This window comes from Phoenix dactylifera, chromosome 15 (genome assembly GCF_051530095.1).
Source record: "Phoenix dactylifera cultivar Ajwa chromosome 15, Ajwa_hap1_PhDact_Kaust_v1.1, whole genome shotgun sequence".
Classification (NCBI taxonomy): Eukaryota; Viridiplantae; Streptophyta; class Magnoliopsida; order Arecales; family Arecaceae; genus Phoenix; species Phoenix dactylifera.
The window spans coordinates 18531484-18664530 of NC_143204.1; the positions used below are offsets into that span (position 1 = coordinate 18531484).

At 39.3% G+C, this 133047-nt stretch overlaps 9 protein-coding genes, 1 long non-coding RNA gene and 3 pseudogenes across 18 annotated transcripts; 7 read left to right on the forward strand and 6 right to left on the reverse strand.

The window, feature by feature from the left end:
* Positions 1–5839: 5839 nt before the first annotated feature.
* LOC103712548 (L-type lectin-domain containing receptor kinase S.4 pseudogene) lies at positions 5840–9799 on the forward strand (annotated as a pseudogene). 2 transcript variants are annotated; one of them, XR_015973444.1, is made up of 3 exons: positions 5840–6252; positions 6436–6510; positions 7128–9799. The product of XR_015973444.1 is annotated as an L-type lectin-domain containing receptor kinase S.4 pseudogene, transcript variant X1 (transcript). The 2 variants fall into 2 exon arrangements; XR_015973445.2 differs by lacking the exons at positions 5840–6252; positions 6436–6510 and having other exon boundaries at positions 7305–9562; positions 9708–9799.
* Positions 9800–11121: 1322 nt separating this feature from the next.
* LOC103712547 (E3 ubiquitin-protein ligase RZF1-like) lies at positions 11122–15357 on the reverse strand. 3 transcript variants are annotated; one of them, XR_015973680.2, is made up of 3 exons: positions 13996–15357; positions 13584–13691; positions 11122–11695 (listed from the first exon to the last, which is right to left on the reverse strand). XR_015973680.2 is itself a non-coding variant. In XM_088711814.2 (2 exons), the coding sequence occupies exons 1-2, from the start codon at positions 14897–14899 to the stop codon at positions 13654–13656; spliced, it is 942 nt and encodes a 313-aa protein (XP_088567940.1). In that variant the 5' UTR covers positions 14900–15357; the 3' UTR covers positions 13572–13653. The 3 variants fall into 3 exon arrangements, 1 of the variants encoding a protein (XP_088567940.1); XR_015973679.2 differs by having other exon boundaries at positions 11122–11716; XM_088711814.2 differs by lacking the exon at positions 11122–11695 and having other exon boundaries at positions 13572–13691.
* Positions 15358–16918: 1561 nt separating this feature from the next.
* Positions 16919–19045, forward strand: LOC148699912 (uncharacterized). Its single transcript, XR_015973688.1, has 3 exons — positions 16919–17006; positions 17971–18002; positions 18245–19045. It is a non-coding gene; the product is annotated as an uncharacterized LOC148699912 (long non-coding RNA).
* Positions 19046–24895: 5850 nt separating this feature from the next.
* Positions 24896–27904, forward strand: LOC103712524 (uncharacterized). 2 transcript variants are annotated; one of them, XM_008799067.6, is made up of 4 exons: positions 24896–25837; positions 27192–27420; positions 27519–27684; positions 27752–27904. In XM_008799067.6, the coding sequence occupies exons 1-3, from the start codon at positions 25026–25028 to the stop codon at positions 27681–27683; spliced, it is 1206 nt and encodes a 401-aa protein (XP_008797289.2). In that variant the 5' UTR covers positions 24896–25025; the 3' UTR covers position 27684; positions 27752–27904. The 2 variants fall into 2 exon arrangements, with proteins under 2 accessions (XP_008797289.2, XP_008797288.2); XM_008799066.6 differs by having other exon boundaries at positions 27519–27904.
* A 2887-nt stretch (positions 27905–30791) lies between these two features.
* On the reverse strand, positions 30792–40816 carry LOC103712523 (Pyridoxal phosphate (PLP)-dependent transferases superfamily protein). Its single transcript, XM_008799065.4, has 2 exons — positions 40360–40816; positions 30792–32170 (listed from the first exon to the last, which is right to left on the reverse strand). Exons 1-2 carry the CDS (start codon positions 40606–40608, stop codon positions 31019–31021), a joined length of 1401 nt encoding a protein of 466 aa, XP_008797287.3. The 5' UTR covers positions 40609–40816; the 3' UTR covers positions 30792–31018.
* Positions 40817–46302: 5486 nt separating this feature from the next.
* Positions 46303–52611, forward strand: LOC103712546 (mitochondrial phosphate carrier protein 3, mitochondrial-like). The gene is made up of 6 exons (XM_039134170.3): positions 46303–46705; positions 48537–48898; positions 48996–49039; positions 51745–51959; positions 52063–52187; positions 52286–52611. Exons 1-6 carry the CDS (start codon positions 46406–46408, stop codon positions 52344–52346), a joined length of 1107 nt encoding a protein of 368 aa, XP_038990098.1. The 5' UTR covers positions 46303–46405; the 3' UTR covers positions 52347–52611.
* Positions 52612–55393: 2782 nt separating this feature from the next.
* On the forward strand, positions 55394–61180 carry LOC103712522 (mitochondrial phosphate carrier protein 3, mitochondrial-like). The gene is made up of 6 exons (XM_008799063.6): positions 55394–55869; positions 56941–57302; positions 57400–57443; positions 60351–60565; positions 60669–60793; positions 60892–61180. Exons 1-6 carry the CDS (start codon positions 55570–55572, stop codon positions 60950–60952), a joined length of 1107 nt encoding a protein of 368 aa, XP_008797285.3. The 5' UTR covers positions 55394–55569; the 3' UTR covers positions 60953–61180.
* Positions 61181–62230: 1050 nt separating this feature from the next.
* LOC103712520 (histone-lysine N-methyltransferase) lies at positions 62231–71066 on the reverse strand. The gene is made up of 3 exons (XM_008799062.6): positions 70838–71066; positions 62764–62832; positions 62231–62667 (listed from the first exon to the last, which is right to left on the reverse strand). Exons 1-3 carry the CDS (start codon positions 71003–71005, stop codon positions 62449–62451), a joined length of 456 nt encoding a protein of 151 aa, XP_008797284.3. The 5' UTR covers positions 71006–71066; the 3' UTR covers positions 62231–62448.
* Positions 71067–74879: 3813 nt separating this feature from the next.
* Positions 74880–78002, reverse strand: LOC103712545 (G-type lectin S-receptor-like serine/threonine-protein kinase At5g35370 pseudogene; annotated as a pseudogene). Its single transcript, XR_016398582.1, has one exon. The product of XR_016398582.1 is annotated as a G-type lectin S-receptor-like serine/threonine-protein kinase At5g35370 pseudogene (transcript).
* A 4434-nt stretch (positions 78003–82436) lies between these two features.
* On the forward strand, positions 82437–87527 carry LOC103712544 (uncharacterized). The gene is made up of 6 exons (XM_008799095.6): positions 82437–83002; positions 83695–83820; positions 84023–84174; positions 84336–84450; positions 86302–86464; positions 87311–87527. Exons 1-5 carry the CDS (start codon positions 82466–82468, stop codon positions 86407–86409), a joined length of 1038 nt encoding a protein of 345 aa, XP_008797317.5. The 5' UTR covers positions 82437–82465; the 3' UTR covers positions 86410–86464; positions 87311–87527.
* Positions 87528–89976: 2449 nt separating this feature from the next.
* On the reverse strand, positions 89977–110513 carry LOC103712518 (alpha/beta-Hydrolases superfamily protein). Of its 2 annotated transcripts, none has more exons than XM_008799061.5 (18): positions 110130–110513; positions 108421–108602; positions 105482–105586; positions 105305–105376; positions 104975–105122; positions 103086–103168; positions 100648–100703; positions 97119–97255; positions 96910–97000; positions 95773–95838; positions 95433–95655; positions 94947–95048; positions 94621–94706; positions 94402–94524; positions 91461–91530; positions 91272–91363; positions 90245–90349; positions 89977–90169 (listed from the first exon to the last, which is right to left on the reverse strand). In XM_008799061.5, exons 1-18 carry the CDS (start codon positions 110429–110431, stop codon positions 90056–90058), a joined length of 2157 nt encoding a protein of 718 aa, XP_008797283.2. In that variant the 5' UTR covers positions 110432–110513; the 3' UTR covers positions 89977–90055. The 2 variants fall into 2 exon arrangements, with proteins under 2 accessions (XP_008797283.2, XP_088567982.1); XM_088711856.1 differs by having other exon boundaries at positions 108421–108594; positions 110130–110461.
* A 6691-nt stretch (positions 110514–117204) lies between these two features.
* On the forward strand, positions 117205–120858 carry FLS1 (flavonol synthase 1). Its single transcript, XM_008799059.6, has 3 exons — positions 117205–117750; positions 119908–120235; positions 120473–120858. The coding sequence occupies exons 1-3, from the start codon at positions 117284–117286 to the stop codon at positions 120683–120685; spliced, it is 1008 nt and encodes a 335-aa protein (XP_008797281.1). The 5' UTR covers positions 117205–117283; the 3' UTR covers positions 120686–120858.
* A 6618-nt stretch (positions 120859–127476) lies between these two features.
* On the reverse strand, positions 127477–131545 carry LOC103712516 (putative TPR repeat-containing protein At1g05150 pseudogene; annotated as a pseudogene). Its single transcript, XR_015973654.2, has one exon. The product of XR_015973654.2 is annotated as a putative TPR repeat-containing protein At1g05150 pseudogene (transcript).
* Positions 131546–133047: the final 1502 nt, after the last annotated feature.

Sequence of the window (133047 nt, forward strand, 5' to 3'; positions counted from 1 at the left end):
ATCACCCTGGGAAGGCAAATGTGGTAGCAGATGCTCTAAGTAGAAAATCTTCAGGAAATGTTGCAGCCTTGATTACTACTCAGAAAAATATCCTGGAGGATCTGAGGAGGGCAGAAATAGAGGTATATCTGCAGGATGCTACCCTGAAGTTGGCAAACTTGCGGGTCCAGCCTACACTCATTGACAGAATTAAGGCAGCGCAAGTGGATGACTCTCAGCTCCAGAAGATCAAGAAAGATGTTGAGTCTGGATTTCAGTCTGATTTTCATATACATGAGGATGGCTCGTTGAGGTTCATTGGCAGAGTTTGTGTTCCAGATGATCCCAGTCTGAAGAAGAAAATTATGGAGGAGGCTCACAGTACGGGATATACAGTGCATCCTGGTAGTACAAAAATGTATAGGGATCTGAAAGTTGTGTTCTGGTGGAACAATATGAAGAGAGAGATTGCCCAATTTGTATCTCAATGCTTAACTTGTCAGCAAGTTAAGATTGAGCATCAGAGACCAGCTGGTATGCTTCAGCCCCTGCCGATCCCAGAGTGGAAGTGGGAGCATATTACTATGGATTTTGTGTCAGGGTTACCTCGTACCCTCAGAGGTAATGATTCAGTCTGGGTGATTGTAGACAGATTGACCAAATCAGCACATTTCCTAGCATTTAAGACTGGGATGACACTAGAGAGATTTGCAGAGTTGTACATTGAGCAGATCGTACGGCTGCATGGAGTTCCAGTATCTATAGTGTCTGACAGAGACTCCTGATTTGTGGCTCATTTCTGGGGCAGTTTGCACAAAGCTTTGGAAACCACTCTTAGCTTCAGTACAGCTTTTCATCCACAGACAGATGGGCAGTCCGAGAGGACCATTCAGATTCTAGAGGATATGCTGAGAGCCTGTTCTATTGATATGAAGGGTTCTTGGGATCATCATTTGTCGTTGGTAGAGTTTGCTTATAACAATAGTTACCAGGCAAGTATTCAGATGGCTCCTTATGAGGCGTTGTATGGTAGGAAGTGTAAATCACCTATCTGTTGGGATGATGTGGGGGAGAGAAAAATTCTGGGTCCAGAGATTATTCAGCAGACAATGGAGAAGGTTCAGCTGATCAGAGAACGACTTCGGGCAGCTCAAAGCAGATAGAAGAGTTATGCTGATATCAGGAGGCGGGATCTGGAATTCCGAATTGGAGATCATGTTTTTCTCAGAGTGTCCCCTTCTAAAGGGGTAATGCGATTTGGAGTTCGGGGTAAGCTCAGCCCGAGATATGTGGGACCATTCGAGATTCTCGAGAGAATTGGAGCTGTTGCTTATAAGCTGGTACTTCCACCTGCCTTATCGGGGGTCCATTCTGTTTTCCATGTCTCTATGTTGAGGAGGTACATTGCTGATCCCAGTCATGTGATTGAAGTGGCACCTTTGCAGCTCCGCGCAGATCTTTCTTATGTTGAGCAGCCTATCCGTATAGTGGATAGGAAGGACCAAGTTTTGAGGAGGCGTACGATTCCTTATGTAAAGGTACAGTGGAGCAATCACAGTGAGAGAGAAGCTACTTGGGAGCTGGAGGAGGAGATGAGAGAGAAGTTTCCTACCTTGTTCTCGGATTGAGGTATGTTTTAATTTCGAGGATGAAATTTTTTTTTAGTTGGTTAGAGTGTGAAGACTTGAATTGGGCCCGTTCTAGGGCCCAACGAACTGAAGTCGGCAAGAGGTGCCGACTTCAGCTGGGTCATCGTGGGGGTGACCACGATGACCACGCCGGCCGAACGGCCAGCGAAATCACCGCATCACCCCCCTCTTCCCTCTTCCCCTCTTTCTCTCTCTCTCTCCCTCTTTCTCTTCTCTGAGAGCCCATCCCTCTAAAAAAATCATCTTTTCCTCCTCTTTCCCCTTCCTTGAGAGCCGCTGCCGCTGCCGTCGCCGGAGCCCCATCACCGCCGGAGCCACCATCGCCGCCGGGGAACCACTCGTCGAAAAGACCGGAGGTGAGCAAGACAACATAGATCAATTTTTTTTTTGATTTAAGGGGAGAGAAACGATGGGGAATCAGTGGGTTTTACTTCCCCTGTTTCGGGAAGTTCCTTTTTGTGAGATTCGGCCGGCCGACGGCGGCCGGCTGGGGTCAATCCGGCCGAAACGGGTTCGGCCGGAGATGGGCGAACGGGGGGTCGGGCTTCCCAGCCCCGGTCCCTCTCTTTCCTCCCTTTCTTCCTCCCCTTCTTCTCTTCATCTCCTTCCGCCGCCTGTGACAGCAGAGTGGCCGGCGGCGGCTGGCCGAGCGCCACCGCCGAGGGCCACGGTCGGCCGCCGAGGGCCGACCGGAACCACCAGCCACCCCCCCCCCCCTTCTTCCTTTCCCTCTTCTTCTTCTTCTTCTTCTTCTTCTTCTTCTTCTCCTCTTCCTTCTTCTTCTCTTTCTTCTTCTTCTTCTTCTTTCTCCTTCCTGGGTTTGTCCTTGCTTTGATTTCCGTGCCTCAAGTGGGGATCAGACCATGAACCGGTTTAGATTATGAACCGGTTCCACCTAATCATTGTATTGGGGTTGATCTGGATTTGAGTGAATGGGTTTGGGTTATGGTTTGGATCTGAGTCAGAAATTTGGGTTAGTCTGACTTGAGTGTAATCTGGTTCGTCAAGATTTGATCTAATCTAGTCTGATCAGACCTGGTTTGGGTTGTGCCCGAAATCTGATCTGGACCTGTGATCCGGTTTGGTTCAATTGGGCCTAATCTGTTTTGGGCCACAATTGACTTGGGTTTAAAGGATTCTGATTTTAGGGTCTATGTTTGATCTTAGGGGCCCATTCTTGGATCTTTGAACTTAGGAGTTTAAGGGGTTGGAATTAGTTTAAATTATGTTTCTAAATTAATTAAATAATTAATATTTATGTTTAACCAGGGGTTCGTGATATCTGTGGCAGGGATTTTTAAGCGAGCCCAGGTAGGTGACCGTTGCTTTAAAGTAGAATTTTAACATGTATCTTGCATATGTTGATTTATTGATTTATTATTGGCAATATGTGTTAGAATTAGAATTAAATATTTAATTTCATAAATTGTTATGTGCTTTACTGTTGGGAGTATGATTATGACTTTGATATAGAAAGTTGATTTATTGATTTTTAAAATCCGCGTGACTATAGTCTAGGCCCTGCCAATGGGATGATACGTTGGCCCTGTCGACTTGTACTGAGGAACTAGTTCCGACACCGCGACCACCGGTGATAGAATAGTGGCGGCACAGGGGTGCATTTTGCTCTTCGGAGCAGCTCAGTGGAGCGTGAGTTTGGCACCGGGGGGTGCGGCACAGTGGTGCGTTGGCTCAGTGGAGCGGCTCTTCGGAGAGTTGTATTGGCACTTCGGTGTAACCATGCCACTGGGTGATGTGGCCGTAGTCATGCGGTTGAGTTATTTTGAGTCTTGGATTGGGTTTACGGGTTATCGTGTGGATTTTTGGATTTATGAGTTTTAGCTGCTTTTCATATGTATCATGACATGTTATATGATAACTTTATTGCATGATGTTGCCTACTGAGCTGTTAGCTCACTCCTACTATTTACATTTTTGCAGGTGATGACATATGATTATGGGGATTATGGGATAGAGTGACCATGATGTATTTAGCTAGTGGATATTTATTTTTCTTGGACATTTGCATATGTAGACATTTGAATTGAAAGTTGGAATTTATCTTCGTTTAGTTATTGATGTTGAATCTGATTTATCTGCCTTGCGTGCCTGCGGGGTCCGCCCTGCAGGTGCGCGGCGTCTGCTCGCGCCCCGGGCCCCGGGTTCGGGGCGTGACACACGGGCCAATCGTGGTGTTTATGATTAGATTTGAATAGATATGAACCCTTAGCCTGACGAGGACGTCAGGACTTGAACGGGGGGAGTATGTGAAGACCCGTGCGGGCGTGTGTTTAGTCCCACATCGGTTATTCGCTGGGTAGATCTTGGGTACTTATACAGGATCAAGGAACCCAAATAATAACTTCCGGCTAGCCATTTTGGGTGAGGTCCTAGGTTGTTACAAATGGTATCAGAGCGGACCCGGCCCATAACCTATGTGGACTAGGGGACACTGCAGCACGGATCTATTTGGGCTGACCACGGGCTAATCGTGGTGTTTGTGATTAGATTTGAATAGATATGAACCCTTAGCCTGACGAGGACGTCAGGGCTTGAATGGGGGGAGTATGTGAGGACCCGTGCGGGCGTGTGTTTAGTCCCACATCGGTTATTCGCTGGGTAGATCTTGGGTACTTATACAGGATCAAGGAACCCAAATAATAACTTCCGGCTAGCCATTTTGGGTGAGGTCCTGGGTTGTTACAAATGGTATCAGAGCGGACCCGGCCCATAACCTATGTGGACTAGGGGACACTGCAGCACGGATCTATTGGGGCTGACCACGGGCCAATCGTGGTGTTTGTGATTAGATTTGAATAGATATTAACCCTTAGCCTGACGAGGACGTCAGGGCTTTAACGGGGGGAGTATGTGAGGACCCATGCGGGCGTGTGTTTAGTCCCACATCGGTTATTCGCTGGGTAGATCTTGGGTACTTATACAGGATCAAGGAACCCAAATAATAACTTCCGGCTAGCCATTTTGGGTGAGGTCCTAGGTTGTTACAGAGATCGGCGGCGGCGACTGCCAGAGTTTGAGACGGTGCCGGGATCGCAGACGAAGGGACCGCTGGAGACCTGGAGTATAGGATGGGGAAGCGCCTCTCATATTCTGCGGATGTCCCCATACTTACTGTACTGATCAATTTCTGCATAGATATGTTATGGGCGCGATGGGAATCTAGGACCACAATGTCCGCATATTTATTACCTATGCGGCTTTCGTTTGCATAGGAATTTTACGCGCAGAACGAGCGCACACGTCACGTTTGTGCATATTTTTTGCCTGTGCGGAAGCGCATCCACAAAAATTATGCGGGTGACCGATTCCATTTTGTGTCCGCGTAGACGTCTCTATGCGGTTTCTCTACCGCATAAGAATGTTATGCTTGTCCTTCCCATGTGCATCACGTACGCATATGTTTTCTGTGCTTAAAACGGCATAATATTTTTATGTACGAGATCATTGCAGCTGCCTGTGTCCGCGTATCTTTCTCTATGCGGTCCCAATTACCGCATAAGAAATTTTATGCACTGAAGATCAAGACTTTATATCTGCATAAAACGTATATCCATAGGTAGACCCGTATAATATATCTATGCGTGCGAACCAATCCTGGTTCACGGCGTCCGCGTGTCTTTCTCTATGCGGCATTTCTTCTGCATAAGAATTGTATGCGCGGATAGTTCGCACTAAGTCAAATCCGCATAATAGTGCTATGCGCACAATCCATTCCTGGCGCCACTTGCCTCATCCTGTTTCTATACGGGTATTTTGTTCCGCATAATAATAATTTTATATAAAGAAATCGTGGACTATGTGTCTGCATGAAGCCGTCCTATGTGGATTTTTATATATAAAAAAAATAAATCGGGGATGAAAGAGGATGCTGCGACCACGAAGGTGGTAGCACGGTTGGAACGGGCTAAGTTTTCACCGAAATGCGCGGGCGTCGATTAAAATGCAGTGATCGGATATTTTCTGTCTGGTTTGTTCGGTGGAGTCGCCATCTGATTCGTCGGTACTTAGGTGGTACTGGTATAACGTCCTCACATGTGGGGCAACACACGGATGGGGAGGGTATGAGTAAAACTTGTCTACCCACATCGAAGTAGGAAGGTGGCTCAGTAGGAGTTGCTACGCTGGTGAGTTTTCCTCTTCCTCCTCTTTCCTTGTTTTTAGAAAAGAAGAAGAAGAAAAGAGGGAGGAATAAGGAGGATGCTGCGTAGGTCCCGAGAGCGTTGGTCTTGTGACTTTAGGATGCCCGCCCACTGAAATCAACGGACAAAACACACCCATCGGGCGGTGGGCGGCCGTTACCTTGGTTGCCGGCGTCCACGGCGAGTGGGGAGAGCCGGATAGGACCAGAGAGAGGAACACCGCCGATGGGGCAGGTGATAGCCGGAGTTGGCGGAGGGCCAGCAATCGGAGGGAGGAGCTCAGGATGTTGGGAATGAGGTCGACTCTCATGGGGAACGCTTCTTGCTCGGTTGGTTCATAAACCTTGGATCCGTCCTCCAAGGTGATTTGTTGGAGTCCCATCTTTTTGCTCATCAAGCTATTAGGCTAAATTAGGTTGTCAAGAAAGAATGAGAAAGGTGAAAGAAAGATAAAAAAGTGAAAGGTAAGAGGTGCTGACTTGAATTTCGATCTCATACGCATTACACTTTACCATGACAAAAGGCCATGGAAAGTTTGTGGCACTCAGAGCTGGTTTTTTCAGTCACAAAATAAATTCCATGAAGGAATAGCATTTAGACAATTCTCTCCAACCTAGCATAGCTCAAAGAGAGTATTTTCCTTGCAGGGTTGAGATTCTTTTGCCTTCCCGATAAACGCACATTCAACTAGGAGCCAAAGTCATTCTAGGAGCCAAAGTCAGGTGATTTGCTGTAAACACAACTAATTAAGATATAATTGGTTATTCATAATAAATTTTTATTTTATTTGTCCAATTGCCCTCAAATTTGTAGTTCTGGCAGTTGAAATTTTTTCAGTTTCCTATTTTATAAGATTCAAATTTTTAAATAGAATATTAATTCTTTTTTTTTATAAACGATTGAAAAGTTTTAAAATTTGAGTTTAATAGTTCTACAACAGATGAATAAATGCAAGTACTTTTATATTTATAGATGTCCTGCTCATTCAAGCCAAGTTGGGCTTTAAGAATGGTAGGCTAGTGACCACAAGCGTGCGCTTGGTTTGGGTCGGCCGACTGTGCCATACACATGGTTTGCTGTGGCATGCGCAATGCTTACATGCCTGAATGGTAGGCATATTTTGCCATATGCCTGCTCCAATCTAAATTTAAAATTTGATTTATATCAACTTCGATTTCAAATTGGAATTTGAAATTTGAAAAGCAGAAGAAATGGATGCTAGTACTATGAGCCTGAGGAGAAAGCCCCCATCGGCCTGAGAGAAATTGGAATTTGAGTTTTGGTTAGTCACATGGCTTTGGATGTTATCAGCATCTTAATTACTGCAGATATCATGCAGGTGCCAAATCCACACGGGACTTCGGACTGGGATCAAATCCAACAACTCCACGTGAAGCATATTAATGCTTGATATGTTCCTTCAACCAGACTGCTTGTCTTGTCTTGGTCGATCTTCCCTTCAGCAAACGGCATCACCCGTCAGAAGATGGCGTAGTGTGGGGTTCAGCAAGCAGGCTGGCTCTCTGTATGGTTGGAAACAATAATTGCAAGACTTCCTGACAAGCTCATCCATCGCAAAGGCCACTCTATTTCCATTATCTTCTCCTGGTTTTCCTCAAGCCATCATGGCAGCATCATTCGTGCTTCCTTTCCTCGTTCTTCTCATAGCCTGCTCTTCCCTCTCCGTTAGTATCGATTTTATCTACAATGATTTCAAATCAGCCACCAATCTGAGCTTAGATGGCTCTGCTCGCAACATATCCGATGGCGTGCTTCAGCTTACAAATGACACTTACAAAGTGACGGGCCATGCCTTCTTCTCCTCACCAATTCAAATGCTGCTCAACACACGCTCCATGAGACCGACTACAATCTCCTTCAGCACCACCTTCGTCTTCGACATCATCACTGTTGGGAACGGAGGCGGCCATGGCTTGGCCTTCGCCGTGGCCCCTACAAAGGCTCTCGAAGGCAGCTGTTGCCAGTACCTTGGCCTCCTCAATAAGAGTAGCAATGGAAATTCTTCCAACCATGTCTTTGCGGTGGAGTTTGACACCGTTCAGGGTTCTGATCTGTTCAAGGACATCGATGACAACCACGTTGGTGTCGATATAAACAGCCTTGTTTCCAATGTTTCGAAAACTGCCTCGTACTACACTAATAATTCCAAGATGGTGGATTTTGAACTGGAGAGTGGGCGGCCAATTCAGGCCTGGATAGACTACGATGGTGTTGCAAAAATTCTGAATGTGACCATTTCTCCCGTCTCTGTAGGCAAGCCAAGCCGACCTCTCATATCATACGCCATCGATCTGTCTTCAATTCTTAAGGAGTACATGTATGTTGGTTTCTCTGCATCGACGGGGAAGCTCTCGAGTTCTCATTACATCTTGGGATGGAGCTTTCGGACCAATGGAGTGGCGCGCTCCCTTGATGTATCTCACCTACCCCTTCCTCCACAACCAGCGAAATCTTCGTCGACTTCCAAAGCCTTTGGAATCAAAATTGGGGGCATATCTTCTCTTGCTACCCTTCTCTTGGTGGCGGTTGCATTCTCTGTTTCCTGGCAGTCATGGCAGAGGGCAAAGCTTGCAGAGACTCTTGAGGACTGGGAATTAGATTATCCTCATAGGTTCCCATATAAGGACCTTTACAAGGCAACCAAAGGATTCAAAGAGACAGAGCTCCTCGGGTCGGGTGGCTTCGGCCTTGTGTACAAGGGAACCCTACCACGCACTGGAGAAGAAGTTGCAGTCAAGAAGATCTCTAGTAATTCCAGGCAAGGTATGAGAGAATTCGTAGCAGAGGTGGCGTGCTTGGGCCGCATGAGGCACAAGAACTTGGTGCAGCTCCAAGGATGGTGCAAGCGAAACGAAGACCTCCTTCTGGTCTATGAGTTCATGCCCAATGGCAGCCTTGACACCTTCCTCTTCGAAAGTGAGAAGTGTAGGGTGTTGAGTTGGGATCAACGGTTTAAGATCCTCAAGGGAATTGCTTTGGGAGTCGTCTACCTACACGAAGAATGGGAGCAAGTGGTTGTCCACAGAGACATCAAGTCTAGCAATGTTCTATTGGATGCTGAAATGAATGGAAGGTTGGGCGACTTCGGTCTTGCTAGATTGTACGAGCGTGGCAAGAATTCTCACACGACGCTTGTCGTTGGAACCTTAGGATACATTGCACCAGAACTGGCGGTCACCGGCAAACCCATGGCCAGTTCGGATGTCTTTGCTTATGGTATATTGCTTTTAGAGGTGGCGTGCGGTCGGAGGCCAATCGAGCCCACTGCTCAACCGGAACAGCTACTTCTGATGGCCTGGGTGAGGGGGTGCAAAATGCGAGGCCAGCTATTGGAGGTCGTGGATCCCAAGCTTGGGGAGTCCTATGTGAGGGAGGAAGTTGAGCTGGTACTTAAGCTAGGACTGGTTTGTTCTCAGTCCATTCCAGAGGTCAGGCCTACCATGAGGCAGGTGATCCAATATCTCAACGGGGATGACAGTCTCGCAGATAATATGGCCCTTGCGTTCTCAGAAACTGATTCTTTGGCATCACGCTTCTCATACCCTTCATCCTTTGATATGATGTCTTCCAGCTCCCTCAGCGGAGTTAGGCAGATGTGAGAGGGTTTCATGACCAGTATGTACAAAGGCTTTCATGGGTGCTTTGGACTTCTTGTTAGTTTATGGCGTGCATATATTCTTCTGTTGCAGGCTGGATAAGGGGTCTCTTAGAAAGAACGGGAGGCTAGAGGAACCGGGGCGGATGCTGGAGCCGGTACGGCATAGCCAACTTTACTCTTGCCATGCCGTACCTCTACTTAGCTTTTCGCGTATCTTTTCTTTTTTTCTTTTTAGTAGTAATAATGTTTTTTTTTTCATTTTTAATATCACCATAAGCATACATGGTATCTTGTCCCCAGGTGACCCTTCTACTCCTGGGAACAAGTGGATTGGACTGAGCATGTTCTAGTAATTTGAATACCTCATAAATCATAATTACGGTCGGAATAAACTCATGGTATATAAGGTAATGGCATTAATTTTCTTTTATTAGCTGTTTTTTTCATTTTAAATATCATCATAAGCACATACAGAATATCTTATCGCAACTAATCACCCAGCTACTCTGTGTGTGAGTAGAAGGATTGCACTGGGCTTCATCTAATAATTTGGATGCTTCATAAAATTGTAATTACGATGGAAATATACTCTTGATATATAAGATAATAGTATTTATTTTTGCCAAGTAGTAATAGATTTTTTTATTTTTCATTTTTAATGTCACGATAAGCATAAATATCATATCTTATCCCAACTAATCACCCACCTACTTGTATGAATAGTTAGATTGGATAGAGTTTCTTTTAATAATTTAAATACTTCATAAAAATCATGTCACGATTGGAATAGACTTTTGGTATATAAGGTGATGCATTAATGCCTTAAGAATTTGTACTGACTCCCAAAATTAGATGTTCTTATGTAAGGACATGAAACCTTACCTAAAAAGGTTAACTGAATGGTGTTATTAGGATTTCTTGACTCTATATAAGTATCCAAAATCTTCTTGGCATATAACTGATATTGGACTAAATATATACTGGCAAGAAAATATTATTTGAATTCTTTGATCTTGTATAAGTATCTAAGATTTTTCTAACACATAACTGATGTGTAACTAAACAAGCCGGTACAGGTCTTTATAACTTAATACTTCGATTCAACATAATATGCATCAGAGGTCATTTTAGATATTTTTCTTATATTTAGCTAATGAAGGGTTGGTATTTCAGTCATTTTCCGGCTTTATTAACCCTTATTATTGGTGGCAATTTTTTTGGAGACATCTAACCACCTATTTTGGCTTGGTTAAAAGTCACTCTAGACATTTATCACCTTGTGCAAAATCCGGTATCCTCTAAAATTCTCTCTCACGTTAGAGTTATATGAAATTGCCGTTTTCACCCCCCCCCCCCCCCCCCCCCCCCCCCCCCCCCCCCCCGCCCCAAAAAAAAAAAAAAAAAAAACTAGAATAGGTTTAGGTCCAAGGTCATATATCCAAAAGAAAAATAAGATTTTTATTATAGTATTAGTTACAAAACTATTCAACTATATCGGGAAATATAGAAGATAAAATTTCAATGCTTTTGCATTGAGCAGTGATGTACATATAGGTTGTAGATGTGTCAACTGAACAACAGACTGGGAGTGATTCAAGGACTGGGAGTGATTCAGGGACTGATCACATTCTTTGGAGATATATATGAATAACTCAGCACATGCAGAAATATCGGATGAGGGGTTTGAAGGTTAAAGGTTATCCGATATTCCTGTTAGGAGGAAGGAGATGGAGATGGTGGTGTTTAGGACGCTCTTTGGGTAAAGGAAAGATAGGAGATTAAGAGCCGATCAAGGTGAAGTTTCATCTCTCCCTGCTTCCTGTTTGATTCCCCCTCTCCCATTATTCCTCCTCTATTATGTTACTTCTAGTGGTGCTAGGCTCCCCAACAGCCCTATCTTTGCACCCATTTCATGTAAATGAAATGTGCAGTGGTTTTTCGATGGGTTCTTAAAAAGAAGAAGAAAGAAAAAAAAAGACAAAGCATGGCCTTTACAATTAAAATTACAAATAATCATTTACAATTAATATGTTATCTTGCTAGATTTTCTTCTCTGCTATCTTTGTGGCTTCCTTTAGTACGACCACTGAAACAACAAGCACAGAAATAATAACTATTGTAACATAAGCAATGAAGGAGCATTTATGAAGTCCTTCCTTGAAGCCGAAGACTATTATCCCATCTTTTGCTAATTATCTGCTTTTTCCTTCGTCTTCAAGCTTGCAGAAATCCTATACATTCAGATTGATACCAACTGGCTTTGTTCAGTGTTCTTCCACCTTGGCTTGCTGTTGTCAAGACAAATGAATCTATACCTCAAACACAAATCTTTAGATTCAGATTCAGTAGTAAATCAAAATTATAGGTGTTTCAAATATAAAATAATAGCACCTTATAAATAATTTTTAAAATCAGTGAGACATAACTAGCTTATATTTGGTAAACATCTCTTGGAGCATTAACTACAAAAATGATTGTATCATATTTCGAACAAATTCAATAATATTTTTAAGTTTATTGGACCTAATATCAAATTATATAAATAGCTTTCTTGATGCCAAAAGCTCTTCGTTCAAAAGTCTATTCCAGTTCTTTTTTGTAGCAAGACTTATTGACCATAGTCCAAAGAATTTTGTGAGGAAACAAAAGAAAAGAAGTATGTGCATATATATTAAAGTTTTGTTATAGGAATACCGAATACCCTTAAATATACTCTCTCCCCCTCCCTCCCTCCCTCTCTCTCTCTAACAAGCACTAACAATTTCTTTTGTTATTAGCCTTTTGGTCATCTTTGGAATTTTTGGTGAACTTAAGTCCTTCAAAATACTTATAAGATGAGGCAGAGTTAAGATGATCCTCTTTATACAGAAATTTCATGAGAAAATCATAGTGTAATATTAGAAAGTTTGCAAGATGGACAAATTACGGCCTTTCAAATCTTTTCACAGAGTGTGTATTTCTAGATTTACTTTGCAAGCCTTCTTCTAAATGCATGTAAATGATCCAATATTAAATCCTCTTTCATTCAGTGGCGAAGGTCAAAAAAAAAAAAAGGAATGTTGAAGTATGTAATCTTAAAAGGTTGAAAAATGAAATTTTAGAGCTGAACCTAAATTGGATTTCTAAATTTTCATCTGATTTAAATATCTAACTACAAAGTACTTAATCTATTGCTCAAGCAGGAAATCATACCTTTATACTTGAGAAAGTGAGAAATCAAATCCAAAGATGTTGAAGAACAGGCAATAGTTACATGCTTCTTACTCTTATGCACATACCCATAAGCTACTTTGATAAAGTTGTTATTTTTAAGAAACAAGTTGCTCCATGATCCTGGTATTCCTAATAATGAATCTTGGAGCAGAGCGAATTTCTTTGAATATCTTTTGATGGCATACTTTTGATTTTGAGAAATGAATTTCTAATTACTTAACTTGGAAAAGAAAAAGAAATGCAACTTGGAGAATAAGTTAAAGTTAAATATTCCTATCAGGTGAAACCTAAATTTTTCTTACTAAATTAAAAGGGATTTGTTTTGTAGAATAGTAAAATCATAATTTTGGAATAGTAACAATGAAAGTATTGACATAATAGAACAAATAAATAGGGGCCTTCTGGTACTTCAATAATTATAATATGATATCACACTTTGCTTCATGTTGCTAGTAACATATATGGCATTTGAATATCTTCGTAGAAAGGCAATTTGTTCCCATCGAGAAAAACCATTTCATGATGTCAGCTCTATCAAGTTAATGTGTTTATAGTAGAATGAGGTTTACCCAATTGAATACCTCAGGAGTTCGACAAACGAATTTACACTTAGTTACAATAATATTTTCCCATCTTTTTTCTTGAAAATTAGATTATCTATTCAACACTTCAGCAATTGTACTACCTCATGAATTACTAATATTCTCTAAACTCCAATAGTTTATCAAACAATATAAGCACTTCATACATATGTAAAAAAACAAGATTGTTAATGAAAAATAAAATACTTAAAGTTTTAGATACTGCATACAAATATGACACCTATTAGATGATTATAAGAGTATAATTACATTACAATGCTAAATCAAAGAGTGGACAAATTCATATAAAATATGAATGTAAAAAAGAGTACAGAAAAGGATGAGAGAGAGAGAGAGCGGGGGGTGCGAGAAAAGACTTAACTGTTTCAGAAGCATATCAGGCAACAAAGCAAGTATTAAACTCCTTCAATCTGAGCCAACAATACCAAGTACTAGAGAAGAAACAACGAGCGCCACCACGAATAAAAGGCTGAAAAATCCATGGCCAACTAGATTATGAAATAATATCTTGAATCATAGCTCGAAATGATTTTACTGAATCATGAAACACCAATTATAATGATTGCAAGAAATCATTAAATTAAAAAAGAAACTGCAACATGGATGATTTCATATACATCTACATTGGACACAAATATCAGGCAGCAGAGTCAAATACACGATATACTTTTGTCAATCCTCAATTATGGGATTTGGTGGTGCTTCTAAACAAAGAAAGTGAAGTAGATACAAGAGAGGAAAAAGAAAAGCTCGAAGGACAATCAAATTGTTACCACTTGGGCTATCCAGAGGATCACCACCGGCGTCCCCTTGACTCCGGTAGCCGGCCGAAGAATCCCGAAAAGGCCACAAAAGAGCGAAGGGATTCCATCTGGCTGGGCCACCGTCCTGATCACGCCCTCTGCTCGAACCTTCGCCGCCTCCACGCTGCCCTCGATCATTCCGGCCACCAGGCAGCCGATACCGGCATACCGGGCAGGAGTTGTGAATGTTGAGCCATGGGACGATGCAGTCCGAATGATACACATGGTTGCATGGCATCTCCCGGGCCTCCTCGCCGAGCTCAAATTCCTCCTTGCAAACCGGGCACTGGGAGCTTTCAGTCAAGTGGGCCTCCGTTATGAAAACAGTCGGCAACGCGTCAATGGATGATGCCAGTGCCGGGGGCGGACCCGGCCGGTCATTCTGAGTCAGCTCGTCGATCAGATCATTTAAATTAGGCCCGGTGAAGTAATCACTCGGGCTGACGGTCGGGGGAACGGAGAACTCCGGTTGCGGAGGAGGACGGGGCGGCGGTGCAGGGCGGGGGAGACGGTCGTTGTTGGTTGGACGTTGGAAGATGACCCAAGAACCAAAGAGATTGTCGGCGGCGTCGTCCTCCTCCGGGTCTAGGCGGCGGCGGCGGTCGAGCTCGGAATTGCGGCGGCGGGTGAAAGGGTCGAGGAGAGGGTGGAAAGGGTGGTGGCGGTGGGGGCAGAGGGGGTGGTGGTGCTGGTGGCGGGGTGCGAAGTCGAAGACGAGGTGGGGGCGGGGCAGGTCGATCTCATGGAGGAAGCGGCCGTAGCAGCGGGGGCAGAAGACGTCGGCGATGGGGGAGGAGATGATGCGGACGGCGCGGTTGCATTGGTAGCACCAGTAGAGGCGGCAGGTCCTTCGAGCTGAAGGGTTAAGAGACATTTAATAAAGCTTTTCGGAGAAGGGTTCCAGAAGAAAAGATTTTTCTTCCTTTGCTTGTTCGTTTGGAGAGGGAATTGGAAGGAAAGATTGGAAGCAAGTGAGGTAATAGGGAGCGGTTTATATGTGGTGGCTGGAAGGAAAGGAGGATGGAAGGAATGGGTTGCATGGAAAGAATCGCTTTCTGGGATGCAGAAAGCGATTCTGTGATTTGGGTTGGCTGCTAACTCTGCGTCCGTGACGTAAAGTTGCAAACTTTCTTTCTTGCCGCCAAGGGGAAAGAGCGATGTGGAAGAAATTAGAAAGTAAGTTAGGTTAGTATTTTATAAACATCAAAGTGGAGATTCCTCTGAGATTGTATAATCTTTAACCCATCTTTGGCTGTGAAGAACCTGGATGAAATCTAGAGGCCATGGCAAGGTTGTGCCCTTTAGAAATTTTTGGTTGGATCGGATCCACTGACTTAGCGGACCAGTCCAACCAGAAAGCGACAAGCACAAACAATACATTATGCCGGGAGAAACCAAAAAAAAAAAAAGGAAAATAAAACAATATATGCATGTTTTTGCGTGTTAGTTCATGGATGGATCGGTGGATCTAGTCCAACTAATAATTTTTTTATAAATAGATTTTTAGATCACACCTCTCACCCATAAATAGCATGAATTTATGCAAGCTCGAACTTGGTTTGAGTTTTGCCTTTCCAAGTTATGGCTTGAAAATCACATGGATCAAACTAATTTGTGCCACAATTTTTTTTAGGCTTGAAATTGGCCCATGTTCTTTAAATCTAAGCTCAAGTTTATGTGTGGGTCTATAAGGTGTGCAAGCCAACAAAGAAACCTAGCCATTGGCATATCTAATATTTTTAGCTCTTCTTTCTTTTTCTTCCTTCACCATTATCATCATCTTCTTTTTTCTATATTTTATGTTTGGAAGCTAGTATCTAAGATACCTGATGCGCACAGCAATAAAGAACTCTTTAAACTTGTCAAGCTATAGCCTTGGAGCATTAATAGGGCTGCTGATAGTAGTTATAACAAAATAAGCATTTACAATTTACACATATAAGATCCATGTACCTCCATGCAATTTGGTTGTATATATTTATGCCCATGCTTGAACCCGAACCCAGTTTGTAAACTAAGTTCCATCTCCAGCATCAATTTTCAAGGTGAGATCCATAACATATTTGGTTTCTGATTATAATTTGGTATCTGGTTTGATATATACACTCTAATATTCTGTAAAGGCTCATTTGAGTTATGTCTGGACTTCTTTAGAATTTTCTAATTTTTATCTAGTTATTTTATAATATCAAAAACATAAACAAATATATGAGGAGCTAATATATGTAAGGGAACTGATAGTTCGCCTTTTGACGGACTATCATTTAACATCTAGTCCTTGTTGACCTAGCATTTTATTATTAACTCCTCATTTCTTTAGATATTTTATTTATAACTCTTGGTGAACAGAAGTGTGTATAAAATAGTAATACCTATGTATAGTAGCAGGTATGATTGTGCGTATGCAAGGTCTTAGTACATATCATGGTCTAAATGTTAAGTAAAACTTGACCTAGCATCGATCCTTAAGTTATGGTGAAATAAGAGGCTGTACATTAATTTGGCATTATTCATATTAGAGATTTCTGCATGATATTGAAAATGAACTAGAATCATCTTCAGAAGATCCTACACAACTTCAAGATATCCTATACTATCATGATGAGATAGCATATCTATTGAGGGATTCTCTAATAGATCCTGCACGATTACAAGATATGGAAAAGTTTCCTAGAATATCAAGAAAAGATATAGTGTATTAATTGCAGATTCTGTAATATCATACTGAAAAAAGAATTATTGTACTAGAACTAAATATATTACGTTACAGCAAATTCAGAGGATATTTTTGGAAAACAACCTTCATAGGGATCTTTATAAAATCCCTTGATGAAGATAGACTGGTGCATATCCAGCTGTAGTCAAAGAAAGCTGTGACGCTTAAAGAGAGAGTGAGAAGAAGATGACAACAATAGAAAGATGGTTATTTCGTTACTTGCTCATGATTTTGGCCTTTATAATGTGCTCTTTTGCACATACAGGTAAGAGTATTTGAATCAATAGATAATCTTCCAAATAAGAGAGTATTTTTATTTTTTTTAGTTTTCTATATTCTAATAGCGAGCATAGGAGTGGATGCAAGAAAATCTCTGTAGCTATTTGATTGGCACCCATATCCCTTAGCTATGTCATGCCACTAGATTATGTTGTAGGGCCTTTGTGCTTATAGAGAGAAGTTACGCGCATCACAATGGTACGAAGATAGATTCCATCAAATATCTTCGTATATTTAATATTCAATTTGATTTATTTTCTGTTAAAAAAGTATTGTCTACATTTAGGCAACTCGAAGTACTTTTAAATTTGAAGTAGTCTAGCAAACCCTTGATTCTTTGCTTGATTCATTTGATTGTTGTCCTCAACTACAAAAGTAGTATAAACAAATTTAAAAAAAATGTGGATTTGTACTATGTTATAATTAATAAGAAGGAGAAGGAGAAAACAAGCAATATCAACAATTATTTCCACATACAATTTTTTGTTTACATATCTAATTTAGTAAATTTTATGAATAAAATATAGATAATATGTTCTAATTTTCTCCCACTCTAGATCAATTGATGTCCAACCACCATCCCATCAGTATTTATTTTTTCTTTGCCCTTTATTTTGATTTTCTTTCTTAGAATGTTACTATTTATTCAAGTTTACTAAATTTTTTTATTATCTAATTTGATATTTTCACCATATAACAGGAAGAGCACTTTGTCTGTGTTTTTTTTTACATCTATTGACTATCTAATTTTACTCTTAGAATAAAAGTTGTTTTAGTATTCTTATTGTGTATGTATGGTTGGTCCTCCTCCATATATCTTATAAAGTCATGTGTGATTATAAATCTAAAATAGTTTTTCAAAACCTGATCAATTTTCGACCCCCAAAGTGAGTTCTTGGTTCCATCACTATATTCATCAATTTGATTAACTATCTGTCTCACTTATGCAGTATCGACAAGCATTGAAACGGACCGCAATATTGTAAGTTTACTTATCCACTTTTCGCAGATAACTTAATAACAATTATTAGTAATGGTTTAATACAAACAAAATAAAAACTTTATTTTGTTCATATTATTGACAAACTATGGTATATTTGAATCCACCCCATAATCTCCTTATTCCAAACAAAAGAATTCATTTTCTTCTTTTCTTTAATGGGAAATGCCTAAAAGAAATTACTACTTTTAGTTGAATACAAAAGAAACTGATATGTCGAATAGTTGACTGCTCCTGCAGCCAAGACTCTGGCAGATGGGTCCCGAATAATAAAACCCGTGCCGCCCCTCATACCTCCGTCGAAGACAGATTAATCGAAGTTGACTTTGAGGAAACTCGAATGTGGGGGCTCCCAGGCGAAAAATACCGTACGAGATGCTGCTGAAGCAGAATAAAAATTCCAGATGTCCCACGCTGTCAAGGTCCTTTCGACAAAATAGGAACCCCATCTTATCATTACTTTCCATGGAAAATATTCTCTCTTATGTGCAAATTGGCATATGTACATGTGTTTGGATGCTATGCGGACCAACATCAGACAGAAGGGTCCTTCAGGGAGGCCCAAAACTGACACATAACTGAAGCTAAATGGGATCATCTTGTACTAACTTGGGCGCACCACCCCACATACATCATATTAGCATCATATATCATATGGTTTCTTGTCACCCACTCCGTTCGATTGAATGGCAATGCATGGCCCGTGTGTCATCCACATCGTGTGGACGCACTTCGATCCGAAACTCGACCATCTGAAGGGTTGATGGCTTCTATCTCTGATAAATTAGAGAAAGAGACTGGCGATGCTGCAAAGTAGATAAATCAGATTACTAGTGAAGTTGCAAAGTAGATGGGCCCTCTCCTTTGAATTGAGAAAGTTTATTGTTTGACCATATCAGGTGTGTTGGTTTTGATCGAACATTCTTCTACATTTGCATAGAGGATCCATCCAAAATCGTTGGATCCTTTCACCTAACATAATGATTTTCTTCCATTTAAATGCAAAAGAAGTAATTCTATTCTAAGGAGCAAGATTTTGGTAATAATTTGACAATACGAAAAGGCCTGATCAGGCCAACTTTGTTTTGAGCAGGCCTGGTAAGGCCTGCCATGTTGGATCGGGCTAGGCTCGATTTCACTAGCCTGACCAAACTTTTCCATAACTATGTTATCATAAATCGTAGGTCTTAAATACTATATACAAGAGTTCTAATAATTTCTTTCGAGAGACAATCGAAGCCTTCAAATAATACCTTAAAACATCAGATATCTATTCTGTCCTAAGCTTTAAACATCAACCAATCAACTACTCTCATCAAGCCTTTGCAGCCGTAGGATTTGATTGGAATTATAACAGCTCTCCAAACCAATATTACCACGTCCAGTTAGATTGGTTGGATGTCTTCTACAGACTGAAGGCCGACTCTATTATCTCTGACCTAAGAAAACAAGGAAAAGATCTTATAATTCAAGTGCATGCCTGTGCGCAGCTCTTCCTTCTTACCATTACTCACCTTGCCATTGTCCATTATATGCATAATAAGTAGTTTGCTCGTCTTTCATTCTCACCTTTAGTTCCTTCCAACTTTGCAATCCCATCCGTCCCTTATCTCAACATATATATTTGTTCACCTTCAGTAGCACCCATTGTTAAAGGGGACAAATTCAGTTTAAAATAATCACCACAAAATAGTTTGAAACTAGAGCATATGAAAAGTATACCTTATGCTTCTGCAGTTGGTAGCTTGATGTATGCTCAAGTATGTACTCATCCAGACATTGCATTTGCAATAGGAATGTTAAGAAAATACCAAAGCAATTCAGGGCAGGAACATTGGAAAGCTGCCAATAAAGTGCTGCGGTATTTTTAAGGAACCAAGAACTTAAAGCTTACTTATAGACATACGGATTCCTTGGAGGTTGCGGATATCCAGATTTAGATTTTGCTGGATGTTTGGATATAAGGAAGTCTATAACTGCTTCAGCAATTATAGAAGCAGAATTTGTTGCATGCTATGACGCAACTTCACAGGCTAGCAGGACTAACGGTCCTTGATTTTATATCAAGGCCAATAAAGATCTATTGTGATAATTTGTCTGCAGTTTTCTTCTCTAAGAATAACAAAAGTGGCAGCCGTAATAAGCACATAGATATAAAATATTTGGTTGTGAGAGATAAAATAAGATCTGGAGATGTGTTCATTGAACATATCAATATTGAGCTGATGATTGCTGATCCTATGACTAAAGTATTGCCGGCTAAAGTTTACGCTAATCATGTGGATCATATGGAACTTATTAGCTCATTTAATGTATGATCTTTCCTCTCATTTTTGTATTCATATTTTGTGAATAATGCTTACAGTTTTGGTACATAACTATGGATGTGCACATAAAGTTTATTTTTATCGTGTATAGTATCTTTTGATACATAAAGAAAGGACCTTAAAGGACTATTATTTAGTCATTCGGTAAGATATGGATATATCTTATAAAGTACACATCAATAAATACCTTATATTGTAATACATGGAAGGAAATGTCTTTATAATAAGATATAACTGCTATGATTCATGTAATGGTATTTGTTGATAAAGATTACAAGATTGGATAAGTTTTATTTATGGCCATAATACAGTTTTGTCACCTTTATGTTACGTGGGCCAAATGGGAGAATGTTAGCATGCCTCCTAATTTTAGGAGACTTGATGTGACCCACTTGATCAAGTTTACCCACATCAGGATAAACACAACCTCGTTTAAATGGCGACTTAATCCAATCTGATTACAGGTTATTCAGAGTTTATCTTATCATGTGGTTTCCGTGATGAATGGAAATTAATTAGAGATAAATCTTAAAGATAAGGATCCGAGTCCCTCACCTAGCATTATAAATAGCCTGTGGATCCATCACCTAAGGCACTCAAGTCCTGCATAAGTTAGAAGATCCAGGTCTCCTCTCTCTCATGGGGTCTCTTCTTTCTCTGGTGAGACCACTTCGTACTTGAACAGTGATGGCCGGAGGTTAGTAAATCCATGATTATTTATTATTCCGCTGCGTATGAATGCATGTATGTGATAAGATTTACGTGCATGTGTTCCTGATTTTCTTACATTACTCACCTTGCCATTGTCCATTATATGCATAATAAGTGGTTTGCTCGTCTTTCATACTCACCTCTAGTTCCTTCCAACTTTGCAATCCCATCCATCCCTTATCCCAACATATATATTTGGTGTTCGTGCAGTAGCTTGTTAGATATTAAGAGTCTTTAGACATTATGAAGTAATAATCGTTCAAGAGGTTTCTAAAATAACAATCCCAACAAGAACAAGGAACCAAACCCCAACAAGAAGTAAAGCAATGCCTTCTTATCTTCCATTCTAGACTTCATGCTTTTCTTGCATGGTTAGTGTAAGTATTTTGAGATATAAAGAAGATAGAGATATTCGAAGGAGAATCGGTCAGTTGTGTCCCGCATATCAATTCAAGATAGAAAATTTTTCCTTATCCCAACAAAACAAAGAGATAGTATAATTACTATTGGAGTTGAGGGACAGGGAAAGCTTTGGAAGCAGAGAAATCTAGTGGATTCTAGCCATTGAGAATAATAGCATAAATTGGTAGTTGTTTACAGTTAAAGTGCGTAAAACAATAATATAATTATTTGTTTCTTAATTCCTTTTGCATTCGTAGTAGGGAATGTTCTGGCTTTGAATCCGGATTGTGGCACTCCTAGCTACCATATTTCTCAAAGGATAACAAAAAAAAAAAAGGATTAAATAAGAAAAAATAGTTAGAGAAAAGAAGTCATTACGTTATATAAGAAAAGAAGTCTTATCATCTGCTTCATTTTCGATCTTAAAACAACAAAAAAATGTATGAACAAACTGATATGTTGCTGTTTCCAGATTTTGTACATTTGAGTGGTTGATCTTCTACATTAATGAACAATAAAATGCTTTAGCAAAACTCCCATGAAATGATTACCAAAGACCCCAACATCCTCCTCATAAACAGAATTCTTACCAGAGCGGGCTTGGGGAGTCATGGGAGTGATTTTTCTTGCGGGCTGCGGGCCTGCAGCTGCGGCCCTTGGGCCTACATGTCTAAAAAGGTAATCTGGATCCGGGTCAGGACGGACGTTTGGTAAACGACCGAAAATTGTTTCAAAAAAAAATTGGGTCGAATCGGGTTCAGGTCAGGTTGAAATTGGGTTGACCCAACCTGATCCGAAAAAATAGAACAAGTCCAAATTTAGGACCCGGCCCGGCCCCGCGGGTCCTAAAATTCAAGTCGGATCGGGTCTATGCGGGTCGGGTTGGGTCACGGGTCGACTCGACCCATTTGCAGCTCTAGGGACAACTTATTGTCAACCTCCCCTGATTGCTGCCCCATTTTGCTGCTCTGAGCTTGCTGCCTCCTTTCTTCTCGTTTGTTTTTGCCCTTTTCCTTATGATGTATGTGAGGAGCTGGTTTCATGGTTTTATTTGTGGAGAGTTTGGGGGACTGCTTTGATGTTTCCCCTTCCTTTTGGAACCAGTCCAATTGATTGTCGCCTCTCTTAGTTCCCCCTTGAAATACAAGGTACACAGACACCAAAAATTCCGATCAAAAACTTTAATTCAATTCACCAAGGGAGTACTAGATGTAGTATTTATACTACACTAGGGCCTCTTATATTGCTTAGAACATGTAGGTATCTCTAGAATTCAACTCGAAGAAATATAAAAGAAACAAATCTCGCACCCTAATGGTGCTTTTGGATGCTAAAAACCATCTAATAAATACCGGCCAACTACAGATTTTTGCCACTAAGAAATGAATTGTTTGGCGACATTATCATTCATTCTCTAGAATTCTTGTTGTCAATATAGAGACTCGCTTTGGAATTTCATTCGTAACTTTCTCATGATCGACCTGCTATGAAAGCTCCTTCAACACTAGATATAATGAACATAGTTTCATTTGAAATTCTATTTATAATATTTGTGATCAATTTTTAGAATTACAAGAACCTACTATATATCCTAACACTGCAAATATTTGAACTCTTTAGATACCAGTGAATCAAGTGTTACTGCCTAACCATGCTTAGCCATTAACTAAGACTCCGCTGGGTCACCCATGATGCCTCTGTGTAGATCATTTACCCTTTGTACAAATTTTGGGCTCTGTCTGTCTGTCTGTCTGTCTGTCTGATCTAGATCCTCCTCTGATCTAAAGAACCAGCTCTCTTTGGTCCTTGTACATCTTCTATCTCTATATGCTAACTTTCCTCCTCTCCTCATCAAACTCCATTAATCATGCAAGTAGAGCATTCCATATTAGCCCAGCATGAGATTGGCGAGTTGTCCTGGAGGCCTGGCCCCATGATGAAAGAAAGAATAAATGCCACCCACCCATTTAAATATCCAATATGGAAAAGAGAGGAATGAGTGATTGAAATGGGAGGAAGAGGCGTTGTGGCAGATAATGCAGACTCGCAGTGGTTTGAAAATTGTGCACCAACTGGTCCTGGCTTCCTCATACTCTCTGCTTTCTGAAAGAATTTCTCCCATCTCTTTTTCTGTATTTTGGCACCTCTGCCAACTCCCGAGCACCCTAATTTTAGGCTCCCTTTTCTCCCACTCTCTCTTATATTTTCTCTTATTGACATGTTTTTTTGGCTCACACTATATAACTCTTTCTAAATACTCTTTACTCAAATGGGTTTGGTTTAATGTTGATTATGAAAGAGCTGATGATGTTAGATAAAAGCAAATCTCTGCTATAAACTAAAGAATTGATGGGACTTTCATAAAACTAAGTGGTGAATGGAGTATATGAAATTACTTGTGATTTCATTTCTTTCAATCATCACACACACGTTAAAACAGGGCAAAAATCATAGTGATGATTTATTTAGAAAACAGAAGAAATTTAATTGCGATGATATTATTTCATCTTGCTTATTGGGATTATATCACAAAAACAATGAGTTTTAATGATAATTGTAAATTGTGACAGATTTGTAATTAAAATAATTTTTTAAAAAATAATGGAATTTTATGTTTTATCTACCTCCCACAAAGGTTGAGATCAGTGTTCATTCTTAAATATCACTTTTCTTCAAAAGTTTTAAACAAAATCTCACAGAATCGTTGTTAAAAGCCTTTCCCTCGGAATCATAGATGGGCATCTTCTAGATACGAATAACTGAAAGGCAATCTTTTAGCCACGCACTGTCCACGTTGCCAAATCTTTTTGGCACGATTAAATTAATCCTGTGAAATCTTTGTCAAATTTAACTCACCTTATTTGCAGCTAATCGCCTCTAGATATTTATGCTTGCGCTGCTAAATTTCTTCTAATTTAATTCCGCGTTCATTTTGGTCAACCAAATCCAATCACGACCTCTTCTCGTGCCATCAACCTCACCAACTCCCTCATTAACAACTACTCTCTCTCCCCAATCAGGACGGCAAGCGATCACCTGGCCTGCATGATTATATAATAAACCGGACCGGACGGACCGGACCGGACGATTATTCCGGTTTGACTGGAGCCGCACAAAACCGTGGTGCCGCGGTCACGTGTTTTGCCTGAATGTAGTCAAACACATTTCTTTTGAAATGGAACCGCGACCGGTTCATGAGTTCAATAAACCGGTCGAGTCAAGTCGGTCGTTGGAAGCGCGGAGAAACGGATCCAGATCCGAGATTATTGCCTGCCTCCATTTATACGTAATTGGATCCGACGGGTGAGATTTCTTCTATCTAGACGTCAGACATTTAAAGCACCATCCTGACCGTTAGATTTGAAAAGGACAAAAGCCGGTCACCCACCGGTTGGAATAACAGTATAAAATCCCTCGCAAAGACTCGGCTTCCCCCTCCCTCTCTCTCTCTTTCTCATTCTCTCTCCATTTCCCGATCTCATTCTTTCTCGCCATGAGTCCCAACTCTCGCCGCCGGCGAGCGCGGTAGCCGAAGCGCCGGAGATTGAGACGGGCCGCCGCGGAAATGGAGGCCCAGAAAAGCCACGGGGCGAAGCTCTCGCGGACCCCCTCTTCCCTCCTACGCTCCCCGACCCTCCGCTCTTCCATCAACAGCCTGTCCGCCGTCGACGAGGCCGCCGCAACTGGAGCAGACGGCGAAGACTCCGACGATAAGAAGCAACGCCGCCGCCGAGGCGTCCGCCCCCGTCGCCCACTCCTTCCGGCCCTCTTGCCCCTTCCCTTCTTCCTCTTCCTCTTCCTCCTCTTCCTCTACCTCCGCGATGACGCCCCCCTCCTCAGCAACCTCCTCCTCGCCGCCTTCGTCGTCGCCATCGCCTTCCTCGCGGCTCGCCGGTCTCGCTTCCTCAACCTCCGCCTCCGCGGGCTCCGGCGGGGGGAGTCGGTCCAGTGGTTCATCGGCGACGGCGACCGGGAATCGAGGAAGGAGAAGAGCAACGGGAAGATCGTGAGGGAGGGGGTGGAGTTCTACAGCAACGGGGATTTCTACGAGGGGGAGTTCCACAAGGGGCGCTGCAACGGGAGCGGCGTCTACAATTTCTTCTCCAAGGGGAGATACGAGGGCGATTGGGTTGATGGCAAGTATGATGGTTATGGGATCGAGAGCTGGGCAAGGGGGAGCCGGTACCGGGGGCAATACCGGCACGGCCTGAGGCACGGCTTCGGGGTGTATCGGTTCTACAGCGGCGATAGCTACGCCGGAGAGTGGGTCAGCGGGCAGAGCCATGGTGTCGGAGTGCAGACTTGCTCCGATGGGAGCTGCTATGTAGGGGAATTCAAAGGCGGGGTGAAGCATGGCCTTGGGTACTACCACTTCAGGTAACCTTTACTGATTGCTTTCTAAGGACTGCTTGGCAAGAAAGTTGGTATTTTTCTTTGTTCTATGAGTGTTGAATGTTATCTTCTGTTAGATTTTTAAATCTTTATGCTTTTATTGATTGATTTGTGGGTTGAATTGGTAGTGTTTGGGACTGTGATTCATGTGTTGTTGGTAATTTGATTTCTTAACATAAAAGTTTGGGGACCCATATGAGTGAAAATGGTAAGGTTTGGTGTTGTTGGTCGTGGAAAGTTATAAATTTGTGCTTTTGACCAGAATTAATGGAACCATAGAATATGGACCTGAAGACTGACTGTTTTTATTGCTCAATTTAAAATCTGGATTGCGTGTTTTTCCCTTCCTGACCATTCCAATCTCTTCTTTGCGAAGGCTGCTGCCCACCTGGATGTATAAAAATTTGAGTTTGATTAAGTTGCTTTAGCTTTGGTTTATTGTATCTGGATTGTTCTACCATTTGCTGGTGCTCGATATTATTGTATGTAATTCTCATCCTGTTGACCTCAGTGCATTATGGATGAATGAAATGTAATAATCTTTAGTTCTTCTTTTAGAATAAGAGCATCCTGCCTTATCAAAAAAAAAAGCTGAATATATTATCCTTGATCTTTCTAATACTCTTCCAGGGGAACAGCAGATGACCAGCACTAATTTAAACCCTGAATAGTTAGCGGGTTTGTTAGAATCGAATTCTTAAAGCTGTCTGGTTGGAGGAGAGATTCAGTTTCTTTTTTTCATTTTCTTGGCATCTTTATGAAATTTTTTTTGAAGGAAGTGTTATATGGTTTGCACAACTTTGGTTTCTGCTCACAAGTTTCAGTCTTTGTTTGTTGAAATCTAAGACAAGATGAAATCACTTTCTGGTGTTGGTTGGCACATTGTTCTTCTTGGCTTAAAGCCAATAGCGCAAGCCATTAGTGTTAAGTATGTTGAGGGTGCTGGCTTCTTCATTTTTCTGAACAAACTATGCTGTCTTTATTTTTCCTGGTTAAACATTAACTGCAACCTTCAAACTAATATGTGCGCTTCCTTTTGAAGTTGTCTGAAAGTACTTTTGGTGTTTTGTCATAAGCATGTTTGTTTCCTCTTTTAGCTATGATTTATGCAAACTGATCATGAACGCGCTCATAAATGTCCCATTTTTCTTAATGACTTCCCGTAGTTCTTACTGTAATTTTATTTTCAGCTGCACCTTAGAACTGTCTTGAATTGCTTGGAAACTTGTACTACAAAAGTTTCACCCATTAACGAATCGTGGGAATTTTAACTTGGTGTTGCTCATGTGCTTTTATTGCTTAATTTGGATTGAAATAATGTGGTTGGTGCCTGTTGCAGGAATGGTGATAGGTACTCCGGGGAGTACTTTGGTGACAAGATCCATGGTTTTGGAGTCTATAGCTTTGCTAATGGACACTGCTACGAGGGTTCATGGCATGAAGGGAAGAAACAGGGGTTTGGAATGTACACATTCCGTAATGGTGACACAAGATCTGGAGAGTGGGACTGTGGGGTTCTAAAGATCCGCCTACCACCATCAGATCAGGGTGTTCAGCGGGCTGTTCAGGTATACATGTCTGCACTTGGGTATCCATTTTTCCATTCATGTTCTTCTTGCAACATTGTCTTCTAAAGCTAAAGGCTCAATTTTTTTCATTGCACTAGGCTGCCCGAAAGGCTGCAGAGAATGCTATTCTCATTCCCCGGGTAGATGAGCAAGTAAACAAGGCAGTCACGGCTGCTAATAAGGCCGCGACTGCTGCTCGAGTTGCTGCAATCAAAGCTGTGCAGAACCGGATGGATGGAAAGTTTTGCGACACCAACGTTTAAGGTCAAACTTTTGCTTAAACTGTACATTTAACTGCGTAATAATCACTAATCCCAAAGTTTGCGACCAGGTATGGCAAATACTTACCTGGGTCTGAGAGGCAGTAAGAGGGAAGCTGACAATTTTATGTCTGGATTATGGAATGCATACTGCGGTCCTCTCATGAGTGTAACATGTAAATAACTCCATATGTATATGATTTGAATGAGCCTTTTGATGCAAATTCTGCAGTTCTTCTTGGTGTCTTCAACAGTTCCTAGATTTTCAATTTATTTTACTAGTGGAGGGTGTGATACCATGTGCTCAGAAGTGATTGCTTTTGGATGTGCACATGGGAAACAGTACCTTTTCTTAAGTACTCCTGCCCCCTCATTTCTTTTAGTAACTGCTGTATTGATTCACTCATTCTTCTAACCTTGGCCCCCTGCATCTGACCCATACCATATTTCATCCTTTCTCCTGTAGAAGAAACTGGTCCACTTTTTTATATTATATTGAAAGTGTTCATAACCTGAATATGGTAGTGAATAGATTAGCTGTTCTTTTCCTTTCCCCCATACAAATTTCTCTCTGATTCAACCACTCCCACCTGCATTATGTCATTGAGAAACTGAATGGTGGAGCTTGATTACATGAAATAGTTGCAGTCTTCTTGACCTAACTGGGTAGCTTGCATGAGATTTATGGGTGTCAAACAATGGTGATTCGTAGAACCCAATGCAAGTACAGTGAACCTGCCGATTGTTGATGGTGATCGTTGATGGTGACTCGAACTTGTCATGAACACATTGTCTTCTTTGAGTGATGTTAAAAGCTTCGGCATTTTCAAAAGGACAGTCAGATGTTTCCTTTTGTTTATCTTAGCCATGCCTATCCAACATCCTCGGCTAAAAGCTTGCCTGTCCTTAGTCTAAAGGAAATTCTTGACTGAGGCAAAAGCTTCCCTCAGCTCGGTGTGGACACCTGCCTTATAATTTTATTCCAAGGTTTGACTGCATCTTTCTAGAGGACTATGTATTTAAATCCCAATGAATGGTCATAAAATTTTAATCTTAGCCGTCTGGTTTGATTAAAATATGAGAAACCTTGTCTTGCCAACCTGAGGCTCAACTAAATTGATCTAGGGTTTCCAAGAAGACTATTGTAAACATGTGTTGCAGGTTGGAGTACTGACCGTATCATAACTGGGTCAGGTCTGAGGAGGGAAAGCATTTAATTTGTGTTTGAATATTCTGGGTGACAATAATGTTTTGCACCGGCGGCAAAAAGTCATCAAAGAGTACAGGACTCTTCTTCTATCTTTAGACAAGTCCGTCAGACTTAAAAAATGTTCGTTGAGCTTATAGGTGACATATTCATCATCATCCGTTCATGGGAATTCATCAGGTGTTACAGAGCTGTGGTGTACGTCATCTAAGCGGATAAAATGAATTTTGAGGATTTCAAGTCGGACATGTGATTAAGCCTTGGGGCGACCCTCATTTTTGTCACTCTCACATGAGAAGACAATAGCTTCAGTTTTTCAAATACAAATCTGATTTTGTATGATTTAGATATATTTTGCTCAGGTTCATGAAGTTTTTAAGAGCATGGATCTAAATTTTGGTTTTGAAGGCTATTTAGGCCCGCCTTGGGTCATGACCTACAACCTAGAAGCTCAAGCTGCTGGGAGGAGGACTACAACAAACTTCGGCATCCAATCATGCGATGCTTTTGTCATTGTTGGCTCTTACTCAAGGGAGGAGGACTCTCTCATGGTTCGAATCCTTCTCGACTCTGGTATCCTCAATAAATGGCTCACATGACTAATAAAGAGTTGTGGCATGGAATGAGCTTGGCTCTTATACCATTTGTTATAAATTTATAATAGGATTATGGTATAAAAGCTTGAGCTATTAAGAGAAGGATCGGCCTAAACTAATAAATTAATGTGGCATCTATTAGGTATCTCTTACCATCTACTATTGTAAGTTTTGAATAAAAGAAAAACTTTTAGAAATATTGACCAAGGAGATTGCCGCCTCTCATTGTGTGCTGACATGATCTCTGAGGCATATGTGAAAAGGACTTTTGAGTCGCCCATCCTTGATATGCTGACTTGGCAATGTCATGTCGGTAACTTTGCTGGTGTGGCGATGCCAGACCAGCTGTCACAACAGTGTGTAATTGTATTGCGAGCGGATGCGACAGTACTCTAAATGGAGAGAGGTTTTGCCGTGACATGAAGTAAATGAAAATTAGCGTTTGATGCAAAAATATACATAAGATTAATTGGCATCCCTCCTCATTGTGGAGGAAAGTACTGCTTTCCAATACCAACTGGATGTCCCGGAGGTTGAACCGTGGTCGGTGGCATCGAGAGAATTTGGTTGATGCAGACATGGTTCAAGCCACGCCAAGATTATTAGTGAAATAGTCCACAAACTTTTAGAATAGGATCTCCGTGGACAAAAAGTTAAAAAAACATTACATACCTTACATTAATTTCTGAAAAAAAGATTCAAAATTAATGATGAATTATCTAAATTCATGATCTAAATAATTGAAATCAAAATTCATGTATTTTGATGATCTCCAGACTAATTATCACATACGTATCAAGTAAATTCTAAACCTAAACAGTTGAACATATTTACACTAATATATATATATATATATATATATATATATATATATATATATTAAAATTTATATATTTTGATAGTTTCTAAATTCATTAAGAAGTAGGTGCCAAAACTGACTGTTTTAATAGTATAATACTATGTTTAAATATAATAATCCTGCGGACTTGTTTAGCGATTCATATCTTCTGTCTCAAAATTCTTTTAAATAAAAATATTCCGGAGTGCTTACATGGAGAAGAATAGGATGTACCGGTTTGAATGCTAATCATTCTCTGAGATTTCAACGATATAATGCACACATTCTTTCTTACAGGAAACACCTAATAACTCCCAGCCATTTTCTAAGACTGGAATCAAGCATTCAAACTTCATTGATATATCTTGATCCAAAATATATCTGAAGAATGATACAAAGCCCGTATAAAGTAAACATATACAAAGTGGAGCACGAAGCTAGCTCTGATCCAGCATGTAGAGATATTTAGATGACTGAAGAGCATAAAAGTGAGCATAATTTATTCCAAATTTTTAATATTAGCAGTTCATAAGAACAATTTAAAATCTGCAACAAAAATCAGCAACGGATGCTTCATATTCATTAAGCCACTTTTTATTTGGAGCCATCGAGCTAGTCCTAACTATAGTAACTAAACCATAACAAATTCTAATAGCATTCAGCTATGGATGCTCTGAGCAAATAAAAGCAACTCTGTTTATATCTTCCTCAGCCTCTGCTTCATCCTCTGAACTGCAGCCTTCAGAGTGTCCTCATCCTTACAAAAGGTGAATCTCACTAAGTTCTTTCCTTCCTCAGGGTTGAGGTAGAAGACACTGGTTGGAATTGCGACCACACCCACTTCTTTAATCAAGTACTCACAGAAGGCCACATCATTTTCTAACCCAAACGGAGTGTGATCCACTACCACAAAGTAGGTTCCACTTGATGGGTAGACAACAAATCCTACGGCCTTTAATCCTTCCACCAGTATTGCTTTCTTTGCCATGTAATCTCTCTTCAGTTCCACATAGTAACTATCTGGCGCCCGCAGAGCTGCTGCAGCTGCCCACTGCATTGGAGTTGATGTGGCAAATGTGAGGAACGAGTGTGCTTGCCTCACACCCCAAGTTAAATGTTCTGGTGCTATAGCCCACCCAATCTTCCATCCAGTTAAGGAGAATGTCTTCCCTAGAGAGTTCATAGTCACTGTCCTCTCATACATACCCGGAAGAGAAGCCATGGAAATATGTTCAGCTTCAAATGCCAGCTTATCATAAACTTCATCGGTAAAAACTAACACATCATTTTCTATGCAGAGAGCAGCAATCAATTCAAGTTCCTCCCTAGTAAACATTTTTCCAGTGGGATTGTGTGGTGTGTTTATCAGTACTGCACGAGTGTTCTTTGAGATTGCAGACTTGAGCTCATCAACTGGGACTGAGAAGTCTGGAGGGCGAAGGGTAATGCACTTTATTTTGGCACCAGCCATTGACAGAGTGGCTTCATAAGAATCATAAAATGGAGCAAAGAGTATCACTTCATCACCAGGATTGATCAGACCCAGAATGGTTGCAGCTATTGCTTCAGTGCACCCAGATGTGACAGTCACTTCCTTTTCTGGATCCACTTCAAGGCCAGTGTCTTTCCCGAACCTGGCAACAATGGCAGAATTGAAATCAGGAACCCCATAACCCCTTGCATATTGATTTTTTCCCTCTCTTATAGCCTGAATTGCTGCTTCTTTAACAAAATTAGGACCGTCAAAGTTTGGGAAGCCCTGGCCCAGGTTTACTGCTCCATGTTTGATGGCAAGCATGCTCATCTGAGTAAAGATGGTGGTCTTGAATTTCTCCAGACGCTTCGCAACCTATTCAAAAGATAAGCATCAGTTCCGTCGCTCACGGCTACAGATAGTTGGTGGGAACTTCAGCATTGCCACATAAAGAAAGCAATACTTAAATGGACTTCTTTTAATTATTTACTTGATTATCAAACAATTTAGAAGTAGATACTTGTTCATGAGAAACATAGTAGTAGTTGGCACTCCCTCGTTGCCTTGTGTGGATTTGTACACTTTCCACTTTCCAAACAAAATTGTGGACTTTCTTTATAACATGCCACATTAGCTGCAACAATTTCGGTCTGAACAAGCTCGTAACAATGCTGCAATTCAAAACAATAGGTCCACAACCGCAAAAAAGGTAATATTGCCAGTGATTTTGCTCCCCATTAATTAAAAAAAGAGAGAGTAAAGGAAAAAAAAAACTATGTTCTTTGCTAGTGAAAACCTCTCTTTACTAGTTTATTTTATTTTTCTCCTAATTTTCTCTCTCTAGTTTCCTTCCATTTCTTCTTTATTTTCTCTGCTCATTCTCTTTATTGGCTGAATCTCACTACCACTGGCCATTGAGATAACCAGATGAGATAGGACTGCTGTAGACCTCTCAAGCCATTTCAGAAAGCAGGGTTGGAGACCATGAGCAGCTTGCCTTATAAAGTGTGTCATTTATGTTTTGGATACCACAACTCTCAAATTCAAGCAAGAAAGCATCAATAGAGGTCAACTTTTGATTTCTAATCTCAACTACTTGACAAAAGAAACTAAAAGCTAAAATAGATATAATTGTACCTGAGACTTGAATAACAATAAACGTTAGCCCTCGATGTCCAAACCGGTCTGCTTTGATCCAAAATGCACAATCCTTTGCACAGATTGCATCAGAAAAAATTCTTGAGTTTTATTACATGCTCTCAATAAACAAGAACATGTAAAAGTTTCCATATAAAGATGTCAATTCTATGACGCAATAGACTACAAATTTTCATAGGAGGTGATGATCATAGTGGCAAGGTCTTCCTCTACTGATTCATAGATTAGCTACCTTCAACCCTTGGCGGTAGTTTAGGTCTTTCTTTCCATTTGCCAGAGCATGTAGTTTGGGTAATATTTAACATTCATGGTTCCGTAACATTAAAGAAGGTTGGTTATTTCCAGGACTTTTGTGTCTATCAATTATACCAACCCAATCAAGACAAACTGAGAAGAATTTCCTGCTCTTGCAAAAAAAGAAGGAAAAGAAATACCTCTCTAGTGAATTCACTCATGAAGCCCTAAAATTTTTTCAAAAGGATCATCAGCTCCTAGTCAGGATGATGAAAGGAGGCACCGTAAAGAGGGGTTGACCTCAAGTTGATGTCATGGCCTAGCTTCCAGTGGGCCCAAATAGCCGGGTGATCCATAACAGAAGCCAATGGGGAACCCTCCCTTGAAAGTGAGACCACCAATAGGAGTAAGGTATTACGGTCCCACTTCGTATAGTCCAGGTTAAGAAACTCCCATGTACAAGTATCCTTGACATTTTCTTTTTTTCACAATACACATATCACAATAATTTCAGATGTAATTTTCTTCTTCCAAAACTAATAAATGCAGTGTGCCATACACAACCTACATGCTTACAGTTCAGGTAAAAAGGTCAATTGTTGGGTTTACAAGTCATTCTTCTCAATTGAGGGTAACTTATGCTCCCACAGCCATTGAATTGAGAAAAGTTTCTTGCTTATCCTCAGTCTCCTCTCTTTTGGTTCCACTCTCACCAACTTCCACCAAGCACCTAACTTTAGAAGTCTTCTCAGTTCCCATTTTTCATTAGTTTTAACTGGCACTACAATAACTGCAAAAGACAACCAATTGATTCAAGATGGTGCAAAAATATAACCTAGCACCGATTCCTATCCAAGGGCAAAACCTGCAAATTAGAACACTACCAAAACTCTTGACTAGCTGAATAGTTTTCTTGGATCTTCTTCCCTTGGTTATGACCTTCCCACTGTAAATAAAAAGCCGCCTCATTGGAGGTGTTTCCAAAATAAGTTGCATATGCCCAAACCATCTCCTAAGTTAAAATTCTTCCCTTGCTCTCTGTTTGATAGGCACTCCTAAGTCCTAACCATAACCTTCTCACATGGTAATCTTATCTAACTCTGCCCTTCTTATTATTCTACTATAGGTTAGGGAGGATGAATGAAAATTCCATTTTATAAGCCATTGTCATTCGTGTAATGCTTAAATCAGAGAGCAATTCAACTGCACATATGAACATCTTAGGCACAACCTTATAAGCTCAGGCATATCTAGGCTAAGTAGATGCTAAACACATATGATAAGAGGGAGTCAGAGTATTCATGAACAGAAGTTTGCCATGACACCTTCAGGTGGACTCAAAAGGAATATTTTGCTGCTTCTGAAAGGTTGAGCTTGCCTGTTGGTGCTCTTTTGCACTGCTCCAGTGATGAAACTTCTAAGAATCGAGCAATATTTTAAACAGAGATTTTTAAGCAAAAAGGGGAAAAACACTACTTTTGGGGACTTACACTGCAAACGGTTCAATCTATTTAACACTATCCTGGCCAAGAAAGGCTACTGCATATGGGATAAATCCAACATGAGAAACAACTGCAGTGTCATGCAGAAGTTCCAATGAAAAGTTATAGTTATGTGGAGAAGATGTAAATGTCCAGAACAGACAACAAGGTTCCCCATCACATGCTCCAGCTTCTACTACAACAACCAGAATATAAACTCTGGCATTCTTGTGCACCAAGCTAGCCTCTGGAAGATACTGCTCAAAATAATACCTACCAATCTCGCCTATCTCATGATTATACTGGCATTAAATTTTCAAGATTCACCATATCTGTCAATGTAACTGCTTTAACCATATCTTTTCAAAGGATGAGCTGCCCTTACCTATATTAGATGTTACCAATTCTATGACAAAACAATTTGCAACCTTAAATGTCCTTTCTCTTGTCAAGTGCTTTGGTATCCTCACAGGTACTTCTGTCTCTAAAGTTGGAAGTACTTCAGAAAACTCAAATCGTGCTCAATCACTCAATCATAGTTTATCAAAGAATTGGCTGGACGAGATGACAACTTGCTACAATAGGCAGTTGTTCTTTGCTTAAAGAGTTAATATTTTAATTTAGGCCAAGATACAGATTGTTTTTGTAACAAAGATATTTTCTTGTTAAATAAAGAACCGGGGATTGTGGAACTTTGGAATCACCATAAGCATTTGTGAATATGTTGGTCATAGAAGCAAAAGAATTAGCAACATGGCAAGCTAGGTAACCAATAAATGGGTGGTCTAGCTTGACCTTTACCTTGGTACAAGTGGTGGTCCATGCAATATATATTGCTAGCCTACGACTGTCCGGACTTGTTTAATTTTGGATTAATTAGCGTCATTGCCCGGAATTTTTAATTCTTTGTCGAGCAATCCACAGTTACAAGCATGGTTCACCATACAGGCACGAACTGGATGGCACGAAGCGTACCATACCGGTTCAGTACAAGTGGCATACTGATATTTGGTATGCTGAAAAGATTTTATACTGTACCGTACCGACATAGTGCTAGTGTGGCACCAATACGAGATCCGGTACCGAGAAGATGAACCTTGGTTACAAGCAATGATCAATTGTAAATATTGGGTATATTTAAATCAATGATCGAAAAAGAATTTTTCATTTCAGAAAAGCCTATTTTTCATTTCAGAAAAGCTTATTTTTCATTTCAGAGAAGCTTATGAAGGCTTTCTAGGCTTCAATTTTGGCATGAGAAACAAAGCATATTTGAATAGATTAAGAATGCAACTAAAAGCATTTGGATCACTCTATTCAAATGCAACACGTATCAAGGAAACCTTTCTAGATAACAACTTTTTATTGAAATCAAGCCAATGACATATATCTCTTATAAGATGTTGCAAGTACAGTATCCTTGCATATTCTGCACACTTGATACTACATGAACCCTGTTGTTTAATTATATCTCCTATATTTTTGTATAGATACATTAGCAACACTCTTCTACTTTATGTAACTAGCCAGTATCTTCTATCTTCTAGTATATGTTTTATATCTTTAAATATTTTATGGATTTCTATCTGGACCGGAGTGTTTTGTTCAAAGGCGAATACATTTTGGTCTATGTAATAGGCAATAAAATGAGAAAGCCAAATGAAGATCTTAAAACTTAATTTATGAGGATGCTACACAGTATACAAATAGAATACGAGAATGCAGTTACAACAATCATGAGGAACTTGTAAAATGAGAGAAATATCTACTTTGATTGAACATTTGAACAAATGATACTTGACCTGTACTAAGATATAAAGATAGTAGTTCATTTACCACACAAATTTTAAAGTTGGGGAATGAAGATGTATTGTCAGTCAAAACTAAGCATCAAGGTGCAATGATGGGAAGCAACAGAGTGAAGAATCCAAGGGAATGCAAAATATTTGAGTTACGATGATAGAATGGAGGCAAAAGGCGTTGAACGTAGAACAAGCAATATAGCATCAGAGCTGCATATCTCAGTATGTATAATAGAGAATAAAGGCCTGAAATAAGAGTGTGCAGTCAAAACATTAACAACAGTGTTAACCGCCACACAAGGGAGGCAGAACAAAGACGAGGAATTTTTTTGTGAGAGGCAAGCATCACACCTTAGTACAAGCCCTTCGGAAATTAGAGAAGCATGTTTCAAAAGAATGTGAACAAAAGATTATGAAAGAGATCTGCCTGGTGAGGCATCTCATGCTTCTCACACTAAGTCTCATGTCCTAAGCACAAAAGCTATGATCCAAGTTAAAAACTTCAGAGGAGAAACAGAAGCAAGATCAAACCCAAACTGGCTCTGACATCAACCAAACATGCATCAGGACCTAAAACAACAATTGTTATTCCCATATGCTAGAAATGTGATTCAATAGAGAAGCAAGTTGCATTTCAAGCTACTGCTCACAATGTAGACAGACTTCTTAATGCTCTTCTTGCAATGGTGGTCAAAAGACATCCTTGGATCAGTATGGGTAGAGGTCATCATTCCAAGTAAAAGATGAATAGGGGACATGGTGAAAAACAAATAAATGTCAAAATGAAATCAGCAACAGAAAAATAACTTGGGAAAGGAATTCATGACACTAACATCAACAAAAGGAACAACATAAATTCTTTTCACTGCGATTGACATGTCATCATAGATGCATTTTTATACTAACAGACCAGAAGTGGATCCATCAAGATTTACCTAAATCTTGATGATTATTTCAAAGGCTATGCTGAACATGAGAAACCAGACAAATAAGCATCAAACACTTGATAGTCTCAAAGAGAAACAAGAAGCTCGTAATATACTAACAAAGGGTCAATGAAGTCCTTGATTGACACAAGAGAGTCACTTGAAATAACCAAGATTAAATATGTATTAACTTCTGAAATGAGATGGCAACTAAATGTTAACACAGGAAGAACGTTCCATGTATTATCTAGTATGAAATTCCAGGGAAAAGCAAAAAAATTGGAGAAAATTACGATCATAAGTTTTTTTATAAGAAAAAGAAAAGGCCACGGGACAATGGAAGAGCGTCGCTTGCACATTAGATAAAGATTAAATAGCTTGATAACGTAGATGAAGACTTCTAATGCATATAGGTAACTAACAACTAACTTCTTTCCTCAATAGTTGGTACGATGTCCATTCTCCCAGCTTGCCATACTTACTGTTGCCACCCGTTGGTCTGCAGCATGAAAATCTATTAGGTTTCATTGTCCCAGCCCCTGCCATTATCAAATCTCCGTGCATTCTTTAATTGATTGCGATGAACAATTAAGGAGTACATGAGAATTTGAAAATGGCAGGGATTGTAACAACAAAACCTCAACAATAGGGCCACATAACTCCTCCAATGAATTGGCATTGAAGAGAACTAGCGGTGATAGAAAATAATTTGCAGACAAGGGCCTCCTTTTTGCATATTTTTGCAGATTGACATATCTATTACTCAATTGATTTGCCACAAGCCCCCAAATTTATTTCCAGCATTGAAATGGAATATTTGTATTCCTTAGATTGAAGCTGAACATAAACTAGTTAAATAAGACAAAGCTACTATCCATTTGAAGAATTTCCGCATATACCCTCACGGACCACTATTTAGATATTGTTTTCTCCCATAGCTTCTCCTAGCCTTTTTCACTTATTGGATAACCAGCAAAGATATCCGACTGTGAGCTTCCGGACAATCAACTCCCATCTTCCTTGTATTGAGTCTTGAAGGGAGTTTAATTTTTGAACTTAACATATTGAATAAAGTCGAAGAGCTTTTTGGGTGGTTCCCCATACCCCTATTTCTCCTTCCTCTGACAATTTACTTTCATTGTTTTCTCTTCTCCAGTCTCCTTGGAGATCTTTCTCTTCTTGCTATACCAGCACCTTACATAGGACCTTAATTGCTATTGAAGCCAGAACAACTTTGAGTTAGCTCTAAGTTGAACTTGGAAATTTCTCATCTATGGAGCACAGTAAAAGATGGCTCATGAGCTGAAGAGGGTTATCACAAGGTGAACCGAGAAAAAAGCAATTATAGATATAGACAAGCAGCACATGGATGTGCCTGCATGCATCCACGGTTTTAATTTTCAATAAAGCTCTTGCTGAAGCCAAAACTTCATTTTCAGATAATGTTGATCAGAAGAGGAGGTCAGTTTAGGAGTTTCCGCTGAAACTGACATTATGGGCTAAATATCCATAATTCATGTTTCTGCTTGTCATATCTTCAATTCATTCTTTCAATTCCTATAAGTATTTTGTCAATATTAAAGTCAGATTTTGTAAAATTTGAGAAAACCTAGAAGCATGAGGACGTTGGGTTTGAAACAAATTTAAAGAGAATATTTGTGATGCAAGTTTAGCTATTCTGGTGATCAAAACTCAGCTTTTCAAGTGTTAGTTTTTAACAAACTATAGAATTATTTTGCATTATAAAATATCTGAAAGTTGATTTAACATTTTGTATGTAAAATCATAATTTCTTGACCGTTATAGTGCATACTTATTGAAGCTATACATCTAAAGGCCACCAAAAGACACGAAATTCTCAGATTTTTCTAATTAATCTTCTCAGTTTGTTCTGTTTTCTTTGTTGTTCCCTATCTTTTTGAAAACTTCTATACTTTTGTAAAGCTTTTCTGCTGAAATTAGAGCATGCCTACTTATATACATACATGCTATACATGCACGGGAAAATAAGTGAAGACAAACACATGCATACACAAATGCAGATAGACAAGCAATGGCTAGCAGAAGACAACATGGTAATTTTATATATAGGAAAGAACAAAAACATATTTCTAGACTTTGTTGGTGAGCACAAATTGAACCATCAACCACCAAAGAACCATACAAAATAGATGGCCTAAACCCTCATCATCAGAGACCTTCTATAGTACAAGTCTTAGCCCCTATCCTTGCCAGATCTCTCTGTCCTTTGTTGCCTTCACTTGACCATGCCATCCTGACATCTTCCCATTCAGCTTGCACCAGTAGAACTCACAAACATTCACAGATTCACTAATTTAATCTTTTATATGTTATACTACAGATTCAGTATAAAGCTTCTGAGAACTGAATAATATGTTTTCGAGCTTTTGCAAATACAAAGATGGATCCGGCAAAACTAGAGTGAGATGGCATAAAGATGCACAAAATTACATTTTCCAAGCAACCTATGTAACTAAATTTCATTTATGGGGAAGACTGATCGGGCATATATTGGATATACTAGCTACATGTAAGCAGAGTCAGACAAATTCATCAATAAAAATGCTCTGGAAATTCTTAAGACCAATTTCTAGAACTCAGAAATGGGGGATCTAAGAAATCACTTTGAAAGCCAATTAAATAGCACAGAAGCATGTATTTGTTGGTCGGCGATTTGAAGTTAGATGCTGCAACCTCAGTGTAGTGCATAACAAAATCAGTTACCAAATCTATGATGTCAAACCCAAACTAAAAGGACATAAGAAAGCTAAAGGATAAGATCTAGATATTAAACAAAATATAGCATATCACCAAAAAAGCAGATTAACAGAGATTCTAGCTTAAGATTTTAATTTCAATATTTCTAGTTCTAACATTCAGATAAAAACCAACAAAACCATGAAAAAAATATGAAGAAAAATCCGATCATCCAAAATCCTTGCCTGTAACGGACGAGCTGGTGGCTGCTGCTGCTGCTTTTGTGGTTCTTGGTCGGTAGAAGAAGCCCCTTTCTCAGTGGAAGCGGTGGAAATGGAAGCCATGAGAGTAGTCTTGGTAGAATGCGAAGCAAAGGATCCAAGGGTCCTCGGGGTATTGGAAAGGGAGGAGGAGAGAAGAGCGCGTCGGAAGGTAGAGAAGGGCCTCAACAACATCACATGGTCGGAGGAGGAGAGGGAGGGGGAGAGAAACATGGGGCCCGACCACCTTCCTTTTCCGGAGCGGGGAATCCGCCGCCGCCGTAATGCACCCGCTCTCTCTCCGCCGCCGTCAATGCACTCCTCGTTCGGTTGTCGCCAATTGGGCTAGGTTGGGTGCTAGGGTTAGGTTTTTGGCGTTAAAGAGCTCGAGCCCCGAGCAATCTGTGGTCCACCCTGGTGTCATTCGAGCAAGATATTCATTAAAGATGTTATAACTGCCATAACGGCGATTATAACGATTTCAGCCATTTTTCACAGAATTGTATATATAATAATAAATAACAAAAATAATAATTTTTAGAACATATTATTTATCATGGAGATGCAGTGCTCCCTTAGCATATAAGAGGAACAAATTTGCTGCCCCGGACCTTCAATAAAATTAGCATATTATAGCATGAATATTTTTTTTATTTGTACCTTTCACTAAATAAAATCCTAGATTTTCTAAATTCATTTTTTTCTATTAAATTTTTATCCAAGCATAATTGTATGGTCTGAAACATAATATTTTTTTATTTAATAAAAGTGATAAGAAAGATATAAGTATTGATCGATGAAATGTTATTGCTTCATCAAATGCCTTCTTCTCTTGAATGAATCATCTTTGTTGCAAATGCCAAGATTTTAGCCTTACTTATTTTTCTTTTGATATAATAAAATGTTCAACCTATTAGGATGTCATTAATTTAGTTTTGCATTGACATGACAACACACATACGAAAATTATAATTTCTTTCATTTCAAGACATAATGTAATGATGTCCAAGAGTAAAGTTTGCCTTATCTGTTGTGGAAAAAATACTAAGGATCTAATGTTGACATAAAACAAGTTGCTACATTGCTCTTTTTAAATGTACTCTGGCAAATTGGCTCAAGCTTGAACTAAAGCAAATATAGCGCTAAAGTAGAAATATTTAGAGAAAAGAAACTTCATAATGATTAGCTTCTAATGTTATTAAAGCCATACAACACTCTTTCATATTCTTTTAAGAAGATAAAGAGGAGAGCCCACCCTACTTAATTAAACTAATAAAAAGAAATAAGAAGATACGAATAGTAGAATGCTTTTCAACGGAGAAGGTCCAAACAAATACACAAATCCTAAAACAATTTCTTAACAAATCTTCCATGGTCATAGATATCCCACTTTTGATGCCTTACATGCATTTTAGGGATATCTACCTATATGATGCCCCAAAACCTTAAACTATGACACCTATCAAAATCATGTAAATTCATGCCATATTTGTATTCGAAGCTACCGTGCACTCCAATGGTAGAATTTTGTGTTTGGATTTTGTGATGGTATTCTTTGCTGTTAGAAACTTAGAAACCAAAATTCAAATTTTGCATCATTGTTTCTTTTCCAACCCTTGGACACTTTAGCACCAAAGATTTTCATGCCCTTTTTTTGATGATTTGGTCCAAACAAGAAGACTTTGTCATCTTATCTCACAGAATAAAACATTGCCATCGAGTACAATTTTCACTTTGGCATCCTTCTTAAATCTTTCTTAATAACCCAAAATTGTGCGACGACATGCTGTTACTCAAATGGCTATTATTCTAATGGTATGTTTTTTCCATAGGATAAACTAGATGCCAAATGACTGCCATGTTAATTTACTCTCAACAACCCTATCCTATACATTAAACTTTTGAATTTGAACTCTTAATAGCTCAATGCTATCCTCAAGAATGCCCTCTATATATAGTTCACACCCCCCCAGCCCACCCCACCCCAACAAAAAAAATAATCAAGCATGCCATTAGTGATCCATCTGTCACAATTAGTCACTCATGTTGCAAGTTATTCCACTTTAAATTTCTGAGTGAAGAGATTCTAGTAGAGGCACAATGTTGTTCAAGGAGGAAGGATTGGCTATTCTTCATGAAAGCCCAATCTAGAGCCTCCCAAGTTCATCTCTTTACCCTCTCTTCTCTTCTATTACTCTTTCTTTATTGTCGTCTCATGCATACGTTACATTCCTCTAAGTATCTTTCTTAGGGGTTTTTATATTAGGGGAGAGATGAATGTTTCATACTCCTTTTCTCCACCACTCCCCTGGGTATGTATGGATTTATGAAAATGCTAATACTTTGTACATGCTAGATCATCTTACTACACTCTTATCGATTGATTTTCAATCTCTTTTCCTGCAATTGTCTCCACCAAAATCCCTAGGTTGAGCATACTCTGACCTAAGAAAGAGGAACCCACAACTACATCTCCCACAAACCATCAAAGAAGTATCTTGACAACCAGTAGTTTGATGGTAAACATATAACCTTGGCAATGTGTTAGGATCTAGAACCAAAGTAGAACAACTCTAATGTAACAACAATCATCCAAGTCTTACAAATTGGCTATGATAAATTATTGCATTTCTTCAACACCCACCCCCGCTCCTCCCCTCCCTTTCTCTCTACTATGGTGATCTAGGTAAAAAAACCTATGGGAATCCTTAAACCACAGTGGATCAAAGTAGCATGGTGAAAATAAAACTAGAAGTAAGAATAAGAAGTGAATTAAAAGAAAATAAGATCAAATTAAAAGGGAAAATTTTAAAGAAAAAAATTAGAAATTAACTAGAAATTGGGACTAAAAGAGAAATTTTAGAAACTAAACTAGAATAGTAAGGTAACTAGAAGGCCTTCCACTTTTTCTTTTTACTTGATCTTTAGCCCTGCACCTCTAATCTTGATAGGGCCTTAGCAAAAGAATCCCAACCTTTCAATAGTTTCTTCTCTTAAACTCGAGCCTTGCACCGTATTGAAATTCATTGCTAAGTCCTAATCCTATTAGGATTCTTGTTTAGTTGGTCATTAGTTTTAATGGTTGTAAGACTCTATTTCTAGTTTTATGCTATAAGAATTCTTAACTTTTAGTGGTGATAAATCTTATCCTTATTCTTTAGTAGTGATAAGTCTTATCCTAATCCTTTAGTAGTGATGAGTCTTATCCTTATTCTTTAATAGTGAGAAGTTTTATCCTTATTCTTCAGTAGTGATAAGTTTTATCTTTTAGTAGGTATTGAATTTGAGGAGGAATCAAATTTAAAGGGACCTTTGGTGTCTTTCTTGTGTGGCTTGAGAAAAATGAGAATGGCATAAGAAAACAGAGAAAGAGAGAGAGTAAGAGTTGTTCTCCTTGGTTAAGAGTGAGAGAGAGTCTTTTTATTTGGCTCATTCTTTTTAATAAAGTATTTTTCTCTCTCCTAATTAGTTTTCTTTTAGTATCTCTTTTTTATTATTTGTTTGGTATTTATTCTAGATCTTGTGCCGGCACGGTCGTATAGCGTACCCCTCTACACACCATGGGTCTTACGCTGATTCTCACCAACAAGAAAATTGAGAACAATCTCAAAGAAGAGCATTATTATTATTTCTTAATTGAAAAAAAAATGTAGGAGAAATATTTATAAGAGGGATATCCTAAAAGCTAACGAGCCTTTTCTAATACATGTAGGGTATGGTTTGCTTAAAAAACAAAAGTCAAATGCCAAATAATATAAAATAGTATACAACAAAGGAAACCTTAATCTTAGGATTAGGAGCTTCCCATGATTGCCATCTTTCCCCTGCTACTAATCTTGAACTTTATGGTGAAACCATGGTTAATTTGATGGGGAAAAACAAAAGTTTTTAATGCTCACAGAGGTATACTGCACTCGAGCAAAATACATACATAACCCAACCCAACTTGGCTGTTCAAGTTCATCCTAATCCTAAAGAAATAATAGAAATGAACTCATAAAAGCTCCAGGTTTTTCAGAGAAGGACTAGCCTTTAAATATATATGATGCAGGCTAACTGGCCCTGTTTTGGCCCGATGGCTTGAAAAGCTAAGAATCCAGGGCTTGGCCAAAGCCTTGTGCCCTCCGGTCATCGTCGCGCTAGGTTGGTCTTAAGCCTATGGTCTATTATGAGTTTGACTTACGCCGAGGCCTGACTTGGCTGGATTTGACACGCTATATGTAGCGTTTTGGGCATGGATCATTGTCGGTTTTGCCTTGAACCTAATCTATTTACACCCAACTTTATGCATGACCTTGGCCCTCCCTGATGCCAATTTCTATTTATTTATCATTTACAAACAATAATAGCTATTGCTTAGCAGTATTTGAATTCGGAATAGCTATCCCTACTCAAATGAGGAGGAGGAGGAGGAACATCTTTCTTCGGTTTAACAGACTTGGGGGAAAGTTCTTCGGTTTAGCCATCGGACCACATCCATCTTTCTAACTAAACAATAATCTTTTTTTTGTTCATTCTTCAAATTACACTAGTGGAGACTCCTTCTGGCTAATGAAGATACTACTTCAGTCTTTTCATTCATTCTAAGTGCACCCTTCTTATCCCTTTTCATTGAACGAACCAAATTCACTGATACGAGAGTGAGGTTGGCTAGATTTAACCGTTTGAAACCACTTTCTGACTAGGTAACATGTGAAAAAAGCTATTTGATGTTTGGTTTGAAAAATTCAAGAATAATAAAAAAATAATGATAAAAGTGGAAACCATAACAAAATAGGAGATGGAGGTACTATCAACCTAATTAACTTTATTTTACCCTCTCTTATGAAATAAAATTACATAGGTTAAGTATCTTTTTCATATTTTTACCAAAAAAATATTATCGACCATTTTTAGGGCGCATGGAAGTGGAATGTGATAGTGGCGCGATCTTGTTACTTGCAACTAGAAGCGCCGTTGTAATATATCGTGGTGTTTGAGATTTTGGAAGTTGGTATTGGTGCAGTCGTGCAGAGGTAAAATGAATATATTGTGAAGGCAAAGGTTATATTTTTGCATTTGATTTTGGCAAATAATTGGGGCTCCACATTGTCATGTGAAAGAGTTTTGAAATGAGATGTGATGAATTTGTGCTAGCCAGGAGCGGGATTCGACACCTTTTAACTTGAAACCTCGATACCTTGAACCTTGAACCCAACAAATGGTTGGTCAAAACCAACCTCTTTCAAACCAATCCATTCAAAGCCGCGGAGGAGAAGAAGTTTCATCGGAGAGTCGTTGGCGGCTCAAAAGTGTCCCCTCCCCTAAGATGGGGTCGACGGACACGAGACGAGTCAATTATTCCACGCGGAACACAAGCCAAATTAATTTTTCTTAGGAAGAATATTTAGAGAGTCCTTCTAAGCTTGAGTGCATCATATGATGACAGAATCGATCGAGTCCAGACCGTGCGATCTACACCGTCCAGTTATCGGAGCGACTCCGCGTTCTCTTCCGCCAATGAGGAAAGAGGCCATTTTGTTGGTAGAGCATGCCTACATTAACACACGAATAGACGAACAATTCTGAAACAAATCAGGACTAGTATTCTAGAACTTCTTCTCATTGTGGGGGGCCGCCCGTCTTAGCACGTGATTTGTTAGCCATTAAGCATACGCGAACCCTGATTCGTCAGCTCATTCGTCAGATCTTAAGCTAATGCGGTATTTGCTTGTGAGGGGGGAACGTGGCGAAGGCCCCAGGGAGGTTCCAACATTCTTTCCGCCCGTAACGACGGTCCGAAAATGCCATTGCTGATATGTCGTAATAACAGAAATGCCATACAGTGTAACGTTACTGCAAGGATATCGCTGGTGTTATCATTTTTTTTTGGGGTAAAACGAGGGGCATTTTCTTCCCTATTCTTCTATAAATAGCAACGAGCCCAAGAAACCTGGCATCGGTCTTCGCGGTCCGTTTATTCCCGCGCGAGAGGTGGGGAGAGCGCCATCGGTCTTCGAGCCTTGTTTTCCTCTTCCAAATATCCCTGGCGATGGATCTCTCTGAGAAATATCGCCAATCGCTCCTTCCGAGCTTCCTCTACTCCTCATCGGCCACCAAGACCCTCGGCGTCGAGAGAGTCTTGAGCCGGAACGCTGGATCGCCGGCGCCTCTGCCGTCAAATGACGGCGCATCGCCGGCATCGTTCCTCATCCAGGCCCCGAGCGAGCCCGGGAAGATCGCTATGTACTCGCCAGCGTTCTACGCCGCCTGCACCGCCGGCGGGATGGCCTGCTGTGGGCTCACCCACACGGCCGTCACGCCGCTCGATCTCGTCAAGTGTAACATGCAGGTGAGCACGATCTATTTTGTTGGGGCCTCTGATCCGGATATGGAGCGTTGGATTCCATTTCTTTGGGATTCTTAAGGGATCCTTGTTGGATTGTCGATTTCATTGGACTATCGATTTTTTTTTCGTTAGTTCTAGGCTGCATATGAAGTTTTTCCCCATTTTTCTTCGTTTGAACTTTGTTGGTATGCTTTTAGAATAGATGAGTTTGTGTTCTGGCTCTTCGGAGGTCTGGATCTACATCTATAAACATCGCTTTTCTTATTTTCCTTCGTTTGACCGATTGCTGTTCTTTGGTTATGGATTTATGGATCTGCACCTATTGATTGTTTTATCCTAATTGTTGTCTGCTTTGGTTTTGAATGTATTTGAAGTTATTTCTTGGAATTAAAATTAGAATCGTGCTTTTGATTTGTTGGAAGTTCTTTGCCTTTATTACATCCTTTGCTTGTTCCATTTTCAAGGATTATCTTGCCTGTTGATGGCTACAGTTGTTGGGAATTTGAAATTTTTATATCAACGTGTTAGTATGGTCTCTTTGGATTCGTGTTTTGACATTGGCTGTCAGACTTCGGTATGTGCATTTGATAGGAAATCAGATCGATATGTCAAATATTCCTCTCCAGATCGACATGTCAAATATTTCTCATGAATCAAAAATATAAGTTAATATGCTAATTCCTATAATAGCTCCATAATTTTATCACATATTCTACTTTTAGTAGCCCTTATCATATATTTATTAATCATATAAAATATATTATAACAAAATAATAATATATTTATCAATATATTAATTATTAATATATTCTATAAAATTATATTTATTACTCTTATAAATTATTAATCCTATAAAAATATGTTATTTTTCATTATAAAATTAATATTTTTATTTATACTTATAATAAATTTTTTAATACTAATAATTATTTTGATTAGAAAAATAAGGTAAATAGGAGTAATATTATTAAATATTTTCATTATATAAATATAAAATATAATAATATATTCCTACTATAATTTAAAATTACCCTTCAATAATAATATGATAATAATATGATTAGTAATATATTATAATATAATATATATCATTAATATAATATATAATATCAACATAATATATATATATATATATATATATATATATATATATATATATATATATATATATATATATATATATATATATATATATATATATATATATATATATATATATATAACATTGACATAATATATTGATGGTATATTGATATATCATTTTTTTGCTAAATTGAGGGGTTTTTTTGTCTTTAACTTTTAACCCAGGATCACTGCCCTGGGGTGATCTTGGATTTCCGACCTCAAAGACGGGTATCCCATCACCGGATTGGGCGGTGATTTGAGGAGTAGAGGTGATTTAGGATCACCGTGGTGCAACCAAACGCGGTAATCTCATCACTTCCACCCACATCACCCTTGATCCTGGAACGATTACCCCATACCAAACGCCCTCTTAAGGTTATTGGGACGCTTTCTGTTTTCAATGTACGTCCGAGTTTGTCCCATTTCTGGATAATAGCACTTACTGATTCCAAAGGTTGTTGGGAAGTTGAAATCTTCCTTGATGAGTGGCTGAATAATATATTTTGCTTGTGTTTTGACCATTTCTATTGGGTTTCTGATATGTGTATTTTGATATGAATACAGTTGCCTATATTAAATATTGCCTTCCATCGATTCAGATGGATGATTTCTTTTCTTTTCTTTTTTCCCCTGTAAAGGATGAGGTACATTTCAATTTAGTGTTTATAGATTGATCCACTTGACATTTAGTTTTTGTTGGTATTTTCAGATTGACCCAGCTAAGTACAAAAACATCACATCAGGATTTGGTGTCTTGCTTAGAGAGCAGGGGTTGAGAGGTTTGTTCAGGGGCTGGGTGCCGACCCTGCTTGGTTACACTGCCCAGGGGGCATGCAAATACGGGTTCTATGAGTTCTTCAAGAAGTATTACTCGGATATTGCTGGACCTGAGTATGCTGCCAAGTACAAGACCTTGATCTACCTTGCTGGGTCTGCTTCTGCTGAAGTGATTGCTGATGTCGCTCTCTGCCCCATGGAGGCAGTTAAGGTGAGAGTCCAGACACAGCCAGGGTTTGCTAGGGGTTTGAGTGATGGATTTCCGAAGTTTGTCAGATCTGAAGGTTATCTGGGGTATGATCTTTTCTTATTCCTGCTTCTCAATTTCTTCCTTCATTGTTCTTGCTTTTCTTATTGTAATTTGTTCTTATGTAGTTGTGCTGAAATGCAGATTGTATAAAGGATTGGTTCCACTTTGGGGGCGTCAGATTCCTTGTAAGCAGATCTTCCTTTTTTCCATTTATAGATGCTGGTTGACCTCTAGCTTTTTTTTTGGTTCTGCTTGATTCTATTATATATGCAAGCTGTGTTTTTTATGCAGTTTGTGAAGTGCTGATGTCTGGAAATACTTTCATAATTGTAAAAGTCTGGGTGCATGTGTAGTTCCTAGTTCTTTTGATTATCGAAATGCTGGCTAGTTAAGCTGGTCAACTTGACAAGAGTAATTTAGATGCTTTAAAATTGATTTAACTGATTAATTTAAAAAGTTTGTTAAGGCTTTACATGTAATTTATTATAGGAAGATATCTTATTTTATAAGATGCTTAAGTGCACACACTTTCCATGATTGTGTTGTTTTCCATGAATGTGTTATTTTCAAATGAAAATGTTTTTTTGTTGTTTTGTGTGTTTTCTACAAATATGGTTCTATGATTCTAGCAAGATCAACTATATTCAAGAGAGAAATATGGTACGGATTTTGTCTTTAATATTCGAGTTTCATAGGCTTTCTAATTTTGCTTTGATTTTCACTGGAATATCCCATATCAAATGCTGCTTTAGAATTTTAAACATCAGCAAAAAATTTCTTTGGTAGCTCAGCTGATTTTCATTTGCCTTTTTCTTTATCCCATCTCACTTCAAGGATTGTTAGCTTTCACACTAAATGCATGACCGAAGCAAGTTTTAGCTTTTCCTATATAAGTTGCTTTTAAAGAAATTTTCTTTATTAATGTAAATTACTTTCATATGAGGTATGCATGAATGTAAAAAAAACTGATACTGAGGTAAATCAAATTCTCACCAAGGGCAATGACAAAATTTGGCTGATAAGTGAGTTGACAATTGGATTCGAGCCTTACTTTCTTGTGAACGTTGATTTGCATGCATGTCTTTTCCTGTGTGCACTTGTTTGTGAGGACAAGTGTGCTAGGCATTTTAGGATAGCCCTTCTTCCAAGCAAGGGAACATGCAAGAGTTATGTTGCTATGATATGGTATGCCGTACCGTACCATATCGGACGGTACCGGTATACTGTACCATACCGGTTTGGTACTTGTACTAGTGGCGTAGCGATCCTCGGTACGCCAAAAAAAAAAATCTCGTACCGTACCGACACTAGGCTAAAGTAGCAACAGTACGGGGTCTGGTACCAGCTATAATCATCCATATTGAACTTTTTAGCACCAGAGTATATATGTATGTATGTAGATGACAAGTTTTTTTCGAACTTTATGCTCAAAGGCCTTTTGCATAGTTCATACATATAACTCTATTTTTCCTTTTTGGATTCCTTTTTTTTCCTTCTACTTGTTGCGGTCTACCCCTACATTGATGCACATAGTTCTTCTTAAAATCTGTTCATGATTATCAAGATTTTATGTGTGCATATATCAATTCGTCCTCTCTGCTTGAGTCTTCTCCTGTTTGATTTTAAATGGAGTTGCACTCCAATGAAGTGGTGTACACATTCAACTTTGAGGCACTTGCTGTCCACTCTCCATACAAGTGCCGATGTTATTAATCTTATTTCAGTTGCCCCTTATTTTGCAGAAAAACAAAATAGTTTTTATTATGGCTGACAATGTTTACTTTTTTGGTTGATTGACACCTGATTTGCTTGCCAAACTTGTGACGGTTGTTTCATTTGATTCATCATGCATGTTTCCATGTGTTAAGAAGCTTGAGGGCTTGTATGTTGTGTCAAAAGTAATGCGACTTCCTTTTTAACAACTTTACTGATTATAGCTTTCATGTGTTGGCACATATTCTTCACCAACTATCTTAAATGTCTTGCAAAGCTCAGAAGAAATACTATCTCTAATGCACTGTGAACTAACTACAAATTTTGCCTTTGGTTTTCACCTTTTCGTTGTAATCTATGTTTCATTTCTTATGCACATAATTCTTCTTGAAATCTGATTGTGGTTTCAAGACTTGAAATGTGCATATAGCAAATAATCATCTATGCTTGAGAGTTCCCCACTTGATTTTGCGTGGAGTTCTACTCCAATGAAGTGGCCAACATACTATAAACCACCCAGGCATCTTTTGGCCGCTAATTTTGTCATCTCTCTTTGCATATGCCTTGGTTATTGGGCATTACCTGAGATGCTTCTATTTTTTTTTTCCTTTTCTCATGATGAGCACTCTTCCCATCTGTATATTGTCAATTAAAACAGGGCATATTTAATATATTTATGTTAGCAAGATTTTCCTTTGCTTGTCTCAGTTTGTATCAAGATGCACTTTCCCTACTTTTGGAATTAAAATGTGTATCTATTGTTTCATGACTACAATTTCTGCGAAAACCAGTTTAGTTTATGTGCATTCGTTTCCGTCTGCTTATGTAGCATACAAAGCACAGAAAATCTGGCAACTTTGTTGGTGTCTTGTTTATTTACTAGATCTGGGAAATGAGGTCCATGTTCCTATTGACATGAATGTGCTCTTGGTAGCTTCTGCTCATAATATTGCTAATAATTTTACAAGTAGTTGAGACATAATAAAATTATGGCCTGAATTTGTTGGAAAAAGTTGTATTTCAATCAAAAGTTTATAATGCCAATATAAAAGGATAAATAACAAGGCCGTTTGCTTTTTTTTCTTCTGTTTATTCAAATGCTTAATGATGCTTGTGGTCTATCTCGAGGGTACATAGCAACTTATATGACACATTTGTAATTGAATTGCATATGCAGATACTATGATGAAATTTGCATCTTTTGAAAATATTGTTGAGCTTCTCTACAAATATTCAATTCCCACTCCAAAGGAACAGTGTAGCAACACACTACAGCTAGGAGTGAGCTTTGCTGGAGGTTATATCGCTGGAGTCTTCTGTGCTGTTGTCTCACACCCAGCCGACAACCTTGTCTCGTTCCTTAACAATGCTAAGGGTGCCACCGTTGGGGATGTAAGTCTTGTACAGTTAGTTCGTATTTATCATGCATAATTTTGATCCACTATATTTTTTTTATGTATTTGTTTTTATTATTGTTGTTCTTTTATTTGATTAGGCTGTGAAGAACCTTGGGCTGTGGGGTCTTTTCACCCGTGGGCTTCCTCTTCGTATAGTTATGATTGGCACACTGACTGGAGTACAATGGGGAATTTATGATGCATTCAAAGTCGCGGTTGGCCTGTAAGCACCTCTTACAATCTTATCCCGCCCTCATTGTAAGATATGCTGCAGTACTATAGTATTAAAGATCAAGTCCTAATAGTTTAAATCTTTTGCAGGCCAACCACAGGTGGAGTTGCTCCCGCCCCAGAGCTCGCCCAGCTGAAAGCTGGTGCATGATTTTCTACACACATTAAATAACAGATTTGTAACATTTTGTCCATTTTGGACGGCAGTGTAATATTTGTCTTGAAGCAAGACATTGTTTGTTTTGATATTTTTGGGGATGGTTTTGATTGCGCATCCCTTGGGCCTGCGAGACTCATCGGACAGGTGAAAGATAGAATTTGGCATGATAGCAACTGAAAGGATATTGAGATATAAATCTCTTTTGTACTTTGACTCAGCCATTATACTCCAAATTTCAGGAAGGATTTCATGGTAATTTCATTCCTTGTAATTGTTGTTACTTCTTTATCCGAATTCCATTTACCACACAACTTTTAAAGTTGGGGAATGAAGATGTATTGTCAGTCAAAACTAAGCATCAAGGTGCAATGATGGGAAGCAGCAGAGTGAAGAATCCAAGGGAATGCAAAATATTTGAGTTACGATGATAGAATGGAGGCAAAAAGCGTTGAACGTAGAACAAGCAATATAGCATCAGAGCTCCATATCTCAGTATGTATAATAGAGAATAAAGGCCTGAAATAAGAGTGTGCAGTGAAAACATTAACAACAGTGTTAACCGCCACAAGGGAGGCAGAGCAAAGATGAGGAATTTTTGTGAAACGCAAGCATCACACCTTAGTACAAGCCCTTCGGAAATTAGAGAAGCATGTTTCAAAAGAATGTGAACAAAAGATTATGAAAGAGATCTGCTCGGTGAGGCATCTCATGCTTCTCACACTAAGTCTCATGTCCTAAGCACAAAAGCTATGATCCAAGTTAAAAACTCCAGAGGAGAAACCAAAGCAGGATCAAACCCAAACTGGCTCTGACATCAACCAAACATGCATCAGGACCTAAAACAACAATTGTTATTCCCATATGCTAGAAATGTGATTCAATAGAGAAGCAAGTTGCATGTCAAGCTACTGCTCACAATGTAGACAGACTTCTTAATGCTCTTCTTGCAATGGTGGTCAAAAGACATCCTTGGATCAGTATGGGTAGAGGTCATCATTCCAAGTAAAAGATGAATAGGTGACATGGTGAAAAACAAATAAATGTCAAAATGAAGTCAGCAGCAGAAAAATAACTTGTGAAAGGAATTCATGACACTAACATCAACAAAAGGAACAATATAAATTCTTTTCATTGCGATCGACATGTCATCATAGATGCATTTTTATACTAACAGACCAGATTTGGATCCATCAAGATTTACATAAATCTTGATGATTATTTCAAAGGCTATGCTGAACATGATAAACCAGACAAGCAAGCATCAAACACTTGATAGTCTAAAAGAGAAACAAGAACTCGTAATATATTAACAAAGGGTCAATGAAGTCCTTGATTGACACAAAAGAGTCACTTGAAATAACCAAGATTAAATATATATTAACTTCTGAAATGAGATGACAACTTAAATATTAACACAGGAAGAACGTTCCATGTATTATCTAGTATGAAATTCCAGGGAAAAGCATAAAAATTGGAGAAAATTAAGATCATAAGTTTTTTTATAAGAAAAAGAAAAGGCCACGGGACAATGGAAGAGCATCGTAATATATCGTGGTGTTTGAGATTTTGGAAGTTGGTATTGGTGTAGAGGTAAAATGAATATATTGTGAAGGCAAAGGTTATATGTTCGCATTTGATTTTGGCAAATAATTGGGGCTCCAAATTGTCATGCTAAAGAGTTTTGAAATGAGAAGTGATGAATTTGTGCTAGCCAGGAGCGGGATTCGACACCTTTTAACTTGAAACCTCGAGACCTTGAGCCCACAAATGATTGGCCAAAACCAACCTCTTTCAAACCAATCCATTCAAAGCCGCGGAGGAGAAGAAGTTTCATCGGAGAGCCGTTGGCGGCTCACAAGTGTCCCCTCCCCTAAGATGGGGTCGACGGACACGAGACGAGTCAACTATTCCACGTGTAACACAAGCCAAATTAATTTTTCTTAGGAAGAAAATTTATAGTCCTTCTAAGCTCGAGTGCATCATAGGATGACAGAATCGATCAAGGCCAGACCGCGCGATCTACACCGTCCAGTTATCGGAGCGACTCCGCGTTCTCTTCCCCAGGGAGGTTCCAACATGGGTGGTTCTATATACACCCCCCCCTATTGCTAAGGACACCCCCCAAAAACCAAAAAAAAAATACCCAAACTAACCTTTAGTGTAATTACCATATTGCCCTTGAAATTTTCTCATACACCCCCCCCCCCCCTTCCTCCTCCTCCGTTTCGTTTTGAAAAGAAAAAAAAAAACACCCCTCAAACCCCCCTTAAACCCCTCGATCCATTTACAACGTTTAGGCGATCTTTGAAGGAGATTTAAGCCCCATTCGAAGCATGGACAAGCAACTAGTGATTTGGGACGAAGAATCGGCCGCAAAAGTACGTGTTCCACCTTGTTTCGAAATTTTTTTTTTTTTCACGGTTCGTGCTCCGTTCGGCACTAGATCGCCGAACAAAAGGCTTCTGTTCGGCTGAACAGTGCCGAACAGAAGCCTTCTGTTCGGCAACCCTCAACCGAACAGATCTCCGGCACTGTTCAGCCGAACAGAAGCCTTTTGTTCGGCGATCCAGTGCCGAACGGAGCACGAACCGTGAAAAAAAAAAATTTCGGGAGAAGCCGGCGAGGTGTTCGGAGATCGGGAGAATGCCGGCGACGAGAGGGAGAAGGGGGAACGAGGGGGTTTTGGGCGTTGGCGAGGTGTTTTGGAGGGGAAGAGCGGGGGGGGGGGGGGGGGGGTTTGGGGGGTGTAGAGAGCAATTTAGGTGAGAGGGTGGGGAGGGTGGGGGATAATTTAGGAATTTTTAATTTTTTAGGGGTGTCCTTAGCAAATGGGGGGGTGTAGAGAGTATTTAATTTTTTTTTTAATTTTTGGGGGGTGTCCTGAGCAATGGGGGGTGTATATAGAACCACCCTTCCAACATCCGCTCCACCCGTAACGATGGTCCGAAAATGCCATTGCTGAGATGCCGTAATAACAGAAATGCCATACAGTGTAACGTTACCGCAAGGATATCGCTGGCGTTGTCATTTTTTTTTTGGGGTAAAACGAGGGGCATTTTCTTACCTATTCTTCTATAAATAGCAACGAGCCCTAAAAACCTGGCCGGTCTTCGCTGCCCGTTCGTACCCACGCGTGAGGTGGGGAGAGCGCCATCGATCCGAACCCTAACCCTGATCTTCGAGCCTTGTTCTCCTCTTCCAAAAATCCCTAGCGATGGATCTCTCTGAGAAATCTCGCCAATCGCTCCTTCCGAGCTTCCTCTACTCCTCATCGGCCACCAAGACCCTCGGCGTCGAGAGAGTCTTGAGCCGGAACGCTGGATCGCCGGCGCCTCCGCCGTCAAATGACGGGGCATCGCCGGCATCGTTCCTCATCCAGGCCCCGAGCGAGCCCGGGAAGATCGCTATGTACTCGCCGGCGTTCTACGCCGCCTGCACCGCCGGCGGGATCGCCAGCTGTGGGCTCACCCACACGGCCGTCACGCCGCTCGATCTCGTCAAGTGTAACATGCAGGTGAGCACGATCTATTTTGTTGGGGCCTCTGATCCGGATATTGGAGCGTTGGATTCCATTTCTTTGGGATTCTTAAGGGATCCTTTTTGGATTGTCGATTTCATTTGACTATCGATTTTTTTTTTCTTTAGTTCTAGGCTGCTTATGAAGTTTTTCCCCATTTTTCTTCGTTTGAACTTTGTTGGTATGCTTTTAGAATATATGAGTTTGTGTTCTGGCTCTTTGGAGGTCTGGATCTACATCTATAAACATCGCTTTTCTTATTTTCCTTCGTTTGACCGATTGCTGTTCAATATGGAGTTGGAAATATGATATATCTTTGGCTGATCTGTTCTTGCTTTTGGTTTCCTTGAATTAAAAAGAAAATTAAAGCGGTAGATCTGAAACCTGACTCTTTGGTTAGGGATTTATGGATCTGCACTTATTGATTGATTTATCCTGATTGTTGTCTGCTTTGGTTTTGAATGAATTTGAAGTTACTTCCTGGAGTTAAAATTAGAATCGTGCTTTTGATTTGTTGGAAGTTCTTTGCCTTTATTACATCCTTTGCTTGTTCCATTTTTCAAGGATTATCTTGCCTGTTGATGGCTACAGTTGTTGGGAATTTGAAATTTCTTATATGAACGTGTTAGTATGGTCTCTTTGGATTCGTGTTTTGACATTGGCTGTCAGACTTCGGTATGTGCATTTGATAGGAAATCAGATCGATATGTCAAATATTCCTCTCCAGATCGACATGTCAAATGTTTCTCTCCTTAAGGTTATTGGGACGCTTTCTGTTTTTAATGTACGTCCGAGTTTGTCCCATTTCTGGATAATAGCACTTATTGATCCCAAAGGTTGTTGGGAAGTTGAAATTTTCCTTGAGCTTGTGTTTTGACCATTTCTATTGGGTTTCTGATATGTGTATTTTGATATCAATACAGTTGCCTATATTAAATATTGCCGTCCATCGATTCAGATGGATGATTTCTTTTCTTTTCTTTTCTCCCCTGTAAAGGATGAGGTACATTTCAATTTAGTGTTTATAGATTGATCCACTTGACATTTAGTTTTTGTTGGTATTTTCAGATTGACCCAGCTAAGTACAAAAACATCACATCAGGATTTGGTGTCTTGCTTAGAGAGCAGGGGTTGAGAGGTTTGTTCAGGGGCTGGGTGCCGACCCTGCTTGGTTACAGTGCCCAGGGGGCATGCAAATTTGGGTTCTATGAGTTCTTCAAGAAGTATTACTCGGATATTGCTGGACCTGAGTATGCTACCAAGTACAAGACCTTGATCTACCTTGCTGGGTCTGCTTCTGCAGAAGTGATTGCTGATGTTGCTCTCTGCCCAATGGAGGCAGTTAAGGTGAGAGTCCAGACACAGCCAGGGTTTGCTAGGGGTTTGAGTGATGGATTTCCGAAGTTTGTCAGATCTGAAGGTTATCTGGGGTATGATCTTTTCTTATTCCTGCTTCTCAATTTCTTCCTTGATTGTTCTTGCTTTTCTTATTGTAATTTGTTCTCATGTAGTTGTGCTGAAATGCAGATTGTATAAAGGATTGGTTCCACTTTGGGGGCGTCAGATTCCTTGTAAGCAGATCTTCCTTTTTTCCATTTATAGATGCTGGTTGACCTATAGCTTTTTTTTTGTGGTTCTGCTTGATTCTATTATATATGCAAGCTGTGTTTTTTATGCAGTTTGTGAAGTGCTGATGTCTGGAAATACTTTCATAATTGTAAAAGTCTGGGTGCATGTGTAGTTCCTAGTTCTTTTGATTATCGAAATGCTGGCTAGTTAAGCTGGTCAACTTGACAAGAGCAATTTAGATGCTTTAAAATTGATTTAACTGATTAGTCTAAAAAGTTTGTTAAGGCTTTACATGTAATTTACTATAGGAGGATAACTTATTTTATAAGATGCTCAAGTGCACGCACTTTCCATGATTGTGTTGTTTTCCATGATTGTGTTATTTCAAATGATAATGTTTTTTTTTGTTTGTGTGTTTTCTACAAATATGGTTCTACATTTCTAGAAAGATCAAATATATTCAAGAGAGAAATATGGTAAGGATTTTGTCTTTAATATTCGAGTTTCATAGTTTTTCTAATTTTGCTTTTAATTTCACTGGAATATCCCATATCAAATGCTGCTTTAGAATTTTAAGCATCGACATAGAATTTCTTTGGTAGCTCAGCTGATTTTCATTTGCCTTTTTCTTTATCCCATCTCACTTCAAGGATTGTTAGCTTTCACACTAAATGCATGACCGAAGCAAGTTTTAGCTTTTCCTATATAAGTTGCTTTTAAAGAAATTTTCTTTATTAATGTAAATTACTTTCATATGAGGTATGCATGAATGTCTGATGAAAAACTTTAGCTAATCATTTGTTACATAAGGGGAGAGGAGGAAAGATGTTGTTACAAGCATCATTTAGAATGTGCATCTACGGAGGTTGAAAGGATACTATTTATTACTCTTCTTTCTCCTTTGTGTTGTATTGATAGGTTAACTTCCTCTTTTCTCTTGTGTAAGCACCAAATATGAAAAAAAAAAACTGATACTGAAGGTAAATCAAATTCTCACCAAGAGCAATGACAAAATTTGGATGATAAGTGAGTTGACAATTGGATTCGAGCCTTACTTGTGAACCTTGATTTGCATGCATGTCTTTTCTTGTGTGCACTTGTTTGTGAGGACAAGTGTGCGAGGCATTTTAGGATAGCCCTTCTTCCAAGCAAGGGAAATGCAAGAGTTATGTTGCTATGACATGGTATGCCGTACCGTACTATATCGGACGGTACCGGCGTATTGTATCATACCGGTTCGGTACTGGTACCGGTGGTGTACCGACCCTCGGTTCGTCCAAAAAAACTGCGTACCGTACCGACACTAGGCTAGTGTGGCACCAGTACGGGTCCGGTACTGGTACTGCAAACCTTGTGCTATAATCATCCATATTGAACTTTTGAGCACCAAAGTATATATGTATGTATGTAGATGACAAGTTTTTTTTGAACTTTATGCTCAAAGGCCTTTTGCATAGTTCATACATATAACCCTATTTTTTCCTTTTTGGATTCCTTTTTTTTTCCTTCAACTTGTTGCGGTCTACCCCTACATTGATGCACATAGTTCTTCTTGAAATCTGTTCATGATTATCAAGATTTTATGTGTGCATATATCAATTCATCCTCTCTGCTTGAGTCTTCTCCTGTTTAATTTTAAATGGAGTTGCACTCCAATGAAGTGGTGTACACATTCAACTTTGAGGCAGTTGCTGTCCACTCTCCATACAAGTGCCGATGTTATTAATCTTATTTCAGTTTCCCCTTATTTTGCAGAAAAACAAAATAGTTCTAATTATGGCTGACAATGTTTACTTTTTTGGTTGATTGACACCTGATTTGCTTGCCAAACTTGTGATGGTTGTTTCATTCGATTCATCATGCATGTTTCCATGTGTTAAGAAGCTTGAGGGCTTGTATGTTGTGTCAAAAGTATTGCGACTTCCTTTTTAACAACTTTACTGATTATAGCTTTCATGTGTTGGCACATATTCTTCACTTAATATCTTAAATGTCTTGCAAAGCTCAGAAGAAATGCTATCTTTAATGCACTGTGAACTAACTACAAACTTTGCTTTTGGTTTTCACCTTTTCGTTGTAATCTATGTTTCATTTCTTATGCACATAATTCTTCTTGAAATCTGATTGTGATTTCAAGACTTGAAATGTGCATATAGCAAATAATCATCTATGCTTGAGACTTCTCCACTTGATTTTGCGTGGAGTTCTACTCCAATGAATTGGCCAACATACTATAAACCACCCAGGCATGCCCATCTTTTGGCCACTAATTTTGTCATCTCTCTTTGCATATGCCTTGGTTATTGGGCATTACCTGAGATGCTTCTATTTTTTTTCCTTTTCTCATGATGAGCACTCTTCCCATCTGTATATTGTCAATTAAAACAGGGCATATTTAATATATTTATGTTAGCAAGATTTTCCTTCGCTTGTCTCAGTTTGTATCAAGATGCACTTTCCCTACTTTTGGAATTAAAATGTGCATCTATTGTTTCATGACTACAATTTCTGTGAAAACCAGTTTAGTTTATGTGCATTAGTTTCCGTCTGCTTATGTAGCATACATAGCACAGAAAATCTGGCAACTTTGTTGGTGTCTTGTTTATTTACTAGATCTGGGAGATGAGGTCCATGTTCCTATTGACATGAATGTGCTCTTGGTAGCTTCTGCTCATAATATTGCTAATAATTTTACTAGTAGTTGAGACATAATAAAATTATGGCCTGAATTTGTTGGAAAAAATTGTGTATTTCGATCAAAAGTTTATAATGCCAATATAAAAGGATAAATAGCAAGGCCGTTTGCTTTTTTTTCTTCTGTTTATTCAAATGCTTAATGATGCTTGTGGTCTATCTCGAGGGTATATAGCAACTTATATGACACATTTGTATTTGAATTGCATATGCAGATACTATGATGAAATTTGCATCTTTTGAAACTATTGTTGAGCTTCTCTACAAATATTCAATTCCCACTCCAAAGGAACAGTGTAGCAAGACACTACAGCTAGGTGTGAGCTTTGCTGGAGGTTACATCGCTGGAGTCTTCTGTGCTGTCGTCTCACACCCAGCCGACAACCTTGTCTCGTTCCTTAACAATGCTAAGGGTGCCACCGTTGGGGATGTAAGTCTTGTACAGTTAGTTTGTATTTATCATGCATAATTTTGATCCACTATATTTTTTTTATGTATTTGTTTTTATTATTGTTGTTCCTTTATTTGATTAGGCTGTGAAGAACCTTGGGCTGTGGGGTCTTTTCACCCGTGGGCTTCCTCTTCGTATTGTTATGATTGGCACACTGACTGGAGCACAATGGGGAATTTATGATGCATTCAAAGTCGCGGTTGGCCTGTAAGCACCTCTTACAATCTTATACCGCCCTCATTGTAAGATATGCTGCAGTACTATAGTATTAAAGATCAAGTCCTAATAGTTTAAATCTTTTGCAGGCCAACCACAGGTGGAGTTGCCCCCGCCCCAGAGCTCGCCCAGCTGAAAGCTGGTGCATGATTTTCTACAGACATTAAATAACAGATTTGCGACATTATTTTGTCCATTTTGGACGGCAGTGTAATATTTGTCTTGAAGCAAGACATTGTTTGTTTTGATATTTTTGGGGATGGTTTTGATTGCGCATCCCTTTGGCCTGCGAGACTCATTGGACAGGTGAAGATAGAATTTGGCATGATAGCAACTGAAAGGCTATTGAGAAATAAATCTCTTTTGTACTTTGGCTCAGCCATTATCCTCCAAATTTCAGGAAGGATTTCATGGTAATTTCATTCCTTGTAATTGTTGTTACTTCTTTATCCGAATTCCATTTTGTAAGCACCTTTGGCAGCCAGAAGCCTGAGAGGGTACGTAGAAGGTTTTGGTCACAACACATTTCCTCCTGTCAAGCTATCAGAACTTGAGGTTCTTCTAGCTGTAGCGTTCCTTTAGCAGCCTCAATTGCTTCCAGCCTCGATGCTTAGACCCCCCTGGTCTATCTGCATGGACTTGGGGGTTTCGTCCAAACTGTGGCTTCTCGTGTCATGGTAAGTAGTGTGGACTTGCATGTACTGGGTTGTGCATCGGAACTCTGATTGCGTGGTTTAAGAGGCTTGGTTTATAATGATGCTAAATGACTGTTAAAGCCTTGGAGGACTGCAAGCATATCCAACAAATTTGTTAGTTGGACCTTTTACGGGTTTCTCTTGCTTCATGCAGATACGAGCGGAAGTATTTTGTCTAGCCCCTGTTTTTTAGCACGATTGCTGCTGTTTACGATGGCAAGCTGTGATTTGCAATCGAGAAGCAGCTTGCTGTAGAAATAATGATATCTAAGTTTATCTGAACTGCATCGCATATATTGAGAAGTACGTTTGGTTGAGGGGAGCGAGCTTGAAGGCATGGTGCCGAATAGTTATTTCCAAAGAAATAAAAATGAATGATACTTTTTATAATCAATTTATTAACTGGAATTGTATGGTTCCGACATCCTAGTCTTGAACTTAGGGGTTCATGTTCTAGTTTTTCTAAGAACACTTATGCAGGTTTCAAGATCAACTATTGAGGCAAAAATCAGACTATTAAAAGACTACTATTTTCCGAAATAAATAAACAAATAAATAAAGTTATAGTCGTTCCTTATCAATGAAACTAAATTTTCTCTGAAGGCAGACAAGTACTCTGACTGAAGCATGAATAAACATGACATAAGCTCATTTATCCAACAATCTGGGTTACTTTCGTGTATATGGCTGTTGCGTGGATAAACTATTTGACATCACATACATTGTACAGAAGTTCTTAAACCCATGGAGTAGCATTCCAGGTGTAGTGGCTGCTTTTCATGCCATGCATTTTAATGTTTGTATGAGTTTGCAACTTCGCTGACCAAATGGTTTCTAAATGGAAGATAATACAGCAGAACAGCCACGATGGCAAAATACACAACTCATGTCATAATTTTAGTACCTGCATCTAGCCAAAACCTCACAACTCATAAAACCAGACAATGTTTTCTACTTCTTCTGTCCCGCCCCCCCATCATTGTCATCCACAATAATGGTAAAAGGCGCCTCCTTATTTGCCTGCATAATCTGGATATCTTTTGCTATTGCTACAGCAGAATCGCCTCGCTTTATTATACTCTCGAGTACTGCCACCTTTTCTAGTAATAGTCCAACATTTGAATTGGCAGAACTGACCAAATTATCTGCTGTCTTCAGGGCGGCACATAGCTAGGATACAAGCAAGAATAATCAGGTGGGTTTTAACAAAGAAAGAAGAAATTAATGCACAGAACAGATCATTCTTAGGAGAAACAATTATCGCACCTTTAGTGTTAGATCTGTCCACGAGTGGTCAGTCCCTGCTAATGACTCAATCAACTGACCGTAGTTTTCCTGATGCACACAAAAGCAGGAGATCTTTCTATTTATTTTGAAGACATCGAAACAAATAAAAGATATGATGCTGAGCTGTTTGCAAAGAATGCATATAAACCAGGCATTGCACAATTTTAATGACAATGCAAAATGTCCAAACCACTTGTTCAAGCTAAAAGATATTTATGGTTCCCAAGACATAACTGTCCTGGTTGAAATACATTGATGAAGGTTGATGTAAGGTTTGACAATGACTGCAAAATGGAAAGTAAAATATGCACATGAAAAGAAGCATCATCCTATCATCAATTTGGAAATCAGTTATATAATCGTACTTCACCTCCACCATTGACAATGTCTTGTCCTCCAACTGATCATCTGCAGGTTACCGTGCCACCATGAATAGCAAAACATAGATTTCACATTGTGCTGAAACATCTCCCCTGAACTTAAATAGGTCAACAATGTTGAAGACCCAGGAACTGCGTATATCAATCATAAGATAGTCATTGGTGCCTTCTTTGTGATGAAAAATGACCAGTACTTCTGTCAATCCAACTTGTAGGCCTGTCTTGAAATGCACCAAGACCTCATCGCTAATAGCAAAGATCCTCCCTCGCCTATGCTTATTTGCTGCCTCAATTTACCTGGCATAGCTTAATCATAGTTTTTCCAACACTTCCTTTTGGGCCACGAATGTTTGGGATATGAGCATCAGTATCAGCATCGGGATAGCACTTTTCCTTTTATGGCATACTATCAAGAAGATATGGATTGTTATGACCATAAAAAGACTTAAATGCGGGTTTGTTTAATCACATTTCATGATTTTGTTATAGGCAAATTCAGCTTGTGGCAGGATCACATGAATCAGATCCCATTGTTACCTAAACTATGATTGACCACCTCTGTTTGGCCATTTGTATGGGGCAATATGTGTTGCTGACTTGTAGAATACTCCCAATCTTAGACCACAAAGTTCTCCAAACATGACTCAAAATCTAGTGTTCCTATTAGACACAAAAACTATTCAGATAATTCCACTATATAAAATGCAAGAAATAAAATAATCGATTCAGTTAATGTAATTGTAGCCATAGAAATTGAAACAACTCTCCTAGCTGTTGTGGGCTGTCCTGAGGCAAAGTCCTGGTAGCATCCTTCCAAGGAGAGCCACGAATTGAACATGCATATACTTGTATACTGTGATTATCTTTAAGAAACAAGTATAAGGCGATCAACATGCCAAGCAACATCGCTCCACATCTTACCCAAAACAATCATTCTTCTACAAGTGCTAGGGTCTTCTGTCAAACAAATGACCTCCCATCCCATAATATGCAACTAATTGGTGAGAACCCCTCAACAAGCTCTTGTGATGGATAGTTGTGCAACTCCGAAAAGAAATGCATCTTGGACAACACAAGAAGCATTGGAGTTGATCCTTTTCAACTAGCAAGACTCCAATTTAGGACCAAAATACAGATCACTGGAATATTGTTCCTGGACAATCAGAAAAGCCATCTAAAGCAAGGTCCCTAACAAGAAAATTTACTGTTTAATACATTGTCTATGTGGCCCAGGACCACAAAATTGTACCTAAGATTGAACACATAATCCTGTAGAAACGTCTCTTTTGATGACTTATTTATAATGAACTGGAGTTAAAATAGTGTAGTGTCTCATGGTCAAGATTCAGGTAATATCCTTCTGGATCAGGTGACACCTCCAATATTTGAGAACTTGAGTGAAAACAAAACTGACTTGTATTTCAGGTATCTGTAGTGTGCATCACTCAACTTCTTGCTAATATAAGCCACAAGGTATCATTCCTAAAAGTAGCAACAATACCCACATCGGAGCATCAGGGTCTATCTCAAAAACCTGAAAAATCTGAAAGTGCTAGAACAGAAGCATTAACCATCTTGATTTTAATGAGATTGAAGCTATTCTCAGCTTTAGGAGCACACGTGAGCATGCGATTTTGGATGCAGTCAGCAAGAGAGACAACCATGAAACTAAAATTGTGAATAAATGGCTCATGGCTAATAAGATGAAGTAAATCCACAAAAGCACCTCATATCACTAAGGGATCCAGGAACAAAGCCAACTTTACAAGGTCAACTTTAATTCCATCCACAAACATGATAGACCTCTAGAAGTTTAACTACTCAGTGCACTCCTTGAGGTTCATAGAAAACTTATTTTACTTCAAGATTTCCTATTTATGCAAAATGTGTTTCAAGAGAGACATCAAGAGGATATCATCAAGATATACAAGAACAAATACTCTAGCGAAGGGATGTAGGACTTGGTTTGCCGCATGTATGAAACAGCTAAACAAATTAGGCAAACCAAAGGCATGATTAGTCTAAGTAATCTCATTGACAGCACAATTATCAAAGCAGATTCTGCAAGTCCTATATTTTCTTCAGATTAGGGAGTGTAAGGATAGCATAAGGACACATTCTCACGAATATTTCCCTTCACAACAGCTCTATGACATAGTGATGCAATTCCTGATACTTTGTTGGATCATGCAATTTTATCACTATATGAAAATGGGAATATTTTCCACAATACCCTAAATCTATTAAATGGTGTCCTCACTCAATCCTAATCTTCATGTCCAGCTATGCTAATCTCTCTCTCTCTTACTCCACCCCGCAGAAACTCTAATCCTAAAAACTCTTTAGCATTATCATTTCCACAACCCATGATCCTTCCCTCACAGTAACCATTTTCTTCCCAACAATTAGTAGTTAGTTAATATAGAGTTTTTAAATTTAGAATTTAATTAAGTTACTTTATATCCAAAACCATTGACAGCCAGGTGCTTTTGCATGTGCATCCTAGTTAATAAAAGATAAGTATGCTAAGCTTGAGCCCTGGACTAAGTTCATACAATGTTGGATGTCTCTATGTATGGAAGGCCATTAAGAAGTTCTATTGTGAGCAGCTCCCTATACTTCTATATTAGTAGTACTTGAACCTTAGGAGGAAACAAGTACCCTCAACTTCCTCCATGGCCATGAGGGTGTAAGCTAATCGGCTTGGCTTGCATGCATCTTTGAATTGGCTCTAGATAAGAAATGTAGGCATGTTCTTCCACTCTAATTAAATTGAAAAGGCATTGTCTTAGGCTTTTTGTACAACCTTTGGTGGCTTCAAAGCATTCTCAACAAAAATCCACTCCATCTCCATGCCATCCTTAATAAAGGGGGACATGTTCTCCTAGTCATGTTATAGCTAATTGTTAAAAATCCAAGGAGAGACCAATCAAATGTGAAATATCATGAGTGAGGTAACTGACTGCATCTATGCAGAATTGGAGTACACTTGATAATCACCCTGACAAGAAGTTTAGCCCCTTTGAATCAAAGAAATGATGAATGCTCCATTCACCTCTGAATTTTCAAATTGAGTTTGTTAACCCTTTCATAAAAGGTAAGGTTCTTGCTCATTATGATGGTGGATGAATTCCTAGTTGCAATGCAAGATATTGAGCCTTAATCGCTTATTGATGAATTCAAGGACCACAAGTACTCAAATGAATCATTAAGACATTCCTAATGTTGTCTGTATTTAAGATGGCTTCAAGAACAAGTTCCTCAAGTTCCAACTTATGGCTTCATCATTCATTGCATGTTCGTCCCTCTAATACTCCACGTCTTCAACATCAGCACGATCCGCCAAATGTGTTTAAGGAGTGTATATTCTAAGTGGACACTTTCCTTATTGTTTTCCAACCATTCCACATATAAGGCTCTTAAAGGCATTATTTTATGTTTATAAAATAAAGGCATTATTTTAGGACCGAAGGCATAATTCCATGTCCTTTACTTACATCACTAACAAAAGCTCCAATAACAGGTTTAACTAGTGGTGAGATACAGTGGCCTCTATCAAAAGCAAGACCATGAGCAACCTTCTGGTTGACCCTTAATCTGTAATATCCATTTCATGAAATTGTTAGGTAAACGTCTCAGCCTTCGCTGCTCATTAATGGCATCATCAACATTAACCAACATATGTAAAGCTACCGACCTAGATCTAATCACTCGATCCCCCGCAATGTAACATGCACTGGCTTGCTCTTCATTCTGTTCAAGTACATTCTCGAGATCAGCAAGCAAAATTTAATGGGGCATTTCCTTCAAATTTATTTACCTCCATCAGACCAAAGAACTGCTGGAATATGATTACTTAGTCATCAGTAGGAAGTATTTTTTCCTCAGTTTCTTCATTTTAGGACAGTTTTCCACTTGCCTGCCTAACCAAATCTTATAGGATATATCAAACCATATTGGAGCAGTTCCCTTGAGCTTCACTGTAACTACTATTACTTTCTAGTCATCTACAAGTTCATGCACTGAAAACTCATCTAGATCCAAACAAACTTGATAATCATAATTTTGACTTTAATCCTGTAGTCCCAAGACTACTCTGAAGCTCCCGCTAACCTATTCTCTATCCCTTAACAGTGCTCCTCATAAGAGTCACAATCACAATCAAATCCATCAATAGTGGCAAGGTTTGACTATAAACCTAAGACATTAGCCTCTTGCTGGTCTCCTGCCTGTTGGATACAGTTTTTGGGCAGAATGCAATGCTCAGGGCCTCTCAGCTGTCAGATTAAGCCACCACAAACATTCAGTTAGCTGCCTCAACATAGCCTCGTGTTTATTTAAACAATCAAAAGTCCTTGGCTGGAAGCCTCCTTGATCAACGATTAATCCTTGATCAGCCATTAAAATGATGGAAGCATAAATTAAGGCCTAAGATACTCAAGACCATAAAATTACACAATCACTAGAAGCTTCTACAATGCAAAACGTGCAAACTATACAAAAATAATGAATAAAATGGGCTATGACCAAAATATGCTGTGACAGCATGTTAAAAATGCACAAATTCAACAAAAATAAATCAATAAAACAATCTACAATCAAAATATCTCTTAGGAGACCTGATAAAACAATCTCCAATCAATATTGCACTAAATCCAAAGATTAAGAAGTAACCTGTAGTACTTGAATTAAAAACCCAAGCCCTTTATTTTGTCCAAACTAAACTCTCAGACAACATGCAAAATTCTAAAATCTACATCTAAATCTGGAAAAAAAATCTTAAAACCCTCGAACAACCTGCTTTGAAAATATATCTGATGCAACTTAAGGTAGCTTGGGGAACTTGTGAGGCCTGATGTGAATCCCATTATGCAATTTTAAACAGAAGGTAACTGGGCCCACCAGATTTCAAATATTCAGGACAATTACACGTGCAACAATTAAAATGTTGGCATCCAGAAACCAACATGATCTAAACAAATAGCATGATCACAGCCAGTAAAAGTCTTATCACTCTGAACAATAACAGCCATTTAACAACCCAAGCAAAAACCAAATCCCAAACACTCAGCAGCAAGTAGATGATCCTATCAAGAAAAAATGAAGACCGCACAAAAACCCTAGTTGTAAATGTTTGGATTGCGAAAGAAGGAAACATTGCATAAAGGATAAAGAAAGGTAAAAGGGAAAGCAGATGCAACAACTAAGGAAAGATCTAACCAAACCCATGCTTACAACAAACTCTCATGCTCACAAGCTTTGTAAAGTAGTGGAAGATATGGAGATGACATGGGAACCATGCTATGGATAAGAACAAAGGAAGGGGGAGGGGGGAGATGAATAAGGAAGTAGAGAAAATAAGGAAAGCATAAGTGAGAGAAGAAGAATACAGAATAGAGATTGAGATGGTTGGGGTATAACAAAAAAAAAGAAGAATAGAGAAAGGGAAGGTTGGGATATTAGAATAAAGAAAGGAGGATGTTATGACTACAAAACTTGATGATTGACCAAGGTGAAGGGTAGTCATAAAAAATAATGACTAGGTAGACTGATTGAGATTAGGGTTTAGAATAGCCTGATCTTGATACTTGCTGCTTTAGGTTTCATTTTTATTTGATTTTAAAATCCTATGATCAGTATTTTGATTAGGTGCTCTACCGAAGACTATCGTGGGCTTGACTTAACTGTAACATATGGATGTAAACTTCATCCATAAGATAATGTCATCTCCTAACAAACAAAGATAAAGGAAAAAAGATTTTAAAAAAGACATGTAAAAATGATAAAAAGATCCTCATGAAGCCATGTAGTTCTGGTGATGTCAGCACCACTAATGGTGTATGTACCTTGGATAAAATTGAATTTTAAATTGGAAATGTGAAATCAATAATTAGAAGTTCAGAATATAAAAGCCCACATATACGAAGAACTAAAATAGAGGATTTAATATATAGTTTTAGTGTAGGTCTCAACCAATTTTCAAGGGCAAGAGCCCATCTTATTCTTTTTTTTAAAAAAAATCAGGGAGAATATATTCTATTATTATCTTGGATGCAATACAAAAGAAACAATGCAGATCTATCTGAAGGAACATGCATTAAGTGGATATGCACTTAGGGTTGTATGATCGTCAGACTTTGATGAGACAACATAAGATTGTTTTTTTTTTTGGCCCGTGGGCAGGGAGGTGACAAATTTGAGGCAAACAGAAGAAACTATTGGTTCAAATGTTGGACAATAGAAAGGTTCAATTATGTCAATTAAGCATCATGGGACCAAAAATGTTTTGCGGTATGCATGGTAAACCAAAAAAGTATAAGAGTTAAATGCCACTGCATGCATTAAAGGAAGTTTGAGAGGTCAACAATAAACAATAAGGTGACAAAAAATTGAGTTTACATGATATCAACATCTGAAACAAAATAAAAATGGAGCCTTCAGTTAGTAGTAGGGTCTCAGATATGTCTTGAAGGCTGAGAGAGCAAAAGAAGGGAAGACATCAGGGAAGTTTCATCAGACAGGAAATAAGGATTTTAGAAGACCTGAATGAATTGAGGAAAGCCCACGAAAAATATGATTAAATATGATTTTTAGTTATATTTCAAAAAATGAATATAATCATTGCTTGGATACTTGACCTTAATGAGATGGAATGCTAAACACGAGAAATTCCGAAACTCCAACAACCAACAGTACTTGGTGCTGCAATTGATACTTCATCAAATGAGCATCCAAAGAAGGTAAAGCTGATTTTTTCTTATAAAACAGTATAAAAGGTATGTGCTGAATTCAAGACCTTCTACCTAACATGATCCTCGCCCTTATTATCTGAGTTTAACACTTTTCCCATACCTTGCCACCACATGAAGATGCAAACAAAAAGAGTAAAGTCCAAGCATTAGATTGAAGCTGGCAATGCTAAAATACAGAAAATTCTCAAACCCTCAAGTTAGATGTCTCCATGTCACCTCCTATTCTCCTATACTAACAAATCAATTATGCGCTAGCAAGCTCTATAAATATTCCATCTCTAACAAAACCCTCAAAAAGCAACCCTGCTCTCACAAATTTCTATAGGTTCTGAAAAAATCCAAAACAGTCCTGGAGCAAAACTACTCTTCATTCTCCCTAACATGGCCAAATTACGATGCTAAAGGCCAGAACCCGTTCCTGAGTTTGAAACCTAAAAAGCTATAAATCTTTCCTGGAACTATATCAGACCGTTTGCTAGTTGGTTCAAATTCCATGAGGACCTGTTTGGCATCGTTGTTGTCGTTATTTTTTTCTCCACAAATTAGTGAAATACCAAACGTAGATTGATGTTGAAGATACCATTTGCACAAAACTTGCTATTCCCTGTCTTCATCAACGCACTTTTCTGAGAGCAATAAATCTTTGATTCCCAACGCTCTAGAGATTTTACAAACAATTTCGGAAAACAAAAGGGCTTCATCAAACATGTTGTTCAGTCTACTTCATTTGACATCTCAGGTTCTTGAAAACAAAATTAGAAAAAATAAAAAACCAAACGGGCCCTGAGTACAACAGAGGAGGGGGAAGAACAAAAGAAAGCATGCAACCCCGTCTTTAAAGACAATAGTTGAGGTTTTTGAGATCTTTGTCATCAATTATATTGTAGGTTAAGAAGGTACGAAGAGGGGGAGAGGGATGACCTGGAAAAGTTGGTGGAGATCGGATGGTCGGAGGGGGACAGGAGGAACCGCCGTCGGAGAGGAGGGAGGGAGGCTCTCGTCGCCGCCCCCATCACCACCGCCATCGTCGTCGGCTACGTCGCTCAGCAGATCGCCGATGCAGAGCAACGGGCCGCCCACTCCACGCATCTCTCTGGGTTGCTCCCGGTGTTCGGATTCTCTTTTTCTTTTCGTCTCCCTATCTCCCAAGGTCACAAATAACGCAGTTATCAGCAAATAACGGACCCCTCCAAAACTGCTGCAACAAAAATAACGGCCGTTATGTCCACCTCCTTTCTGGATATATTTGGAAGTAAAATAACTGCTATAACAGCTTTAGCACCGAGGCTGAGGCTTCTAAAACTCCATTTCTCAGTCAACTTTGTGAGTGTGCTTAGATCTAGATTTATCCCGACTGATATGATGAGCAGGGAAATTTGGAAGGGAAGAATTGATATTTTCGGACCAAAATATAGGAATCTTGGGTAATAGATAAATCTGAGATTAAGAACAATTAGATGATTGAGAAAATTTAGTTAAGAGAAAAAAAAAGGATTGAAACTATCCAATATAGCAAATATCTCAGATTTTATCAACTTATATAAGCTAAAGTAATAAAGCCAAGATGCTTATATATATCAGATTCATGGGGTGCCTGATATTTGATATAGATTAAGATCTCGACTAAGATGAAAAATTATATACAACACTATGTCAACCATCTCAATACACTTTAACAAAAAGTATGGATAGTCGTAATTGCATGAGAAGAATTTCTATAATTTTATTTGATAGATATAATTTTATTTCCAACTATGCACAACTATTGTTTCTCTCTCTTGAATAGAATATGTGCCTCAGAGGATTTTCTAAAAGGTCATATATGAAAATTTTGCAAAAAAAAGGACTACTCTATTTTCACTTTTTTGCAATAGCTGTTATTTTTTCTAAATTTAGAAAAGGCAATGCTCCCAAGTTATGGATTGACATGCCTCTCTATCTCAAAATATAGGTAGGAGAGAGAGAATAGGATAAGAATATATGATGTATATGAAATAAAATGTAAAAATAAAAAAAAAATAGCTTAAGAGAAAAGAATATGATAGAGAAAAGTTACCACCACCATTGGTGGCTTCTATCATGTCCATTATTATCGATCTTCACCACTAATGCTATCCACTACTATCATCTTCGATATCTACTATTGTTGTATATCTCTACTATGATCATCTTCAACAAAAACCTCTTATAATCCACTATCACTATCGTCAATCGCTACTATTGCTCATACTTATTATAACTTTTCACCACCACCACTATTGCCGATCTCCATAAATACCCACTATCATTGAAAATCTTCACCCTCACTATGAACGATCTTCACTATAACTCACCACCACTAACAATTTGCAATATTGTCCGTCACTATCAACAATCTCTACTACTACCAATAAGTATACACCACATTTGATGGTTAAGGTATTGTACAATATGAATTAAATTGTCCATATTTAACCACTCCATGCATAGAAGTCTCCAAATCTTCATGAATGAGTATTGATAGAGATTGTTGAACCTGATGGTGGATGACATAGTTATTTAAACTATCCTTCAAAATTAGTTTTTCTGCCATATCGCTATATAAAAAGAGCTAAATTCATCAATTTTTCAATACTTAGTACAACTTTGATTAAATTCCTCCCTTAAAAGCTTAAACCGTGCTAACTTCTATAAGAAAAGAATCCTAATTTATACTTTGAGAAGGAAGATCAAGGGATAACTCTTAAGTAAGGATTTTCATGAATTGTTACAGAATTTGTGAAAATATATATGCAAATGCACATGTAGAAGGACAAATATAATCTCAAGCATGAAGCTTTATCAAAATTATATGAGTATATTACTTGAAATATCTATGTTATAGTTATACCTCTAAAAATAAAATTACTTGTAATGCGATTGTTAAGCACGATCATCATTTGTAATTGTTTAAAAACTACTGTAGAAAGATATCATTCAAGCATATGTAATTGCATAATAAATAGGTGGAGAAATTTTCAATAGCTTTTGTTTTCAAGAAAACTATCAATAAATTTATGTTTAATTATATAATTAGTTTCAATATAATATATATGATTTTTTTTTAACTTATTTGAATAGCCTTTTTATTTAAAAATAGGTTGATTATGTTGTTCATAGGCATTTACTTATCTCACATCAAACTGTTGAGGGTTTACAAAGTTGATTAGGTAAGAGAGGGAATGGCTGCAATAAGAATCAACAAAGTGAACTCTAGAGCTGGTTAATTAAATTACAAAGCTGATTAGGTAAGAGAGGGAATGGCTGCAATAAGAATCAACAAAGTGAACTCTAGAGCTAGTTAATTAAATTTGAAATGTTTATACAAAGCTATATTCTAACTTGACTATAAGAAAGATAAGAGTACAATTGAGGATTAGATAAAAATGATACCAAAGTTATATTCTAATTTGAACTCTAGAACTAGTTAATTAAATTTGAAATGTTTATATGAGAGAATCAACAGGACCAAAAGATTTCCTTCAAACTTCTTGTTAAAGAAGGATTTGAAGAGATTAGAGCTTAGTAGATTTAGCGCATGGGATTGGCCAACTAGAGTCTTTTCTTTTTTTCTTTTCTTTTAAGGAGCCTATAAAATGAGCTAGCAAAAATGATAAAAGTTGAAGTATATTAAAAAAATAATAAAATATACTCCAGATTTCCTGTCAATTTTTAATATTATAAGATTCATCTATAATAGAATTTAACTACAGCCAATTACCAATACTCAATCATAGTTTACAGTTAACATACGAAAAACTAAAAAATCAATAAAGAATTGTTGTTCAATAATTGTTAGATCATACATAATTCATAGGTTCAAAATCTATGCGTTTATAAACACAATGCATAAAATGATTTCTGATGATACAACATTAGGAAGCAATACATTTGATGGTATGCCCTTTACCTTGGATTCGACAACTCAGAAAAGGTATGTATAATCTTTGTGCAATGGATATGAGCTTGGAGCAATATTCTAATTGCTCCTAAAAGAAGCATTATTCCTACAAGACTCGAATGGTTCTACTGTTGTTTTTCATAAATAAATGAAAAGAAATTGATTACTGGACTGGACTTCCAAGTGCAAAATCATAGATACTTGCTTCTGTAAATATACATTATGCCTTTTCATAGCTGTAATAAACTTAGATATTTAGCCCACATTAACATAATTTTGTCTATTTTTTTTATATATAATGGCGGCTCACACATGATGAATGTGGGTGCAGCCAACAAAATTAGAAAAAAAGAGATAGCACCAAGAATAAAGCGAAGCCGTGCACAGAGCCAGGGTTTGTGTAAATTGAATTCGAAGTGCCACATGGAGGATATTTGAACAACCTAATTTTCTTCAGGAGGCCGTGGCCTCTCTTTGGCCTTAGGGATTAGCCAAGCGTCAGATAGAATTTGGATTGCTAAACAGCTTTGATGATGCTAACAAGAAATTCATACTTATATATATATATATATATATATAAGATTTAAGACTAAGATTAAGATAAGGTCTAAGATATATATAAGGTCGGAAGTGGTGAGGTCATGTATAGGAATAGGATTCAAACTCTGACTTTGAATCCGATTGTTGGTATCCAACACTGATCCAAAAGCTTTCATCAAAACCAGGTGATAAGAACAATGCTTCTCTAAGCAGAAATTGCTGGTGCTTTTATATATAGGATAGATAAGAATCTTCAAAATCCCCTTACCCTAAACAAGTGAGCATAATAGAGCTTACAGTTGTCGTCTATCTTTGCCCGATCATCGAATCGTCAGTCTTAACTCTTTGAATCAGTCAGCAAATTAGTTAGTCCATTAATCTGTAGTGGAATAGTCTCTGTGTGGGTCATAGCAAAATTTAACTAAGAAATAAATATGTCCAACTAGATGTTTTAAGGGACAAAACAACAATAGCAACAAAAAAAGAGAGCAAATATAGGCCTTCTTGCAATAACACCAGCTTTATTCCAAACCTATGTGTATCAAAACAATATACTTCTTAGTCGAACAAACTAATAAGCAACAAGAAGACGGCATACACATTAATCTTTTAAATATTTTTATTCTGCCAACCCTTCCGGCCGAAACCCTCTTAATTAACTGAAAGAAAAAAGAATAATTTTCATGCACTCCGTTTCATAGACACGCTGCTGCTATCTGGGCCCCGACACCTGCTGCGACGAGAGGTACGACGGCGACCCGCTGCTGGTCGCCGTCGCGGGGCTGCACACCGATCCGATGTTGTGACCGCCGGTACCAAACAAGGACGCGTTCCCCGCCGGCTCCGCGAACCCCCTCCCGTAGAGCCTTAAGAAGTTGAGCGACTCCACCCTTGGCTCCCCCACCTCCGCCGTCCGTTCCAGCATCGCCACCACGCTCCCCATGGCCGGCCTCAGCCCGGGCTCCTCGTGGAGGCAGCAGAGAGCCACCCTCACCACCCTCTCAACCTCCGCCGCCGGCGCCCGCCCCTCCAACCTCGGGTCCGCCAGCTCCCCGTACCTCCCCTGCTCGTGCGCCTCCAAAGCCACCATCGGAAAATACCTCCCCCCGCCGCCGCCACCAGACCCTGTCGACTCCGAACACCCCGCCGACTCGCTCTCCCCCTCGCTCGGCACCACCGACTTGTTCTTTCTCCCCCTAACCAGCTCCAGCAGCACCATCCCGAAGCTGTACACGTCGGTCCAGTCCGAGATGGCCGAGTTGGTCAGCCACTCCGGCGCCAGGTACCCCCTCGTTCCCCGCATCGTCGTGAACAATCCTGACTGCTCCGGCCGCAGCAGCTTCGCCAGCCCAAAGTCGCCGATCCTCGCCTGCCCACGCTCGTCGAGCAGAATGTTCTCGGGCTTCACGTCGCAGTGAACGATCTTGTGCTCGCACCCTGTATGCAGGTATGCAAGCCCCCGCGCCGCCCCGATCGCTATATCGATCCGCTCCTGCCACTCCAGCACCGGCCCGACGCCGAACAGCGATCGGTCGAGGGATCCCCGGCTCATGTACTCGTAGACGAGCAGCCGCTTGGTCCCCTCGGCACAGAAACCCCGCAGCCGGACGAGGTTGACATGGCGGATGTTGCCGATGACTGCGATCTCGGTGCAGAATTCCTTCTTGCCTTGGAGGCCCACGTTGTCGATCTTTTTCACGGCAACGAGGGTCTCGTCAGGCAGCTCGCCTTTGTACACGGCGCCGAACCCGCCGGACCCGATTTTAGTCCTGAAGTTCCATGTTGCCGCTTCTAGTTCAGCGTACGTGAACCTTGTCGGAAGGCCCAGGATCGATATGTCGTCGTCGTCGTCGTCTGATTCATGGTTGCCGGACGACCTTCCTTTATCTCCTGCTGTCGCCACCATCGTCCTTGACTTCTGCCGGCCTAATTGTATCTCCTTCATCACCGCTGATTTTGATCTTCTTATGCTGGGACCTCTCTTCCTTTGCTGCTGCCTCGTCCACCAAAGAATTCCCATGAAAATCACAACAATGATGAGCAGGAATGCAGCTATGGTTGGCAACAAGATGGGGATGAGATGTCTAGACGTGCTCTTCCCGGAGATCGGCTGCGGCGATCCGGAGAGCAGGGTCTTGACGTAGATACTACTCGCAGTTTCACCATCTTTGCTGTTAAAGACGGAGCCTAACTGGTTCTCCAGTAGGTAGCAAGATCTTGACGAATTCCTGTAGATGAAAGCAACACATGAACAATTCCCCGAGCAGAGGCTTTGGCATGCCGATATGCCCTGGCCGACGGTTATTGGCACCATGAATTTGTTTGCAAAGTAGACGATACCGCTCCCTGGGCTCAGATAAGAGATTGAGAAATTGGCCCCGCAGGTGGAGGCCAGAAGGGAATCATCGGCCGGCGAGCAACCGCCGGTTTTTGAAGCCGCAAAGAGAACCGGGCAGGTGCAGGAGGTGCCGTTCGCCCCGGTGTTGCAGAGGCCGAGGGTCTGGCAGGAGAACGGCAGGTCGCAGTCACTGCTCGGCGCGACAAATTTATCATCCAAGCTCGACGAAGAGTTGGCCGCGGAGTAGCTAATGATTTGAAATCGGCCGGCAGAGTCTAACTTCATAATACGGAAGCTCGAAGCTGCGAGAAACACGTGAAAAATTACCTTTTGATTGGTTGACAACAGGTAGAGCCCAGTGGAGTTGGAGACCATGAAGGAGATGTCGGCGTTGTCGTCCTTGAAGGAGCGGGCGTCGGTGGAAATGCTGTAGTATTGCTGAGACTCTTTCCATGTCATGACCGCGTCGCTGGTGGTGACGGTGAGCCGGTAGTCCCCCTCAGAGAAGTTGGTATCGGAGACCGGACTCGTGAGGGAGGAGCCGGCACGGAGGGGCTGGTCGGAGAGGAGGGTGTCGGTGGGATGATCGAAGGACCGCCAGAGGGAGGCGTTGGACGCGTTGACGAGGAGGAGGTTTCCGGTGTCAAGGAGGCGGAGGGCCCGGACTGGAGAGGGAAGGGGAGGGGTTGACCATAAAAGAGAGCCGTTGGGGTGGACGACGGAGAGACCGACAGGGGAGAGGATGACGAGGCCATCGTTGGGGATGGGCGAGTTGCGGTTGGCGGACCAGACGGGGGTGCTGGTGGGGCCGTGGAGGAGGGTGAGGTAGTAATGGGACGGCTGCTGGCCGGCGTTGTAGATGGCAGCTTTGAAGGTGGCGTTGCGGGAGGTGAGGAAGACGCCGGCGTTGTCGACGTAGTTGATGACGGTGGCGGTGAAGTTGGGGTAGAGGAATTCGGTGGCAACTACGGCGGCGGAGGAGGTGAAGGGATAGAGGAGGAGGAGGAGGACGACGACGAATGGGGTGGCCATCTGGGCTGGGTTCTGTGTCCATGAGCTGGAAATGGGAAGGTTCTGGGGGTTGGTGTGGTGGTGTTTGGGTTTGCGTTGACCGTTGGGGAGTTCGCTAGCGTCCGGGCCAGCTGCTATTTCCCGGTGAATTGTTTGCAGGGCGAATGCAATGGGAAAAGGGCTTGCCGACTGTATGATCGGGACATGATAGCTACTCTGATTTCTTGGTCAACGGCTGGTAATCCGTTTTCATGCCATAAAAAAACGTATGCGGCCAAAACCAGAAACAAAACTCCCAATCCTGGGTATTTGACTTGGACCCTACAATCCCATCGTTTGCACCCATGCGCTGATGCGCCTCCCAGAAAAGGACGTAAATGGGTCGGGTTAAATATTAGACCCATTTCATATTTCAAATTGGATCTGGATTTAATAAACTTTGACCCTGCCTAATCCTACCCGTTCCGAACCATACATTTTATAAATCTATTTTGGGTTTCCTAACCCAAATTAATCTAATAAAAATATTCTAAATCATTTCCTCTTTTTTTTTGAAAGAAAAAAAAAGCTCAAACTAATTTTACTACCTTAAAAAAAGCTAGCCATTGAGGTTATTAAAATTTGAAAGTAGATTACAGTTCTAAATAAATATTAATTCATAAAGTTTTGACTATATTAGTAAATAATTTTGTGGCAGTCAAAATTCAGCTTGATAAATTTTCTTCCTGACATCTTATTAATAAACAAATAGAATAAATTACAACCTCCAAGGTTTATGTTTATTTACACTAATATTCAATAGCTTGTAAAACGTACGCTAACACATCTGGTTAAATTAATTGTATTAGTGAAACCGTTTACCTCATGTGAAAAATCGAAATTGCTCTTGAGTGGGGAAGAAGGATATATATATTTTCTTATATTCTTAGGTAACTATTATATCACTTAAGGATATTTTGGTCATTTTTGAAATTTTTTCTCATGTATCATTTGGGTCCCATTAAAAGTTAATGACTGGATTAATGTTCTGTTAAATTATGAGTTAAAGTGTTGGATAAAAATAAACCTCAAGGGTAAGCGTAGGTTTTTCGAACTATTAGGTATAAATATAATTTACTCCTAATTTATGGGGGATTTTGTAATTTATTTAAACAAATATAGACATGGATTCGAATTGTAATTTATGGGGGATCTGAATCCCAATACTTTGGGTTGGGTCGAGATTTTACGTGACTTCAACTCGATCCAAACGACCCGTTGGGGCAAAAATATTTTTCGTAGACCTGACCCAACCTAATCCGATCATTTATTGGATTGGGTTCGGGTCCAATATCAAAAGCCATACATGCAATCGGGTTGGATTAGAGTCAAACATGCACCAGTCTAATCGGATCCACGCAACCATACTCGCAGCAATCTCTCACCATAGAAATCCATGTGGTAAGTAAAATTATTCCCCATTAACTTTATCTTACTTATACAAATTTCAACCCAATTAGTCTTCAAATTAATTTCCAACGATTTTATCTTATTTATACAAATTTCAACCCAATTTTGCCTATCTAAACTAGGTTGTTCTTTTCCGACGAGCGTTGACTTCTAATAAAAAAAAAAAAGTCAAAGTGTTTTCAAATTTGTTTAGCACGCTTCTTTTTTCTACCAGCAACCCTGAAAACTCATTCTACAAAACCTTCAATTAACATCATAAACAGTAGTAGTTAAGTAAGCCATCGTATCTAACTTCCTAGGAGTGCCTACTTTTAAGATTGCAAGTGTAACTTGCCAATCCAGTAAAGCCATGTGTCTTAAGTTCAATTTCAACCTTGAAATCCACTTGTGTTTTTTTTAGAGGCAGTCCTAGCCTTCAAAGTCTTGAAACCCTTCTCTTTTAATCTCTTGATGAGATGGCATCTTACTAGTCATCAAATCTTAAAAATTCTCAATAAACTCCAAATCTAACCATTCATCTAACCCTCCTCGTACTTACAAGTACCTCCCAACAAAGAGATTTTCTAATCTTTGGATTCTTCTGTGTTTAGATTCAAGCCCTGAAAAATTTAGGAGGAAAAATAAAAAAGGAGATGTGGAAAAATGGAGTCATCCTCTACACTAAGCCCATTCTCAATCTGCCATTAAAGCAACCTAAAGCTTTACATCCAGCTAGATTTAACCGCTTTGACTACTTTTTCCTTTTCTTCCCAAGACTAATAATACTTATATTTAGGAGATCCAAGAGCAAGGAATACATAGTTGAAGTCAAGAAGAGGAGGGCCAATCAAGCCGTTGGAGCCGATTCGATACTCTCTTCCCCCTCTCTTGACGAGTTTCTCTTGTTATTTGCTTTAGTTGATGCTCAAATGATGTCGATATATTGTTAATTAATGTATTTTTTGCTTCATGAATGCTATTAAAATTCAATTGATATTTTCTTTTTAGTAATGTAGATTTTTTTTTGTTCTCTTGCTTTTTCCTGTTTCGATCTAATTCATCGTTATGAAGTAGGGGTGGCATAGAAGATCACTTGATCCTCTTCTCTAAGGACCTTGACAAACCATATAGACCTAGATCAAGAGAGGAAAAGGGCTGAGATCTTGGATGAATCTTATCTTACCTCTAATGAAGGGGTGGTTCTATATACACCCCCCCTATTGCTAAGGACACCCCCCCAAAAACCAAAAAAAAAATACCCAAACTAACCTTTAGTGTAATTACCATATTGCCCTTGAAATTTTCTCATACACCCCCCTTCCTCCTCCTCCGTTTCGTTTTGAAAAGAAAAAAAAAACACCCCTCAAACCCCCCTTAAACCCCTCGATCCATTTACATCGTTTAGGCGATCTTTGAAGGAGATTTAAGCCTCATTCGAAGCATGGACAAGCAACTAGTGATTTGGGACGAAGAATCGGCCGCAAAGGTACGTGTTCCACCTTGTTTCGAAATTTTTTTTTTTCACGGTTCGTGCTCCGTTCGACACTGGATCGCCGAACAAAAGGCTTCTGTTCGGCTGAACAGTGCCGAACAGAAGCCTTCTGTTCGGCAACCCTCAACCGAACAGATCTGTTCGGCTGCACAGTGCCGAACAGAAGGCTTCTGTCCGGCACTGTTCAGCCGAACAGAAGCCTTTTGTTCGGCGATCCAGTGCCGAACGGAGCACGAACCGTGAAAAAAAAAAATTTCGGAAGAAGCCGGCGAGGTGGTTCCGGGAGAAGCCGGCGAGGTGGTCGGAGATCGGGAGAATGCCGGCGACGAGAGGGAGAAGGGGGAACGGGGGGGTTTTGGGTGTTGGCGAGGTGTTTTGGAGGGGAAGAGCGGGGTGGGGGGGGTTTGGGGGGTGTAGAGAGCAATTTAGGTGAGGGGGTGGGGAGGGTGGGGGGTAATTTAGGAATTTTTAATTTTTTAGGGGTGTCCTTAGCAAATGGGGGGGTGTAGAGAGTATTTAATTTTTTTTTAATTTTTGGGGGGTGTCCCGAGCAATAGGGGGGGTGTATATAGAACCACCCCTAATGAAGGCTAGTTCAACTAGTGTTCATTGTTTGTAGTCCATATACCCCCCATGAGATGTGCGTTTTGACCTTATGTTGTCTTTTTTTATGAAATTTCCGGGACCTTTTCACAAGACGGTTTTATTCCAGCTTTCCCTGATCCCGTGTTAGATCTTTAGACTTCTTAGAGAATATCTAAGATAAAAAGAGCTTGGAGAATGAGTTGGGACACTGAAGTCATTTTCTCTTGTTGGAGCATTTGGCTGAAAAGAAATGCCAGAATTTTCTCCAATTCTCAAAAAATCTGCTTAGGACTTATTGGACTGAATTAGGTTTCCATTGATGGATTAGACTGAAGGTGGGTCCCTTCAAAAAAGCTGCTGATATCTCCATTTTATTTTATTTTTCCTTAAATTCTTAGTCGTAACTACTCGTGTTCATGATACTCTCTAATAAAATATCAAGATAGTGCTTGCAAAGTGAAGAATGGTTGTCTCTTCTTCCATCCTCATCCACCCATGATGAGACTTCTGCTTCCCTTAGGCATAGTCAATGCATAGAAATTTTATTCAAGCAATGCATCCGATATCCTATCTTTAATAGATAGACTTTTTATTTGATACATCTAACTACCCTGGGGGCGGATTGCATCTTTCGCATGAAAAAATAATTGATCTTTTTTTCACGGTATTCAATATTAGATAGCATTTTACATAGATCTTAAAGTACACCGAATTTTTTCATTCATCTATTTGCTGAGATCTCAAAAAGCCGCTATTCTGCGATCCAACGATGAATTCATGCGAAGAAAGATAAATTCTTCTTTCATGCAAAATATACAGTCCAAACCGATCCTCCTTTAGTTCTGTGTTCTTTCTTCTGCAGAAGAAATCCATTTGGTGATCGGTTGAGTGGTGCATTTCTTTATCCTTGGCACAGCATCAACACGCAAGTTTCCATGCAAGGCTTGGGAAAAATACCATCGTCCCTGAAGACAGCTTTGTCATCCTCGCCCGTACCACCGTACTGTACTCACCAGCCGTGCAATCGCAATCCGGTCATGAACCATCCTTCTTTCTTCCGGAGAGCCCATAAGATTTTTTTTTTTAATGCGGGCCCCACCTTTTAACCCAGCACGTGTCAGCATTGTACGAGGAGCATGCCCGCAGCTGATCGTCTCCCATCTCCCATGTTTAAAATGGCTTTGGGTCCTCTTCTCCGCGCATCCTTCCTTGTTTAAAGTGAGATCTCTGGTTCGGATGCTTTCAATCCGAAATCTAAACAAAGTAAGAAACCAAGTCACCGCAATGCCGCTTCTCGCCGCAGCCCACCAGGTTCTGGTCACCGCCGGCCCCCTGAGCCCCACCACTCACCTCCGCAGTCTCCAACCGCAGAGCACCGCTTCGTTCGCTTTCCTCTCCTGCGAACCAAAAGCCAAGCCGAGACGCTGTCGCTCCCTAAGTTGTTCTCTTCTTCCTTCCCTCGGTCGTTGGCGGCCCTCTCGAAGCCCAGTTGGTTCCCCGAACCCACTCCATTTCTTGCTTGACGGTTCGCTGTCCCTCTGCTCCCACCTGGGAATCCTACCTCCCGATTTCCCCGACCGCTGGCGGCATCTCCTGGCGGTCTCGGAGGAGGCCGAGTCGAGGCTTTCTGGAATTCCTTACCACTTGATCCAGGCCATCACGGCGTCGGAGGACCGCCGTTTCTTTTACCACTCTGGAGTTGATCCCCATGGGATTGCCCGGGCCGTGTTCAATTTTCCTAGTGGCGGCGGCGGGAGCACCATCACACAGCAGGTATGCGATTCTTTCTATCCTCTCCAATGATGAATAGTGATATTTTGGAGATTGTTGTTTTGGTTTCTGCTCTAGTAATTTCAACCACAATGAAGTACTTTATATTTATGAGTTTATAATTGGTATTGTTTCAAAGGCAAAGGTTTTGGATACTATGCGCAGGAAATCAAACGTATCATATGTTAATGAATTGATTTGGATCAAATCTGGTTGAATTTTTTATAATCATGGATATAATCAAGTACATATGTTAGGTCTTAGAAAGACCTAATCAAATATGATCAAATTTCTGAAATTCCTACTCAATTTTGAGCGGGGATGCCGTGAACACCAAATCTGTGAAGACATGGAGACCGTGGCTCTTCTTTGTTATCTGTACTCTATGTAACTGAATAACTGTATGATGTAATTATACAATGAAACTAGCCATCCATTGTCAGCATAAAATTTCTGCTAGCTTAAATGCCATATTTGATATCTACATATGCATACATACATGTATATGTATTTATTCCGTGGAAGCTTAAATGCTTATCTGATATTATTCTCTGCCTTAAGCACTTGTATCTAATAATGGCACTATGAAATCGATGTACTTTCATTTCTCTAAAATATTTTGTTCCAAGTCCAAATTGTTGGCTTAGTACATTTCCTTTGATACCATAATGTAATTTACTCATTTTCATATGCAGCTCATGAAGAGAATCTTTTTGACAAGTGAGCGCAAAATTTCAAGAAAATTTGTTGAAGGATTGTTGTCATTGATAGTGGAGAAGAAAATGTCAAAATGGAAAATATTGTATTCATACCTTAGTAAGGTATATATTTTTCTCATTTCCAATCACTGCATGTGATTACTTATTTTTCTCATTTCCAAAATGGAAAATAGAAACTTTGTTACTTTTCATAACCTAGCAATTAAATTATTTGGATGTGTCTACTATTTTCCTGTTCAGTCTACGAACTCCTTGCCATTATTATAATGTCAGAGCAATTTTCATTAGAGTATTGATTCTACAGATGTACTGGGGACATGGACTGTATGGAATCGAGTCAGCATCTATTTTTTACTTTGGAAAACATCCTTCTTTTCTCACTTTGGGGGAATCTGCATTGCTAGCTGGGATTTTACCTGGTCCCGAGCTTCTAAGCCCGTATAGGAATCCAGGCAGGTTGATATTATTTAGGTTTCAAAAATGTTCCATTTGCAATCTGGATAGCTTGTAGTATGTTCTCTTGTTTATTGTTTGTATGAAGAAACATGTGCATTCGATCTTTTTGTTGTTCTAATGTCCAGTCTCTCCTGGAAATCTAACATCTGACTTTCTCAAAGTGGCAAGTCCTCCCAAGCGAGGGTACTCAGAAGGATGGTGGCAGCAGGATTTCTTGACATGGAGACAGCACTGAAGATTGCAAAGCAACCTCTTTGCTTACGTTCTGAAAATGAGGTGATTTGTTGCATTGTTCAGGAAAGTATATATATATATATATATATATATATATATATATATATATATATATATGTATATATATGTTCTTTGGGAAAACTTTGTCACATTTCATTATATTATTGGTTTTGATAATGTTGATAGGGGATTTTCATTTTATATGTTGAATTTATAGGATAATTTATTTATGTTCTTGGTATTTGATGATTAGAATGTTATATTCACAGAGATGCAGAAATTAGTAAACAAATATTCTATTTAAGGATTTAAATAGTTGAAATATTTCATAATATGACATCAGTTTTGCTTTTTATGGGCCTTAGTATTAGCACTGGAGCCGTAACCCATTTTCCATAAAAGCCATTTACTTGTTTTTCTCAATGAGCTTTTTGTGATGATGTGTGAGAACACTTTTCTGGATGATATATTTGGAGGAAAATGGATTAGATCCTTATTACATTTCATTTAAAAGCCCCAAACAATAATAGCTGATACTATACAATACATAAAACAAAAGTTAGAGGTTAGGCATTATAAAATCTTGTTTGTTCAGTAACTCAAGGTCTCATATTATGGCACCAAGATATTAAGCCATTACTTGAGGGATCAAGAAACACACACACACACAGAGCGAGGGAAGCGGGGGGGCGGGGGGGGGGGGGGGGGGGGGGGGGGGGGGGGGTTGGGGGTTGAAGGGGTGGAGAGAGATGAAATAGAAACAAGAGAAGGAACAAACGAAGCTGTATGTGAATAACAAGTAATTATGATTTGGACAACCTGATTTGTTCAATAAGTGTTCTTAAGGACCCCTTAGCCATGTTCACTCTTGATTAATTTACACAGAGGGAAATATTCCTGTCGCAAGCTTTACTATTTCCCAGAAAAAAATTAGTAAATAGTAATGATGACTAGAGGTACATATATATATATATTGGCACAGCACTAAAATAATGGCCAAGGAAAATGGTAGATATTAAACCTACTAAACAAGGTAGGCAAGTCAAGTATGGTTCATACCCGATAACTGTAAATGTTAGGCGACAACAGTCTTTCGGTTAGTATAGTCAACTTCAGCTCAAGCCCTTGTTAATGTAAAAGGTAGAACTTACCTGACCATCTCCATATGTATCTGTTAGAAAGCATAAAATGGTGCTGTCAAAATAATAGATGTTTTCCAGAAATAGAAGAGTCCTTGAATGGGGATGAAATTTTCATGTATAATTGGCCTCAGTTGTATGTAATTTTTGACATAAAATGAAAATTCATTTCTCTTTCAATAATGTCATGAGCTTCTTCAGAGAGAACAAATCATGTAGCGGTGATGATGATGATGATTGCGTCAGGTCACTTGAAGGGCCAGAAGTTAATCTCAAGATGAATTTTTGTCACAATTATTATTTTCAGGTGGTGTTGAATCCCAACTCCTCTTCCTTCAATACACCATTCATTCTCCTCTTCTTGCAATATTTACCCACGGGATCTTCTATCTTACTATCCTCTCTCGATAATTGTTTAAAAGTTCTATCACTTTTTCTTCATTTGAAGTATCTAGCAAGGAAATTTTTAAAGAGCTACATGTTGGTTCTATGAACACATAGGCAATATGCCTTTTAAGAGCTTGTTGTTGTTGTTGATCAAATATTTTATAAATTTATGTGATGTTTCTTCTAATTCTTTCTAAAGAAAAAAAATTTCCGACATGTTTGTCAATTTTTTTAAGAAACTTTTTCAAAGTTCAGCTTCCCTTATTCAACATGAGAACAGGTTTTTCCGTCAGCTTCTATTTCAAAGACATTGTTTTTCAAATTACTGTTCATGCTATTGATGTTTTTTTGTTTGCATTCATGCCAGACATCAGAAGACACAGGCATAAATATGAATTCTCTATGTATGCATGGACAACCTTTATTCTTGTCTTCTGAAGCCAAGAACAGAATGGAGCAGCACGATGGAAGATAAATTCTATAAGATCATTCACGGTGAACAGCTTGCATAGGCTAAAGTGAAAATACAGGTGTACATGTGTTAAATTAACATGAGAGAAATGATAGCTAAGGTTCCCATCTGTTTTTTTTTTCGTTATTTCTTAACTTACAAAATATACTTCTAATTTTGTCTCGTACTCCTCTTGAGTCTCACCCTTGAAAGAGATCACGAACTGAATTGGTATTTATCAAAGTTGGCAGAATTGATAAACATGAGGAGTTCATCATCTAGGCCAAGGATTTTTTGTAATTGAAGGAGATATATAGAGTAAAAGCCAATTTCTCAATTGTGGAGTAGACAAAATTTTCTCCATAGATCTGCATCAATATTGTCAACCCCATTAGCTTTTATATCACTGCTTGTACCATTTCTTCCTCTTATACAACTAAACCAGCATATAGTCACTAAGCATGAAGCACAACAGCAACTAAGTGGTTGTCAACTCCATTACGATAGATATAACAAGAAGTGCACTGTATAACACACATGCGCACAAGATACGCTATCTCGGTACCGGGCTCCGTACAAGCGCCACCTTGTCGTTGTGTTGATACGCTTGGTATGGAGGCCGATTCAGCGTACCAAGTATATACCCCCGTGCCGTATACCAGTACTGAACTGGTATGGTACGTTTTCTACCACCCAATTTGGTGTGGTACGGCGTATGAAACATACCATATATACCAATTCGATACGGTATTGCGTACCATGCATGTAGATGTGTAATGTTTAGAACTTATGTATTATTACACTTATAATTTGCTTTTCAGATGCAAATAAGTTCTAATAGATATGAAATGCACGTGAAGTAGTCAAAGATCACACGCCACGTGTAATTTAGTTTCTTTCTCATAACATTTGTTTGTTTCATCAGGTGCAATCTCAAGATCGGTGTTTCAGCAAGTGTATGCCTCCTGTTCTTCCTAGAGAAATTGGTTGCTTATCAAGTATTCGTGATTGACATCGGTCGGTAAACCATTGACTCATTTTTTCTCATTTATTCTTAAGGTGGCAGGAGATAACAACGCACATTGATGTGTATTTATCGTCATGAATCATTTTCCCAGTAAAAGATTCTTCTTTGCCTCAAATATAGATGTTTTTCATGCTCCAAACCAATGCGGCATGGCATGCACGAACATTTAATTTTTGTTCATTCCCTGATCATAAATGATGGTTGGGATGGAGAAAACCCTCCTATGCTTGAATAGATGTAGTTGAAAGATACGCATTGAGCATGTCCTGCTAATGATTCCTTCCAATTGCAGGCATTCAATTATGTGCCTTCAGAGACATATTGGCTCCATCTTAAATCGGTTTGGTAAAATAGGGTTTGGATTGGGAGAGTGATGTAATTAACACCATACACATAGTCTTGCACTGTGGAGGAAGCGGCTTCAGGTGTCATCTCAGGACTTTGATAAAGTAGGATTGGAGACTTAGCAGTATGAAGTTGTGGCAGAAAGATTCCAAGCCGGGTGAGTCAAGCCTTGTAGTTCTGGACCAAGAACGGGCTATTTGGAAAAAATGATATTTGAATTGGAAAATGCATTGGGGAATCGGCCAGTCGGAATAAAAAATAACAAATAATAATCTTGGGCCTACCTGATACTGGTGTGGCAGCTAATGGTTAAAATATATCGTACCGACTCCCACGAGTCACCCGTTCGAATAAAGGTAGGAGGCGGCCTTCTTTTTTTTTTTTTTAATGCACAACTTGGGGTTAAGACAGACCCCTACCGGTTCATCTGACTAGATTTTTTTTAAAAAAAAAGGATACATACAACTACCATAGGAATATAAAAAGGCAAGTTTACAACTAATTATATCAAGATCTTCTAAAATTTGTATGGGAGAAAGAGTTGAGTTTTGCTTTCATTCATATATTGGTTGCTGTTTATGGGGCAACAAGTGTAACAATGCACTGATTGAGGGGACAGATCCCATGATTAAGGGCTCGTTTGGTTCGTGGAAAACGAAGGAGGAAAAGTATGGTCAATGAGAAAGTAATGAGATGCTTCTTGTTTGGTTAGAGTTTTCAAAGGAGAGAGACGAGAAAGTTATATTCTCATGGAAATAGGATTTCCACATTTTATGGAAAAGTCTTTTCCATAAGAAACATGGAAAAGTTACTTTCTCATAAGGTAGGAATCATTCTATTTTTATTTTTTTTCCAAAAAGGCCCTTCAACATTAAAGAGGCATTAAAGACCTAATTTTTATTAAGGATATAATAGGAATTATACATAATTTTTTCAGAAAAGTGGATAGTCAACCAAACATAAGCATTTTGGAAATTTTCAGTTTTTCATTGTCAACCAAAATGCTAAAAATACTTTTCTAGACATGCTCTTTCTAAGAATATGCTTTTCAGGAATCATATTTCTAAGAGGGAAAATACTTCCCACGAACCAAACGAGCCTTAAAGGAATAAAACAAACAGAGAATCTCATTAGCCAAACAGGCCCATAGGTGATAACCTCGTAATATATCAGTAGACAAAGAGACATGGTGAGAGACCTATGCATCGAGAATCCCATTACAACATGTGGCGAGAGACGCACGTGTCAATCCCATTACAAGGAGCCTATGGGATTTCAACTAATTAGAGTCCTTTCCAAACTATTTAGGGGTCCTTAACAGGATGTTTCTTTTAGCTCCTATAGTAATACACGACGATCGAAACGATTGACGGAAGCTGGCCATATAATTCAGGAGGATGGACGACGCAAGGAGGCAGAGGAGGGAGGACTGTGTTAAGGACCCAAGCTTCTCTGTGTTAGTTATTGGAGTTCCTTCCAGCTGGTTCAATTCAACTCAGCGATGGGGTTGAGGCAAGGATATCCACTTCCCTTCTTTCCCTTGAACTCTGCAGTGGAAAGTGGTGAGCTCAAGGTTTTCCAGCTGACTCCGTCCCTCACAAATCTCATTTTCCTCTTGGCCGATGACTGACTTGCTGGTGGACACAGGATGGAGTTTTGGCTAGCAAGGAATGAAGGCCGGCTTAATGGCATCAACCACCCGGCACACCTCTACAAATGATTTTTTGCAACTCTTCTTTCTCCCGGTTCAGTTAGTCAATCAAAAAAAAAAAAAAAAAAAAAGTTTTTTTTTATGGATTAATAAGATGAGAAAAAAATACATCAAGCACCATGTTGATTAGATCCAAGGGCGATAGTACCGACCATACAACAAGACCCACACACCGCATGGCATAATCAAAATGAAAATGTATGGCATGAGGAAACCATTGGCTTTCCAAAAGTTACTCCATTTTATGGTAACAAAGTTAGCATTGTCTATTGGACCGAAAACTATTTGGCAAGACATGAGGGTAATTTTGGCAGGTGGAAGTCTACATGGATCGATTATTGCAACATAACTCCAGTTTATTATTACTATTGTTAATATTTTTCCCCACTGCTATAGATGTGCTTTGCCATCAGGTTTTGAATAGTTTCAAGTTTCCTTCTCCGGCAGATTCCCTCTCGTCTTTCAAGATCCAACAATCTAGGGTATGAGAAATTTTAAGGAGAAAATCTTCATGAACAAAACACTGATATTTAAGAGTTCTGTGTACCTTATTATACAAGATGTCAACATTGCCAAAAATCATCTTCTTAATCAAAGTTATCAATTTTAATTGGTGAAATAGCATCGGCCACTTCACAATGTCCCACCAATCTAGCCAAAAACACCATCTGTTGCTCCAATGTGAACTTGATGTTCTCAGCCTGTGCCAAAAATATTGCATCAGAAGTCCCATACTCAAAATGACAACTCTAGGCTAATTTTAGAGTCAGAAGTACCTTGCGGAATCCATGTTGTTCTCCTTCATATTCGACTAAAGCAACAGGCAGTCCCTTTTCTTTCAAAGCTTTGTATATCTTGCGGGCCTGTTCTGGTGGCACAATCTACATGGCATCAACAAAATCAAAATTGTTAATGGAGAAGGCTAACAGTAGCCCATTTTATTTGTTTTATATATGGAAAGGCCAAAAGACTAGTTGCACTAATTTTTTCACATTTCAGGTCTTGAGATCTTTTGCAAATTAATAGCAACGCATGAATGCGGAGCTTCCAATTCTAAATCAAAATACACAGTGAGAACATATATTTATTATATGTTGATTTACTTGTCTTCCAGTGTATTAATGTCTCATATTTACATCATCGCATGCTCAGAGCACCCTATGTTTTTTAAAATAAAGTCAGCACTCAGCAGGTTATATCTCTTTCCATATGAAGAGATTCTGTGATCAAATGAAAAAAAAAAGTGCCTATGCTTTTTTTTCTGTGCAAACATTGGACTCCGCATAGTCCCTCCTAAAAAGTTTGCAGCAATCAATTGAGTGAAACAGTAATCATCATTTGAATACCATTGCAATAACTCGTAGCGAGCTAATGGTTGAGTAGTTACAGTCACCATATATTATTACAACATATAGGTAGTACAACTTTTTATTATATGTTTATGAAACGATTGCAGTACCCCTCAAAGATAACTATGTGATACATTTTAGTTTTGAAAAAAATATAGAGTGCACATATGCCCAGCCATTTCGTGTTTTACTTTTTTCATTCAACAAGGCATTTCTGGACCTCCACATAGAGACTTGTGATGTACAAATAACACAGTGCCTTGAACCTACATGATTATGCAACTCCAACATCCCACATGAATAAAAAACGAAGAAGATTATCAAGTTGCCATATGATATTAATAGCTAATCATATTGATCTTCTATGTTAAACTAAATATTATTTTGGATAAATTGACTACCAGATAAATGCATGTCAAGTTATTGGAACAAGATTTTAAGTTCAGAGTCATACCTTGTCCTCTAGTCCTTGGAACAAAATCACCGGGCAGGTAAATTTATCAACAAAGTTAATTGGCGCCCTCTCATAATAAGCATTTTCACTCCCTAAAATGAAGACAGTGTCTCAGTAGTTAGTTAAATTAGTATACATTTAGTCATACATCTATAACATTGATCCATTTCACATGTTTTCACTGCTTACCCACAAGATTATCAATATAGTGGGACTCAAATTTGTGAGTCTCTGCTTTCAATGAGGACAAATCAGCTACCTGTTTTTGGGACAATATGGAAATGGCCACAATGTGAGAACACTACACAACTTGAATAAGTCCATGTGCCCCTCTTTTCCCAAACCAAAACATTGTAACAGAGAAAAGGAGGCATTCATTAAGTATTTACACTGCATCTTTTGAAGATGTAAGCTAAAAAGTGAGCTTAGGAGGTATTGTGATTTAATTATGCACATAACTTTCATGAAAAGCAAAAAATAGGGATTCTAACAGTTGTAAACATCAAAAAATTAGTAATATTCTATTAAAAACATGTTCAACTTCATAGTAAATCAATTATTTTGAATGTCAAAAGGAATTGGTTCAACAAGAAATCATTAGTACTTGTATATATATGTTCATTGGCATTGTCACAGAGAAACTGATCAGATATCAGATATAATCATTCTTATAAAGGACTATGTCTGGTGTCACTGCAAGCTTTTTTCACAATGTTACTCACGGAACTTCATTCCATGATGCAACTCTCCTCATTGGAGCTTTCTTACACCATCATCACATACCCATACCATCTCAGTCAATTCACCGTCATCATGTCTTATATATTGATGCAATACTTAGATCTCTAATATACTAGTTCTTCATCTATGTTTTGAGAATTAGCAAGCAACCATGTCAGTTATTATAGGGCACTAAGGGAGTCCACAGAAAGCCCAGCCCTTTATTAAAAATGCTAGTGAAGACTATAGGAATTTCAAACTATCTAGGTTTTACAGGTGGTAGTAGACCTCTAAAAAAGCCTTGAATTCTTTATATGATTGGTAAAAACACTTTGTAAATAGTGTACGTAAAAGCCTGCACAGAATTGTATAAGGAACCCACTAACTAGGCTCAGTTCATCTGGTTGGCATCCCTCTCCACTTGGGAGAGGTTCAGGTTTCAAACCTTGGTGGTGACATCTCCACCATCTCTCTAAAATAAAGAAAAAGACAGATAGATGGATAGAAGAGAGAGAGAGAGAGAGAGAGAGAGAGAGAGAGAGAGAGAGAGAGAGAGAGAGAGAGAGGAATTGTGTAAGGAATCCTAGATGGTTCATGGCCATTGGATGACCACCTCTCGGCATAATATAATGACCCAAGTAGAACCATTCTAATAGTCAGAATCCAGGGATTTATGGGTTGAAGGTCAAGGTCTTAAGTAAAAGGACTTTTCCACTTGTGTGCATCCTTTTTCTTTTCTTCTTATGTGTATGGACTCCTTATGCTCTTTCTATCTTATTTGTCTGCATGGGGTATCCAAGTCTTAGGGAACTTGCCTTCGCATCTGGAGCAATGGAGAGTGAAGAGTGTGCTCTAGACTGGCATGCAAGAAGCAGGAAGTCTGAATTGTGCACAAGCAAATTTACAGGACCACACTGGCTTTGTATAAGAGAATCTTAACGCAATAATTGGTATGGAAGCCAGAGTAGCGACCATTAATTATGGGATATAAAGATGCATATCAACAAGGAGGCAAACCATGCTTACATCTGAGATTTTATTGTTGCAGAGCCAAGAAAGACAAGCCTTTGCTGTCTGAAGGGATGCACAACAAGTGGGTTATGCAGGGCCCAGGTGGTCTTGCACTTAGCTTGCTTTTTTAGACACTAGGCTCAAGCACAACCAAGTGTGTGCTTCGTTCAATGTACTTTTCTGAAATCCTGCCCAGTGTGTTACATGTGCGACTCATAACCTTCAAAGCACACACATGCGCATGAATGAACCAAAAACTTGTTGCCCTCATTCATTATACTAGTGTTCCACTCATCATAAATCCGTTGACAACCTTACCATTCCCCCAACATGCATGTTCCCAACTCCCCATTATTTTGTACTTCCCTTCTGGATGATTGTTATTCTCATTGTAGTAGCCCTTGCAGTCGAGTTGTATATTAAACATCTTTTTTAATCTTGAATGGTTTGCAAAACTAACATATTATGCAGATGTTATAGTTTCATCTATGTAATCTTCTGAAGTCAAGTGATCCAACTTTCATGTATTCTTGACATTTTGTTTATTCTCCTGGGTTCCAAGTTGATGTTATATAAACAATCCATGTCAAACTAAGCTACTGTTAAATGCAAGCCATTTTATTAGATGTTATAACCTTGTTTTATAGGGGGCAGAAACGAGCCGAACACGAGGTGAGCTAGACCTAGTTCTAGCTCACCTCGTTTAATAATCGAGCCGAGCTCAAGTTGTTTACAAACAGCTCGTGTGAAAGATATAGCAAGAGTCTAGGAGCGTCCGAGGCTAGCATTTATATAGTTGGGAGAATAATCATGATTATATTTTAATTTTATAGTCAAAATATTAATTTATTCAGAAATAATTCGTTGAGATCGTGCACTTATCCATTCTATTCTACATCATATTTTGTAATAAATAATTATAAAAATAATTATTTGTATAATAATAATAATTAAAATAATATATTATGTCTAAATTATTATAAATTAGTATTTTGAGCTATTTGAGCCAAGCTCGAGAAAGCTAAGCTTGGCTCATTTCTTAACCGTGCAAGCTGTATTCGAGCCCAATTTTGAGGCGAACTCAATCTAACTCACGAACAGCTTGCTCGTTTGCCAACCCTAGTTCTATACTGAAAATCAATATTTAAGTTACTAAGTTCTGAAAGATTGTTAACATAGCAGAATGTATATATCATGCATTCATGCCTTTGTAACTTCGGATGCAGTTAAAAGATGTACAGTCATGTATTAGGAACATATTTAATTGATATAGACTGCATTTAGTACTATGGGACTAAATGTAGTGTCTTTCCAAAAGTTACAACTATATAGGCAAACATATAAACACCATCTCCTTTCAGATATATTAAATACATGAAGTATATTGTTAGCAACTTACACCATACAAAGAAGCACCCGCTTTAAATGTGTCTCTGAATGCAAGACAAGCTAATGTGGTGTATCCACCAGCTGATCTCCCCGTTATACAAAGTCGTTGTGCATCCACCTTTCCACTTTCTGCCTTTAAAACCAAATCAGCCACTTATGTTAATGGTTTGGCTCTAATAACACAGTGTGATCACTGCAAGAAAAGAGAGAGACTGCCAAAAATAGATACCAGAAATTTAGCACTGCTGCAACAATCATTAACGTCAACAATACCCCATTGTCCCAAAAGTCTTTCTCGATATTCTCTCCCATAACCTTCAAAAAGTATATGATCAGGTAATTAACATGCTTCTATTCAGAGTCCACATTCATCATAAAAAGCTTGGCCGATAAAAATAGCCAGCATCAAGGGTCAGCCAACCAATTTAGTCCTAAGGATATACATGAATAGTTTTCTCTGGCAGTTCAGATGATTGATAGGCAATCTTAATTTACCATGAAGTAGCCTGAATTATATTACAAATGAGTGAAGAAAAAAAAGATTAAAGGGCAAACCAGTGCTTCCTCCATAATTAACATCAGCAAAGGCCCAGCCTCGACTAGTCCAATATTGGATATTGAGATCCAGTACTCCACGTGTTTCAGCTGTGGGTCCTCCTGTAGATTTATAAAAGTTCATCGTTACTGCTGCATTAATTGTAATCACCTTAAAACAACACAATTCAGCCATACAGATCATTTAACCTAACACGTTTTTTTCTAAACATTAACAAACACTCAAAACACCTTCAGATGCATAACAAAATCTAGCAGTGCTTTTGCAGATTCATTCATGCGAATGCAACTCTATGTGGGTATGGCCATACACATGGCAACTCAAAATATATAAATCATTTTAGTTTTCTTGCTCCATAATAGGTACATGTCTGAAACCAAATATAGGACAATAAGTGATGTTAACTAGATAGCATGCAGAAAATAATTAAAAAACAAATGGCTGCAATTTTTATTTTCTATGTAAATAAACTACATAGTACATACCATGACTTTTGACCAATAAGGGAGGCTTTTCATCAGGAGGAGGTTGATAAGACTCATTTTTAGGTGGGTAAAAATAAGCGTAGGCATTCTGACCAGGGTTCTCTGTAGGGAATTCAATAATTTCTGGCAAGCTAAAGTATGGTTCGTATTTAGTTATATCTGGAGAAGAAGACCAGATTATTGAGAATTCAATTGCTTTTGAATGGTTTTCATCCAAGATCACCTGCAAACATAGAAAGGAGTGTCAGAAGCATCACAAATTCATAGGAAAGAATCAGTAACTGCAAATATCTTCCATTCCAATAAAAACTGAGATTTCAGACTAAGAAGCTTGCCCAACCTTTGCAACTGACAATGGTTGTCTACCAGATGCACCTTCAACATACAGGCAGCAGGATGCAGAAACCTGCGAGAACCAGGGGGTTATCATCAGCTTAAGTAACTAGGTATATTATAATTGAGATACCCTGCAACAAGGCTTGGAAACTCAAATTCGGTTTTGGTCTTGGTCTGGCCAAATCAGTTCTGGAAGTTTCACGAATTTAGCATTTGTTTCCACAGTTTTGGCTAAAAAACTTTAAAAAATAAAAATAATTAAAATTGGGAATATTAAAAAATAATAAAGAAAAAACTAAATTGAAAAAAGGTTAACATTTTAATGCATACTATACTATATCGTTTAGGACCTTTGGATGTATTATTTTGCTACTTTGTTACAAAGAAATTCGTATAGTCAAAAAATATGTATAAATTTGGGAAAAATCATATTTAGAGTTTAATGCATCATTTACTGATTGGTAGCAATCAAAAATAAGTCAATCTAATTGGCAGTGAGATTTGAGTTTTAAAATAGCTAAACGGCATCAAAAAAGCTTATTTTACCCTAGCTTTGAAATGTAATATTGAAATATTTCTAAATGTTCTCAAAACTTGCAAAATCTAAGTTTAAACAGGAGAGAGGTCTTGCAAGATTGAAAGAACGAAGGATATTAAAAAAGATTGACATAAATAGCTCATATATACAATTAAATTTGACCCCATGATTTAGTTGTGCTCAAAACCCCAAATTTGGCCCTAGTTTCAGATAATTTCTAGCAAAGCTAAATGTTGCAATTTCAATCTCAGAGTCCTGGGACAAAACTTCAAAACCAGGGTTGGAGTACCACCACTGTTCTTTGTAACAGTTGCAAACCAGTGAAATATGGTACCATTATGCACCTTATCACACTGACTCTTGGTACAGTAGTTGGCACCGACACAGTAAAAGTGGCATAAACTACCATATGTTGATACAGTAAAATACTGAGGGGCATAAGAAGCACCAGTCCCCTGCTGCTACGATATGGTTGTCTGGTACAGATTGGTACGCGATGATACCTCAAGTTTCAAAACATACACTGGATAGGTATTTCACATCAAGGAACAGTATCATATGGTTAACTACTTTTCCTAAATAGTGACAGAATGGTGAACTAACAATGTTACTAATATCAGTGAGAGGAATATCAAGTGGTGTAAAGGAACTCTGAACATAGTCCAAAATTCCAAGGTATGATCTTCCATTTTGCCTGCATTTAAAAACCACAAAAGTAAGCAAGATCGATTAAATATATTCACCATAATTTGGTCAGAATTCTTTATAATTATATTTAGAAGTTTCAATAGTGAATAATTTCTTATAGAAACCTGTAGCTGCAAACTATTTTCTGATTTTCCCCATCTTTTCCAACAAAATCATAAGAACTGATGCCAAAAACCCACAGTGGTCTTGTAAATTCAGCATTCAATGAATAAACAGACACCACCTCATTTTTGTGTTCAATCTGTCCACAAAAGAATAAGAGTACATAAAAATTATAAACAAGATGTAGTCGTCGCACCATTCTTTGAAGATAAGTAAAAATTATAGAAAGCTGCTAAAATTAGAAAAATTCCATTTCAGCACCTAGATAAACTTTTAACATGAATTGCTATACAAAATTGAGGATGCAGATAAGCACTTGAACCCAAATAAATATTATTACTATCTAGTCATCATAATTTGATAATTTAAAGTCCACATATTAGGCTTCGATATTATATACATACATACATATATATATATATGATCAGTTTATAACACTTCAAAATGTTTTTATATGCTATCTACATAATCAGAGACTTCAATCAAAACAAGAGATCCACCAAATGACTTATGGACTAGATGAATGTTATATCCATGGTCGGCGGAACCGTTTTGATCCGTACTGGCGGTGGACCGGAACGGTTCCGACAATGAAACTGAGACCCCGTCGCCGGAGGGGGAGAAGGAAAAAAGAGAAAAAAAAGATAGAGCAGAGGAGGGAGAGAGAGGGAGAGGAAGGAGGAGAGAGGCCGGCCAGAGAGCCTCCGCACGGAAGAGGCGGAGGCCAGAGAGCCGCGAAGGCAGGGCTCTGCCTCTGGTCCCCTATTCCATTCGAAATAGGGATGTAGAGGGGGGCCCTTTTATTTTTGAGAATTTTAAGTGACCGCTCGGAGACAAAGCCCTGCCTCCACGGCTCCCCGGCCTTTGCCTCCTCCGCACAGAGGCTCCATGGCCTCCGCCGGCCAACCCCAGCCGGCCTCTCTCCTTCCTCTCCCTCACCCTCTCCCTCCCTCCCCCGCTCTCTCTTTTCCTCTCTTCCGTTCTCCTAGTTCCCCGCCTCTACTATGTCGGTACAAGGTTGGCATGGATCCTAGTACTGGCACAATAGACGTTGGTTATATCAATAGTAGGAAATTACAACTAAATGTTTCTCAGGGTGCTAACTTTAGCTTTCATGTTTTATTTCACTTTAGTTTTGTTTACACACCTTCTATATCCATTTTTCTTTTATCGAAGACAGTCATTCTCAAACCTTTTCTTTCTACTTTAGATAGTCTTTCTTGATCGAATAAAAGAGAAAACTTCTTCCTTCAATCCACTCAACTAGAATCTCTCAAAGATCAAAAGAACAAAGAACAAGAAGAATTTTGTGGATAAAAGATGAAAACAAGTTTTTGCCCACTTCACTTTTATTAAAACCCAACCTACATAACCTAGGTACAAGGCCTTCTTTTATACTAGTGAGGTCCAGCTCTACTAATTTGAGTCTGATTCCTCTTCTAGGTAAAGAGGTCAAATTTTCCCAAAAGACATTAAAACATATAAAATTGCCGAAATTAGCTAGAAAGCCAGAACTCAACTCCATATCAACTTTGTCTTCTTTCATGTTACCAAATTCCTTGCAGATTAGGAGATATGCCTTAGTCAACAGTTACTAAGGAGTAAAGGAGCTTGATCAAGCATCTAAAGGCATTAAACAAACGCAAATTGCATCCAACATGGACCTTGATGGGCCTTATGGCCGATTGCCACACTGCAGTACCTGTCAAGCCACTCGTTTTGACACCTGGAATGCCAAAATAAAGAAAGTCATGGCCTTTTATGTTTAAAGCTGCATGATCACAGCTTGGCTGAGGCAACCAACCTAAGGTAGCCTGGTCCACAATACGTATGGTGAACCTATTGGATCATATCTTGATTTAATGTATGAAAAAGCCTCCTCTTTGCTTCTTGGCGATTCTTTATCTTGCTAGACTCTTGATGTGTTCCATCTTCATATCATTCACTTCAAGTCACCTCTTTGCTTCTTGGTGATTCTTTATCTTGCTAGACTCTTGACGTGTTTCATCTTCATAACATCCACTTCAAGTCATGTTTAGACAGAACTTCATTTTGCATGGCAATACATGGCATATAAAGATATTACCATTTGGTTTGCTCGACCTTTCACACCTTTCATACATTGTTTTACTCTCAAGATCAATGCTCATATATGCTATGTTCTCAAACTCATGACTTTCAATCACTAAAATCTTCCGTGTTTTCTAGCATGGATGTTCGAAGTATCTAATTTCATTGCAGGCATGCATGTTTTTTCTCATGGACCATAAGATAGGAGACAAACTCATTGATACTGACCAATAGCCCAAATCTCCAAGAGATGACAATGGAGGCATTAAACTACATCTCTACCTCATCCATCAATATCAATCAGAGTCAAATTGATCTGTTAATATGCTCCAAGTTTTTCCCCTCTGTGGAGTTTCCTTCAACATCAAATTGCCATTTCTCAAATTCCCAAAGATGAGATATAATTATCACTCTTGCCATTTTCTTAGAAACTTTGAGATTGCTTCACAAGGTGAAATATTGATTCAAGCACTTTACAATCTTAAATCTTAGTATTGGAAAAAATAATGGAGCCTAAGGATGCCGAGGCCTACTAGTGTTAGCATCTGAGGGTAAATCAATAGATTTATCAAAACCTATTATGCCTTCACCCTAGATTTAAGCCACTATTGGCATTTTAACTTCTTTAAGAACCCTTTGCCACATTAAGCTGGACATTGTAAAGGACTACAGTGTTGCAATTCTGCTAGTCATTTTCTTGCTCGGCATCTCCACGTACTAAGACAGGCTACATCTTGTGCAGGGTTAATTTTATTATTCAACCTTAGTTCAGATTTATTATATGTGTATCGTTTAATATCAGTCCGTACCTAGTTATATCCCTTGATACTATTCCCCCAACATCCCTTTACTATTTGGTCCATACATGACGTTGTACCTGCAACATCTCATTCCTCCATCCATCAGTTAAAAGCTTCCTTCTCTTGTTTTATATTCTAGGCAATTTTCTGTTGCTAAAATTTACTTCTATTGGCTTAAATAGCAATATTTCCACTACTCCTATGTCTATTCCGAGAGAGACTTTTAAATTTAAGATCTTTAAAAAAGAGATGCTTCCAAGTTTCCAATCCAAGAAAATGTAAGAGAGCTTATTTAGATCAACTCATGAAGCTCCATAGAAGGTGGTTGCATGTTCATAGATTCACTCAAGAATGTGGAATTAACCAGGACGAGACCACCATTCTATGGCTAAGATGCATCTAGTTTAAATAATCATGGCAGTAAGTTGTGACTGATCATATATATTAGACCTGTCCAAATGTTGATCCTCAGACTAAGTTCGCTGACTGAAGAGGTTTGAACATAGTTCAAGCAAAGATTACAAGCAATAAGAAACATACATAGTAAATGATATACAATGCTAAAAACATATGAACAAGCACATAAACATAACAAAAATTTAATGGCTAAGATATGTATTTAGGTTATATAGAAAGCTTTGGACATAGAATAAGCATTTACCCATTTATAAATATTCCAAAACCCGCTCTTTCTATCAGTGATGAAGAACAATTCCCCTAAAAAATCACAGAAAAAAAGAATTTAGTATCAATAAGCAACACTTAACAGCTAGGTTTGCCGTATTAGTCGGTACCGTACCATACCGGTATGCAGTCTCCTATCGTACCGACACTTGGTACACCACATCATCTTGTACCGTACCGCATACTGATACTATAATAGGATGATACAGATATGGGGTCTAGTACCGAGACGGCAAACCTTGCTTAACAGCTTAATCCATAACTATCATTATAATTGAATCAAAAAATAAAGATGAGAGAAATCAAGGCTTATAAATTCAGAAAGTCATCTATTATGTGATGTATTTATAAAAGAAAAAAGCATCACGGTTTTGTCACCAGAAGTGAGGGTGATCATTTGTTTACATTTGTAGAACTATAATAGTGCAGCAGGTCAACTTTTGCAAGACGAATTTGACAGGATGCTTGAATGCTTAAACAAGTAAAGTTAAGATTTTTCCCATTTTTGCTCCTTTCTGTTTGTTACTTTTGCAAGATGAACTTGACAGGATGCTTGAATGCTTAAACAAGTGAACTTAAGATTTTTCCCATTTTTGTTCCTTTCTGCTTGTTACTTTTGCAAGATGAACTTGACAGGATGCTTGAATGCTTAAACAAGTGAACTTAAGATTTTTCCCATTTTTGTTCCTTTCTGCTTGTTACTTTCCTACTAAAGGATCATCAACTAGAAGAAGTACAAGCTGGAAGATCAAGGTGAAAAGGAAAAGCCCTGGTGAGAGTATGATTTCTGCAGAAACCCATAAGAAAAAGTTAGTTATTTATCTAAATTATGTACCTTAGTTGTTGCTTTGGATAAGGCTTGTTATTTATGGCTAAGTTCCAAGTATCCCAACCCATGCCACTGGATAAACTCTACCTACTCTCTAAACCAATTGTTCAACCAGCCAAATAGTGACAGAAATATATAAAGGGGATTTTGCAGAAAAGACTGATTTATTTTCATATTTGGAAAAACAGGCTATATTTCTTTAAGAAATAGTCCTCTTTAAACTTATCGAACTATTATGCCCCTGTCGTCAGATGAATGCACACATTTATCTAAGTCAGTACACACAAAATGGTAATTGATGCACATAATCAGGTTGAAGCACACTGTTCTTAGAAGAAGTCGCCAAGGCAAGGTGTAATGGTCCACTAGAATACCCAATGGATAATTTTTTGCAGAAGAAAAATAAATGTCACAGTTCTCCACAAATTTTATAACTAAGTGACACTTTTTTGCCAAATCAGCAAATTGGAAAAATTGAAAGGATTTCATGATATACAAACTTTCTGCCATATGAAGGTTGATTCACTCCAACATCTGCTCCTCAAGTTTCATGGTACTCAACAGTTTAAACAAATAACCATGGAAGTTCCAACCATCATGAAGTTGATCCAACTTTTGGTCAGATCACTGTAATGCCAAGTGTTATCGTATTCCAACAGCAACACCAACTAGAGTCTCCAGAATCAAACAACTTGGCCATTTTCCATTGCTAGAAAGGTCATTAGACTGGCGATATCATTGGTTTTATGGATATTTCTTTGAGTGGGTTTGCAAGTCACTTAATCGTTCTTAGTGCATCAGAGTTAGCAGTTTTAAAAGAGTCTCACCTAGATGAATTCTACAGATTGGTTTTTCTTTATATTTTTCACTTCCTAACTGTTTGGGGGACAGGGGACAAGGGTTCCAATATTATAACCATTCTTACCAAGGTTTGCAGAACTAGGCCATACCGCCCGGTTCAGGCAGAACCGAACCGACCAGGTGCCAAACCGGGTCAGTTCGCTATATAAAAATGGTTCCCGCCCCCTAGAAAGACTTTGTAGCCTTATTTCAAACACAAATACCCAAGCCATGTGGCATAGGTCCCCTGTTAATTAAGTTAGACATATTTCGGACTACCATGACTGAGAGCTTAAACTTTGCAAAATGGACAGTAATTGAAAACTGGCAAAATTGCTGCGGGCCGAATTCAATTCACGATGAACCTAGGAGCACAAATTTGTATCGGTTGAAATATGCAACAAATGGATACTAACAGAGGTTAACATTTACTACAAGTTCCATTACCCTATAAAAACCCATCCATACTCAACAAAAAGAAAATAAACTTGGCTGTGAATTTTGTTCAGACTATGCACAAAGGATCTTTAATGGATAGGGCTATAGTCCTGCTGCATTCAAAGAGGAAAAATGTTCATGTTTCGATCATTCCTGAGCGACATTTAAAACCATATGACAAAATAAGTAATAATTATGCAACATACATTCTTTTTTTGGAGAGGAATGAAATATACATTCTATTAATTGAAATACTTTTAAAAATAGTATAACAAAATGAGAATGCAATAAAAAAAGTACAAACATACCGTTGGAAGACCATTTGGGTTCAGTTGGAGATTCTACTAACATAGGATCGCCACCAGCAACACGAACCCGCTTGCACAAGTCTCTGTAAAGAAGCATGAAGTCTTCTTTACTAAAGAAACACAATAGTGGAAGCAGCAGCAAGCACATGTAAAAAAGCATAAAGTAGACTATAATGTCTTGAAAACATAATGGAATGACAACCTTTGACTAGTGATGCATGGGCCCAATTCACTTGTGACCAAAAAAGATCATTAGAAAGATAGTTGAGCTTTGCTCACAAGACCTAGGCAAAAAATGGAACAGGCCAAGGTCAAGCAGCTATTATGACCAATGTCTACGGCCAACATGCTAGACCCAAGCCTAACCTAGCCCAGCCTTGGACCTAGACTTTCCAGATCAAGCTAGGGCCAGATAGAAAATTCCAAGCATGAGATCAGCCAAACTCAAGCATACCTAGGGGACAAATCATAACCTTTTTTGCAATCATAACAAAGGCGACGGAGAGAAATGGAAGGAGGGAAGGAGGGAAGGAGGGAGGGGGGAGAGAGAGAGGAGTCAGAGGGTGATGACTAGAATGACTAGAGCATGTGGCAACAAAGGTGATGATGACATTAATGGGCCTTATAGGCCATAACGAGGGGAAAGAGGGGAGGAGAGAGAGGTGGAGGAAGAGGAGGGAGATGGGGCTACCTGATCGAGGGTTGTCCTCCATAAGACCTGGGGATATGAGAGATAGGAAAGGTGAAGGTGGGAAAAAGGGAGAGAAGGTAAGAGATGTTAGGAAATGAGAACGAAGATGAGGCAGTACAGGATTAGACAGAGCAGGGTTATTGGGGATAGGCAGCCAGGGTTATTATATTAAAGTTACTAAAAGGCTTTAGGATTAAAAGTTTAGTTTGATATTCATTGTTGATACATTATAATATTCTATAACAGCCTAAGCTTTTAGGATCAAGTGGTTAGTTAACATAGCATCAAAGCCTGGATTGTTGGTTGTGGGTTGAAACATAATTGAAGTCAATTGTTTATTTAATTAACCAGGTTCTCATCTTGACTTGTCCCGTGTCTCAATAATGCTTATTCCTCCAAATGCATGGTCAATGCCACACATAAGGAGCTGTCAAACTTGATATACACTATTGAGTGTTGACCACTCATTTCCTAGCAGCTTAAGCTTCGGAGTCAAATGGTTTGTTAACATTAGAAATATATATGTTAGTATGAGAAATGTAGTATTAGAATAGCATAATATTTAGTATATGACAGGCCAAGCCTATTCAATTAGATAGGGCCTGGCTGGAATTTCTACTAGCTAAAGTTCCTAACATGCCCAATTTAAGGGTCTAGGAACCCTTTCCTAGGCCCACCAAATGTGAGCCAAGCAAGCCAGGCCAAAAAATGCAGCTCACTCAAAAAAAAAAAAAAAAAAACTCTCCACAAAGTTGTCAAAAAAAGGGCTAAAAGTTGAAAAAAATAACTAAAAATAATGAAAACAAATGCAAAAACTAACATGTTGTGTTAAGAAGGCTCTTGACCCTATGATGTTGACTTAAACAAACTGAGGTCTGAGTTGACTCTTAGTTGCTTTGGTTTCAAAAATTCAGCCAGTGCAATTTCAAACTACAAGCTAAAAAAACATGAATCAATTTCAATCCAGAAACACATGAATAGCACCACGCATTTGCAGATAATACAGGTTGCATAATAAGTACAAGAGAAGATATTCGCACCAGCAAAATACAAGTATGGAGGCAATATTATGAACATATTCATCTTTGTATGTTTAAAGGTACTCATTACTAAGAGCAGCATAATTTTGTTTTTGTTTTCTTTTCCTCGGCTGATAGCATGGATGTAACACTTTCATCTTAACAAGATCAGCACTTACCCATTTTCAGAAAAATACCCAACCCAGAGTTCTGCTTTGTCCCAATGCATATTAGGGTGGCTCCATTCAACCCATGCCATTCTCTTTTCTTTTGGATCAACTCGTGGAAAGGCGTAGAAATCATTGCCGCTAACAAGTTCCTTTGGTTCTTCACGCCAGAAGATTCAAAAGGGAAAAGGAAAAAGAAAAAAAAAATACAAAAAAAGATATTGTGATGCTTGAAAATAAATTACAAAGTCAAAACAAATCAATAGCCTAGGAAGACTTTGTAAACTATAGAGATGTATAAAACATGATAAGCAAAATACAAATTGCTTAAAAATATATTACCTTGAATATTTCCATCATTCAAGTTTATAGAAACAATTGATGTGATCGGATTTAGGCAGCTTTTGCGCTGATCTGACAAAAAAGGAAAAGAAATGAAGAAAATTATAAGGGTTCTAGTTTCTTGGTGGCATCGAGTATCAAATTTTAGTGTAACATCAAAAATAATTCACCACTAACCTTCCATTATAGTTAGATAACGATTGAAATGAGGATCAAAGACACCATCAGCATAACGTACTAGAGGTTCACTATAATCTGGAGAGAGAGGTACTGGCGATTGACCTGTTAACAAACAAGAGAGTTTCACAAGGTTACCAAAAGTATTGAAAACTGCAGTATCTCAAACGTAATGTACTAGTTTTTGGGAAATGTCCAATGCAGGATGTGTTTTTACACCTATCTGGAAGATAAAGAAAACAAATCTGATAATAAATAAGATAGTTTAGGAACTCTGACTAGGGTTAAAGTATAGCTATTTATCAGAGTCAAAAACACAAATATAATATGAATAATAAATAAATAGATGAAGTTGTAAAGACAGCAGAAGTCGGAGAAAAGAATCTGTATCATTTGCCAGTGATGGATGACCCAATACATGTACAGCAATAATAATGAAGCAGCTCTTTTCTTTAGTTACCTAAACCAGAATTTCATACACAGTCAGCTAAGTAGCTAAGAAAAGAAAATTTGAGGAAAAGAGAGAAAGCGAGCTGCAAAATCAACAATCAAGTTTCAGAAAAGCAATCTGTATCATATTAGAAATTTTACTAGGTTCATATACCAAATATGAGTTACATTTTAAAGGGAAATCAGTATATTAGATCAGATGGTAATCATGATTGGATAGGTTGGACTCTTGGAAATGAAGCAATTTCACTCATAAAAACTTTTGAGAAGAGAAAAAATGAAGTAATAGAACAATGTAATCATATGCAACCATAAACAAGGCAGAAAAGAAGGTATTATACCACTATCCAATCATTTCATAGAGGCAATATCACAAGAAGAAGAAGAAGAAGAAGAAGAAACCTCAGCAGTCACTAAATAGTAGTTCAGTTCTTGTATCCAGTTTTATACTGTTTATGCGGGATCAGAACAAGCGGACCTTAGTGTCTTGCCATTCTCATAGAATTTGAGGCCTTAATGCTTGTTTTGTAACTTAGTGAGAATGCCATTCACTCTATTTACTCAAATTCCACGATATTAAGTCTAACAAAAAACAACTTAGGAACTCGATGAAAATTTAGTGACCTACAACTTGAAATTGACTCATCGAATTGCTCTATGATCCTCTATCTGCCTAGATCCTTGCCCAACCAAGTCTTTTAAGCACCACTGAATTTAAAAGATATGCCCTTAATTGGCTACTTCAAGAAAATGGTAATACTGATGAATCTTAACAGGTTTCACTCAACATCCTGAGAAGTTGTCCAAAAAGTAATTTACTAAGAGCATTTGATCTCTTGCTACAACATGACTTGGGGAAGACTTATAGTTTGTTGGAACCTACATTTTTTAATTCAATGTGGTCTACCAAGCTACTCATAATAAGGAAAAGCATAACTAATAACACCAACCAACCTCTCTCTAATTGAATCAATTTACTGTATTATTTTGGCTTTAAGCATTAATTTACTACAAAAGAATAAGATTGATGAGCAGTTTTTAATCTTCATCTCACTTTCTAATTTTTTTTTTGACCAAATAGTTAGAAAAATGCTGAATGAGTATTGTCATATTTTTCCAAATTTTGACTTTATATTACTGAAAGGAAAGTAGCTATTTTAGACAACAATTTGATAACTTCCAGCCATGGCTCCCTTCCAAGCTCTATCAAATCTTAATTCAACTCCTCAAGATATTCTAAAAGATGGAATCTTCTTACACCTAATCAACTTCAAAATTGACCCTATTCACCATCCATTTTACTCATCCTTGGTTTACCACTTGCTTGGTGCACTGCTTTTTACGGATTTCCATTTCTTTCTGATCCAAAGGGTTCTCCTTGGAATCTACTAGGCTAATATGTTGGATGCCCTTTAACACCTACAACATATTAGTTTCCTATTCACTAATTTACTCCCTTCTGTTATTTTCCTAGACTAGTGAAACCTATAACCCTCAGATCTCCACAATTATATCTGTCAATGGTTTTTATCCATTTACTCTCTGAAGCCACATGTCCTTTGGCTATATTAGGTATGCACTCTATTTTTTAATCTGCTTCATTTTAACACATTACCTTTCTAGCATTGTTCATGTTGTTTTCCATCTCAATATCATTTTGCACACCTATTGCTTATTGAGGGCACCTCTTTAAGTATCATTTTGTACTTTAAGAGAGTATGGTGAGGTCCTCCTACTTTTGCATTGTGTATATAAAGGTACCAACTCACTTGTTTATCCTAATAAAATTCGTCGAAGCAAAGCAGCTACCAATTGCTGAGATGTAGATTTGGTAAACATTTCATCTTTGCAGAAAGACAAGGAGTTGAGCAGACACATAATTAGTTGTTTGAAAATTGAGATAATGAACATTCTTCCATAACTGGTTTCATAGAAATGAAACAGATTTGGAAATATGCTTTGTCCTAGAGTGGATTACTTGTTTATATGAAACTGCCATGATATTTTACAAGTCATAGAATTATTGGAATTTTCTATTCATATTCATATATATGTATAGATTTTGTAAATGTTTCATCATTGCTGAAAGACAAGAAGCTGAGCAGACACATAATTTAGTTGTTTGAAAATTGAGATAATGAACATTCTTCCATAACTGGTTTCATAGAAAAGAAAACAGACTGTGAAATCTACTCTGTCCCAGAGTGGATCACTTGTTTTTATAAAATTACCATGACATTTTACAAGTCAAAGAATTGTTTGTGTGTGTGTGTGTATGGGTACACTTTTGTGTGGTTTTATACAACACAACTTTATAATGTGTTGCTATTGCAGAATGATCAAGTGAAAGATTTCGATCAGAAATTACAACTTGTCAAAACACAAAACCAAGAAGATGGATTGCATGCCTAAAAATTACAACTTGAAGAAAGAAACAATATCAACATGATGGTAAAGGGTGAAAGAGGAATCAGCAAGGAGAACTAGACCTCCAATGATTTGCTTGTATAACCGTTGGTCTTTATAGTTCGAAAATATAATCATATTCTCCAAAACAGCAAATGCACCACCTCCATACTCCTGCGCCAAAGTCCTTGCTGCAAACTCTGCAGGTATGATGTCCAGAGGTTTGTCTTCCACTTTTACTGGTTCCATCACAAGAACTGCACGTCTGAAGAATTCTTTATTGAGTTAAATGTGGCACATTATCAAGTTCAGGATTTTAACAAGCAAATAGGAAAAGATTGTGAGATAGTCACACAGAAAAATGATAGATATACTTTACATGACAAAAAGTATTTGCACAAAAAAACTGGATTTGCAAAGCAGTTAGAGGCACACAACTAGACCCTTTCTGAATTAAAAAAATAATGGAGAGATTATGAGAATTTAGTGACATCAGCAAAGTAAGAACCATCTGGTTCATTCAAATCAGAGACAATTTGGACGAATCACTGGTTAAACTGGCAGTTCAGACAATTTTGACTAAAAAATCCCTTTTTTCACTTGAAGCAGTTTAAAGGGTCAACCCAGACCAGAAATCTAATCCATGGACAGCTGAACCAGTTCAACTGGCCGATCTGATCCATTCTTTTAAAACCATCACTACTAGAAGAGGTGCTGCTGCTGGTTCCTCTGGAGCAGGACCAACATGCACCTATATCCGCTCCCACATCCACTCGTAATGTTGGTAACTAAGATCTAGAACTATAAAACTATGACTGGACCCCATCCAAATATAGACCAGCAAGGAATGCCAAATCTCACTTTTGGCCTGTAAAAGTGTACCAACATAGACATAATCCGACCTAATAATAAAATATTTTATGATATGGCATTGATTGTAATGAAACTGGCCCGACCAAAAACTAAACTTATCTAGATGTGAGAATTTACCCATCATGTAATGGATAATTTAACTTCTGATGTCACTGGTAAATGGTTTAGAGTGCACCAAGAGAATTTAGCTTACCAAATAATGTACCCCAGCTAGGAGCTGGATCTAGACTTAATCATAGACAAGATGAAACCCGACAAACATTAAGGAATAGGCCTTAACATACCTGGACTTGACCTATAAACTCAATTGATCTTACAGGCTGTCTGCCTGTCTCATACCGAGACCTAGAAGTTTAGAACCAACCCATTTCTTGGATGGGCAGGATTTGAGTCAAAACTTAGACCCAAACCAACTTCTTCCCACAAGAATCCAAGTCAAGAATTACTCAGATCTGACCTGAATAGATACCACCCCTACATCTAGCTCACCAAGTTCATTACTTAAGATCATAGCCACCTATAGAATATATAGATATATGTACAACATTATCCACATAAATAAAAGAAAGAGTAGCAAATCACATGATCATAATCGACCACTTACTGAACACTCTATAATGTAGCTATCCATAAATCAGTTTCAAGCATTGCACATGACAAAATGAATTGATAATATTATTTTGATTTAAATATTTGGTCCATTTAGCCGAGGGAGTTCCCATTCAATTCGATCGGCGTATGCATGTAAGAACTCAAACTGTCCACCTCTCGAAACTAGAAGAAGAAAGACTGATGGGATGCGGAACAGACTTTCTCGAAATGTTTCGCATGGAAAAGCCGATCCGACGATAGGACGGGTCGACGGGATTCCAAAAGCGAGCTGTGGGGTTTCATGCGCTTCAGGGTTTTGGGAACGTACCCTCCTTCGCTGGGGCGGGTCTCGACCCAGACGAGGCGGCCGTCTCCGGCGACGGCGATCCCACCGAGCCGCTTCTCCGCGCTGGAGACGACGTCGGCGGTGATCGGGGACTTCCAGGAGCCATACGGCGCCGTGATTTTCTCCGGCCCGCGGGCGTCCGACGATACTGGCGAAGACGACGCCATGGTCCGGCCGGCCTTTGAGATGAACTGCTGCCGTGCGATCGAGATCGTGAGGTGGCGTAGGGCGGAGGGGGAGGCGGAGAGTAGAGTGGCCCTCAGAGCCGTTAGGGCCAGGTTCATCTGCAAAGGGGATTAAATTATGGACGGGGTGGGAGACTGGGGGAAAGTCCAGCCTTGGTTTGTAAAGTAACCCGAGCGACTCGGATCGCACGCCGATCGTTGGATGGATGGATATCGCCAATCAGAAACGTCAAATAAGGGAGTTAAAAAAGAATGGGCGGATGGGATCGGTGGTCGGCTGTTTGTTTGGCTGCAAGTTGACAGAGCGCAGTATAAATATTATAATTTAATTGAAGATATTTAGAATAGCTGTTTGGATATCTATAATTATAATAGTATATTATATTTGTACTGCAATGATTCAAAGTACTTAATGTAAAAGTAGTGCAATTCTAATTACAAGATTTGTTGCAATCGGAAGCTGCTCTTTCCTCACTACACTCAGATCATTGACATTTGATATGATATAATTTTTATATATTAATTATTTTAATAAGTAAACTATAATTATAAAATTATTATTATTATTATTATTATTATTATTATATCAAATACACTTTATAATATATTACTATAATAATTGTTATAATGTGATAATATAACTATTATCGTTATGATCATTAGTATACTTATTTCATCATTATTACTGTATCATAATGATTCTTATTATAATCTATATAATGATCATCATCATTTTATGGTAATATTATTATAATAATGATAATTATTATTTAATAACTTTAATACATAGTAATCACTAATTATTATTGTTGGGGGAAAACCCAAGTCATACCAGCAGAGAGGCGCTCGACCAAGGAGCGCCGACCAGGAAGGTGCTCGACCAAGGAGCGCCGACCAGAGAGGCTCCCAATCGAGGAGCGCCGACCAGAAAAGCGTCCGACCTCACCACAAGACACTCCGCTAAGCAACCGGCTCGGCTCGGCACCCGTGCCAAGCCCGTGCCTTAGCCAAATATCCAACCTCCACCTAATCCTCCAGAGGATCTGACGACCAAATACACGACTCCACCGTACTCTGTTACCATCCTTGAGCCATTAAGGCACGTGACCTCCGCAGGCCTTCGGCACCCCCTATCATTAATGCGTGTGACTCCTGCGGGCCTCCGATGCACTCAACCATTAAATGAACACGGCTCAAGATGATCTCCGGATCACTGAACCATCAAAGCGTATGGCTCTCCCTGATCACCGGTTCACTCAGCAATCAATGCACTTGCCATCTACGAACCCCAGGTCCACCACGGCCGGCGGTTGAACCACTCCAACGGGTCCGATCAACCATGACAGTTCGCTGACTCCGGTCTGATCCGGCCTTATTCTCCACAACGCCATTAATGAGCATGATCGTGCCCGATTATCACGAAAAAGACAATCTACCCTGTCACCTCCCAGGTAACATAATATCTTTCTATAAAAGAGAACCTGGGGGAAAAGGGAGGACAGACACACAAACGGATACAGAAACATTCATTCTCCTCCTTTACTCCCCTCACATACTAGCCCCCTCTGACTTAAGCTTCGGAGGGCCGGCGCCGGAGATCCCGGCCACCGGCTTTCTTGCAGGATTCTCCAGGAGGACGCCACCAGCCGACGCGCCGCCACCCACTGTTCCGGCAGCGGAGCTCCTCCCCCCTCGGTTCGCGGCCGCCCCGGGTCCAATTTTCAGCAACAATTATGATATCAAATTATTTTATAGTGATACAATTAATGTGGTATGATGATGCATGAATACTACAGAGAACAATAATTTTCAATGCAACTTCACTTCCTAGTTATCCGAGGATCCATTCCCTTAGTGATTTCTTTTGTTAATTTAATCCCTTCACCAGCCAGTTTTCTAACAAAAAAACTAGCCCATATTAAACAATATTTGAAAGGAAATAGTAATTTGGTAGTTTCCAAATCTTTTTTGTTGCCTTCTTCCAGCATGTTTTTGATGTAAAATAATAGAAGAAAAAATATGAACTAAATTGATTGCAAAATCATGATATCATAGCAAATACCATGTAAAACTGATCCATATCGATGTTCAGTTAGCATGCACCATCACCATTGGAGTATCAAAGATGGGATCAAAACGAGACAATAAGGTAGTTTTTATTATAGTCAAAAAAAAAGTATAAGGGAGGCATCAGCTCATATTCCATGTGTGAGGTACAGTAGAAGAAAAGATTTGGGAAGCCTAATCAAAGAAAGAGGCCATGCTTTTTGGTGAAGATTGAGTTATGATGCAATGCAAGTTAAAAAAATACAGCTGCCGGACCAACTTAGCCTTAATGTATAAAACCATGTATGGGATTTGTCAAAGTTTCCCCATCTATGATCTATGTCTTAAGATAGATTTCTTGATCAAAGGAAAGACAGACCGGCATCATTTTAGAAGGAAAATATATTTGATAGGGATAAATTCAAAAGGATTAGCACCTTCCTCTGAGATAATCTGACCATCAAGAAAAATAGAAACTAAGTAGTTGATCATTTGATGGAAGCTCTATAGGTTGCATTATTCCTAGTGTGGTCAACTAATATCTTATTTGACTCTGAGCACCTCTTAGAGTAGGATCCTTTGAATTTTTGCAAGTTTGATTGTGTTTTGATCGTCATGAATAGCCATGTCTAAGGGAAAGGATTAAGATTTGATTCTGCATAATTAAATCACAAAGTCTTTGTTTAATTTCAAATTTAATATTAGAATTTGTGCTTTTTTTTAGTAAAAATTGTATCTAAAAGTATATGATAAATGTCAAATAAGTTTATGTTTTGGGTTTAATAGTTTTTAGTTAATGGCGTTCTCGTCAGGCTAAGGGTTCAAATCCATTCAAATCTAATCATAAGCACCACGATCGGCCCGTGGTCAGCCTCTATGAACTCATGTTATAGTGCCTCGTAGTCCATGTAGGCTATGGGCCGAGTTTGTGCTGACATCATTTTTAACAATCCAAGACCTCACTCAAAAAGGCTAGCCGGAAGGTATTATTTAAATTTATTGATCCTATATAAGTACCTAAGATCTTCTTAACGAATAAACAATGTGAGCCTAAACATACGTATGCACGAGTCCTCACATACTCTCCTTATTCATGCTCTAACGTTCTCATCAGGCTAAGCGTTCAAATTCATTCAAATCTAATTACAAGCATCACGGTCGGCCTATAATCGGCCTCTATGAACTCGTGCTGTAATATTCTTTAGTCTCTGATACTATTTTATAAAAATTTAAGATTTTATTCAAAAAAAAATAACCGAAAAGTATCTTTTGAATTCTTTGGTCATGAAAAAGTATCCCTTAAAATAGGTATCCGAACTTTTAAATCAGTATCTGGACTCTAGACGGTCGAGAGCCCACGTACAGACATCTGGCTGTCTCTATCCATATCCAATTCCACGTACTCAAAGCAAGTTTGGAACAGAGTGAATGCTCGGCCCGGTGTCTTCTCTACAACTGTTGTCTATGTATCTCTTCTATTTTATCTGTACCCTGATTTCATCTATTTAATTAATGCATTCTCTCGGATGGATCCCTACCATGCCTTTGAAAACAAAAATCCAAATAGATCAGACTGTTAAAATGGCCATTATAATAGCACCATGGCCCAATGGCTATCATTTCCATGGTTGTGCTATGGTGCTATTTTATTATTTTTTATGAAAATATGAAAAAGATCCTAACCATTAATTAGATAAGCGTAGCTAGGATAATTGTCTCTCGGCCGATTAGGAACCACTTGCCACCTTTTTTTTTATTATTATTTTTGAAAAGTGTTCCAACTTGATTGAACCAAGTCAGATATTCTAGGCTGGGTCAGATCTAAAGCTGGCGCAGCCTAGACCTTTACTATTAAAATATATATATTTATTTATTTTTTCATTTTTTTAATAGCCTCCCCCACCCTTAATTTATTCCCCCATTCATGAACCCTATTCCTTTGTCGTCGCCTGCCTCCTTGTAGGTTCACCTCCATGCCTTCTTCTTTTCACGACCTTCACCCTCCAACCCGCTGGCACCTACCTTCCTACCTAGAGGTGCAAATGGGTTTTATCGGACCGGATCATGAGTTACTCCGACCCAACCCAGTTTCTTGTTCAGGTCCTAATATTGGATCCATACCTAATCTAATAGAAGATCAGATCAGGTCAGATCGGGTCCATAACTAAAATTTCTAACCTAATAGGTCATTTGGGTCCAGTCAAGTGGGTCCATATATAACCTGGTCCCAACCTAAAAAATTTAGGTCCAAGTCAGATCTAGGTCGGTTCCATATATAACTCGACAATGATATCCTTTGAATTTGTTAGAATTTATCTACTGCTATTTTTTCTAAACATACTAGTAGTTTTGATAAATACACATGACAAAGTTCAACGACCGCAAAGGACTCATCATGAACCCATTTTCTTCCATGTAGAAAAATTAACTCTATTTTGCCATTCGACAGTACACAAAAGATAATTTCTTAGGAAAACAATGTTCTCATTTAATGTAACCAACGTAAATTTTAATATAAAATTTATGTCATTCGACGGTACCCAAAAGATAATTTCTTCCATTTCTCTCGTCCTCGAATGCAAAAAAAAATTAGAGGAAAGGAGAGCTAGAGACGCTTAAGCACCCCTGTGGGCCCTAACAGTATACCGGATTTGGGTCGGATCGGGTCTGGTTATAGATTTATAGGGTAGGAAATCCAAAATTGCACTAAAAATCAAATGAGTCGGATTGGATCGAATTAAAATTTAGTAAACTCTAATCCGATCCAAAAATAGAATGGGTCCAATTTTAGAATCCGACCCAATATCCTGGGTCCTTTAAATTGAATTGGATCGAGTCTAAATAGGTCATGCCAGATCAGATCATGGGTCAATCCGACTCATTTGCATCCTTATTCCTACCGATTTGCCTCTATTCATCATCACCCACAGCTCCATGGCAAAGGCAGTCTCATCTGCCTTCTCCATCCCCCTTGTTTTTTTCTGAAAAAAGAAACTTCTCATTTCAGCCACGCAGACTACGGTTGCTAATGGACGAAATTGGACCAACCACATTAAGTGGGATGGTCAGAGCCTTTTTCCCGAGTAAAAGACGATTTTACCTTTTGGGGCACCGTAGAAATTGCCAACCTAGAATTCTCTCCTTTTCTTTTTTTCTTTTTTTTTTTTTTTCTCCTTACAATCTAGAATTCTCTTCAGTGCACCTTTCGCGCTACAGTAGACTGAGCTACCGTTTTTTTTTTTTTAAATATGGCTAAAACAGGTATTTTATATATTACGGATATGAATACACCCAGTAAAATAGGCAAACAAAAAATCTCAAAATATACCTCGCATCTCACCCTCCCCAACCCATAGGGTGCCTTCTGAGTGGCTCGCTACATATGCCACTACCGAGTCCGCCGTCCCATTAGCCTCATTATACCTGAAATGTAATACCCTTCCTCACCATCAACCAAATATTACGGAGCAGAGGATAAACTCCTCCATCACTATTCGGGCTCCTTCGGACCCAGCTGATCACCGTAGCCGAATCACCCTCCAAGAGGATGGAGTTCGCCTGAATCATATGCCGCGCATAATGCAATCCCATCCAGGCCGCTCGTAACTCTACTCCTAAAATCGAGGTGTTGAAGATCTAACACCCCCGCTGCCACCACATTGGAACTCGGGCCCCTAATAACAAATCCGGCCCCTCCCCTCCTGCCTCTATCGAGAACTGAGCCGTCAAAATTGACTTCGAGGAAACTCGAGGGTTGAGGCTCCCAATTGAAGAAAACCGTCAAAGAAGTTGCTGAAGCAATGTGGGGGCTCCAAGTATCCCGAGCTGTCAAATGTATGTAATCTAAACCTGCATGGAGAATCTCTGTTGCCTGTGTCCGAGCCCGCTCCATCACGAGTCGTAGGGACAGACTGAGCTCGCCAAATATCCGAGCGTTCCTGGCTATTCATACATGATAAGCTATGCAAACGCCCTAATAGCCATACGACGCATTTGAGGGGTACCAGACCAATGCTGAACCTCCTTCCAGAAAGTGGTCCCTCCGGCTCCAAGTATCCTCCCGGATCTTGGACAGCCTCCATGTCCCCCTCGCCCACATACACTGGAATAGCACATGGTCCACCGACTCGTCCACCTCACAATCCAGGCACAAAGGAGGAATGCCAATTCCTTGTCTGGCTAGTACAGAACTCGTCGGCAAACATTCCTAGGCTATCTTTCAAAAAAAAATAGTGCAACTCTCTTGTGTAGCTCGAACCCCCATACCCAAGCTGCAGTCCATACCGCGCATCCTTGCCTCTGCAAATTCGCGCATGGTTAGGCCACACCGGTACATTAACCCGCGGACTCGCATCTCGCACGCACCACACATTATACCATCGTAGGCAATTTTTCGGAAACATCACCATTGCTGCGTTACATCAAGCTTCTAGGAGATAACTGGACCTTCCCTGCGGTGCATACGCAGAACACGCAGAGGATCCGAACTCCATCAAAAATTCTCATAAAGGCTGTCTTTTCTGCAACGAGTACCCACCATGAATGTCTGTACGATTCACCTCCCGTTCGTCAACATGAACGTGACCCGCATGACGTTGACATTCATCCATGCTATTTTGTTGCAGTACGGGAGTGACATTTGCTCGGGGTTGGTTGCACTTATCGAGTGAACAAGCTAGCTTCATCACACGTCAGCTCGAGCCCCGTCACATAAGGATCCAAAATGACCCACTCCCATCTCCCGTTTACCTTTTTTTTTTTTTTTTGGTTAACTTCTCCCGTTTTACTTTTACCCCGCCACTTCATCTGCCAAAACCCGCAAGGCGGGACCTATATGTATCACTAGGATTGGTAGTCCCTCCCTCCCTGCATTCACCGGTTACTCTTCTCTCCAACGTATGCCAAATGGAGGACGAGAGGGTGCAAGCCATCGCGTCCCTGAGCAAGGCCCTGGACACCATACCTTCGGAGTTTATCAGATCGGAGCACGAGAGGCCCGGCACCACCACGTTCCACGGTCCGGCCCCGGAGATCCCCGTCGTGGATCTCGCGGACCCTGACCGTGACCGCGTGGTTCAAGCCGTGGTGAAGGCCGGCCAGGAGTGGGGAATCTTTCAGCTCGTAAACCATGGGATCCCAGCTGAGGTGATCAAGGAGGTGCAGCGCGTGGGAAGGGAGTTCTTTGAGCTTCCCCAGGAAGAGAAGGAGGCATACGCCATGAAGCCAGAGTCGGAAACCTTGGAAGGGTACGGATCCAAGCTGCAGAAGGATTTGGAAGGAAAGAAGGCTTGGGTGGACTTCTTCTTCCACAATATATGGCCGCAGTCTCGCGTTAACCCCAGCATCTGGCCCAAGAACCCGCCGTCTTATAGGTTTGAATTCTCCTGGATATTATGATGAATTGTTCTAATGCTATATAATATGCCATAATAATCATCATCTTTTTATCTGTTATTATAAATATTTATTTTAACTATATAATATGTGTTTCTGTTTGTCTGCATCTACTGTCTACGCCGTTCTCCTTTCATGCTTTCGCTCCCTATATTTCTCCTATCATGTTAAAGCATGGTTATTGACGACCGTATGCCGAAGGGATCGGTGACTGCATGTTATAATGGCTATATAAAAGTTAATATAATAGTATTATTTATGGTCGAGACTCGAGACAGCGAGGCTATCATAATAGTATTTTAAACGGTCAAGGCAGTAGGGTAGACGTAGTTTTCAGTTAGATCCGATGTACCAGCGGATCGTTGGTGGATCGGTCCAACCAACAAACCCCTGCGGGACAGAGGACGTGTAGATATTTTAGATTTTTGTTGCTGACAATCTATTTATGTGTGGCTGTGGACTCGTGACCGCCCACGGCCGATCCAACATATCACACGCTAACCCCCGTGGCGCCCGTGCCGCTTGCCATGCCGGGCTCTCGTTTCGTGTTCCACGCCGGCCTTTGGCTTATATGGTGCAAGCATGCATGGCCCCAGACTCATTTGGTTCACAAAAAACATTTTTTCTTCTAGAAATATTATTTTTAAAAAAAAATCCTGAAAAAAGAATACCTGGAAAAATATTTTTGATATGTTTGGTTGACAATGAAAAAGTGACATATTTCCATAGTGCTTATGTTTGGTTGACCATCCACTTTTATATAAAAGTTATATGTAATTCCTATTATACCCTAAATAAAAATTAAGTCTTTAATGCCTCTTTAATGCTGAAGGGTTTTTTTGGAAAAAAATAAAAATAGAGTGATTTCTGGCTCAAGGAAAAGTAACTTTTCCATGTTTCTCATGGGAAAGACTTTTCCATGAAACATGGGAATCATATTCTCATGAGAATACAACTTTTCCGTCTCTCTCTTTTGAAAACTCCATCCAATAAGAGGCATCTCATTATTTTTTCATTGACTACACTTTTCCCCCCTTCTTTTTCCATGAATCAAACGAGCCCCACGTGTTTGTTGTATATGGTCCCGTGTATGCAACCTGCGGAAGGGTTGGTCCCTTACTTTTATAGGACCGTTGATCTAAGCAATGATCGATTTTTTTCTTCTTTAGGCAACTCTCTTTTCTAGGGTTGTGTCTTTAGAAGAAGAATTTCCAATTGGATCATGTAACCCTCGTTCCATGACTTATGCAAGTAGAAAATAAAAAAAAGTTAGAATTGCTTTAAGATATACACGTTACGTTTTGATTTTTAGATTTTTTTTTGTTTAAAAGGACGTTAGAGAAAATATAGTAAAATAAGAAGTCCGTCCTATACGATATTTTTAAATATGCATACCACAAGACGAACTTTTGTTCAAGAAGTGGTTGTGATGAATAAATATATTTTTTTTTTACATCGGCAACTCACACTAATCTCATATGAGTATAATCGGCACAATCAAAAGAAAGAAAACTGCTTAAGGGTGTAGGAGCATCCAACTCTCGTGTCCAAAAAATCTTTCCGGTACATATGGGCAACCTGAAAGAAAACACACTGGCTCGCCAACTATCAGATGTCGCTAAAGAGTGGGTGCTCTGCTTCTCTCGGCAAAAAGTCCAATGCATCTTATACCTTGCAATTATCTCTCCAATCAAATAATAAAAACCTCTAATTAAATAATAAAAACCTCTAATTCTATGAAATAAATCCACCCCTCTAAGAGAACACAAATAAGTTCTAGTTATTCCTTTAAAACTTATTTTAAATAAAATAAGGATTTCAACAACTAGACCATATTTGGTTTATAGAAATGAAAGGTTCAAAATAAGTATCAGTTAATTTACATAAGAAGCATAAATTTTAGTAAACATTATATTATCATATAATAACATAATATTAGTATAATATTATAATGTTAATATTCCAGTAGCTTTACCGATAAGATCACTGTAGCCATTGTAGTCCCAGATTTGTGTGCAGTTGATATGTTGATGAGACAAGTAGTGCACTATTTTATTTATTTATTTTTCTGGTACATGCTGCCCTTTCTCTGACCTTCCTTTCTTGCTCCTTTCTTTTGCGTGCTGCGAAAACAGAAAGGCTAACGAGGACTACACCAAATGCCTGCTGCGAGTCGTTGATGAAGTGCTGGCGAGTTTATCACTGGGTTTAGGGTTGGAGGAGCAGGTTCTGAAAGAAGCACTTGGCGGAGAGGATCTGGAGCTACTTCTCAAGATTAACTACTACCCACCGTGCCCTCGCCCGGACTTAGCTTTGGGGGTTGTGGCCCATACTGATATGTCTGCGATCACCATGCTCGTGCCCAACGAAGTCCCTGGTCTGCAGGTGTTCAAGGATGGCCATTGGTCGGACGCCAAGTACGTTCCCAATGCCATTGTCGTCCACATTGGTGACCAGATTGAGGTAGCATATTTCCTCTACATATCCTCATTTTAGCTTAACATAATGTTCTCATAATAATTTATATAATGCGGTTTTGATTCAGTATCTAAACAGTACAATCAAAAAAATTATTTGCATTGCGAGTTGAATGGCTATTTAGCCTTTCTACTACGTATAGTTCAATTTTTTTTGAAGGAACTATTGCTTCTTTTTGGCATTTGATTCCTCCATGTTTTTATTTGACATTATCTGATATAGATTGTAAGCAATGGGAAGTACAAGAGTGTGTTGCATAGAACAACTGTGAACAAGGAGAAGGTGCGCATGTCGTGGCCGGTGTTCTGCTCGCCACCGGAGGAGATGGTTGTTGGTCCTTTGCCCCAGCTTGTTAGCAATGAGAGCACTGCAAAATATAAGACCAAGAAGTACAAGGACTATCGATATTGCAAGATCAACAAACTGCCACAATAAATAATTTCTAGCTATGTTAAGGTCGTGCTTCCTGTCCCTATGCTTGAATATTTGTGCTGCTTAAAGCCTCACGAAGTTTCAGAAATGGAACCACGTACTGTAATAACACCAAGATGCCTGCTCTTTTTAATCTCTCTTATTGAAGAAATACCTTAATTTGAGGGGTTTATATATATTCTTTCGTTCCCTATTTAAACAGTACGTGGGATATGGCCTTCCGTTCTTGTATTAAAACAAGAAAAGAATATTTCAAACAGTCTTCTAACAAAGCAGACCATGGCGTTGTACTTGGCGTCCTCAGTTCTTGGAAGGTTGAACGTAAAAGACACAGCTACTACAATTGCTCTGCAGTTTAGAACTTGAACATCGACAGCACCACATAGTGTGTGCCTTAAATGATTTTAGAAACCAAAGTGGATTATTGGAAACATGGACGTAAATGGTTTCCAGGGAGTTCTTTGCGAGCATTTTTTTTAACGGGTTATCGAGTGTAACTATGATCAAGTTTATCCGAACAACACATCTCTCACAACCGAATGCTATCTACAATCTATGGAACCATTCATGAGTCTCTTGTACCCAAATTCCCTGGCATGATGACTATTCCACCCTAGAGAATTGTTGTTCTGTGCTCAATTAATCTTTTCTATTAATCAAATTTTCAGTGGTTTGTTTCTCTAACAATGAGTAACTTCCCTTATTTGCTTCCTTTCTTGCATGTTGTCGTCCTGTTAGAAATTTGAAGTCTTTTTACCAAAGCAAAGTTGAACCTAGTGCCTAATCAACCTATTTCTATCAATCAACTTGATTGATCTCGTATGCTATCTACCAAATCAGAATAGTTTTCAAAAAACATTTTTTTGGCACATCTAGTTGGACACTAGTAGGATAGAATGCCAAAGAAAAGCTCTACAGCAGTAAGCTAAGGGGAAACTTTCTAAAGGAATGATCATACAAAAATGTTGATGCCTCGATTAATAAACATCACAAGCATCTTAATCAAGACGATCTAGTGGTAGTTGACAAAAATGATAAGGAAAGAACTTCCAGCTCATAGAAGGAAGGAAGTTCTACGATTACAAGGCTATGAAGAGGCTGAAGACTCTCAGCAAGGCCGAAACCTGACTGAAGGAAAAAAGCGAGTCTCTGAGACTGATCCCAAAAGCCAGAAGGTAGGTAGAAACATTTAAAGTGTCACTTGATGATACTTCAATAAGAGAGATTGGCCATGTGGTAGCTCAAGCAATTCAAAAATTTCTACAAGCCATCTTAGATTCTCAAAGAGACCTCTGGAGGGGATCAAAGCACTAATGAGACTGAAGTGATCCAAGCTATAGAGGGAAGCATTGATAGAACAGGCTGAGGTCAATCAAAATGATGTCAGGAGGCCTATTCAACCAGGGCATAGAAGGCAAAGAATAGATAACTATGAACTTGATGATGAAAATTTAATTTTCCTATATATTAAACCACGATAAGATTTTGAGATGAAAGACAACTAGGTGGTCAGCAATTTAGCTACAAATCGTGGATTCTTGGATGATGTTCGGTCCACAGATGGGCTGAATGAAGATTAAGACATTAGATCAGCCAATCTTCGAACGGCCATGTCTCGATGAGTACATAGCATGTGTGCTAAGTTGGCTTGATAAATTAGCCATGTAGCGCCTAGTTGTCAGGACATAACATGTGTTCCATCCTACGAGAGAAGTTTGCTTGATAATTTAACCATGAACCATAATCTTTATTTAACCATAATCTTCTTGAATTAGTGGTTGAATAGTTTCAGAAGTGGTGGATCCACCATGAATAAAAGGCAACAACAAAAACAAAAAGAAACAGCTTCACTCTGTCTAGCACATCAAATAGCACTACTTTTATTGCAAATGTAGATAGTCTTCTATCTTAGGTTAGACATCCATCAATAATGAATGATTTGCCCTACTCTAGGGACCTAGGTTAGTTTCAGTCGAACTTGGAGGATCGGGGTGCACACAAACTAGCCTTCAATGGCTCTTTAGGGTTTAAATTAATTTTTGATGCTGAATGCTCATCTTGCCTTCAAGGGAGTTGTTTGAATCTTGTCGAAACAGAGAGGATGTCTATCCTAATCGATTCAATTGACAAAATTCTTTAATTTTCATCGATGGTCCATATCTTGCCTTTGAAGCACAGCCCTCATGTTTGTGGGGTGGGATAAATGGAATTCAGTAGAATTAGAGGAGTAAATGCATCACTTGTTCCTATCATTTAATGGTAGAGACTAGTCTTGTATTTATGCTTAATTTACACATCAATAGAAAATCCACCAATAATGTTTGGATCTCAAGAGGGGCCAAAGGACACTCAACCTCCTCCTTGGAACGAGGAAAGCATATTACAAGCCTTGGGACAACAAAAACGAAGCCTTTTTCATTTTTTTACTTATCAGCTTTAGTCTTTCTCAGAGTAAGCTTCAGAACACCTCTAGGAGGTCTAAGCGATTTAATCATCATGCATCATTCCTTACATCTACGTCATTCTCTAGTTGATTTCGTGCAAGCAAGCAACACCAGATTTAAGTTCAGATCATTAAATTTGCCTTCACAGTGAATTAGGATTGGAATCTGTAATTCTAAACCTAGAATTCCATTTTATTTGCTGTCCTACCACATCATGACAATAGTTTACATTAGCTAGAGAGTAGATTTCATCACATCTGCATATGTTGCATATTTAAGGTTCCCCAGAGCTGCATCAATACCAAATGAAAAAAAGAACGAAAATAACTAGAGCATACATACAGACACTGTGTGTGCATGTCATAACCACTGTTATCCATATGCTATCCATCTACCATATACTGTTCCCCATAATGCCTATCTTATGTGGCCGACTGTACAATAGTTTTATTACATTGTTTACCTGGACCTGCTTATCATAATTAGCCTGCTGTACAAATGTACATATTCATGTATAGGTCACTGAAGTTGTATAAATAGGTGCAGAATTAGCCTGTTGTTCCTTCCTATATGCCCTAAAGAACATGTTGTCAAGTGTCCACTTAATGAAGTAATAGTTTCTTTGCATTCTACTTCCTCCTCGATAAACTGATACTAAAGTGTTTGACTATCTAATATTGGTTAACTGATTATTAGCTATACATGTAAGCAAATTGCTTAGATAATTTCACAGTATATAATGCAAGAGCAAGAATGTTGGAGTAAAGTATAGCATAAAGTTGGGTTTTGTAAATAGTCACCCTTTTCAATAGATATACTCCTAATGATTCTTCGTTCAAATAATTTTTTTTCAGAAAGAGAGACAAAAAAGTGGGAGTTCAGTTATTCATTCGCACATACTGAGAACAAACGCAGATAGCTAGCAGAAACTAAAGTCCCAACGATTTCATCCACTGATGGGATTGTATCCATCCATCCATTGACCCCACAGAAAATCTAGTCCACCCTATTTAATTTCTGAACATAGCATGAGTTCTGATAAGTAACAACAGGATGAGCAGTGAAGTATAGTTAGGGCATGTGTTTAATGGCAAAACCAAACATACCAGTTTTTAATTTGCATCGAATAATATTTTTTAACATGAAACTGGGAGCAATATTTTGGAAGATAATACTGGTACAAGCAAGAACAGTATAAACTGGAAAAAAAAGGAGAAAGATAATATCGAAATCATTATCAATTTTCAAAATTTTTTACAAGGTGATCATCCATCAAATAACAAAGCAGAGAAGCACATTTAATATTATTTTAAGTGGAAACGTCCTATGATGCTTATCTGGCTGATGATCCTTAGAAAGAAAGTACAGAAATGAAAGATAAAGATAATGACAGACTCAATGGCATTACCATGAAATGCTTCCCTGAGCTGATGTTTGATCACTATGGAGAAGCAGACTACACAAGTATATTCGTCAGCATCATAATTCACAGTATAAATCCCTCTGCTTTCATGCTTCCATTAATTATCATCATCTTCACATCCTAGTAGGCAAAATGGATATGAGAGAAGGTTATAAAATATTTTAAGACTATAAATTTGCTCTATGACGAAAACATTGTGGAAACTTTGTGTATATACAATGCAGAAGGTAGAATCAGAATCGGACAATTTTAAAGCAAAATAATAAGTACAAACACCACTAAACAAGATAAAAGTACAGTTCTCACAATTATTCAAGTTAAAAACTATACTTTCTAGTCATGTCAACGATGGAAATTAGTTAAAAGCATCATGTAGATCACAGCAAAGATCAACAAGATGATTCAGTGTTGTTCAGAAATGTGACGGCTGATTGCATGCGCCCTTATTTCCACAGCCCTCCATGAAAAACTGAGAAATTTACTTCGTCCATCATGGCTGATACTGCCTCCTCTACACCATAATTATAAGTGGAAATATGGGCCATTCCCTTATTAGCACTTGATGACATGCACGGGGGAGTTACAATGAATACAACCTATGGAAGGAGTGTGAAACAGGTACTCATTCAATGCTTAAGTGGCCCAAAAGTCCATTTTTTGTTCTGTTGAGCACCCAAATCATAAGGAAATATTGCTTAGTGAGTGATTAACCCCTTTGAGGTCATTACTTTAGGATCAATTTAAATACTCATAATGTTCTTATTATCTAATCAAATCATCAATTTCATATCTCTTTTGAGCTTTATCATGTCAGAGCCAACATTCCTCTCAATCTTGTTCCATTACTTGGCAATAATTTGGGAATCTTCATATGCCCCATCCTTACACTGGAGATAATCCGAACACATAAAGAAGAGAGATATTTTAAATAAACAAAAAAACAAGAATGAATCATCGCAAATCTAGTGTGAACCTTCCATCTTCTTGATTTTTGTTTGACATAAACAGTAACAGTGCTTTGCTTAACACTTTTACGATAACCATAACCATCCAGCTTTGTCGCAACAATTTGGGCTGTGTTTTTTAAATCCTCGTTAAGCAAGCATTCCTATCCAGCTGCATGCTTAACATTAATAGAGATAATAAATGGTACTAAATAGTTAGTTATTTAATTTACCAATGTTAATATATTCTATACAGGATATACAGTCAGCTTAGAGTTTATATCAAGAGAAGAAGTAAAAAGGACATCTCTGTATCAGAATAAATATATCATGATGTGTATGGAAACACTATTCCTTCCATATTGGAGCAGGGGAAGGACATGAATACTTGCGTCTTCAAACAACTAATGCCTGCACACTCGCAATAAATAACTCTCGACAGCAAAAAGTAGCTGGAATCTCTAGGGTGCTCTGGGCATTTGAACTTGAAAATGAATTATGTGGGCCCTAATAAGGGACAGTGTTGTAATATATTACAATGATTTGCAGTCAAGAAATTATAATGCACATTACACATTGGCATATGATGGATGCCATCTTATATGAACAAGCCTATGAAGCACTTTACTCAAGAAGTTACTTGACAATGCTGCTGAAATGGTAAAGACTATTTTAATTCATACAACTAGCTCTAAATTTTTACAGTATTATAAGGACAAGAGATTTATTGAGAGAGAAATCTATGAACAGCATCATCCTTGTCAGCAGCTGCTTCCATCATTTTCTCTCTTGTCTTAAAATAAATCTTGCCTTCCATAGCTTAGTTATATAATCAAAACTTTTAGAGCTTGTTTGGATATTCCTACAAAATTAGGCTGAAAATCCTATGAGAATTGGGTCTGTTGGTCCATCTGGCTTATATTTTCTAATAGCTTGTTCAAACCCAGCTCAGGTCCTAGCCATTAGGCTGTAAGAAGAAAAAAAAATCTATGGAAGTCTTTTTACTTCTTTCCACAGGATTTGGGCTAGGTACTTTTGGTTGGTATAGGACTATGCTTAAATAGACAATTCAATTCATGAATCGTGTAGGATTTTCAATCCAATTATGTAGAAATATCCAAATACACCTTTAGTTGTTTTGCATTTCTAAGAGTCCTATCATTTCTCACTTTTAACACATCAATTACAAATTCAAAAAAAAAAACTTAAAAATACTGGCATATATGTTGTAGTACTTGATATGTCTCGAAATTGACAATAGGCAATATGGCAGACCGACCAATCAGAGCTCGCCATGAAACCCTCGATCAACCGATCAAAACCTGCCACATGGCCAACCCACAGGTATGCAAAGAAACCTTTGAATTTCAAATTTTCTCCCCAGTTGGCGACACTTAAGCCACAATCGCAAGATATTTCCTTAACCGTATAGGTGAGATGCGCAAAGCGTGATACATGAACAAACCATCCATGCGACCTTTGGTACGTGCAATAGGCTACCAAAAATGGCTGATTCACATGCTCGAATCCCTCGATGACTGACACCGACCCTCGCCTATATAAACTATACCCAAAGAACCCTCCAGGTAAGTATTCTCGAGCCCTTTTACGCCTTTATGTTGTCGCTTTGCCGCTCTTACAACACCTCCATTGTTTCTTAAGAATTTGTATGGTTTTAGCCATCAGAAGGTTCCCCATTAGACACTTTCTGGCAAGAAGATTTTTTTAGCTTTATTGTTTCAGATTGGATACAGCATTGAAGCAAAGGTTCGAGCACGATCTCCTCTTCTGAATATCTTCTCGGGAGCGACCAAAGTTGGAGCTATAGCCATCCGAGCACAGCAACTACGACCTCGCCACTTTAGAGGCACATTGCGACCTTTAGCCGACTTGTACATTCTAAACAACCAATCGTTCGAGCCTTCTAGCAACTCAGCCAGCTCGACATTTTGATCGGGCCAATTCCAGCGGCAACAATACCAATGGAAATAGAAGATCAAAAAGAAATCTAACATAACAGATTAAGAATAACAGAGTATTCGAATCACCATTACATATCTCACCGATGAGCATTAATGAAGAAAAAAATTATGTTACTTGCGTGCACTCTATGGAAAAACGATCTACTTCCGTAGATGGATAGTTTACGGGGGCATAAGTTGCCAATTAGACCTGCTCGCTGCCTACTCCGTGCAACATATGCAGGCAAATGATTGGATCTTCAGCACTTGATGTAGCAGAGCCTTTAATTACATAAGCTCACACTTGTGGTTCTTTGGATGTAAAGTAAAACATGAGCAGTTCTCTCTCATGGCTTCCGTCAAGTTTCCATACTCTCTGAACTCATAATCCTCCTGCTTGCAATTAGAAGGCACCTTCCCTTCACTGTAGCAACGACTGCAGAGGTTGAAATGGCACCGCGTCTCTTTAAATATAGACCCTACGATCGGATACTGACACATAAAACAGGTACGCCGACCATGGCGAATCCGGTCACCAGTTTCGAGCTTCACCAACGTATCTAAAATGCCAAAACCCCGGTTTGGATCATCAAACATCTCGACGAACTCACGGAAAGAGATCCTCGAGACATCAGACACGTCACGCACTTCAATCACGTCACTAGCATCATGCGAAGGGATATAAACGGCCCTCAGCAGCTTAATGTAAGCAGCTGCATCAGATCTTCTGATTTCAGCCATGTCCTCGTCGTTGGGTCGCCATCGAAGTGCATCAAAGGCCACCCTTTTCCGCTTGCCGGCGGGGCCCGAGCAGATCGGCGCGAGCACGGCAAAGAACATGCCCAAATCCACCCGGGCAGAGGCGGAAGCATCCATGGCGGAGAGAACCTTCTCATTGATTGCTTTGAACGCCTCTTCGAACATCTCGCCTTTGAGAAAGTGAAGCATCTTGTGGACAATTGCTTCCAAGGCAACCCTGCGAACAGATTTCTCAGGGACACCGCAAACGGAATAGGATTTAGGGGCATCATTCTGATTCAATTCCTTCTCCAAGAAATCCACGTCGCAGCAGCTCAGCCTTGTGAGCTTTTGGAAGGCCCTGATTTCCAGCGCATCAGCCAAGTCCTGTCGCGCCACAGACTCCAACCCCACCATCCTGAAGTTGGAAGGATCCACCAAGCGAAAAGACTCATCCCCATTCGCCTTGGGCTGTGTCTTCTTCTTCTTCTTCTTCTTCTTCAGCTTCTTGAGGTGGGTAATTGCATCATAGACCTCCACTCTCTTTGTCATCTTGAAGGCCTCCTTAAGTGCCTTCCTGGCCTCCTCAGCCTCCCCGGTGCCTAGCAGCGACACCGCCTTGTTCAGCTGCGCCCGCCAGTGGTTCGGGCAAATCGTCAGGACCCTGGTGTGCATCTCTGCGGCTCTTGCGAACCTCCCCAAATACATAAGCAATCCTCCAAGATTATACAACGCATCCACATGCCCGGGCTTCAAATCGATGGCCTTCTGGAACTCCTGCACCGCCCTCTCGTCCTCCCCCAATGCATGCAGGACCGAGCCGAGATCGCAGCGGGCGTCGGCGTAGTCCGGCCTCAACATGACCGCCTCCTCCAACGCCTTCTTGGCATCCTGGTACTCGCCGACACCGAAAAGAGCGCTGCCGAGGAGCTTCAGAGCTCTGAAATGGGCGGGGCAGATAATGGCCGCCTCTCGGTAGTGGTCGCAAGCACCAAGGAGCATCCCCTCCCCTTCCATGGAAACGCCGAGATTAACATGGATCTGGGGGAGGAGATGAGCCCATCGGTCCACCCCGGCCTCGGCGGCCTCGAGAGCGACCAAGAGCTCCTCTCTAGCCTCCGCGTGCCTGCCGAGGGCGCAGAGGGAGTTCCCGGCGTGGAAGTGGGAGCGGGCGTCGCCGGGCTGCAGCTCGCTGGCACGGCGGAAGCTGGCCAGGGCTTCCTGGTATAGCTGCTGCTCGTAGAGTGCTCGACCAATGGCCATGTGGCCGTCGAACGCCTCTTCCTGTAGTACAGCCGTGTCGGCGCGGTCGCGCAGAGCGGCAAGCTCCTTGAGGAAGAGGACATAGTGGGGCCCGCTCTCGTCCCAGAGCACCGGCCTCTCGGCGGAGTCGCTGGAGCCGAGATCGCGGGACCACCCGGAGTCCGAGAAGCTAGTGAAGCTATTGCTTTCTCGGGGTAGCTTCGCGTCCTTGTGCTTTTGCTTAGAGCGGAGGCGGTTGATGAGGATCTCCAGGTCGTCGAGGATGCCTGAGGTGGACTCAGACACGACGCGGTGGTTAGGGTCGGGGGAGGCGGCGGCGGCGGAGGAGGAGGAGGGGGCATGGAAGGAGAGGGCTTGGAAGTCGCGGTCGACGTCGCCGGCGCCGTCGTCGTAGGTGCGTCGGAGGCCATCGAGTGTGAGGCCGGGGCCGGGGATGGTGAAGTCGGCGTACGTGCGGAAGACCTCGTCGAGGATGGCGCTGAGCTGCTCGTCGGAGAACTTGACGTAGGGGTTGACGGCAACCACGAGGTCGGCCATCTCCTCCCGGTCGAGCCCGCCGTCGCCGTTGGCGTCGAACCTCTCGAAGATTTGCTTCACCCGCTCAGTCCGAGACAACTCCATCCCCTCTCTCTCTCTCTCTCTCCCGTCCCTGGCTCACATTCCTCTTTATTTTCGAAATGTGAAGAGAACGGCAAGAGAAGGGAGGGAGGGTCGAGGAGGTGAGAGAAACTGAAGAGGTTGCCATTGCAGGGGTGAATGTTATGGAAGAGGTTTGGTGTTCCGTTTCGAACATCATTGATGTGTACCAAGCAGTGGTTACCGGATCTGATTGAGCGGTATGTTTTTTGTACGGCTGAGATTTTAGTGAATGTTCTGATGCTGTTTCGCACGGTGCAGGAAATCTGGGGATGGAAAGCTTTAACCGTCATTTTGGTCCGTGCCAACGGTGATATCTTGCTGTTGCGACGGAGGTTTCCTTTTTTGTTGTTCTATTTTTGCAGCTAAAAGCTGGCACGCAGGGAAACGAGGGGCTAAGCGCAGATGAGGGAAACGGCCAAGGGTTTCGGGGAAACGGATTGCACGGTAACATGCAAACGTTCGTAGCGCTAGAAAAACTCAAAAAAAAGACGGTAAAAAAGACCGTGGGGATTTGACCACGACAGGTGTCCAAATTCTGGGAGAGATGATAAACACTGAAAGAAGATGGACGGACGAGATTGGATATTCTCCTGATGTCATCAAAGTGCTGTCAGAAATTGTCCCGCTTGGTGGCCTTGGCTTGGCAAATTTCGCGCTTGTCTCTGTTTCTGTGGGCCTTTTTGTGTCCGGCTGATCACATCATGTAAAACTTTGGTGTTCGACCTTGCCGACATGAGCAACGTCAGGATGGAAACTGGAGAGCTCATGATTTGGCCGACATGAACCGTTGAAGATGGTAAAAAATATGAATTTATGCCGTAAAATCTGACAATAACTGCGGTTCTTTGAATTTTATTATTCAAGAAATAAAATATCCAGGATCATAGAGTAATTAGAAGATTTTTAATTTAGAAATAATTACGTGGCCTCACTGACTATACTGCGTGTGGTAGATGAAGGCCCAGCCCAACTAATTAGGTCTTTACTGTGCACTAAATGCCATTAATTAGGCTTGGGCTGTAGACACAGTGACTCCTCTTCTAATTGATTAGTCCAAAATGGCATTACAGAAAATACCGAGACCAAGTACCTTGGCCAATACTATAGTCTGATCGACCAATATATACTATATCAACACGCAAAGACTCATATGAAATCTTCCCTCTCATATCTTTTTAAAGATGCCACAGCAAAAGCTTCGTCCAAGGATGGCCAAGTCTCTCTTACTCTTTAACAAAAGCAAATTATTATTATGTTGAGACCAAGGCTCAACCAATTTAACATATGCCATGCCGACATCAAATTAATAAAAAAATATTTAATGGGATGGAGTTTGCACTTACCTTCAAGATTTTTTAAGGTTGAAATACATTTTGCCTTATAAAACTGGTTTAGCTTAAAGCCTGATATGGCCACCAGGCATGTTCATACTGTATCAAAAAAAAAAAAAAAAAAAAGGCGAGTTGAAAGTTTCTCCTACCAAATTTTATTCTTATACTTCTATTTCATAGTTTATAGAATATTAGTACATCACAAGGAGCACGATGTTGTAATCTTTCCTTAATCATTGTACAGATATACTCTTTAAAGAATATGACTCATATTCATTCCAACCTAAGATATCACATCTCCCTCTCTCTCCATTTTAATGCTATCTAAAATTTGTTGATGGAATGTCTATTGCATGCCTCTCCCACCACTGTATGCCTATCTACCCTTTATTTTTGCGCCCCCACCCCACCCCCCCTCCTGTTCTCCCTCCATGAAAAAAAAAACCAAAACAATCTCTCCATCAGTCTCCTCTCAACCTAATTTGTTATTTTTTTAATATAAGGTTGAAATAAGAAGATAGTGAAATGAAATGGATAAATGTATTAATAAATACCAGCCGGTTATTCTTATTGCTCTTAGGAAAACTAGACACCTACTGGATTCCAAGCTTAAAAAAATCAAAAATCCTACAGCAAAGAAAGATTTGATTTTTATTAATTCTACTTTTACATAGTTTTTAATTTAGGAGTACAGCAATACAAGTAACAAGCCTCTCCAATTTAGACATAGAACCAACATGCTTTTTCTGGAAATTGAGAGTTTATATAAATTGATAGAAACCCCTTGTGACCAGATCTTGCTTTAACTAAGCAATGTTTGTTCTCTGACTATTTTGAAGCTGAACATACAAGTGTAAGAGAAGTTGACCTTACTGAAACAAATCATAAATCAATCCCCTCCCTTGATAGCCCAATATTCATGTTCAGTTCCGAAATCCAAACCAGCTGGATACAAATTATATACTACACAATCTAACTCCAACTAAACGTGAATCCCATCCAGACTCGACACAAATCATATGGTTCAGATGCTAGACTTGCAATCAAGCATTTAGATATTTGTTTGGGCATCCTCATGACCTATGTAATCATGGTAATTAACAAAGTGAAAAATGCAAAGCACATCCATAGCAGCATACACCAAAAGTATATGATGAACCCTCTTGGAACAAGTTACATGCATGTATGTACCTCAACCAATGCCCTAATCAAAGAAGGCAGAAGTGGCTATTTTATTTTAAAGTGCATGCATGTCTGGTGTTGCTTAAAAAGGATACTTTTGTAACTCTCAATATATATATATATATATATATATCTTAGAAAAAATAAGTGTTTGTGCATAATATCTTAAAAATATGTTCGTCGTAGGAACTAGTAAATATAGTTTCTGATGAAAAGGAATTAAGAACAGAAGCAAAGTGGCACAACCATATTTGCGAGCTTCTTAAGTAATACTTACGTGGAAGTTACACGGCAGCTTCCGGCATTTGTTTCTTTTTTTCTGAAAAAAAAAGGGGGGGAAAACTCCTATTTCCTCCTTCCTCTAAAGCGGCCCCGCCGGCCCAGTAATGGACAGGAGCCCGTTTCCGAGGGAAGCGGATAACCGAAGATAAACGACCGTG

What these genes read in the sequence shown, in the direction of transcription:
- FLS1 (XM_008799059.6), top strand. Translation starts at nt 117,284, where the DNA reads ATGGAGGACGAGAGGGTGCAAGCCATCGCGTCCCTGAGCAAGGCCCTG. An exon ending in AAGAACCCGCCGTCTTATAG is followed by an intron (nt 117,751 to 119,907) that starts GTTTGAATTCTC and finishes CTGCGAAAACAG; the next exon opens with AAAGGCTAACGAGGACTACA. An exon ending in ACATTGGTGACCAGATTGAG is followed by an intron (nt 120,236 to 120,472) that starts GTAGCATATTTC and finishes TATCTGATATAG; the next exon opens with ATTGTAAGCAATGGGAAGTA.
- LOC103712544 (XM_008799095.6), top strand. Translation starts at nt 82,466, where the DNA reads ATGCTTTCAATCCGAAATCTAAACAAAGTAAGAAACCAAGTCACCGCA. An exon ending in TGTATTCATACCTTAGTAAG is followed by an intron (nt 83,821 to 84,022) that starts GTATATATTTTT and finishes TTGATTCTACAG; the next exon opens with ATGTACTGGGGACATGGACT. An exon ending in CCGTATAGGAATCCAGGCAG is followed by an intron (nt 84,175 to 84,335) that starts GTTGATATTATT and finishes ACTTTCTCAAAG; the next exon opens with TGGCAAGTCCTCCCAAGCGA.
- LOC103712522 (XM_008799063.6), top strand. Translation starts at nt 55,570, where the DNA reads ATGGATCTCTCTGAGAAATCTCGCCAATCGCTCCTTCCGAGCTTCCTC. An exon ending in AGGGTGCCACCGTTGGGGAT is followed by an intron (nt 60,566 to 60,668) that starts GTAAGTCTTGTA and finishes TTATTTGATTAG; the next exon opens with GCTGTGAAGAACCTTGGGCT. An exon ending in TTCAAAGTCGCGGTTGGCCT is followed by an intron (nt 60,794 to 60,891) that starts GTAAGCACCTCT and finishes AATCTTTTGCAG; the next exon opens with GCCAACCACAGGTGGAGTTG.
- LOC103712547 (XM_088711814.2), bottom strand. Translation starts at nt 14,899, where the DNA reads ATGTCTCTTAACCCTTCAGCTCGAAGGACCTGCCGCCTCTACTGGTGC. An exon ending in TCCTCTGGATAGCCCAAGTG is followed by an intron (nt 13,692 to 13,995) that starts GTAACAATTTGA and finishes TGGATTTTTCAG; the next exon opens with CCTTTTATTCGTGGTGGCGC.
- LOC103712546 (XM_039134170.3), top strand. Translation starts at nt 46,406, where the DNA reads ATGGATCTCTCTGAGAAATATCGCCAATCGCTCCTTCCGAGCTTCCTC. An exon ending in AGGGTGCCACCGTTGGGGAT is followed by an intron (nt 51,960 to 52,062) that starts GTAAGTCTTGTA and finishes TTATTTGATTAG; the next exon opens with GCTGTGAAGAACCTTGGGCT. An exon ending in TTCAAAGTCGCGGTTGGCCT is followed by an intron (nt 52,188 to 52,285) that starts GTAAGCACCTCT and finishes AATCTTTTGCAG; the next exon opens with GCCAACCACAGGTGGAGTTG.
- LOC103712524 (XM_008799066.6), top strand. Translation starts at nt 25,026, where the DNA reads ATGGAGGCCCAGAAAAGCCACGGGGCGAAGCTCTCGCGGACCCCCTCT. An exon ending in CTTGGGTACTACCACTTCAG is followed by an intron (nt 25,838 to 27,191) that starts GTAACCTTTACT and finishes TGCCTGTTGCAG; the next exon opens with GAATGGTGATAGGTACTCCG. An exon ending in GTGTTCAGCGGGCTGTTCAG is followed by an intron (nt 27,421 to 27,518) that starts GTATACATGTCT and finishes TCATTGCACTAG; the next exon opens with GCTGCCCGAAAGGCTGCAGA.
- LOC103712518 (XM_008799061.5), bottom strand. Translation starts at nt 110,431, where the DNA reads ATGAACCTGGCCCTAACGGCTCTGAGGGCCACTCTACTCTCCGCCTCC. An exon ending in ACCCGCCCCAGCGAAGGAGG is followed by an intron (nt 108,603 to 110,129) that starts GTACGTTCCCAA and finishes AGAATTCTTCAG; the next exon opens with ACGTGCAGTTCTTGTGATGG. An exon ending in AACAACATGGATTCCGCAAG is followed by an intron (nt 90,170 to 90,244) that starts GTACTTCTGACT and finishes TTTTTGGCACAG; the next exon opens with GCTGAGAACATCAAGTTCAC.
- LOC103712520 (XM_008799062.6), bottom strand. Translation starts at nt 71,005, where the DNA reads ATGCGTGGAGTGGGCGGCCCGTTGCTCTGCATCGGCGATCTGCTGAGC. An exon ending in ATCTCCACCAACTTTTCCAG is followed by an intron (nt 62,833 to 70,837) that starts GTCATCCCTCTC and finishes TGTGTGCATCAG; the next exon opens with GAAAACTACGGTCAGTTGAT. An exon ending in GGACAGATCTAACACTAAAG is followed by an intron (nt 62,668 to 62,763) that starts GTGCGATAATTG and finishes CTTGTATCCTAG; the next exon opens with CTATGTGCCGCCCTGAAGAC.
- LOC103712523 (XM_008799065.4), bottom strand. Translation starts at nt 40,608, where the DNA reads ATGTTTCTCTCCCCCTCCCTCTCCTCCTCCGACCATGTGATGTTGTTG. An exon ending in CACCAGCTCGTCCGTTACAG is followed by an intron (nt 32,171 to 40,359) that starts GCAAGGATTTTG and finishes TCTTTTGAATAG; the next exon opens with GTTGCGAAGCGTCTGGAGAA.